This window comes from Vicugna pacos, chromosome 30 (assembly GCF_048564905.1).
Source record: "Vicugna pacos chromosome 30, VicPac4, whole genome shotgun sequence".
Taxonomy (NCBI): Eukaryota; Metazoa; Chordata; class Mammalia; order Artiodactyla; family Camelidae; genus Vicugna; species Vicugna pacos.
Window position 1 is genome coordinate 6,410,447 of NC_133016.1, and position 144,179 is coordinate 6,554,625.

Genomic DNA, 144,179 nt, shown 5'->3' on the forward strand with positions numbered 1-144,179 from the left:
ATATGAAAAATATTCAGTTGGTAAGTACCTAGCATAACTCCCAAGGAAATCAGTCAGACATGTGTACCATTAGCCAAAATAGGATGACTGAAAAAGGAGACAGAGAAAAGGGAGGGAGATAACTCTAGGGCAGAAAGAAATCCTATAGGCAGTGCCCTCTTCCAGGAAGAATGTCAGCTCTGGAGCCTGAGACTTTGTTTCAAATAGCAACTTCATCATTTTACGTTTTTAAGCAAATTACCTTCTCTGGGTCCCTAGATCCCCATTTATAACATTTCTTACTTTGAGAAACTTCATGAGAATTATATATATACGTTAAACTCTTAGAATAAAGTACACGCTCAATGTGAAAATACACATATTTGAATCCCTTGAAGGCTTGCACTGGATACTAGACATGTGTGCAAGCAATAAAAAGGGTGAAACTGAGGGCTTGCTCTCAATCAGATTATACCTTAATCTTCTAGTCATTAGGAATAGCGGTGTTTTATGAGTTTTACCTATTGGAATTTTGAACCTAAGGTGAATGGGCTGACATCACAATCCATCTCTGTTCTCATAACACGCGTTCAATAACTGACTTAACGTAAATCCTCTGGCATTCCATCTCCTATACAAATTTCATCTCAGTCGGATGTGGTTCTTGCAGCAATCACTATAGTATAACACTATATTGCTTTTATAAATTTCGTTCTGTAGAAAAACAGATAGAAATATAAATATTTTATACTAAGTACTTACTTCAAAAATCAGAAAACAGGAACAAATCATCCAATCATACCCCATGATCTACTTTATGTGTTCAGGTTTCAAGGCAAACAAGTTTTTTATTTTAAAGGGACCCATGTTTGGCAAAAATGCATTAATGGAGCTTCCTACCCTAAGGCATATCTCCCATTTTGCTAAGACTGTCCAAGATTCCAAATTCATTCTGGAAACGTATGGAGGGTCACGGAGCTTTCCCGCTTCCTACCCACTACTAACACCCACCTCTTTTCATGAATTTGTGCTAACTGCCCAAGAGCAGCAGGGGAAAGGACTGGCAGAACTCGACCTCAAATGCTGTCAGTCTACTTCATCTTCCGCCCTAAATTCGGCGGGCATCCAACTTCCCGGAAACGCCCCCTTGCCCCGACACGCTGCTCCGCCCCCGCAGGCAAGATCCCTGCACAGGTTCCCACGCTCCCGGAGGCAGTTCCGGGAGCAAAGACTTTGGGGACGCGACCGCGCATGCGTCCCCGTCGCGCGCAGGCGCCGTAGTTCCGCGCATGCTCAGAGGCGGAGGTCGGCGGGGTCCTGGGAGGGTAGCGGAGGCCGGCCTGCCCCGCCCCCCGCCCTCAGCGCGGAGCTTCCCTTCCGCGCCCAGACCTGCCCGCTGCCTTTCCGCGAGCGCAGGCGGCGGCTGCCCGTGTGTCTTTCTCTCCCCTCCGCAGAGGCCGCTTTTGCAGCTCTTCCGCGGCGAGCATGGCAGCTCGGAGACGCGGGGCCGCCCTGGGACTCTGCGCCACAGGTAAAGGCCGCGCGGGGGTGATGCGGGCGGGCACTGGGACCCTCCCCCGGGTGGGGGCGGATGCGGGGCGGGGGTCGGGAGGATAGGGAGAGGCCTGCGCGGACCGCCGACGTACCCTCCGGGCCCTGGGCCCCCCGGCTGAGCGGACGCCGTGGGGTCCTTCCCCGGGGCCGCTTTGCTGGAGCCCCGCGACTGCCGTTGGTTCTGGTCTCGTGCGGCAGGAAGTTTCAGGAGCCCGGCTCCATCCGTGGGCAAGAAGGATGCCACCTTCCAGCTTGTGGCCAAACCTTACTTTGGCTTTAGGTTCTGAGTCGTGTCACCCACGCGGAGGCTAAGAGAGAGGGGGGCCGAGGACGGGTCGTGGTCAGGCTCCGGGCCGGGCGGTGTGAGAAGTGACCGGGCGTGTGTTGGCCTTTCCCGGCCTCGTGCCGGCCTCCGGCCCCCTGGTTCTCACGGTGGTGAGTTCGTTTACTCAGCAGCGATGTCGTCCCCACTGCGTGCCAGGGGCTGTTCTGCTGTCAGGGTTAGAAGTGTAGCTTGCGTCGTTTCTGTCAGTTTGGACGGGGGCGGGGGGAACCGCTATTTTGAACGGCGCTTGAAGTTTATACTGTGGAGGTAACTGGAGACTAGAGAAAAAGAAATAGGGAAGAAGTTTTCGTCTTCTACTCCAGAAGGATGGAGTGGTTAAAAGGAAAAAACAGGATGAAAGTAAAAATATATTTAAAAACAGTTTCTGCGTCTTACAGTTACTACTCTGCATAGAATTTGCTACCACAGTGTGGCTGCATGCAGAGTAAATATTTGTTACACAGACGAACTACTTATGCTTTTGCATCATTTGTGCCGTGGGATGGATAAATGATGAATTTTTTGGTAGGTTGTTAAAAAACAAAAAACCCCAAAACATTACGTAGGTGACTAAGCATATAATAAAGCCAAAAAATAAATCAGCATTTATTGTGTACACATTTTGTCTTTTTTTTTCCAGTTTGTTTACTAGATATGGCTTTCTGTAAAGGATTTGTAGAAGACTTAGATGAATCGTGAGTATATATGTTTTTAAATACTATCTTAACTTCTTTCAACTGTGATGTTACCTGAATATTTGTATCAATCTAGTATTTTTTAAATAATGCTTGCTTTATTGAGCACTTAATATACGCTACATAATTTACTTACTCCTTGGGGAGGTAGGTTTTTTTTTAGTTGATTTACAATATTGTATTAGTTTCAAGCGTACAGCATATACGACGTAGTGTGAATTTAATTTTTTAATAGAGTCAGTAATGGCCAAAGCTAATAAAGCACCAGTTTTGTTCTAGGAGTTGCTCTTAAGTGCTGTATGTGTACAAAATGGGATTGTGCTCAAAAGAGTTTTAAGAACAGTTATAAGATCAAAAAATTGGCAACCTCTCCTATTTTACCTTTACCTTGTACATTTGTTAGTGTTTTGGCTTTAGTCACTACTGAGTGGGTGCTAGAATTTGATAACCATATACATCTTCATCTTTATAGTCAAAGCATTAATCACAGGACCTTGCTTATAGTAAGTGAGGAGTCCTGCTTCAGACCGAATCCTGTGTGTGATCTTTCAGACAGGAGGCAAGTACAAGGCGTTTCTCGGCAGCCCTCCAGGGGGAGTGCCCTCCCCACCCCGACTTGGCGCACAGCCAGTGCGCTGCAGTCTGGAGGGAGTTGCAGTTGGTCGTAGACTCAGACCCGGGCCAGCCATGCTCACCTGCATGTCTGCATTCTTAGCCTGGTTGCCTTTTTTGGCGGCCTCCTTATGGGGCCTCACCTAAGGACTTTGCTAGGATCTCTGCTGAAACCTCCTTATTGAAAGGCTTGGTTGGACTTTTCTCCCCTGGGACTCGGTACTTTTCCACGCCTATCCCTTCTCCTTCTCTGTCCCTCTGCCCACGGGTCCAGAGAGAGGCAGAGGCCTTTGCTTCCATGCTCCTCAGCAGAGAGATGAACTCCTTTGTCTGTGCTGCATTCACCTGACTCTCGCCTGTTAGTTCCACTCAGAAAAATGGAACAGTGAGGAGGTGGCACCTTTACTGATTTGCCTCTTGGCTTGTATTGTCGCAGTAAGGGAATAAAGCTTTGATTGTTCCTTTCAGTTTGGCTTGTCCTAAATAACCACCTCTACACAACAGAGTGGGTGCACAGCGGGGTGGTCAGTTGAGCTCAGGGCTGCTCTGGAAGAGCAGAAAGCTCGGAGTTCCCACAGGGCACCCACCAGCCTTGCCAGCGGGGTTGGGGAGCACCAGTGGATTGTTGACAGACACTTTTTGATTCTGAAGGAAACCACTGTTAACACAGAGGTGATTTTGTTTAACTTAGTGGTGCCTTGGAGGGTGTGTCACTGCAGACCTCCTCCTTTAGAATGCCCTAACAGCACGACTTTGCTTAGGAGGAGGAGGAAGGGGGATGAGCAGGCGCAGACACCCAGGACCCTCACCTGCCTCAGTTGGGTGCTATATGGACTAACAGGTTTGGCCCACCTGTGATGAGTTTCCTGTAACCAAAAAAAATGTCTGCCCCCTTTCCAGAGGCCCTAGTGGCCCTGCAAGCCATCCTGGTGATCTCTAGGGTCTGCGGGGGAGGATTAGGAACAGTGGATAATGAGACTGTTAACCAAACTCAGATTCCTAGGTTTGTCCTTGCTCCTCCTGTTTGTCACCTGAGCCACTTAAGCCTCCTCATGAAGTCAGGTCGGTCAGCCTGTGACACAGTGCACGTCTTCACTGACAAATTTTTGGACATGGAAAAAGCAGTCACCACGAAGAGAGTGACGATTAACCAGTACAAAGAATGACCACGGGTGGGAACTGGGTACTCTCTCCTCGGCAAGTCATGCAAGAGCCTTTCCAGAAAGATCTCCAGGTGTGGTTATGCAGTAATGGGGTCTCAGGGAGGAGATGGGTAGGCTCCTCACTGTGGGCCCATGGCCAGGAACCCACCTGTAAGGAGTCTGACGGACACTGACCTGGGGTCAGCACAGTGACAGCCCTGTGACTATTAGAATCACATCTGCCAGCCTGCCCAGTGAGTGGAGACAAGTCAGACAGCCCAGAACCTTGCCCCAGACCTTGACTAGGTGTTAGGCTGAGGCCTTTCTCTCCCCAGGGAGGCCACCAAGTTCACGTTCACTGGGGAGGTGGGGAGAACTGTACTTCCTGGGCCCTCTGGCTATCAGTGAACAGGTGAGTATAGGCCCTGTGGCCCCAGCTTCCAGGAAGAGGAGGACACGTACAGCGCTCCTCGGCTTTGAGCCAGTGCCGACCAGCACCAGCGGCCTTGCCCAGGCCCTGTGCTGGGTGAGTGCACTTCTGGACCCCGACTGCCCAGTGTGCTAAATTGGTACAGATGTATTACCTACATGTACTTCTCACCTTTGTCCCCAAGCCCCCATGGGACTGCTGTCCTTGGGGCCATCTTAGCAGAGCATGTGGAGAACTGAACCTACCGGGCCATCAGCTCTTAGTGCAATTGTGTCCCCAAAACAGTATTGGCTGCCTGGCGAGTAAAAGAAAGAACTGAACTGAAGGAAGCCGGAGTGCCCTGTGAGACTTTCTCTCTCAGTAGCCGCATCTGGCCTGTACACAAGGCCTTGGCTACCTGGGGACTCAGCACTGATGGTAGCCCAGTGCCGTGGTGCCGCCCTTGACACTGGTGGTACCTGACATCAGGAAGATGCTGCTGGAGGGAGCTTGGTCCATGGCACTTGTGATTTCACATGCCAGCATCTCTCCCCACTGGGCTGATCAGGATCAGTTTCCTTCATTTGGAATGGATTCTGTCACACCTTTAATGTCTCTCTATGGTTATCTGACTTCCCTGCCTGTCTGCTCTTAGTGGGTAGGCCATGACCTGGAAACACTAGAAACATGGTCCCCGTCCAACAAGGACTGGACACCATGACAACTCTCAGCTGGCACCATAGCTGGGCTGTTACTACCAACAGCACACCAGGATCTAGTACCCAGCTGGTCTTCCTGGTGTAATCTGGGACCAGCACAACATCTCGCTCTAGAGGAGATCGTTACTAAACCTTTGGCCCTTTTTCACCCAAAATAAAAAAGGCCCAAGGATTAATGGACTTACTGGGCTACAGATGCTTCATATAACTCATGCAGGGATCTGGGATCCATCTCCCAGGTACCAGAACGGCTGCTGCCTTTGAGTGAGGCCCCAGCCGACAGGATGCTCTGATGGTCCTTAAGCAGGCCACGAGGCCTCCCTTCTGCTGGGCCTCACTGGTACCCATCTGCCACTTGAGTTGCACATCTAGCAGCCTCTCAGTTCACTGATTGGAGCCCGTGGCAGGACACCACCACAGACCAGCATTGACCTGGGAAGCACCCCAAGTTGTCTGAAAGATACACGCCTTTGGAGAGGCAGTGACTGGCCTATTGTTGGACCTCGGTGGATGAGTGCAGTAGTAGACTCACTAGTCAGGTTGCCGAATGCTAACACGGATCTGGTGAACTAGGAACAGCACATCCAGGAGCCCAGCTGGAGTCTTACGACTCAATGAAAAGTTACCCCTCCACCTCCCGGGAATGACATCCAAGGAGCCACTGCGTCCTCTGGCACGAGGGGGCCCTGATACAGAGCCCTCCCATATCACCTGTGGGCCTGGTTCCCCTGTGGCTCCTGATTGTTTTGTACTGGGATGGAATGGGTACACCTGCCATCCAACCTGAAAGAGACCTGTTCTTTGCTGAGCATGATCAAGGACCTTTGCACGGTGGGCGGCTTCATGCAGTGTGGAAGGCTGCAAGATCATCTGCTCTGGCTCTTCCCCCACCTCCTGCCCCTTGCTCCAGCCCCAGCAAATGAGCCCGGCTATATTTTCACTGACTTCATGGTCTGTGGCTAATGACTTAACCATTGGTTGTGTGGCATACAAAACAGATGCCCTGTGAAAATGAGGTATCTGCATAAAGGTAGGTTCTGTGCCTAATAAGCGATTTGTTCCCTCCGTGCGTGCTCACCAGGAAAGCCCCTATGCTGACAAAGGGAAATAGCCAGCCAGCATTCTGTGCTTGTCAGCTAAACCGGGAGCTGAACTGTCCTTCACCCCAGAGCAGGCAGATATGCAGCTAATTGCCTCCTGCTGCCACGAGAGGATGGGCCATGGAAACTTAGACACCTCCTTAGGCTGGGCTGGCATGTGTGGATTACCACTGTTGTGAGAAGACTGAACCAGCAACGAAAAAGCCGTCAGATCCTGGTCAAGGCTAAAAATGACCGCCAGGAATAGATGACTTCATGTTGGCAGGCCAGGCATTTTCAACAGACAGAAGACATTGGGCACCTCACCCCATCCATAGTGCCCCCCCGGACTCCGACTGCAGTGAACACTTTCCCTCAGTTTGGTCCAGCCATCCCCATACACTCCACCGACTCGAGCCACACTCATGCCTTTTAAGACCACGTTGGTTTCCCCTTCAGACTTCCTGAAAACACTGCATCTGATAACAGCCTGGATTTGAGGCCCAGGCTACACTTCAGTGAGCTTCGTCATGGGGCATGCAGTGGACTCTCCATATCACCCCTAATCCACAGGGGTGGGTGAGCATTCTAATGAACAGCCAAAGGACAGGTTTAACTTGCTGATGGGGGGAGGCAAGACTACCACAAGCCAGCAGTCTGAGGGCTCAGTGCAGCTCTTCCCCAACTGGGTACTTCTCCGGTAGCCCTGCATGTTTGAGCACGTTGTCTGCCCCCTTCCTTTAACTGTATATCTTTTTACATTTATTGACACTTTCCTTTCCATGTGGGACCCTATAAGGGACCTTCTGTACCCTTTAACTCCTTGCCAGAGACTCAAATAGATGGGAGAGAAGGATGGCTATTAAATATCAGGGAGTGAGAGACAGTTACCTCCTCCGTTTACCACTGGATACAGAGCATGGGTTTTTGCCTATGAGGACCTCAAGAATAATGGCCATCAGTTAGAGGGCTCTAGTTCAGTTTGCTTAAGGTGGCCATGCTGCTCTCCTGGGTACCCCTATGGGATGAATATAGAACTTTTAACTATAAGCTGCAAGGGGAGCAAAGCCATAATATTTGGGTTCACCAAGCTGAGGGATTGATTAAGGGTGCTGTCTTGCCCATGGCACACAATAGACTGTCACAGTTGGACAGATGTGAGCACCTTTGAACCTGAGAGCTCAGATAATGGGGAATATGTTGTCTTTGTCTCATCTGTAGGATTAAGAATCTTTTAAAAATATGCCTGTGGAGAACTTCTGTCATTCATCCAGTGCAAACTGAACATAGATCCCTGTGCTAGGCACTAGGAGATGAAACGAACATACTCCTTCCTTGGTTAGCATATCTATGGTTGGACAGCATGTAAATAACTACACTGTGTGGAAATTGTTGAGAATCATAAAGAGGATGAAGCAATATGAGAGACTGTTTCTCGCTTTGAAGAATATCTGTGTTTCTACCAAGTCCTACTTTAATTTTTTTTTGGTTCTTTATTCCTGATTATTTTATCATTTCTCTACTTTTGTTAAGATGTTTAATGGATAAGATTTAGAGGTCACTGAGTAAAATAAGAATTTGTTTTTTGCTCCTGTGTTTGTCTATTTAGTATCTTCACGTGCACTGTTTAGTTGTAAGGTGGAAACCTACAAAGATCTGTTTTCTTGTTTTTGTTTTTTAGGTTTAAAGAGAATCGAAAAGATGACATTTGGCTTGTAGATGTGAGTATGTAAATTTTTGTACTAATTACCCACCCCTACCGTTTTCAGTGTTATTTTCTATTCTCCTTCACCCGAATATGGCAATATACAGTTAGCAGTAGTGTGTTACTCAGTTTGTTTTCTCAGGTAGTGCTGTTTGGGTTTTTATATTAAACTGAGCCCCAGAGGCTGAAGATTCCTGGCAAGGGAGCCTGTTTTTGATGAGGGTCTAATGATGGCCACTTGTAGATTTATGTCTGAGAGAGATCGTGGTGTGATTTTATTACATAATTCACTCTTATTTTTTCATATTATCCAGGAGATTGAATATATTAATATCACTTGGCAGTCAAAATCGCATTTTCATCTTAGTAGTGAACAAAATCAATTTTTCATCTTCCTTTTCTCACTTTGATGTTCTGAATGTATTTAAACCTTCTGATATTGGGGATTCATTTTAACATGCCTCAGTGAAAAGTAGAGTGACAGAAGAGATGGAATGAGAATGGCAGAGTTGACAGTTACTGAAGCCAGGCAATGAGGCATGAAGGTCTGCTGTTTCATTCTTTCTCTCTCCTTTTGTATATGTTTGAACATTTCCATAGTATAATAACAAAAAAGGACATAAGTCTTATTTCATAAAAGTACAACAAGCAATTTGTTACATCATTTAACTGGAGGAGCCTAAGTACCACCCCAGCCACCCGGTGATTCTGAAGAAGGAGGAACTGCGGTTTTAGCTTCATCAGCCTGACTTGTCACTGTGCCAAGGCAGTTGTCCAGGTGGCCTCCCATGTCTTAACCAGTGGTTACGCTTGCAGTAGCAAGGGCACCTACTCTGTTGGAATTTTTGTAATAGAAATAGATTGATATTTATCATTAACATTTAAGGGGTGTGCATATGATGTATGAAGTGTATTTGGTGGTTTTATTTTTAAATAACATGGACATCCTCACTTGTGAGCAAAGATGTTTTTATGGTAGTCATTTAAAACAAACTTAAAGTGGTGTCAGTGCTGAGGTATATCCTAGGAGTTGATCTATCTAGGTTTGTATCTGTGTTCCTTTATTTTGTAACCATTTTAAAAATTATATTTAGATATTTTTTCTAAAACAGATTGTTATCTGATCATTTGTCGAAAAAGTTCTGTTAAAATTAAGATTGGTATCCATAGTAGCACTATGTCTTAGTGGTTCTCTCTCTCTCTTAATTTTTTTAACAAGTTTTATGCACCATGGTGTGGCCATTGTAAAAAACTGGAACCGATCTGGAATGAAGTTGGTCTGGAGATGAAAAGCGTTGGTTCTCCGGTTAAAGTTGGGAAGATGGATGCTACTTCCTATTCTAGTAAGCATTTACTGAGTTCGTTGTTCTACTGTACTCACAATGAAAACGTTTTAATTACATGAAGCAGTCCAGGTAAGAGAAAGAAATCGTTTTTTTGCTCATGGAAAATTAAGGTTATCGCAGAGATTTCAGACTATTCTACAAGTTAGATGAATTAATCATTGAATGTGTAATATGCAGTATGTGTTAATCTTACACCTAATACAGATGTATAAGCCACTGTTCCTACTTTGAGCCCACCTGAGATAATCAGTTGCCTGGGACAGCTACAGAAATTTGAGTGTTAAGCCCTTGATGAGGCTGTGTAGACTAAGAATGAGAGTTTGTTGTCTGGGCAGCCGGGGCGGCCTGGTGGAGGAGGACATGGAAGCTTGCAGGGTGAGTCGAGTTAGGGTAACTATGAGTGAACACCAGGGAATTACGCACATTAGAGAGAATATTAAAGCAAAATCCTGGAGTGGAAAATGAGTTTAGTAAGTAAGTACCAGAGACCAGACTGTTTCCAAGCAGAGGTTGGCAAATCACAGCCCCTGGACGCAGCCCGGCCCCCGCCTGCTCTGTAAGTTGGGCTCTGCTCAACAGTTGGTCTCCTTTGTTTACCGTTGTAACTACAGCTGCTTCCGTGTCCCAGTGGCAGAATCGAGTAGTTGTAACAGAAACTGTAGGCCCCACAAAGCCTAAAATATTTATTATCAGATCCTGTACAGATACAGTTTACCAACACGTGTCTTAAAGGATTTGGTAAAAGGCAAAATTAAGCTTGGGGAAACATGAGGTATTGCACAGATTTGGAACGAGCATAGCCTCAGAAAGTAGCTCACATCCTGGCTCCGCCTGCTGCTTTTCCCCTGTGGCACAAGGGCAGTTTCTTTTCTTTACTTTGATTTTCACACTGGTAAATATTTAATTGTAATGCCTCTTTTATTGGTGGTTTTGAGATTAGAGTGATGGAGCACATGTAAGGTCCCTTGTCTTCAATAAATGTAGGTTCCCTTTTTCTTTAATGAATGAAGAAAGTGGAAGTATGAAATGCGTATTTCATTTTAGGAAATCAGCATTGCACTCTGGGTACTGCTTTGGAACAAGACAGCCCTATGTTGTAATCTCAGCTTGGTCATCTCCTACTTTTGTGGCTTTAGGGAAGCACTAAACTTCTCAATTTTCGTCTCCTTGTCTGTAAATGAGAGAGTGATACTTCTCAGGGTTGGAGAACTGTATTAATACTTCCTACTCAAACCCCCTAGCCCGATGGCGGACACACATAAGGAGCTAAGGGATAACACCAGAAGTTAAGAGCCTCCCGAGTGGGACAGGTGTTTGGGATTTTATCAGCTGTCAGTTGAGAGGCGATGCACATTTTTGAGAAGGCAGATGGTTTGATGCAGATGTTTCTGGCAGACAGTGTAGGATGGAAAGACGGGCGGTTAGAGGCAGAAAGATCATCTCAGATGAGGTATGTATCATCCTGATGTTGGACCTTGGGAGGCTGCACTTGGGGCATTGGCAGTGGAGTAAAGGGGGAACAGTCATCCTTACAGACACTTTCAAGGGTTAAATCACGAATGTGATAGATTGGCTCTGTGGTATAAAGAAAAACAGTTGAAAATAGTAGTGTAAGATTCTTAGCGTAGTTCATACTGACCTACATCACCACTAGTTTAATGGAAAAGATGAATACATTTATTTTGTGTGTTTTCATGTTAGCAGCTGTTTTTGAGTTTGTGGTCTTTCGCTTTGTTGATGTGTGAGAATATAGGGAACTAGAGTGCAGGTGAGATGTTGGAGCTGGAATTACTGAGTTCACAAGTGTGAAATGCTGGGACTGAGAGAGGAAGAGCTCGATGGCAGGGAGTTATTGTAGAGGGAGAAAATAATACACCTGAGTTGATGTTTCTTAAAATAAGCTTTTGTCAATGTTTAAGAAATTATTCCTTTCAGCCGTTGCTCATTAAGGTAAATTCTTATGTCTAGTATATGTTGACTAATGCATCCATATAGTCATTCATTCACTTTATTAAGTTAAACGATAACCAGTAAACATTAGTTAATTGGTGTTTAGTGTTTGATGTCAATGATGGATGCATTTCCACTGTATTATAGAATTAAGTTGTTTTATGTATGTGCTATGGAGAAAAAGAGAGATATCATCTTCTAAAAAAAGTTAAGTATTCAAAAACTACTGTCTAGACATTACAAACACATTTTTGGCATGTAATTCTTAAAGTTTTCTTAAATATTTCAAGGCAGCTCAGATACAGCCATTTTAGTAGGACTAGGAATCAAACAGGCGAAGCTATTGAATTTTTTTTCAAGCTGTCTATCGGCAGTATTCTGCATCTAACTGTGGAATACTAAAGGGCTGACTCTTTCGTACATGTCTCTCACATCCCTGTAGGCGGCTTTCCAGGCACTCACAGCATCAGTGTTTCTCAGCGTTTAGGCTGCAAGCCACCTGCATTAGGATGCCCTGGGGTGCTCAATATAAATTCACATTCCAAAGGTCCACACCAACTCTTCCAAATGAAAGTCTCTGAGATTAGGTCATGAGACTGTGTTTTTAACATGAACTTCAGGTAATTCTGCTGCACACTTAGTCACAAAGTAAAGTATTATTTTGATGGATAATTATTTATAGGATTTCAGTTTAGGGTGGAATAGGATTATTCAGTAATAAGTGTAGGAAATCTCTTAGACTGTTTGAGGATGTCTTATGTCTCAATCATGTAGTTGCAGTGACTGAAAGTAAATGCATCACACTCAGTCCAACAAATCCAAATCTCTGTGTATAGAACTTTTGAACTAGAGAGATTTGAGCTGTCTTGATTTATCCTGCCCATATGTTTGGAATTGTATCAAAAACTTCTTGATACATGGTTTTAATTAATAAAACTATAATCCAGTAACATTGGAAAGTTGTATAATGTCCAGCATAAATTCAGATATTATATTTGCCTTTGTTTTGTACATATTCCTTCAAAAATGAGCACAAATACTGTTTTTCATTCAGAAGATACACTGTTATGATATTACTTGTAATCATGTACTGATTTCTACTGTGAAACCATTGAAATTCCATATATTCCTCAACCTAAGTGTGACATTTTATTGTAAAGATCATATTTTACTTCTCTCTGATGTATAAACTTTCAAGGGCATTTGGCCAGTAACATTCTTATTCTGATTCCTTGATCCCAGATATATTTGCATATCAATCTTTACTTTCTAGATTGTAAGCCCTTTTAGTCAGTGAGTATATTCAGGGTTGTTCATACATGGCACTGTTGACATTTTGGGCCAGACAGTTCTTTGTTTTGTGGGGAGAAGAGTTCCTGTGCATTGTAGGATGTTTAGCAGAGTCCCTGGTCTCTACCCACTAGATATCAGTAGCACCCTTCTCTCCCAGGCCCTGAAGTTGTGACAATAGAAATGTCTCCAGACATTGCCTAGTGTCTCCCGGAGGGCAGAATCGCCCCTCATTGAGAACTTCGGCATTATTTTATCCCTTTCTCATGTTAGACTTATAGTGACACTCATAGTAAATGCTAAGAAAAATAGTATTTTTGAGCTGAAAAGGATTTCAGAGTGAGTCCTACTCCTTACTTCTTCCCTCCTTTCATTGTGTAGATGAAATAACAGAAGAAGCAGTGAAATGACTTTGTGTAATTTCAGACACCAAAGTTAGAGGCAGAATTAGGCCCAGAATCCAAGATCACCGTGATTCAAAATCAGGGCCTGTTTTGACTGTCAAGTTGTTACCATTTCAAGGAGAAAACAAATGAAATAGGGGGCTTTATGCTTAACTTCGTTTTCTGAACATTTAAAATTTTAAAACTGCAGGGGAAATTATTCATGTTAGAGACAGATTCTTCAGCTTGTAAAGGAGTTGATTTCAGGTTTATATATAAACCATTCTTCTCTGATACAAAAAAAACACAGAACAAAAAATTTAAACTCAGACTTGCATTTCACTGTGGGCTCTGCTGCCTAATCACTGCTTGCTTTGTAACAAGTTACTGAATCTTCTGAAGTATTCGTTTATCTGAAAGATAACATTAGCACCCTTCCCCTGCCACAGAATTGTTTTGAGGTGTAGTTGAAGGTACATTAAAGCCAGTTGTAAGATACTCTAAGCATGTTAATTCTTACTAATATCTGCACATTACTGTGTCAGCAGATAAGTACTTAACCATGAGGTCAGGATCAAGAATAGAAGAAAATGGGCCATTTGAGGATTTCTTCGTGCCAGACTCTGTTAGATTCTTTTCCACATTTACTCATTTTTAAATACCACCCATATCCCCACAAGATGAATGGTATCCTCAGAAGGGAAACAGAATCCAAAGTTAAGGAGCTTCTGCATTGCCGCATAAGTGATAAATGGAGAAGTTGGAATCCTAACCAGGGTCATTATGTGTCTTTGACTCATGCTTTGCTTGTGTGCTTTTTAATTGTATTGTCATTTCCATCTAGAAAAACTGCCTTTGAAGTTTTAGGGGTCACTGTCAATTGAAACTCTTATCAGAAATGAAAGTTAATGCTCAAGGAACCAAAGGGCTAAAGGGTAGGTGGTATCATCTCCATCTTATTGATAAGAAAACTCCCTCACACTATATATAAAAATAAACTCAAAATGACTTAAAGTCTTAAATATAAGACAAGACATGATAAATCTAGAAGAAAACACAGGCGAAACATTCTCTGACATAAATCTTAGCAACGTTCTCCTAGGGCAGTCTACCCAGGCAATAGAAATAAGAGCAAAAATAAACAAATGGGACCTAATTAAACTTACAAGCTTTTGCACAGCAAAGGAAACCATAAGCAAAACAAAAAGACAACCTACGGAATGGGAGAAAATATTTGCAAATGATGCAACTGACAAAGGCTTAATTTCCAGAATATATAAACAACTCATGCAACTTAACAACAACAAAACAAACAACCCACTCCAAAAATGGGCAGAAGACCTAAACAAGAAATTCTCCAGTGAAGACATACAAATGGCCAATATGCACATGAAAAAATGCTCAGTATCACTAATTATCAGAGAAGTGCAAATCAGAACTACAGTGAGGTGTCACCTCACACCAGTCAGAATGGCCACTATTCAAAAGTCCCTGAATGATAAATGCTGGAGAAGGTGTGGAGAAAAGGGAACCCTCCAAACTCCTGGTGGGAATGTAGTTTGGTGCAGCCATTATGGAAAACAGTATTGAGATTCCTCAAAAAACTAAAAATTACCACATGATCCAGCAATCCCACTTCTGGGTAATATCCGGTGGGAACTCTAATTCGAAAAGATACATGCACCCCCATTGTTCACAGCAGCACTATTTACAGTAGCCAAGACATGGAAGCAACCTAAATGTCTACTCACAGATGACTGGATAAAGAAGGTGTGGTATATTTGTACAATGGAATACTACTCAGCCATAAAAAAGAATAAAATAATGAATGCCATTTGCAGCAACATGGATGGACCTAGAGATCGTTATTCTAGGTGAAGCAAGCTAGAAAAAGAAAGAAACATACCATACGATATCACTCATATGTGGAATCTAAAAAAAGGGAAAAAGAGGACACTGAACTCATCTACAAACAGAAACAAACTCACAGACATAGTAAACAATCTTATGATTACCAGGGAAAGGGGATGGGAAGGGATAAACTTGGAAGATTTGCAAATGTTAGCCATTATATATAAAAACAGATTAAAAAAAAACAGGTTTCTTCTATATAGCACAGGGAACTATATTGATAGCTTGTAATAACCTGTAATGAAAAAGAATATGAAAACAAATGTATGTATCTATATGCATGACTGAGACATTGTGCTGTACACCAGAAATTAATACATTGTAACTGAATGTACTTCAATAAAAAAATTTAAAATTAAAAAAAAAAAAGAGAACTGAGGTCAGGGAAATTAAATGATAGGACTCTGTGGAGCTGGGATTTTCTCTCTGAAGTCTGTTATGAGAGCCATAACATCAGCTATAAAATACCACCACTGTATTTTCTCTTTGATTGCATGGTTCATTTTCTTTGTTTGATTTGTGTATAAATTTTTCTTTAATTTATATAAGGAATTGCTAGTGGAATGTACCTCTTTCCCACTCTCCAGTCAATTATATTAGTCTTAATACTTTGACAATTTTTAATGAGTTTCATTTGAGGATAATAAGGGCTTATATTTACCTGCTTCTTAATTTGGGATGGGGAGCACTGAGGGTGTACTTTACTCACATACTCTAGGTTTTTATTTGGAAGAGGGTAGTGTCAATTACAGCAGTCTTCAGATAGAATATACTTGACCCAAAAATACTTGCAAATGATACGACTGATAAGAGATTAATACCAAAATATATAAACAGCTCATACAACTCAGTATCAAAAACAACCTGATTGATAAATGAGAAGACCTGAATAGACATTTTTCCAAAGAAGATACGCAGATAGCTAACAGGCATATGAAAAGATGCTTATTGTTAATTATCAGAGAAATGCAGATCAAAACGGCAATGGGGTATCTATCACCTCACACCTGTCAGAATGACTCTCATCAAAAAGTCTACAAATAACAAATGTTGGTAAGAGTGTGGAGAAAAGGGAATTCTAGTACAGGGTTGATAGGAATGTAAATTGGTGCGGCCACTATGGAAAACAGTATGGAAGTTCCTTAAAAAAACTAAAAATAGAGCTACCCATGATCCAGCAATCCCACTGCTGGATATATATCTGGAAAAAATGAAAACTCTAATTTGAAAAGATGCATGCACCCCAGTGTCCATAGCAGCACTACTTACAATAATCAAGATGTGGAAACAACCCAAGTGCCCATCAACAGATCACTGGCTTAAGAAGATGTGAGATAGATAGATATACACACACAGTGGAATATTTCTCAGCCATAAAAAAAAAAGACTGAAGTTCTACCATTTGCAACAACATGTATGGACGTAGAAAGTATTATGCTTAGTGAAAAAAGTCAGACAGAGAAAGACAGATACTGTATGTTATCACTTATTTGTGAAATCTGAAAAATAAAACATGAATGTATATAACAAAACTGAGACTCAGATAAAACAAACTAGGGGATACTAGTAGGGAGAGGAAAGCAGGGAGGGGCAAGACAGGGATGTGGAGTTAAAAGATACAAACTAGGATGCAGAAAATAAATAAGCAGCAAGGGAAATATGGGCAATATTTGTAGTCACTTTAAATGGAGTATAATCTGTAAAGATACTAAATCACTATGCTGTACACCTGAAACTAATATAATGTAAATCAACTATACGTCAATAAAAAAGTACGTGTGTGTATATATATATATATATACACACATATACTTGACAGAAGTAAGTTTTAAGTTAGAGATGGGCACACATTTATGTAATTGATCTAATTTCATGTGACTATTCGGAGGCAGGACCTTTATCTTCCTACGTACGTGTGTGTGTATATGTATATATGTACATATACACTCCAAGTTTTTATTTTTATTACCTCTGTTGTTTGTATTGCCTCTAATAAAAACCAGTTGATTACTGTCTAGAACCTTCTGGTCAACTCCCTCCATGAGTTTAGGGGAGAAGCTCTAGAGTTGACCAAGGAGAGATTCTGTGTATTATTTGCCACAATTCACTTTATCTTTATTCTTGTGTATTTTGGGGAGTGAAGAGAAACCAAAATTAATGACTACCAAAGTGACTGGCGGTTTGGAACCCACATGTAGAGGTAGTTTTCTTATACCCAGCTGTGATAAGAAAATATGCTGGCAATAAAAGAAAATTAACAGAGGGAGAGATCATGTGAGTAACACAGGATACTCTGCGTATACTAGTATAGTTGTGTACATACGTTGTATTTTGTTTACCAGCTGAGAATATTTTGTTTCTTCTTTCCTGTCCTAGTTGCCTTGAATCCGTCAGGTAGTTCAGTATTAATTTCCCACAGTGATTCCTGCACCTATTAAAGTCCTGATTCCTGTTTGCTTATTTTCATCACTGTTTCTTACTTCCCTCAAGACGATGCCATTGTAGGGACTATCTCATATTCATTAACATGACGCTTTCAGAGTAATCTTCAGAATAACTGGAATTATTCTAGGTTACTACAAAAGCAGAAACTTTTTAAACATGTAGATAAAATTACGTTCAGATTATATATTGACTGCAAAAATTAATTTTGCAATTACAATTTATGTTTTTAAAATTAAAACACAAAGCAGTTATTTGTATTTTCCTCAGAAAACTAAAGGAAGAGATGGGCCTTTTTCTAAAGAACTATTTGTCCTGGAAATGAAGTCAAATGAGAAGACTTTATGTGTGTGTGTGTGTGTGTGTGTGTGTGTGTGTGTGTGTGTGTATATATATATATATATTCTTTAAAACAAAAAATATCTTTTTAAAATAAATACTTCAGAGATAAAAGTTTATTTTTTTGGCATTTATTTTTTATTTTGTCATAGTAGTTTGTGCAGACCATAGGTTGGATTATTAAGTAATTATTTTGTATGAGAATGTCATTTTTTTCTTTTTTGTATGTGTTTATATTATTTTTTAAGAATTAAAAACATGTCTATATGGGTTTGTATAAATATATCTTTTTTTTTAAGTAAAAGGCTCATTTATTATCTAGTTTCTCATTTAAAAAAATTTAGAATTATTTATTCTTTTTCTTATCAAGGCATTGCTTCAGAGTTTGGAGTTCGAGGTTATCCAACAATTAAGCTGTAAGTTGAGTGTCGTATGTTTATATGTGTATTTTTATTAGTTCACTCTACTTACGTTTTATTACATCATTTCTAGTAGCTTCCTTGGACCAGGGTTGAAGATTTGGGTTCAGCAGTTCTTTCTAGGTGCAGTGTGTGGTTAGGGGAGAGGGACTGCATCTCTGTACTTTTCCTTGTACTTAAGTAAATGGTGCTGTAAGGTTAAGTCACCAGAGGTGTTTTTAGTTTATTGTGACAGGCACTGAGCAGGACGAGGTGTACAGTTGTAAAGTAGGAATGGTCTTTTACCCTTGAGGAGCTCAAGAGTGTTTTCTAACTTGTGAATCCTGTCTCCTAACAATTTTACTTTTCTATAATTAAAATAGACATATTTCATTAGACATGAAAAAACAAAGAGAATCAAATTGATGGATGTTAATCCTCATCTGTAGATACTGATAAGGTCTAATACAGAGTGTATAAATGAGGAGAAATAGTGTGATAATTCTAAATGACTTACTTTATAATCTTGATTTTATTGAATTATCTCATCATGACTTTGGTCCTGATCTCATCCTTATTTCAGTAATGTGGAGAGTTGAGGAGTTATTTTGAAATTTATTTTTTTACTAAAATAAGGTTTTACTTCAGTATTTTAAAATCTCAAATTTTAAAATTTGACTAATTTTAATTTTCTTATTTCTTGGGTTTTGTGTTTACCTCCCTCCTTCCCCCGCTGTTTAAAAATGTTTGCTAAGCCTCTTTTACTTTGTTGTGTTAAGTAAATTATCTTTTCTATTCTTTCTGTTTTATTACAGGTGTTCTGTTGTACTTTCACAATTTTTTTTTTCACTTTCAGTTAGTTGGACACATAATTCATTGGTAGGCTTTTGGAAAATTATCTAATTTTCTAGAAGAGGTGTTTTATGCATTGTTTTTACTCTGTAATCTTGGAGCATCTGTCAGGTTACTTTGATGTTATATTGCTTAAAATTGATTTTACCTTTACCAAAATACTTTTAATTCTCTATCCTTTCACGTACCTTTCAGTAGAGAAGATAATGAGAATTATAATACTTTGACAGGTTCTTGGCCGTGGGTATATTACTCAGTTTTCAGAAGGCATAGGGACAATGCAGCTGTCAAATACAGAGTGAAATATTTTCGTGTATTTGTAATAAAACACAGCCTTTTCTTTATGTTTTGAGTTGTTGGTTCCCTGCAGCTAGTCACCTGCTGTTTTTCACGTGATTATGCAACTTCTGAAACTCCACTGCATTTACTGTTTTATAGGCTGTAATTTGTGTAACAATAGAGAGTGATTAACATTAAATACGAAAACACTTGAAACAATCTAGACTCTTACCCGTTTTTTTTCTTTTTAAGATTGAAGGGGGACTTGGCCTATAATTACAGAGGACCACGAACTAAAGATGATATAATTGAGTTTGCTCACAGAGTGTCTGGGTAAGTTCGTATTATGAAGACCCTTACATGTATTTTAATAGACCATATCGAACATACATATTTTTAGGTATTTACCCTAAATATAATTTGTTTATTTTTAAGGAAAGACAGGGTTGTGTAGCATATGGAAAGAGATCCACTAAAGAAACGAAAGGGTCCGTGATATGTGTTAGGTACTTGTTAACCTTGCAGTGAACTTCATTTGGTGTATAGAATTTTTTCCCAGTGGATTTTTAAATACATTTTCAAAACTTGTTTACTTCTGACAACTTTGTGAATCTTAACTTTTATTTTATTATGATTTTGCTTTGCACTGCTTGGTGTATATTAATTTATTTTTCTTGTTGTCTAATTTCAGTTAAGTCTACCTGTTGTGAATAGACTTAGGATTTAATCCCTAGCCTATGATACTAGAAAATGTTTTTTAGAGGCAGCTAAAACACTTGCCCTCGTATTTCACATGCTTTTTCATGCCAGCTGTGAGGTATCACTGTACATTTTGCTTAGCATGTCACATACTTAAAACCTAGAGATCTTTTTAAGTTACAGATCTCTGAAGTTTTACTGCTAAGAGAACAGAAATTCTTCTGTAAGAGTTTCCTGTCGGTTTGAATGTGGTTTTTTTTTTAATCTACATCTTGCTAGCTTATAAAGAAAATTGATGCTTATAATTAATATGATTATGTGTAGCTTCTTGAAGAGAACATTTATCAAGATAGGTACTTTGATTTTGAAAGTATAGGCACTTATGAGTTCGACAGGATGTATTCACATTGATAGCTTTGTATAGTTTTAAGGTAAATTTAAATACTGTGATGGATTTGTTTGGTTGCATGATACTATCTAGCTTAAATTATGTTAGAAAAGGCACAGAATTAGGGATGATCTTTGTATATTAAAGTTTGCAAAGCTTTATAAAATTTTCAATGAATTTTTTTTATTGATTACATATTCCATTTTCTTTGTGAATAAATTTTCAGGTATCTTTATATTATATGAGGGAGTTGCTAGTAGGATCACATAATTCCCCCATGTGTTCATATTAGTCTTTATGTTTCAGCAGTTTTTAATGAGTTCTAGTTTAAGCTTAAGATGGCCTTCTGATGTGTCTTAGGAGTGACTCTATTGCGAAGGAAATTTCAAGAGTCAGTTCTGGAGTTGCGTCACTTACCAGTTAGTTACTAAATATTAAAATAGAGGCTAGAGTGATGCAATGCATTTAAATAATTGTGCGTTTTGAAAACGTTTGCCTTCGCAAAATACGTTTTGTTCTTTTTGCAAATGTGGTGCAGTAAAAATCTGATTATAGACTGTGTTTAAAAGAAGACTGCCTCTTAGCTTTTAATATTTTCTAAGTCATATTTTGTAATATCCTTTGATGTAATTTATTTCTCAGTCTATTTGGCTTTGAAACATGGATTGTATAATAAAACTTTTTGTAGTTTTGTTTTCTCTTCATGAGATTCTCATATGATATCATGACTACCAGTTTCCACTTTATTTGTTCTGAAAAGAATAATATACTTGTGAAGCATTTTAGATTTTAATCTTTATAGGCTATTTTAAAACTAGCATTTAAGTGGACAGAGTAAGACTTAAATATTCTAAATACAGTATTATAAACTCCTGGGATCATATTTCACAATGTGTTTGTGTGAATGAGCTTTTAAAATGGAGAAAAAAAATTCTCATGTGGATTGTTTTGTTTTTAGCTGACTATTCTAAGTGGATTATAATTCCATCTTTGCCTTTCAAAATACTGGTTAAGATGAGACTCTCTAAAGGGGTGTATTTAAAGCTTATTTTTTAAACTGGTAGATTAAACTGTAGATACTACATTTTTATTATATGGGTACGAGCTATAGTTTATTAGATTTATGTGGATTGAGTGATATACTTACAATGCAGTTCATACAGTATTAAAACTTTGTAACTTTAGACATGATAACTGTCATATAAATAGGAGTAAATTATGTACTATGTTTAGTTCAAATGCAAGTTTCTTTTTTGGTTTGTTTTATTTTCAAACAGAGCTCTAATTCGGCCCCTTCCAAGTCAGCAAATGTTTGAACATGTCCGGAAGAGACATCGTGTATTTTTTGTTTATATAGGTGGAGAGTCACCTTTGAAGGTATCAAATGATTTAATTTTTTAATCCACAAACACAGAGATACTATAATTCAATTTTCTGTATAACTAAGACTTCACCAAAAACTCGAGACTTATTTCACTCTTACTAGAGATACTTTAGTTCAATCTAAGTATTTTTTAAATAAAGACACTTTGTCATGTGTCCTCTGTAGTGTTTAGCTTCATGAAACAGAATCGAGTAAAAAGTGGGTGGATGTTGCCTGCCTTTGTATTTTTTCTGTTAGTGACCTGAATAAATTTTGTGTTGCTTCTTAGCGTTTTGAGCCTTTGAGACTGCAAATGCAGTTTGAGTGTAAACATTTTAAAGGCAGAAGCTCATTGGCTTAAGATTATTGTATAGATAGATGTATGTGTGTGTTTGCATGTGTGTAAACACCCACATCTCTCTTCCTATAATCAAATTAAATTAATAAATATGATTTGAGCTTGTTCTATTCAGTGAACTTTATTAAAAGGAGTATAAAAACACTTAGTTACGAGGGTCTTTTGCTTTAGAAACAGTTTATTGCATTTCCTTATATTTCATTTTTTCACCTGAAAGGACTTAACGTAGCAAATACTTAGCAGTGATACTGCTTTCTCTGAATGTTTAATGAGGAATGAATTGTGATTTTTTTAAAATCGAAGTATAGTTAATTTATAGTGTATCAATTTCTGGTGACTCAGATACAGAAAACAAACTTATGGTCCATATTGATTGATACTGAAGAGTCACTTTTTTCTATTTGTATCTTCAGGAGAAATACATCGATGCTGCTTCAGAGTTAATTGTTTACACATACTTTTATTCTGCCTCAGAAGAAGTTGTTCCTGAGGTAATATTTAAAGTTGGATTTTAAATAACGTATTAATATGTACATATATTTAGCAGCTACTTATTGTCCTTTGATCGTGTGCCATACACCTTTACGAGCCCTGGGTCATTGATGACAAGATCATCAGGGTCCTGCTGGGTGGAGTGGGTGGAGCTTCCATTGTCATGGATGGAAGTGGACTGTGTTGTAGATGCGGTCTTCTCTGGGGCCCTCAGACTGAGGTGGTGGTCCTCAGTAAGCAAGTCTACAAACAGGAGATCATAGCTGCTATAAAAAAATAAAGGAGCGGTGTGATAGGAGGGACGTTTAGAGGGGGATGGCTGCTCTTGGTTGATTGATTAAGAAATACCTGTCTGAGGAGAACACAGATTTGAACTGGGACTTACAGGCGTGAAGGAGCCACGCACAGAACAGATGTTACAGATGCTCCAAGGGGAGAGCTCTCCTGGCGCAGTGGAGTGAACAGCTTGGGAATATTGGGGAAGGGACAGTGGCGGGGCAGTAATCAAAGAATTGTTTATTTTAATTTAAGTTGATGCATTAGACGTCTAAGAACAAGCATGAGATAAGCAGTTGGGTGTAAGGGTTTGGAGTTAAGGCTGTATGAATGAACTTAGACAGGGGATGTAAGTACTGGGGGAGGTGAGAGGGCCCGAGTCCTAAACATAGCAAAGGATACAGAATGCTAGAAAACACTTCAGGCACCTCTGTGGCCGAGCTGCCAGGAGTGGGGAACAGAGGCCTGCCTGATGAAAGAGCCTGGCCCCGGTGCTTTGCCACTGCCCGTAACACAGTTACTGTCGTGGGGCTGTAGCAGATTCTAGTAGTAATGTAACCAGGTCGTTCTGTATTACCTGAGACATGCCTCCCTCCCTTCTTAGTCTTTCCAGGACAGCTGGCCTTATTTTTATTTTATTAGTTACCATTGATTTGTTGTAACTTTCAGTATTACCACACTTGTGTAGTAATTCTGCATGGCTTTCCCAAATTATATCTTTTCTGCTCTAATACTGATTTCTCTGCGGTAATTTTCCAATTTTGAAATAAGTACAACACAGGTGTAAGAAGCAGGTACCTACTAAATGAGTCTCTTACTATTAATTACCATTTATAAAGCAGTTTGCAGCCCAAGTCTGCTCCACGTATGTTGGGAGATCTAATTCTAACTCCCCAGTCCCAGTGGGTGGGTGCTCGGTGTCCTCGATTTACAGGGAGCCAGCTCCCCAGGTGAAGTGCCGGGCTCCTCGTCACACAGCCTGGGTGACGGGTAGAACCTGCCTGTGGGCGCTGCTACCTTAGCCCCGGCTCTGCTGCCGTTTCACAGTGCCTCCTGTTATTTGCTTCCTCTGATACCTTTGGGTCTGTTCACCAAAGAGAATTCCATGTTTTCACCACAGCAGGCAGTGCACTGTGCCCGGGGATGTGTAATGAGTCCTCAGGCCCAGGCCTTGGATGAGCTTGGGATTGACTCTACTCTTTTAAACTGTAACGTTTTTGTTGTTATTATCATTGTGGTCCCCCCCACCCCCCAGTATCTTTCAGTACTTTTGAAATCATGGCTACTTTAGAATCTTTTTAATGGTAAAAGTCACCTCCACTTCTGATTTTTTTCTGATTTCTGTAGTATGTGACCCTGAAAGAGATGCCCGCGGTGCTTGTTTTCAAAGATGAAACCTACTTTGTTTATGATGGTAAGTTCCAAAGTTTTAACTCACAGAAAATATTTTGTAAGTAAAATGTTGTGTCTGTTACGGGCTTCAGTATTGATGAAGAGTTGGTAAATGTAGCTACTGCTTGTGATTTCCATTGGTTGAATGACTGCCAGGTACTTTTTACCCTTCAGCTTTAGTTTTTCCATTCACTCTTCTTTAATTCTGAGTTTACCTATGGTGAATTTCTTTTTTTTTTTCCTTTGTCAGATCATTTGCCTTTTTTAGAAATGAGCCCTATGCAGTTTCTATACATTACTTTAAGATATTCAAAATTAATTAAACCATCTTCAGTAGTGGCGCAGCCCTGGGTATTTGTCCCTAGCTTCATCTCTCCCTCCCTGACAGAAGTAACCAGCCACCTGCCATTCACCATTTCTTCGTTGAAACAAACCCTTAGTCTCTTTTGATCATATCAGACACATATTATAGTAAAGACAATGCTAAAATAATGAGACTCTACATACATACTCATCAGCCAGGTGAGACAGTTACTAAGGTCTTACCACCTTTGCTTCAACAATGTTTTTTTGTTGATGAAGTATTTTAGCAAATCCCAGTAGCAGTTGACCCCTGTGTAATAAGGGTACTTTAGAGAGAAGCTAAAGCAGAGGATGTGGGGGAGGGGTCTGTCCCAGGAGGCCCCGTAGCATAGGGTCCTGCTCTGTTACATCATTTTATGATGGAAAAGGAAGTAGAATTGCTTAAGAGGTATAAGCTCTGAGTTGCTTAAATAACTCAAAATGAATGTAATATCTAATAAAAGGAATATTTTGATTGTTTTGTTTTAGTAAAAGGAGCCTTTTAATTGTTTTGACAGTAACATTGTGAAGACTGAGCAGATCTAAAATCTTACATCTTCACTATCTTTAAATAAATGTGAGGACTGAATGCTGCTTCTTGCTGTAATATAATAATCACTGTTTATTTGCTGTGTTTAAACAGCAGATACTACCTGTGTACTTAACTTGATATTTTTATTTTACTCTCACCATAATCAGCGATGCAGGCAGTAAGGCAGATAAATTAATATCCTGAGATTACCAAGGAGATAACTAAGACTGTTAGAGGAAGAGAGATAGATACGTAATTAAATTGTAGGTTCATTCATTTGCTCATTCACTGGATATTTGTTGAATGGCTGCATGAGACATTGCGCTTAAAAGGAAGTTAAGAGGAACTTGCACACATGAAAATGTGTTACAGAAAATCCTTCCCATCTGCATTAGTTCCACCCACTTCCCCTGACTACTACACTCCTTGTATGATAAGCACTTAGTGTGTATTGTCTTGTTTGGATCACTATCTCTTGAGATCAGCATTCATATTGTTTTACAGATAAACAGGATTAAAGAGATTGTTTCTGTTTTTTTCCAAGTTAGTCAATGGTATCATCAAGCTTCAGCCTTCGAATCTCTTGTTCTAGTTCCACTGTGAGTTTAGAAACAACTCAGCTGCTTTGCTTTTTTTGGAAAAAGCCTAATCCTATCTGTTTAGACTTAAATGTATTCTTTAATTATGGCTAAGAAAGTGCCCCTCATCTGTCCATGTTTCAGTGTGGCCTCCCGTGCATGAGAAAGATGGGAGTAATGTGTTAAGTACGTACAGCTGTTGTGAAGGCCAGCATTTTCTACCATGCACTTGTCAGCACTCAGAACCTGCCTGAAGTCTTCCTATAAAGGGTGTACTTTGAATGCGTATCCTGTTTTCCTTGTTGTTAGTAAGCTCAGCAGCATTGGGATGAAGCTCAGGAGGACATTTTATTTTCCAGTGAGTTTTAGACTTACCGCTTTTGTGTATAATCTTTAGAAAATTTGCTTTTGACTTGGAGTGGAGATTGTGGCCCAATAATCAACTTCTGGTTTTATGTTTATTTTTCTAATTTGTGAATTCTAATCCATAAATACTTTTAGATTTGTATATTACTTATTTTATACATTTGATAACTTGAATATATTTTGTTTAGCAATGAAAGTGACAGAAAAAGCACATCTTTCAAGAAATCAGTAAAATCCAGTCTTTAGCCAGACGTATTGGCAGGTTCCTGCATCAGCCTCCTTTCCACACGCTTGTAATAGTTTTTCAGAATTACATTTCTAGTCAGGACATAATCCTCTTGGATATTGTAAATGTTTCCTATCTGCTATCAGAGGAAGTATTTGATGTTAGAAAAGGGCTAAAGTACTGTGGCTTTATGTGTGTGTTTGTGTTAGTTTTACGTGTGAAAAAGGGTTGTAAATATAGGGCAAAGTGTCATAAAATAGAGAAAAGAAAAGAAATTGCAATAAAAACTACCCATAGTGCCATAATCCAAGAATAACTATCAACCCAGGCAAACTGTTTAGTAGGGGTTAGGCCCTCATTTTGTCATTCTGTTATTTTTTTCATACTTTATTTTTTTCTTACAGCTACATGATGTCATAATACTGTTTTGCTACTGCTTTACCACTTAATGATTATAGTTTTTTATCTATAAATGGTCTTCAGTGTGTACCATAATGATTTAAATTATTTCCTGTTTATGATATTTCAGTTATTTCCTTTATTTTTATTTATTTTTTGCTATTTCTTAATGATGCTATAGTGATTGTTTTGTGCAGTAATCCTTTTTTGGGGGGGTTGTTCGTTTTAGGGGGTAGGTAATTAGGTTTATTTATTTATTTTTAATGGAGGTACTAGGGATTGAACCCGGGACCTTGTGCATGCAAAGCATGCATTCTACCACTGAGCTGTACCCTCCCCCCGGCATTAATCCTTCTTTATATTTGATTGTTTGCTTTGAATAGCTTCCTAAAAATGAAATTTATGAGTTTAGGATTATGATCCTATGTTAGACATTTTATACATGTTTCTGGGTTAATCACAAACATTTAATGTATTTACATTATTATTTATTAACTTTGTTTTGTTTTAAAGAGTATGAAGATGGTGATCTGTCATCTTGGATCAACAGGGAGAGGTTTCAGAATTATCTTACAATGGACGGCTTCCTCTTATATGAACTTGGAGACACTGGTAACAAGCATGCATACAGCTCTGCATTACTCTACACAAGTTTCCCTTAGCTGATCACTTAAATCTGTAGGATATGAGTTTTTAAGTTCTATTTCATAATTTCATTCCTTCTTTCATACTTGAATGCCAATTCAGCTTTATGAGACTATAAATTAATATTACCAAAGAGCATACTTATGTGGAGTAAAGATCAGCTAGCAAGGGTTTACTAATACAGCTGATAGTGGCAGGGAAAATGGAGCCTGGATAGTCAGGAAATGAGAAAAAATAACCATTCAGGAAGCTATAGTCAGGAGGCTGATTTTGTAATAGGAGTTGGAATACAATTTATCATACCCTTTGAAGGCCTGCTTTTACTTGGGAAGAAAATATGGGCATCAAATTGACATGATTTCTTGGAGTTACATGACTGAAAATAATAGGCAAAGCAGATATAAATATAGATGCAGAAAAGCTGAAAGAAGCCAGCTGAATGGTCTCAGGTATAAACTACTAAAATTGTGAGAAACTAACCATGTAAGTTTTAGGAGGAAGTGTTTTGTAAATTTATAACAAATTATGAATAAGAAATAAATCATAATTATTGTTGCCACATTTGTTTCCATTCAAAACTTTATAAGTAGGATGAAAGTGTAGTTTTAGATTAACAGAATGGGAAAACGTTACTCAAGGCTCAGTTTTTCATACGAGAAGTAACAGGCAGGGAGCGTCCTCTTCATGACTCCCTGCTCTTGACTCTGATGAGAACACAAATTGGAAGTGCTCTGACACACACACCTGTTACTGTGTAACTTTCGTAGGATGATAACTGTTCTGGTTCCTGAGCCTGCTGTTTAGTGTTCTGTGACTGGTGACGTCTGTCTCTGCTGGCCTTACACAGGGAGGCGAGTACCAGCTCAGTACTGGAAGCTGATGTGGATACTTTCTGATTTCTTTACTTTCTGATTCACGGTGGCCCACGTAAAGGGAGAGGAGAGAATGTGGGAATATGTAGTTTTGCTTTCAGTACAGTACTCGTAGGAGATAGCCTGACCTCGGGGTAGTTAACACAGGCAGCTTCGGCTGTCTTCAGTGTCTTCTCCCAGGTCAGTTTGGAAAGAAGCTGGCTATGGCAGTGTGTCTGTGTGCCCAGCATATTTGCCCTGCATGGGGGTCAGCTTTGGCTGTGCCCTGCCTGTTGTCCTAGCAGGACACTTGTCACGTAAGCACTGCTACCCACTCATATAAGCACTGCAACGGGCTGCCAGCTCTCGGCAGCTTCAGACTCTTCGTGTCTTTCTCAGAAGTTCTGGCAACTGCAGGTCCCTGCCCCTCCTTTCTAGACACATCTCTCTCCTCTTTCCTCGCCTGTCCCTTCTCCAGCCACACCGACTGTTGAGTTTCTTAAGAGGGCTGTGCACCTTGCACCAGCACCATTAGACATCTTGTTCTCTTTGCCTGGAAATGTGTAGTGAATTTATACTCATCTGTCAAACTCAGACCAACTATGTCTTCCTTAGGAAAACCTTTTACTAACCCCCTCAAACTACATTAGTTACCTTGTTACATTCTTTTGTAAACGTGTGTTCCCTTCCTTCCGAAGTCTTCTAATTATTTTTTTTTCAATGTCTTCTAATTGTTAACCACACGTCTCTGTGTGTGTGATTAGTGTCCCCTCTAGACTGTGCTTCCCACGGGTGCAGTGCTGGGTCTGTGTGCTCCTCACCGTGGCCTCAGGAACTAGCCGGGCACATAGCTTGGCGCTCAGTAACTGTGAAATCAGTGCATGAGAAGCTGCCTGTGCTGGCCTGTGGGGAGATGCTGGACATGTCGGAGGCATTTTGAAAAAAACTCATGAAACACTTGAAAGTTAAAGAAGCACAGTGAAAACCAAGCACTGAACAGTAAATGAAGTAACATTTCAGGAGGGGAGATAAGCACTGAGAACTACTGTTTTTAGCTGAGAGTTAAAGAAGAATCAAGATTGTGTAGAATTTCAAGACTTGTTTGTGTAGAATTTAAGCATGAAATCAGAGAAAAAGCATTAAGATGTGGTAGTGATAGTGAAAGGTTGCTGATTTAATCTTATGTTTATATACCTGCTCCCAGCCAGAAAGTGTCCTGGTATTTTTGTACATGTCAGCTCCTTCAACTCTCCCAGTAACTGTGAACTAAATGTTACTTTCTAAAATAAATTGAAGTTTACTGAGGTTAAGTCACACAGCTAATAGACAGTGTGCTTCACTGCTGTTCTCCCAGGCCTGGAGTGTAATGGACACTGTTGGGTTAGTGTCTGGGGCTCTGACTCCAGTACCAGCGCTCTGGTTATAATGTCATGCTGCTGTCCTAGAGAATATGAGAGATGAATATGATTTATGTTCTGTTTAGGGTTAAATAAACTTGCGGCAGTTTTATTTTGTGCATTATTATTAGCAAGCAGTAGCCCTTGGTACCAAAGAGAATAACACTGTAAAAATGACTTTCTTACTGTCCTATACCATTCTTTTTGCACTGCAGTCATTCTTGGTATATTTCCTTTATCAACTTGTTCCTCATGGTTTTAGTTTTCAACAAAATACTTAGTTTGTGGGTCGTGTGAAAAAATACAGTCTGAGTGTATGAATTATTAAATATTTACTATTAGTTACCCTGGGGGGATGGGAGGAAGGGGGGAATTTGTCACTTGGAGTCTTCTAATTCTCTGGTTCACTCTACTAAGCATAGCATGTTTAGATTAATTGGAATTAAACTCTAGAAACGATATACTAATTCCCTATTCATAATACAATAATAATTGAAAAGTCTGTGTAATGAGGGCTACTGAATTTGGATATCATTCTTCATTTCAGGAAAGCTCGTGGCTATTGCAGTTATTGATGAGAAAAACACATCAGCTGAACATACCAGGTACAGTGCCTTGATGCACGTTTAACCTTCAGATGTCATCCAGCTCAGACTTTACATGGCTTCAGATAAACTTAAATAGTATTTTACTTTTCCTGCAGTATTAGATATTAGATAAGACAGCAGATACTATAATTGAATAATTATATTTTTCAGGTTGACGAGATGGAATAGTCATGTGATTTTTGTTCTTTCACAGATTAAAGTCAATTATTCAGGAAGTTGCTAGAGATTATAGAGACCAGTTCCACAGGTCAGTGTGTGCATTCTGGAAGATTCCATTATCATTGTTTAATTATGTTTCGTAATACAGTAAAGCAAATGTAGGAGTAATTCACACTTTCAAAGATGAATCAAGGAGCTGAAGTGAATTATAGCATGTTTCATTTCAGTATAAATTGTTTGGACTTGAAGTTTGTTGATATATGTCCTACAAGTTTAAAAAAAAACAACTTTTTTTCACGCCTGCTTCTTGATGGGCTTTGGGATGAGCTTGTGTTGAGGAAATACGCGCACACGGGCACACATGCCTTGGAGGCGTTGCAGGTCTGGTTCCGGACAGCTGCAGTACAGCGTGTCACAAAAGTTTTGGTTTCCTAGTGCTTATAAAGTGTACATACTCTAATTAGAAATTTTTTTTATTGCTAAAAAATGGTAACCACCACCAGAGTCTTCAGCGAGTCCATCTTTTTGCTAGTGGAGGGTCTTGCCTTGGTGTTGGTGGCTGCTGACTGACCAGGGTGGAGGCTGCTGAAGATCGGGGTGGCTGTGGCTTTTTCTTAAAATAGGACAGAAACGAAGTTTGCCACATTGATTGACTCTGTCTCTCAGGAATGATTTCTCTGTAGCATTTGTAGCATTTTGCCCACAGTAGAACTTCCTTCAAAATTGCAGTCAGTCATCTCAGACCTGCTGCTGCTTTATCAACTAAGTTAGATCCTCTAAATGTTGTCATTTCAGTAGTCTTCACCAGGAGTAGATTCCATCTCAAGAAACCATTTTCTTTGCTCGTCCATAGGAAGCAGCGCCTTATGTTCAGGTTTCATCACGCAGTTGTTGGCAGCAGTTCAGCCCCATCTTCAGGCTCCACTTCTGATTGTAGTTCTCTTGCTGTGTCCGCCACACCTGTGGGTCCTTCCTCCATGGAAGTCTTGAACCTCCCCCCAACCCAAAGTCATCCACGAGGGTTGGAATCAACTTTTTCCAAATGTCTGTTAATGTTGATATCTGACCTCTTCCCATGAAGAATGGATGTCCTTAATGGCATCTAGAGTGGTGAATCCTTTCCAGAGGTTTTCAGTTTACTTCGCCCAGATCCATCAGAGGAATCACTGTCTGCGGCAGCTGTAGCCTTATGAAATGTATTTTTTCAAATATAAGACTTGAAAGTTGAAATGACTCCCTGATCCACGGGCTACAGAATGATGATGTGTGAGCAGGCAAGAAGACAGGATTAATCTCATTGTACGTCTCCATCAGGGCTCCTGGAGGACCAGGTGCATTGTCAGTGAGCAGTGATATTTTGCGAGGAATCTTTTTTTTCTAAGCAGGATGTCTCAACAGTGGGACTTAACAATATTCAGTAAACCAGGCTGTGAATAGATGTGCTGCATCCAGGCTTTGTTGCTCATTTATTGGGCACAGGCAGAGTAGGTTGAGCATCATTCTTAACGGTCCCTAGGATTTTCAGAATGGTAAATGAGCTTTGGCTTCAACTTGAAGTCACCAGGTGCATTAGTCCCTAGCAAGAGTCAGCCTATCTTTTGAAGCTTTGAAGCTGGGCATTGACTTCTCTCCAGCTATGAAAGTCCTAGACGGTGTCTTCCAGTATAAGGTCATGTCATCTACACTGAAAAGCTGTTGTTCAGTGTAGCCACCTTCATGAATGATCTGAACTGGATCTGCTGGATAAGTTGCTGCAGCTTCTACGTCAATACTTGCTGCTTGACCTTGCACTTCTGTGTTATGAAGATGGCCCCTCTCCTTCAACCTCATGAACCAGCCTCTGCTAGCTTCAGACTTTCCTTCTGCAGCTTCCTCACCTCTCAGCCTCCATAGACTTAAAGAGAGTTAGGGCCTTGCTCTGGATTAGGCTTTGGCAGAAGTGAATGTTGTGGCTGGTTTGGTCTTCTATCCAGACCACTAAAACTTTCTCCATATCAGTAGCAAGGTCGTTTACTCTCTTACCATTCGTGTATTCACTGTGTATTCCTTTAATTTCCTTCAAGAACTTTTCCTTTGCATTCACAATGTGGCTAACTGGTGCAAGAAGCCTGGCATTTGGCCTGTTTCAGCTTTTGACATGCCTTCCTCACTAATCTTGATCTTTTCTAGCTTTTGATTTAAAGTGAGAGACGTAGGACTCTTTCATTTGAGCATTTAGAGGCCATCAGAGGGTTATTAACTGGCCTAACTTCAATACTGTTATATCTCAGGGGAGGGAAAGAGATGGGGGAACAGCCAGTTGGTGGAGCAGTCAGAACACACACAACATTCACTGCTTAAGTTTGAGGTCTTGTTTGGGCATGATTCACAGCAACCCCCGAACATCACAACAGTAGCATCAAAAATCATGGCTCACGGATCGCCATAGCAGATAAAGCAATAATGAAAAAGTCTGAAATGTTGTGAGAATTACCAAAAATGAGAGACAGTGATACAAAATGAACAAATGCTGTTGGAAAAATGGTACCAATAGACTCATTCAACGCAGGGTTGCCACAAACCTTCAATTTGTAAAAAACACAGTATCTGGGAACTACAGTAAAGCAAAGCACAATAAAATGAGGTTTCCTGTATACTCATACCTCTGAGATAAAGTTAAATGAGCAATCACAAGTCAGATGCAGAGAGATGACAATTTTAACAGGAACTCAAAGAATAACGGAATGTAAACAATAGGTGCTGTTTTTGCTGTATGTTAGATCAGCTTGTTACTGCCATGGGGGACTGTCAGGACAAACTTGTTACATTACTGAATTGTTACTCCCTTTTTATCCTGAGTCTTCTAATGATGCATAACTTTATATTTATATTTCTAGTATTACATATTATAAAACAAAATAGAAATGTCTTAAATTTGCGTAATTCTTCAAGTGTGTTTGCATCTCAAAACCAGTAGACTTCACTCTTTTTCACGTGTATTGTATGTGATTTATATGTTAAAAGTTTACATGCTTACCAAGCCTTAAATTCAGTTCTCTGTATTTATCTCTTTTTTTTTTTGTATTTAATATTGCTCTCTTTTTTTTTTTTTTTTTCTCTTTGGTTGGTGTTGATTAGGGATTTTCAGTTTGGCCACATGGATGGAAATGACTATATAAATACATTGCTGATGGAGTAAGTAAAATGCTAAATGATGAAATGATTTTGCTACCCATTCTATCAATTTTTAAATACCTGTTTCTCAGAGGCAGAAGCACTCACAGCTGAAGAAAGTGAACCATTGGAATCTGCTGATGCAGACATTCTCCCATTAAATATATTACTTTAGTTTTTAAATCTGTATTTGAAACCTACTAAACTTTAATACTGCTCTAGACTAAAAAAAACTCCCAATTTAATGTTGATAACTTAAAGTATTTTGGAAAGAAAACATCATTCATACACTTGTAAATTTTGTAGCTTTTGTTTAATACATACCTTAAGTTCAGTTTTAATGAATAAATGTAACTTAAGTGGAATTTTTTTAGCATCCAAGAATTAATTGCTATTCTAGAAGAATTTATTTTAATAGACTAACTTTGTAGGGAAGTATGCAATTTTTAAATATTACTGATTATGTTTATGATGTGAAGACCTGATTTGTCACTTCAGAAATTTGATGTTAGAAAACACTTACCATACCTATACTGAATTAATGATTTTTTTTAAAGAAGGCCTGCTATATCCAGGGGACATTTAGTGAGTATTTGCTGTGTGTCATACACTGTTGATGCAAAACAGTGAGTAAATTAGAGTCCCTGTCTTCAGGTATGTACAGTCTGCTGTAAGACAACGTGATGATTACGGCACTGTGTGAGAAGGTCTGTGTGGTACAGAGCTCTGGAAACAGAGAGACCTCCACCCCCCACCCCAATGCACAGGAAGGCACAAGGACTCAGAAGACTTGCCAGAGGAGGTAGTAATTAGAAGTTCTAAAGAAAGAGAAGTTAGCTGAATGAAGAGTGCAGAGAGTGTAATAGCAAACATAAGAGTGTTTAGAAAATGGGGCTTAAAATAGCCTGGATGTGAAGACAGGGAAAGCCCAGTGGAACTTGTCCAGCACCACTGAGGGCCCAACTTACAGGCCAGTAGTAACGTCCACAGTCTTCAAGTAAAAGCGCGAAACTATGAAGTAGCGTTGCCTTCATTCATTTACATTCAGTTAGTTGTCCTTAATCCAGTAAGGATTTGAAAGGGTTTACCAGAGATACAAAGTACCAGATATAATATATAATGAAGAAATCAAGACAAAGGAAGATAAAAGATCTCTAAAATTATTAAAAGCACTTAAACAATTTAAATTTTTAATGCTCAAGACAAAGTAGAAAAACATTGTTTATGTGTTTCCCATCACCTATGAAATAACTTGCTTATAGGAGTATGGTTGCCCTTGTGGAAACCAAAGAGAAATTGCTATGCTGTGTAATTTCACAAAGGGGAACACATCATAACAGAAATGTGTTTATAATAGGATTTTTACAGGATACTTAGTAGGGACTTAGACACAACCATTTTTTATAACATCCTTGGGGGCAAACCAATATAATGATGTCTAAAACATTGGCAAGAGGCCAAAGCAGTTTGCATCCAATAAATAACTGCTTGATTCAGAATAATACTCAGGATTTCTGGAGATGGATGGACATTCCTTCACGAGCATTGTATCTAATGTGAGTTGTATGATAGAAATTTTGCAACAGTTATGATGAGAGAACAATCATCGCTGCCACCAGCCCCTTATTGTGTGTGTGTTTTTTTCTAATTCATATTTTGCCTTTTTTTCTTTTGAGAAGACAGAAGGCCTATAATGATGACTGGATTAAGAGGTCAATGTATGTTTTCTGACTTTTACAGTAACTCAGTAAGGTTAAGTACTACTGTTACTTCCATTTTATATAGATGAGGAATTTGAAATTTCTTAGAAGAAACTCAAGGAAGTTTAGTAATATGCCAAAGGATGCCCAGCAAGTAAGTCAAAGAGATCCAGTCCTCTCCTCCAGATCTCTCACCCTAAAGACTCTTAACCATTACAGCAGCAATACTGACAGATGAATTAGTGGAATTTAATAAGTATCGATGCCTTGAAGTTTTTAACTTAGGGCAGGTACATGATATTGTGCAAGATAATCGCACTGCAGCGCCGACTGTGTTGTTCACTGTTTCTCAGAGTAAACAGGGTGCTCCCAGCCCTCTGGTGTGGTGTTTGCGGGTACAGCTAAGAGGGAGTAGGACGAGGTGTATTTTTTGTCATTATTAACATTGAATTACTTCAGAACAAATTATTTCTAGTTCAACTGTACATTGTATTTAACTTTTCATAAGATGTATGTTTGTAGGAAAGCTAGGTTCTAATCCATTCCATAAAAACTGGATTATTTTTGCTACTGATGCAGTATGATGATAACCAAGAACTAAGCTGCTGTAAGTCAGAAGTTGCCTTGTGTTTTTATGAACAAGAATGAAGCTAAGATTTTTGTTTTTGTATTACACAGTTAACTGTTGCCTAATCACACTAGGTAATGAACCACCCTGATACCCAGTGGCATAAAGGAGTGATCGTGTATTCTCTCTCAGCTGTCTGGGCTTGGTTAACTTTGGCTGGGCGTAGCCAGGCACGGCTCCAAGCTGCCAGTTAAGTTCAGGTCTACCCCACGTGTCTTCCATGTCCTTGACCCTGGAGAGTTATTTTCCTGGGGATTCTCTTCTCATGGCAATCACCGAAACACAGGAAGGCAACACACTTCATGCCTCTGCTTCAGTCATTTCTGTGCCTTCCCAATGGCCAGCCCACGTGGCTGAGCCCAGCATCAGGGGTCAGATGAGCACATTTTGCCCCTTCGGGAGAAGGAGGTGGCACGAGGAACAGTAAAGAGTTATGAACAAGAAAGCAATCTGCTGGACTGAGTTACTTATGTGGTGATAATATAGTGGTGTACATTGTTTCTACTGTAGAGTTTTGTATTTTTGCATAATACATTCACCATGACCTGATGTGTAGTGTCATACAGAATTAAGCACCTTCCTTTTATGATTATGTAAAAATACTAAAAATTATTTCAATTAAATGACACATTAGTACTATTACAGTTTTTGTCTGCAAGCTGAATTGACGTCTAGAATCTCACTGAAACACCCATGAGGAGGGGGTGATTATGTTGTGGGGTAGTGGGAGTTCAGAGAATTTGGAATAGTATTTATTGAACATAGTATGTACAAGTAATGTGCTGGATATTTAACTTCAGTTTTCTCATTTAGTTTTTAAAACAAGATAGGTACCCCCCACGCACCTTGTATTCATTTATAGATTAAAACCATTAGACTTAAACAAAATTATGGGGACGCTGCAGATTTGAGCACAGGCAGTGTGACTCTGGTGACCAAGCTCTTCTCTCTCCACCTACCCGAGTTCCATTTAACTGGGGTGGCCTGTATGTAATTAACAGTGTTAGTGTTTAAGATAATTGTGGCAAGGAACAATATTGCCCAGAAATTGACATTTCATACATAATCATTGTTATCCTTAGGTTTAATTGTGAATCCTTAGCTGTCTGATACTGTATACTCGTGTGTTTTTCATAAATCTTAATTTAGCTCTTTTTTAAATTGATGCTTTAGTTGAAGTTTTCTTCATGTAGACAAAGGAAGGGACAGCCATTACAGCCCTCCTTTTATACTTAGTTATTTAGATATAATACAGACAAATATCAGAATATTTATCTCTGTGTTTAATGTACATTTTGATTTGTTTTTCTATTTTCAGTGAATTGAAAGTCCCAACTGTGGTTGTACTGAATACTTCAAACCAACAGTACTTTTTATTAGATAGACAGATTAATAATGCTGAAGACATGGTCCAGTTCATTAATAACATTTTGGATGGCACAGTCGATGTAAGTTGTTCACTTTCATTTCAAAGGGGTGATGGGAGGAGGTGGAGGAGAAATGAGTTTTTTTCTTTTCTCCTGATTCGGAAAGGAAGAGTTGGCCATCTCCTGGGGTGAAGGGCAGGCCTCCATCCTTGCTTCTCTCACACTGTAGACAGAGTCATATTCCTCAGGACAAAGGCTGAGGCTGCTCAAAAAGCAGAGGCTGCTAGGGGGTGGAAATGTCTCTTCAGGGGTTATCTGGAGGGCGTTTTAGGTTGTCGTCGCGATTGAGAGGTGCTGCTGGCACTCAGAGTCAGGGGCCAGGGATGCTGAGACGTCTGCAGTGTGCAGAGCTCTCTGACAGTGAGCTCTCCTGGCTTAGTACCTCCCGGGGTTTAAGCATACAGTTAGATCAAGTTACTCGGATTGGTTTTCTAGGAAACCTGTGAATAATAAGATAGCTTCTTAAAAGGAAATGTACTGAGAATATGTAGACTGTATTGTGTTTTTTTTTTTCATTGAAGTAACCCATCTTAGAGGGTCATGAAACCTCTTCATCAGGTTGTGACCAACATGTATGTTAATTCAGTAGATTAGAATAAAATGGAAAAGAAAATACGGGATTTCAGTGCTCTCATGAAGTTTAATTACTATTCTGAGAGACTTGTTTCAGCTTTACACAAACTATTTGAAAGTTGGCTCACAGAGTAACAAGTATTTCTTCTTTGGAAACACCCTCAGTCGCATAGTAGGGATTTTTGTGAAAGTAACACTTACTGAAAGAATGCTCCCTGTACGAGTGAGAAACTACTTGTAAGTTAGTGAAACTCCAGGAATGAGCCAGACTTTGCCGGTGGCTGAATGCAGGGATTTGGTTGATTTTCATCAAGAATTTTTCTCCCTTTGCCTTTGAACACTTTTTTCTCTTTGAGTTTCTTCGTCAGGGAGATTCTCCCTCTAGGACAGCAGAGATCTCTTGCAGCCACTGTAACACTCCGCTGACCTCAGAAGTGGGGCCGGCCTGCGCTCGGGGTGGGGCAGCCTTAGCCCAGCTGCTTGGACTGTGGCTAGGGAGGTTGAGGCAGACGGTGCCCACAGGAAGACAGAAGGAAGGTGGGACAGGAAAACCAGTAAACACTTCCTCCATGGCTCTTTCAGGTGCTTTACGTGATCTTCTGTAGTCACCCCTTGACCTGCAGTTGTAAGATTGTGTAACAGAAAAGTGAAGTAATAGGACTTAAATAACAATTTGTTTTTTCTCTGTTAAATTTAAGGCCCAAGGAGGTGATAGCATTTTGCAGAGATTGAAAAGAATGGTTTTTGATGCCAAATCTACTATTGTGGTAAGTTGTGACAGATGGTTTAGTGTCATTGATAATTAAGAATATATAGGTATATAGGTTATGTCTAAAGTAAAATCTGGAGTTCCAGAGGGTTTGTTAAAAATACGTCTTAACTTTCAAGATAATAGCTAGTCCGTATTTATGTTAAGAAAAGGTACTCATCAGGTAGAAGTTGTTCTTTGGTTATTCATTTCTGTACGATTGGTGAGTTAACTGGAATTCAGAATCACTTAACTTGACTGCATGACTCAAAGTGTTTTTCAGTTTCTTTCCTCCTCTTGCCGTTTTCAGTCCTTGGATCTGTACCTTTCTTGCTGAGAATGCTAAGAAATCTCTCTTACGATCCCAGCCTCAGCTCCCAGGCGCCTTGACTGCAGGCTGCCCTAAATCTGTTGGAGCCTTAAGCTTAGTTCTGGTTGTCTGTCGAGGTGCATCACGGCTGTTTTCATTCATCACGGCCAAAAGCTTAAGTAGACCTAACCTCCTGTGGGTGAGAATTAGATGCTGATAATCTCGGACTTATTCCATGCACCCTTCAGTTTCTCAGTGACCTTTATTTCGTGGATTGGGCCCTTATCACTTTATGACGGGCTGCTGCTCTGGCCTCCACCTGGGTTCCTCACCTCCTTTTGCCCTTATCTCCAGTCTGTTCTGTACATCTCTGTGTGATTAATGTTACTAAGATACTCAGCTTTGATCACTTCCCTTCCCTATTCCGGTGATGCCCTGGATCTGAATTCTCTGTTCATCTCACATAATCTCCATCTCAGCCTTTGTGCTCACGCTGTACCTCGGCCTGCCTAATTCTTGCTCATGCCTAAATTTCTGCCTCCAAATGCTTTTTTTCAGTTACGTCTTCTATTATCTCAGGCCAAAGTGACCTTGCTCTCCTCTGAATCTGTCTGCTTAGTTCTTCAGAATTATAGTGACAACCCATAGAGTGTATTATAGTTGAAAAACCTGTTCAGTCAGATTGCTTTTACTTTTCTGGGAGCTGAGGAGACAATACATAAGCTGAGAGAAATTATTACATTGAAGTTGCTTTACTACTAACCAGATAAGTGAAAAAAAAGTCATGTGAAGAGAGTGTTGCCTTCTTTATGGTAAATAGCCACCCAGCCTTCTGGGTGGCAGATTCCCACGGTCAGGGGACAGGTAGAAAGCTTCTGGACACATAGTAGCCGCCTCAGAGAGCTCCGTGAGTTACGAGAGGAAAACATGTTATGAAAAGGGAAGAGAGTATTTGGTGCCCCCCCCCCCGGATATAAAATTTGTCTTATACAGTGTCTTTGACACGGTAGTTACCACAGAAGGACTGACATTGATTCATTGGAACTATAAGCACGTTGGATGGCGGCCAGGGGAAGAGCTCTGTAGTGGTTTTGAGCTCGTGTGTGCTTTTCCTGTGGGAGCGCGGCTGGGCAGCTGAGCTGTGACTGTCTCTCCGCAGTCTGTGTTCAGGAGCTCCCCGCTCATGGGCTGCTTTCTCTTCGGCCTGCCGCTGGGGGTCGTCAGCATCATGTGCTACGGCATCTACACGGCGGACGCGGACGGGCACGGCGACGAGCGCTACGAAGTGGTGCGCGGTGAGGCCGGCGGCCCCGCGCTGCCGGACGAGGGCGCGGGGCAGCCGGAGCCGAGCGGCGCAGACCCGCCGGCGCCTGCGGCGCAGGAACCCAAGGATGTGTTAGAAAAGAAGAAGGATTGAGACCTTCCCGGGATGAAATACTTGATAGGATTTCAAATTATTAAAGAGTCTATTTATTGAATTCAGACACTGAATCATGACCTTCACAGAAGAGAACATGGTATTTGTGTTCTGCTAATACCAACTGCATGGGTTAAAATAGTCCTTTCATAAGTGGGTAGATTTTGGAGCCAAGAGCAAAATCAAAACACTCCATCAGAGTTTATCTTATAGATGTTGTTGTGCCACATCAGTTCTATTTGCATGTTTCTCTATCTGAATATTCTGTGACAACATTAAGGTTCTTGGGCAGAATATTTAACTTGGCCAGTCAGGTAGAAGACACATGTGCGACAGAGAAGAAGAGCGCCTCCACCTCCCAGCGTCCGTTTCTTCTCACGTTTGGATAAGATTTATATGGACAAAATTAAGTCTTTAAAATTTAGGCACTTTAAGGAGAACTAACAACTTTTTTCCAAGGATCAAATTAAGATTATGATTTTGTACAGCATAGTGATTTTATTTTGTTATTATTTTTAAAGGAGAGGAAATATTACTTTTTACCTTTATACTCAGTTGCATTATAAAACTTTCATATGGGCCTATACAAGTGGGGAAAAAACAGTCTTATGCTCAGTTTTTGCAGCATAAATAGGATTTACTGGGAGCAGTGATTTAAAACCATGCCCTGGACGTTTAGTAGGAATCTCAGCCAACATGGCAGGCAGGGAGGATCTCTTGTTACTGCTGCCCTGCTTTATTCAGAACAGCCTACTTTTTCCTCTCTCTGTTTTATATATTGGGATTTCTTCTAAAATTTTTCCTTGATAAAAAGCTCCTTCTGCTTTTAAAAAAGCAATATATATCATATTTTTGTTTATAGTGTAAGTTTATGGTAACAGGATTTAATACGTGCATATGTATATCTATATGTACACATACACAGGAAATGCATTGGCATACACTTGCCATGTGGTATTACGGGTGTGTCTGTTCATAATGAGTAATGAGTGACATCATCAGCCTGTTAACATTCACGTCTGGTGATTCAGGAGATCTGCCATTTCACTTCCCCATTATCCCAGTGTGTCATCCAGTTCAGTCAGTGACCTCTCATCTTCTTCCAATAATAGAATAACATAGGAATTCTTTCCCAAGTAATGTACAAAATTGGTACTGTTTTAATATCAGTATGGTATGTTTATTGTAGATTAGTTTATTTTTTGAGGTCTTCATTTTAGCCAAGTTTAGGACTTAAGGTGACTGTTATTTGGGTGGTTATTCATTGAGTTATTAGACATTTTTAAAATGTTTCATCACTTTAAAAATACATAATTCATGGTCCTGATCCTGTAGTTGTCCAGGGCTGTGGTCCCAAAGGTTCCCCAGTGGTTATTTCTGATGCCATTCTGATCACTACTAACCTGAAACTCTTCTATCTTAAGTTCTAAGGAGTTACTGGTAATTGCTGTCTTGTACCCATGTACTCTTTTAGGATATAATAATTACTTATTCTTAGTGTTTGGCACCCCATTATAATTTTTATAAGTGAAGCACATATGCAATCAAATGAAACTTCAGGAAACACAGAGTGAAATGTTATTCTTAAATGGGAATTAGGAATAAATGCTGTTAATTTGACAAGGAAATGCCTCTCTAACGAGTAAGGAGAGATTCTTTTGGAAGGTCAGTATGAGCGATGGCGGCGGTCGGGCTTGTTTGCAGCAGTGAGAAGCTCAGGTGAGTGCAGGTGCCTCGCGGGAGTCCTGACCTCCAGGGAAGGGGGGCTTAGCTGCCACCATGACGGGAGGAAACTGGAGTAGAAGTCTCACTGCTTTTTTCTTCATGTTTATCACTGACAGATGTCTGTCATCTGCATAGTTTTGTCTTTTGTCTAGTGCACCGATAAAGACCAAAACGGGGGGGAAAAAGTAGAGCTTAATATGTATCATCAAAGTCCAGTGATCTTTGTCTTCTGAGATTTCCATCTCTTTAAGATAATGCTTTAGTTCTCTGCCACCGTTTTTCACAACTCTATACTGTTACCCCATATTCTTTGTGTGTTTTCAAAATGTATCTATTAGGAAAACAAAATGTATATTTGGATTATAAGTGGATTATTTTATTTTTTTTGTATTAAACATTTGCGTTTTACTTCTCTCTACTTTAGGATATTGTTACAAAATCTTCACAAAACAAATGTAAAATTTTTGCTCACTAGTATGGTTTTCCTTTCAATATATCAGAGTTTTCTAGGAATCCTGTTTTCATTTTAGAAAAATGGCTTCAGAATAAAGGTAGGTTTCTTAATCTGGTAGGAGGACACAGATCCATCATCCTAACGCAGGGATGAGTCTTGTGCTGTGATTACATATCATTGGGGGAATACCCTTCAGTAAGTTGCAATTTTGCAGTTTCAATAAAGTTCTGTTTCTGACTTTTCAAATACAGGATTCTAGATGCTTGCTCTTGCTGAGTCTGGTCCTCAGACAATTTTTAAAGATATTTCAAAGAGAGAAAGTATGTATTTTTATTGAGCTGTGCACCCCATTATAGCTTGTAATCCTTTTTGTTTGTTTCACTGTCTACTTAATCTTTTTCTAGCTCTCTGAAACTTAATCTAAGGTGCATTAGACCTGGAATTTTCACTTTCTTCTTCACATATAATGCTCCCTGGTATCTGATTTAGAAATAACATTGAGCCAGATGTCTAGAGGCTGAAGGAATGGTTTATATGAATAGTAAAATAATTAGCTATATTGTTTTTGTTTAGTGAATTTTTGTTCTTGTTGATGCTTCTTGTGTTCTGTTTAAGGAGCTTTTTGGTTTGGATTTTGCAAAAAGTAATTTAAATATTTTCATAACTGTTTCATATGATATGGAGGTAGGACAGGGAAAAATCACTCATCTTATTATGCAGAAATTGTTCAAATAAGTGCAGGATGTTAAGACTATCAATTGGTGAGATTAGGTTTATCATTTTATTTTTATAAATATATATTTTTTCTGAATGTGTCCGAGTCCAAGAGTGGGCAAAAAATAATTTTCTACTTTGGACTAATCTATAAAGGTTTTTGAAAGTCTGTATTACTAACTTGTTGAATTCATGATATCCTGCCTTAAGGCACCAATTGTAAACCTTTGTTTTTCTAAAATAAATTAATTGAAAACATGTAACCGTTTATTATTTTTTACTATTTATCTTTTGGTTGTCTGGGACATAAATATTTCTCTGTGCAAGCGAAGAGGACAGCTAAAACTGATCTTTCACAAAACGCTTTTTTTCTCATTAATTGTAAGTTATTTGTAATTGTGGAAACAGTTTTAAAATTTAAACAGACTAGACTTGTGTTCTTTTATATTAAATGATGAAGAACCTCAGCTTCACAGGCTTGATATATTTTATACTGGTAAAACCTGATCATTTTAAATATTAATTACAGTTTAAAGTTAGAATAATTGGATTTGAGTCCTTGATCAACTACTGAATTGTGATCTTGACACAGGACAACCACCTCTCACTGTCACTGTCAGTAAAGTGGTTTTCCTTTTTAAAATAGCATCAAATGGGGAGAGTATGTTACTGGAAAACAGAACTTTATACAACTATTAATTTTTAATAATTTATTTTTCACATTTGATACCATAAGCGCATCTTTAAGTGAGAATTGCTCTGGCACAGGAATAACAGGCACAAAATCGGTCCCGCACAGCTTGTGGGTGTGTACAGACTGGCTGGTTAGAATGCGTCTTCTGATAAGAGCCCTCAACTTTTCTCTAAGTCCATCTCTTGTAAACTGAAGAAGTGTTTTAAATAACTAGCAAAAAAGTGGCAGTTGTTTTCTTGCAGTTTATTCTTTCAACAGCTGTTTATTAAATGTCTTCTATGAACTACTGAGGATACAGCAGTGAAAGGCTGTCACAGCCTCAGTCCTCATGGAGTTTTTAGGCTGTAGTAACCGGTACTCGGGTGTTACTTACAATGCTCAATTGCAAGTCTTCTACTTCTCTGTTTTTCTTAGTTTCCCTTCTCATATAATTTGTTGTTCAGCATAAAATTATTGCTGTTAGATCTTTGGGACAGAGGGTAAGAGACCAGGACAATCCAGAAGACATCAGTATGAAGGGGTTGGATTTACTCAGCATGTCTGCAATTCTGACAGTTCTGTGGGTGGATAACAGAGAAATGGAACAACTCTGACTACTGTGGGTGGATAACAGAGAAACAGAATAGAGTTCAAGGTGAAGGAACCCTTAACAAAAGGGAACTCCAGAGACAGAATGGGCTACCTCGGGGGTCAGAGTTCCCACCTTGAAAATACTTAAACATAGCCAATATTTCTTTCTGAGAATGAGTTCTGTGAGGCAATAAATGCAAACACTAAAGCCACACTCCATGCCCATGTTTACAACTGTCCCTTCTCTTTCCAACAAAAAAAATCCAAAAAGAATTTTGGCCAGCTTTTAGATACTAAATTTTTGTTGGGTGGACGAAGCAGTCAAGTGAAACTAAAGAATATGTAGTAGGAACTGAGGATATTTGTTCTACTCAGTCAGATTTTTCATATGAATCTTTGCATCACTGTCTTCATCACTAGGCCACTTAGGGATTTATGTAACAGTGGTTTTCCTCCATCAAAGCTGTTTGATACACTGCAGTTTCTGAATGTATGTTTGATGTAATCATCAGAAATTCTATTATCAGCCACAAGAACCCAGTCAAAAATACAGTAAATGATTAGATGACATTGAATATTTTGAGGTTGTATACTCAGAAATAATGTGTATAACTAATAAATCTGTGTTAAATTCTTCTCTTTATTCTTAAATTGATTGTTAAACTTTGTAAGGTTCTGAATTGGCATTATTAAGATTTCAAGATACGTGACTTCTCCAAACAATACTTTATTGTTCTAAATCAAATAATTGACAGAGTGACTTAATATTAAAGATTTTCGTAAGGTAAAAGATGACTCCCTTTTTTACAAGGGGTGATTTTGAAAGGAGTAAAAGAACTCACAAAAATCACCTTCTATTTGGACATAAGTTAATACACATTAGTTGAAGCTAATTAGGTAGTTTAGCTTTAAAGATTGTAAAAAATTATTGTGCCAAATTATTACCCTTAGTACAATCTATTTCTCTCAGTTTTTGATAGATAATCTCAAATTTTGAATTGCTGGCCTTGAAAGTAATGAATGTTTCTCTAGGTCCTTGTAAATACACAGAATCATTCAAATATTACTGTGTGAAGCATAATGGTAATTTTCATAGGTGCCTAAGGACCTGTATAGAAAGATATACCAGGAACATTTTTTTTCCCAAGAAGATCTAGTTATTTATTAAATTATGAGGTATTTCTCAGATATATTATGGAGGAAAATTGTCAATGATTAATTTTTAAGATTGATAATATGAAGCATAGTTCAAAAGAGCCTTTGGAGATAAACTATAGTTGCGATCTGAGTAGAATCACTCAATAATTGTTTAAATCTGAACAAATTACTTAAACTCTCATTACCTTGCTGATGGGAGGCAGTGACTTGTCCCTTTTTCCCTTCTCAGCAGTGATGTTGGGAACCTTAAACTGTTAAACTGCTGATGGTGTCATGTGCATGCATAAAAAGGCTGAAGCTTTACAGGACTTGGTAGGAAAACATCAAGATAGTAGGTGGTGTTGACCACTGCCTGGATCTTCAGGGAAGCCCTTACAGGAAAGAGAGCAATAGGCAAGCAGGAAGGGAGCATGCTGCGTGGCTAATAAGAGAGCCTTCTGCCTGAAGCCTGCAGTACACGACTGGAGTAACCATTTTCCTTTCCCACTTGCAAAAGCCAAATTCCGTGCACTGAGATTAATTTGAGTTAAGAATCCATCATATATAGCTGTAGGGATAGTTAAATGAGCGTCTCCAGACAACATAACTCACTCTACTACCCAGTGGTGATCTCCCAGCTCTGTCTGGTAACACATGGTATTTCTAGGAAGCAGTAAGTGCTGTAATTTTATCATCTAAATTTCCACAGGGAAAAAGATTTCGATAAATAATGCTGAATCAGTTGGCTATCCCTGTTGGGGGAAAAAAGTGAACACTGCCCCCACCTAACACCATACACAAAAATTCAAAGTGGATTGTAGACCTAAATATGAAAAATAAATTTCTTATAGAAAATTCTCATGACTTTTTGGTGTAGAATTGCTTAAAATAAGACAACTAACCATAAAAAAAAAAGTTGAATTTCATTAGAATTAAGAATTTCTGTTTATCAAAAGACAACATTAGAAAGTGAAAAAAGAAAGATATTCACAGTACTTAACTCTGCCAAAGGACTTGTTTCCAGAATATTACAAAGAACACTTGCAAATCAGTAAGGAAAAGACAGCCCAATGTAAACAATGCACAGATGATGGCAACAGGAACTTTACAAAGAGAATTTCCCAATAGTCAATGAGCCTATTAACAGGTGCTCAACATCATTCCCCATTCGGTCTCTTGATTTTAAAAATCTAGGCGAGGACAACACAAATTTGCATCTCCACTTTGTATATCTGACTTGACATTGCTACTTGGGTATTTAATAGGCAGCTTAAACAGAATGTCCTAACCACTTTGATTTTGCACCAAATGCTTGATTTTGCACAGTCTCATCTCAGTAAAGGGTAACTTTGTTGTCCTAATTACACAGGTCAAAAACCCTGGATCTATCCATAATTTCTTTCTTTCAACCCCCGATACCTAATCTATGAGAGGTTGTTAGGTGTACCTTTAAAGAAGCCACACTTCACACCACTTTGCAGCTTAGCATGTCAGTCAGGCTACCATATGCGTTACCAGGCTTCACTGCTTCCGCCCTTGACTGTGCAGTCCACCGTCACAGGAGCAGCTAAATGGATTGAGTCCTCTTATAAAGCAAGGTGGATCATGACATTTATCTGCTCACAACATTCCAGTGGCTCCTTATCTTACTCAGCATAATCATGTTACTGGTTATATTATTAATTGAAAGGTGTTCCCCAAAATGCATACATTGAAGTTGTAACCCCTAGTACCTCAGAATGTGACCTTATTTGGGAATAGCTTTGTTACAGATATAATTAGTTAGCATAAGGTCATACTGGAGTAGGGTGGATCCTGACTCGGTATGACTGGTATCCTCATAAAAAGGGAGTTTGGAGACAGACACACATGCAAGGAGGATGCCATGTGAAGATGAAGGCAGAGATTGGGGTGACGCTCTTACAAGCCAAGAAATTCCAGAGATTGCCAACGAACCACCAGAAGCTGAGAGAAAGACAAGGGACAGATTCTGTCTTGCAGCCTCAAAGAACTCGCCCTGATGACACCTTGATGTTGGACTTCCAGCCCTGAGAACTGAGGTAATAGAATTCTGTTATTTCAGCCACGCAGTTTGCGGTACTTCGTTGCGGCAGCCCTAGCAAGCCAATTATCCCGCGGTGCTCTTCCGCAGTCCCGCTTACGACCACTCATCTCCTGCCTGCCTCCCATCTGCTCTTGCTCTCTCCCTAACAGCCTTCTGCCCTGGCTCTTCCCGAAACCCACCAAGCAAGCTCCTTTGCCCTTGCCTACACTCTGACTGGAATAAGGTTCTCCTGGATGTCTTCAGGGCTCACTCCCTCCTTAGGTCACCTAGCGGTTAACACCTTTATTAACCATCCTGTATAAATTATACCTCCTGGCCTCCCACTCTTCCCAACCTCTTGATTCTGCAGCTTTATTTTGTATAAGCTCTTCTTTATGATATTACATGTTAATTGTTTGCTGCCTGCTTACCCCCTGAAATATATAATAAATATAAGCTCTGAATGGTGAGACTTCATTTTTTTCTCAAGGCTATACTCCCAGTTCCTAAAACGTGCTTGGCATGAAGTATGCATTCAGTAAGTACTTGTAAAATGAATGAATGAGTAAATGAATATAGTGTATTTATATAATGGTGTATTTGTCACTAGTATGTTAAAGTTGAAGGTTTCTGATTTTTAAAAAAAGCATATATTTTATTTTAGTTGAAGACTTTAAATGCCTGTTCTAAAAAGTAAATGCTTAACGATTAAGTAATAAAAAAGCTAATAATAAGCATGAAAGAATCGTAAGCTTTGGAAATATTTTTCTATTTATAAAACATGTAAAATATGTCTTAATAGAGAAGATTTTTACATTAGCTTAGGATCTAAAATCTTAAAATTTATACAGTCATTGAAAATAAGAATAGAGGTCAAGAATTACTGGAAACTTAGGAAATCAGATAGTCTCCGTCTCTCAAGTACTATGGAGAAATAATCAGCTCTTTTGCAATCATCAGTCTAAAATTGTTATCCTTTGTAACAATTACTGTATTTTAAGTCAGGGATTCTTAACCAGTAGGGCTTATCAAAATTACAAGAGCATCCACAGCCTGAGATGAAATGCACATAAATCCTAGAAAATCTGTTTAGTTGGTCTTGGATGAACTTCTGCTTGAAGCCTGAACAAAAAGAGAAAAAAAAAATCCTTCCCCAGTTGATGGCCTAAATGATTAGTAGGAGGGGTGAAAATGCCAGTGCCTCTGAGAGAAGTTGTACTTTTTGTGATTGCCTCGTGAGCATTCAGAAGTCAAAGAGCACAACACGCTTCAATAGCCCCGTCGCCACCCCTCGACCTCGGCCAACAGCAAGCCAGCCTGCCGGCGCAACAGCAGCACCTTCAGGAAAGTGGTTTTTATTCTTGTAAACGAGAAAGTAGGTTATGTCCAGCTGGGATTATTTACCTCTCACTTCCCTGGAGATGAGCGGTGGCTCGGGGACTGAAATCAGCCTTTGCCGTTGGGGACGTGCGAGACGCGGGGAGCGCTAAGGTTACGACCATCGAGGTTTCAAACGTTCTGGCTTCATCCTCGTGCATCGTTTGTGTGGAAAATGAAATTTAAAATGCAAAGGTGTATTCACAGTTTTGCTTCTGTCTTCTACACTACCCAATGTAAAACAAAATTTTATGTGACCAGTAACTGGTCCCAAATAGAAAATGTGTGCCAAGATGCCCATTTAGTAGATGACCAAAATCCAGAAATGGCCAAAGCACAGGAGGGCATTTCTGCTCGAACTCCTTTGCATGCAGTTCGTTTTGCGATCAAGAGCAGTTTCTTTCCCAGGAAACTGGATTGTTTAACTTCAGGCTATAGAATAAGAAGAAGAAAACGAGAGGAACTAAAATTCCCAGTCCTCGTGGAGTGATGCCCATTAGAAAGGGAAGAGATGGCACCATGGGCTTTGCCCCACTCATTCTGCTTTTTGGCAGTTTTATGTGTTCCAGTTTTTTTTTTTTTAAACATGTTATAACATTTTCTTACTATATATCTTTAGAAAGAAAAACAGGTAAAGCAAATGTAGCTCAATGTTTACAACTGGTGACTAAGTAAAGGACATATATATGGGTGTCACATACCCTTAACCCAGAATCACCAGTTGTACTGTTCTAGCAACTTTTATGTAGGTTTGAAATATTTCAAAATAAATGTTAAGGAGAAAAAATAAAGAAAATAAGTATTATGGTAAATTCTTGTGGTAATTTTGGAAATAACAGCCAGAGATTTTTTTTTTTTCCAAATAGGCATAAATTACCTTCCAACACTTGCTTTCAGCTCAGGTCCCAAGTTACAGTAAAATGTGCTCCAAAGTCCTCACAATGCAGAAACGTCGAAATATTTTTTTTAAAGCCCCACAAGGGGTCAGAAAACTTTTTCTTTAAAGGGACAAATAATAGTTTAGGCTTTGAGGACCACATATAGACTCTGTCACATACTCTTTTTTTTTTTTTTAACTCTTAAAAAATGTCAAGATATTTCTTAGCCCAAGGCTTCTTCAAAAACAGGCTACAGGCTGCATTTGGCCAGCACACCATGTCTTGCCTGGTAGAGAGAGAAAAAGTATTCCGCAGATCCATGGCCCCCCAGCAGCTGCAGGTGGGCGTGTTCTGTGCTCCAGCAAAGAAAGCCCACCGGGGCAGCAGCGGCAGGAGGAGTCGCCACCTGGTTAAATTGTCAATGCAGGCACCACGGGCGGGCGACTTGAATGGAGCCACCACCCCTGCATTTTTTTAACTCCTTGACGATGGCAGTCATTTCCGCAGACTCCCCAGGCATGTGCGATTGCCTTAGGTTTACTATTTTCAAAGGCAAAGCCTGTTCCAGTGGCTTTTCCTTTTAACTCCCCCTGTCAGAGCCCTCACTCCCTGGTCAGGTAGGTAACCTGTGGAAACTTTGCAAGTTGCACTACAGTATTTCTAATGACCCATTCTGGAACCAGGAAAATAATCACAAGGAGCGGAACTGTGAGATGGACTCCAGACCGAACCCCGAGGCTTATCTGAACTGTTAGCTCCCTGCTCTGACTGGTGGACCACGGGCAGTCCTGTGAGCTTTGAGCCAATGCCCGTAAATCCTCAATATCTGATTATTTTTTCCTCCTCAAAGCTTTCATCCTGGTATGTGGCTGCAGAACCTTTAGAGGAGGGCAAAGAGGATGATTGACACTGTAACTTCTTTTTCTTTGTTGTGTAGCATCTTGGCCTTCCCTTCACGTGAGGGGCTCTGGAGGTGTGGGAACTGATTGAGGGCCGTGGCTCTGGTTTTTGGTGGTTCAATTCCGACTTCAGTTGACCAGGCCCACAGCTTTTCCACTTAACACAGATCAGGTAAGGCTTTACTGGACTCCCGCTGGTTTCAGCTCTGGTCTGACTGGTTGGTATCGAGCTACTTGCCATGACAGTAACTACACTCACCTCACCTTTGGGGATTAAGTCCCTCACTTGGCTCCAAGACCCTGGGAACCCACCATCCACATGTGTTAGCCCACTTCAGGGGAGCAGTTGCCTTGTGACTTGTGACTCATGGTGGAGAGAGACCACATAGCTCTTCAAGACTGCTAGAGCGCCTCTCATGAACTTATTTCTCCAGCAGTGTGTCCTGGGCCTTCCCAGAACAGGTCTTACATGGTAAATGCACCCTAACATCCCGATGTCCTGAAACCTCTTTATTGGACAGCTTTATTGAAATACATTTCATACCCCATAAAATTCACTCCTTTAAATGGCATTATGCAGTAGGTTTTCTTTTTTTTTTTTTAATATTTTCACATAGGTACACAGCTATCACCACTAGCTATTTTTAAGGCATCTTCATCACATGGAAAAGAACACTGCACGCATTAGCCATCATTCCCCGTTCTACCCCCTCCCCAGCCAGCCCTGCTCAACCACTAATCTACATTCTGTACGAGGGCTCCACTTTCTTCAGTTCCTTGTCAACACCTGTCTTGCTTACTTCTTTTATTTTAGCCACCTTCCAGGGTGTGAAATGCTATCTCGCTGCATTTCCTTCATGACTAATGATGCTGTCTTTAGTGTCTTTTCATATGCTTGTTGACTGCTTACATATCTTCTTTGGGTAAATGTTCATTCAGATCTTTTGCCCATTAAAAAAAACTAACTTAATTCTTGAGCTTTAAGAGTTACTTGTATATTCTCATACAAGTCCCTTGGCTTCAGTCAATATAAACTGGCAAAGTCATGCGATTCTTTCAGTTTGCATCGCGCCTTCTCGTGGGTCATGCCAAGTTTTTCATGACTTAAGAGTCTGTGGGCCATTACAAGTTGTTCAGGCAAAGAGAGATTAATCTCAAGGAGCTGGAAGGGCTGCTTCCACCAGGAAGAGGGCTCAGTGTGATTTACGTGTTAGAGGTATCCCCTTCCATCAGAATCAGCCCACATGTTCTTATGCCAGTTTTCACGATTTCATTCATTTCCAATCGATATCCTGACTTCAGCGAAAGAGGTTCTGCAAAGTTGAGGATTCAGTTTGTTTAGCAATCCAGCCACGTGCCACACAGAACTTTGGCTTGCTTTTTCGAAATCTCAATTATGTGGCTACAGGACGCAAGGATTTCTTTCAAGACAGCCATACAAGTTTTTAGGTTTTCTATGCAGACACTGAGCTGGGAACTGAAGGCCTTGAGCTCATCATTTTCTTTCCCCGATTTACTCAACATAGTTGGAAGTGTGTGTGTGTTATAAACTTATTTTTCATGATATCTCTATGGCATTTATATCTTCTTTGTGTGTTTTGGAGTATGATAGTCTTATTCAGTATAGTAATTCAATTCTTATAATATATATTACATACCTACCAAATGAAATCTATAATTTCTAACATGATTACTAAATTGCTTCTCTGTTAAAAATTGGGAAAGGTCTGGTTATAACCAGGGATTGAAATAGTGCATTTTAGAAAGCCTCTAGTACTTGAAGCTCCACCATAAGAATTGTGTCTATGGACTCCTACTGTAAAGTCGTATTTCACGGGAGTGAATCCCTGTTCAATTGCTCCCTAAGTTTTACTTATCTGTAAAATGGAGGCAATTCATATTATGGGCTTGAGAAAAAAGTGATAATACAATGTATCATTTAGCATTCAGTTGGCACAAATTAAAGCACTTGATACACATTAGCTGCTAGGATCAATACCATCGTTTTATTTGCTACAACTACCTCTGCCTAGTCAGCTGCAACTTAAATAAAACAATACATTCTGTCTATTCTCTTAGAAAATTTAAGGAAAGATAAAAATGGTCATTTAACTTTTGTTATTTTTGCATTGCCTGTCTTTGATATTTAATGTGACAATTAATGTGATTAAAGAGTTTTAAGAATAATTTACTCTTTTCTCTTTTGTTCAGTTTAGCTTCTTTCCTGTCCTCTAACCAGCTTACTTCATTTGATTTGACTTGTTGTATAATTAAGTTGTGCCTGAAAATAGAATCAACACCCTGGAATTAAAACTAGATTTTTTGCATATCAGCTTCTAGCATTTATGTCCATTACACCTTGTAACTAATGTTGCAAGGAGGAACTACTAGCTAAAATTTTAATACTCTACGTTTCCTAAATGACATAGAATTGCAGTATGGTAATACTGTGTACACTTTTCAGGTCGATGGATTTCATTTCTAAAACCAGTATTTTGATAGCTTCTTATTGGGGAATTTTCTTTGATCACATGTTCTACACCCCTAGGCAGTAGATGGCAGCTACTATGTATGTGTGTGAAGATACTGAGTTTAATTAAAGTTCATTTCTCTGGTGCTTAGTACAGCTATTGTATTTGAAGAGACTAAAAAATGCTCTGTAAATTGAAAGACATATGCGAAAAGGACACTCAGAGCCAAGGATCAAGTGACTCTCTAAAACCAAAGTACCTTAAATTATAATTTTATTTAATTAATGCATATGTCTTAACTGACTCTCATTTGTTCAAACATGGGAGACCCAAAAGGAAGGACACTTCTAACAGAATTCTCACTCATAACAAATGTGTTAGAATCTGAACGCTGATGTTGCAGGCTCATTGTTAGGGTTACCAGATTTGCGAAAAAACAAAACAGAATGTCCACTTAAACTTGAATTCCAGATAATCCACAAATGTTTCAGTATACGTATATCCCATGCAATATTAGAATACATTAAATAAAGAACACAGAAAATACATATCCCACTGGGCTGACTCCCTCACCAAGCCATGGAACTGCTCTCCTCAGGACTTCTTGCTATGTGAGATAATGCATTTTTCTCACTGTTTAAACTGGCTGGGGATGTGATTTTCCGTTACTGTCAGCTACATGCATCTTAAATCTTCCATTATCTTCAGAGGGTTTATGAAAAACATGTAAGAGCAAATAAAACCCAAACACTTGTTTCTGAAACTTTCTAAACCTATTCTCACTTAATCTCTATTTTCTAGTATTTAAATAGAGACGGGGGAAAAAAGTCCTGAAGCCTGGCATGTTTAAGAAAATAACACTTTTATATTCTTACTTGTAATTTAGGGTGATAAGGATGAGTAGTCAAGGAATTGCTTCACAGGATGGAGCTATAAGCAGTCACTGTCATACTGATCAAGGGAGACACTCAGTATGTATTCATGGATATGTTTCTGCTTTGCGATTCTCCAAGATGAACTGGCAAGCTTAGAATTCCTGACAACTGAGTCAAAGCTGAGTGATTCTCCTAATATGCATATGAATAAAACAAGTCACTTTCCAGGAAAATAACCCATCGCCTAACATAATCACTAAATGTCTAGCATTATTTTTCCAGCAGATCTTTTAGAAGTTAGCTTTTAAGCAAATCAGCCCTTCCTCTGGTCTTAGTGGAAGTGGAAAAAAGTGATAATACAATGTATCATTTAGCATTCAGTTGGCACAAATTAAAGCACTTGATACACATTAGCTGCTAAGATCAATACCATCGTTTTATTTGCTACAACTACCTCTGCCTGTGTATGTGAATGTGTCTATCTGTCATTGCTGCTAGTGTAGTTTCTATTGGTCGGTTATAATTATTTTGGATATGTATAGAAGTATAATGTAAATTATTCAATATCTAATTTCCAAACAGTTCTGCAGTCTATTTTAACAGATTAAAAAGAGTCATTTTATATTTTAATATACTACAAAATGTTATTTTTGAAAATGAAGCTTAACTTGGAAGTATATAGAAGTGAATTAACTTTAACCTTTTTGAGAAAATAGGTGAGTGCCATTTAAGTACGTATTTGCCATATCCTGGTTAATGCCAAGGGAAGGGGCCAGGATTTGTATTGTTGTGTTCCTCTGAGTTAAACTGAGACAAGATATAGCCAGGAATCAAACCAGAGCAATAAGAAACAGAGTTACATGAAATGGAATCAAGTTAGGATAGATATGGAAATAAGGAATTTGAAAACCAGTTTGTAACAATTTCTAAAAAGCCTGCAAACAGGAACAAACTCAGGTGTAAAGAAGGTTGGACACAGGAGAGCTAAGGAAGTAAACATTTCATGTTCACATATGGAAACTGGAAGGGCCATGTGGAACCTTCACGACCTGCTAAACCTGGTTTTTGTATCCTTCATTTGACCCAAACTCAGGTGTTAACCTTCTACATAACTAGTTTGCCAACTGTCTTAAAGTCATCAACGATTTATTCTTTCTTGAGCGTTCTCTGGGTGCCTTATGAAGTTTTTGTAATGAACTATTATAGAGCAATTTTAAGTTTACAGCAAAACTGAATGGTAAGCACGGAGATTTCCCATATACCCTCTGTCCCTGCAAATGCATAGTCTCCCCTATTATCCACATCCCAACCAGAGGGGTACATTTGTTACCAAGGAGGAACCTATGCTGACACATCATAATCCCACGAAGTCCATAGTTTCCATTAGGGTTCACGTTTCCTGTGTACAGTCAATGGGTTTGGACAAATGTATAATGACATGTATTCATCATCATGGCAGCATATAGAGTAGTTTCACTGCCAAAATCCTCTGTGTGAAGCCTAGTCATTCCTTTTTGCCCTGAACCTCCTGCAACCACTGATCTTCTTACTATCTCCATAGTTTTGCCTTTTCCAGAATGTTATATAGCTGGAAGCATAAAGCATTTTCAGATTGGGTTCTTTCACTTAGTAATACACATTTCAATTTCCTCTATGTCTTTTCACGGCTTTGTAGCTCATTTCTTTTTAGCTCTGAATAATATTCCATTGTCTGCATGTAACACAGTTGATTTAGCCATTCATCCACCGAAGGACACCTTGGGTTGTCTAACTTTTGGCAATTATGAATAAAGCTGCTGTAAACATCCATGAACAGGTTTTTTGTATGGATATAAGTTTTTAACAACTTTGGGTAAGTACCAAGGAGCATGACTGCTGGATCATACGGTAGGGGTATGTTTTATAAGAAACTGCCAAACTGTCTTCCAAAGTGGCTGCACCATTTACATTCCCACCAGCAGCGAATGAGAGTTCCTATTGCTCTACCACCTCACCAGAGTTTGGTGTTGTCAGTGCTTTAGAATCCACGTTCTAATAGGTGTGCAGTTTTAATGTTTAATTGTTTTAATTTGCATTTCCCTGATGATAGTATCCCACCGAGTATCTTTTCACATGCTCATTTGCTATCTGCATATCTTTTTTGGTGAGGTGTCTGTTCAGATCTTTTGCCTGTTTTCAAAATGGGTTGTTTGTCTTCTTATTGTTGAGTTTTAAGACTCCTTTGTATATTTTGGAGACCAGTCCTTTATCAGATATGTCTTTTGCAAGTATTTTCTCCCAGTCTTTAGCTTGTCTTTTCATTCTATTGAAAATACCTTTAATGAAGCAGACGTTTTTTACTGAAGTCTAACTTACCAATTCTTTTTTTTCATTAATTATGCCTTTGTTTTGTACCTAAAAAGTCATTGTCATTCCCAAGGTCATCTAGATTATCTCATATGTTACTTTTTAGGGACTTTATAGTTTTGCATTTTACATTTATGTCTGTGATCTGTTTTGAGTTCATTGTTGTGAAAGCTGTAATCTAATTAACCTTTAATAGAAAGTTTTGTATTTTATTACATGGAATCGTGACAGATCTCTGCGTAGTTTATTTGGTATAAGGAAACTGCTTTTTAGAAAACATGCTACATAAGTAAGAGATAAAGGTTTAGTTTTTAGTCACTCATAAAGGAAAGTCAAGACCGTGGTACCTGCAAAATGCTGTCACTTTATTACCTCATCAGATCTGATCGTCCTAGTTCACGCCTTCTGAGACTAATGATTTAGAGGAAATTCTCCCATTTATAGAACCAATAAGAGAACTTGCTTTTTGATAAAATTAAGTTGCTAAAAAATGTTCCCTACTCTCATGAACCAGGTGTATTATGCCTTTTATAGATGAGGAAACTTGAGTAATAAGAATTTAACCTACTTGTGCAAGGTCTCAAAGCTAGAATGTGATGGTTACCTAAACTTACAGTTTTCCCACAGCTTCCCAATTGCTTTCAGTGTAGCAGGAACTTGGAGTTGTCGTGTGCAGACCATTTTCAAATTCCTCTATTTCTTTTCTTGGCTAATTCCTACTCAGTTGTAGTTTTTCTCAGTGTATGCAATCTTCTTTTCAATGATTTTTATTACTGCTTTGTCCTAAAACAAGTTTTCATTTCCATCACAAAAGAGTATGCTTGCTTTGTTTATTTACTCCTCAAAATCTTTTGTTCCAGAGGAAAAACTCTCTTAAACAAATCACTCAGATGCTTTAATCACTTTTGAAGAAAAGAGGTAATGAAATGTCAAATGAGATCCATCAAGTTAAATTCATTTGTTAATCTAGCTATTTAGTTATCTACTTGAATGACTAGGAAAAAGAACCCATCCATCTCTAATCAAATTTCACTGAATCAGGTGTTTGTCCAGCACTGTACTTATCACATGCTGTGCAAAACAAAACAGAATAAAATTTCTGTACAATTTTTTTAGCCTCGCTAAGTTTGCAATCTATTCTGGGAGATAAGACAAACAGAATACACTGTTTTTCAACGGCTAGGTCATATGCATAGACCACAGGTGTAACAGTGGCATGTGGAAATTTAAAAACAATTTATATGTTATAACTTTTGATGATTACTTGTTTTGATTTACTTCATTTTAGAATAATTGTATACTTGGGAACTAGGGGTAATTACCATCCAGGTTTTCCAAATGAGAAATCTGAGGCTAAGTGAAATAAATGATGTGCCTAGTGTTGCAGGAGTAGTGAACACTTTAGCCAGGGCTCAAATGCAAGGCTCCTCATTCTGTTTTTCATTACATACTCCTGAAGAAATCTGCGGATTACCATAGTTGGAATAGGTTCTTGAAATGAATATTGGATATGAAATGACTGTTGGGATTTAAATGAGCATTGGTAACATGGAAAGAAATCCAAGATCATAGAATAAAATCAAGGCAGGTGATGAATCAATGTGTTCTAGTAATAAGTGAATTAGTGTGCACAGTCGGAAGGGTTTATGACTGAGAGTAATGGTGAATAAAATACTGTGCTGTACAAATACCGATCCACGCTGGTTGCTGATTTGCAGTTTCAGTTTGTAACACTGTGTTGCTTACTGCTTCTGAATGCCTGAGATTTATTGATATATAATCTGAGTATATATAAGCAAATGATGCTGAAAATTGCCAAAGGCAGTATGATTCATAGCTGATATATTTCTGAAACAGTGTAATTATTGAAAGCCCCCGAAAATCTAAATGTACATTCTATATACCCAGGTTTTTATTCTTTCTTTAGTTGAAGATGAAATATGATTATCTCAAAAGACCCAGAGCATTGTGATATAAATGAAGATAAAAAAATGTCACATAACCTGAAAAATCATCAGTGATTTACTGGCAGGTCTGATTTGGCAGAAAGCTGGCTTTAGAAAGTTGGGTATCTTGGAGAGGCTTAGCAGTTTCACATGAATAATAATAAGTCTAAATTATAGGAAACTAATGGTGATTTAATTCACATTATACTATTTATTCCAAAGTTTTCCACTTGGTTGAAATATAAAACTCTGAATAAAGACGCTCAAACTTCTATTGTTCAAGGACATCCCACCTGATCTCTTATTTCTCCTCCTTGGTGATGTATAGAAACAACTAGAAGGTAATAAAGTACATTTGAAATATGGTTACTCGTCAAGAGTATGATAGCCAGGAAAATAAAAATTATTAGAAAGCCCTTAGGAAGTCCAAAGTGCTAAGGAATGCCGAGTGGTGGGACAAAGCCTGCCAGGGTGGGTGACTGTAATTTGTTAAGCATTTCAGAATGTGTTTCATTCTTTAAGAGCCAACCAAATGGGCATAAGTAGTTGAATTCAGAGTATATCAGAGGGCTATAAAGAGTGGATGTAGGGTATATGTGCATGCGTGTGTGTGTGTGTGTTTGGCCACGCTGATGAAAATGCACAGAATAGAAACAAACAATTTCAGTTATTTTATTTTAAAATTCTGTATCACGAGTAAGGTAGGTAGTTTGAATTGACTTGAATTCAGGTAGACTTTATTCATCATCCACTATACTGCAAATGCTATTTTGGTAGCTAGAATTGAAAAAAAAAAAAGATTTACACATCAGGGCTCCCGCTCAGTCTTGAGGGGGAGACATACATGGGCCAACTACAATCAAGTGCGGTGAGGACTGTAAGATGACTCGCAGCTGTGGAAGCACAGACATCAGTACAACGGCCCTGACCTACCCCTGTGCCCGCCCTCAGGAGAGTGAACTGGGGTTGAAAGTTGCTTTGGAGTTCGTTGTTACTGAGGTGCTGTTTTCATGAGCCCTTTATACCGTCTTTAGTTGAAACTGTACCTCTGTGATCATTTTACAGGTAAGAAAATACTTGCCATAAATACGAGAACAAATTGTGAGAAGCTTACATTTACAAATAGACCCAGCACCAACAAAATCTGGAATTATAAATTATTAATATTCTGGTTGCTTATGTGACTTAGAGGTGACAGCCTATCATAACTAAGCATTTTTTAAAAAATAGAAAGGACTCCCTAGTCCTTTTTTCGTACACAACACAGAGGATACTTTTTGCTGTATGAAGTAACTGGCTTTTTTCCTAGTTACACCTTCTACAGATTAGTACACTGACATATTACATAGCTTGTTATTAACATGGCTACTGAAACAGGATAAATCGAATTTTCTCAGCCTTCCTTCTGAAAAGGGAAATAAAACATTTCAAGGTAATTCTTTAACATTTAACTAAAAATCTCCTAGTTGCTAATAAATGATAATAAGCAATTTTTATAGCTTGTCACATTTCGTATTTTTCTCTGCACATCCAGGAATCTGACTTTATAATAAAACGGACTGTTGTTATCTTATAGTATAATTAATAAACACATCATATAATTTTAGTCTTTTGTCATTTAAAGTGACCAAATTTGATTACTCTCTCATTGGCCTGAAATTATAAAGAAATTCATTCTAATAACGTTCATACCCTACTCTGTGCAATTACTTCAGTCTTATCATTTGCCACGCATTTTGATCCTACTTGAAATTTTAGGATCAACTTTTGGCATCTGATTAATTAAAAACCAGAGATGCAGCTTATGTTATTTTCAAGGGGAAGGAACTGTCTGGTGTGCTAAAAATTTCCTCCTGTTGTTTACACTTATTTTTAAAAATGGAATCCTGGCAGCAAATAATGCCACAATCTGTAAGTAACAGCCTGCTGGGAAGGCTGGAGGGGCAGCAAATTGACGACAACCATTGTAATCAATAGTGTGGGAGTCAGTAATGTTACATGAATTATTTAGTTTTATATTTCTTCCTTACGAACAAAAAAGTCCAGTGGTTGAGCAAACAAATGTTCTCATTACATCCTGTCACTCATCTCTAACCACACATTATTGGGTGGTTATTTAGAGAAAGATTATATCTGGAGGAAGAAGTACCAACACTCACTTTCCAATAAAACACAGCAAAACTTTGACAGAGCAGGTTTCCAGGGAAAATCAACCCCCTTGGCTCCTCAGTCAAGTTTATTATCTCTAAGCCATGCTGAACAATATTTCTTAAATAAAATGGTGGCTCTGCACAGAACTTCTGGGAAGAGTAGGCAGAATCAAGCCAATGTTCTGACCTATGGGTAACCAGCTCTAGTTAAGATTATGAACTGGGGGAGGGAGAGAGCCACAAACATTCAGACTGTGGACCAAGCATCCAAAGGCAGGTAAGGGCAAACTCTGCCCGCAGAGTCAGTCAGCACTGTCTGACAGTGGAAACACACTGACAGGATTTAGAGAAATGGACTAGATGTATTCCCTTTTCTGCATTTGGATGAGGTCAGCTCTCTGGAAGAGTAAAATTTACAGATCACCATGTTTCTGCAGATGTGATCAAAGTGACATTGTTATAGGCATGGAATAGCCTTTTCCAACTCACCTCCTGCTGACATACCTTGTAACAGCATATTTATTCCATGATCAAACTAATAAGTATTTCTGTCTGTTTCACCTAAAAATCAGTCTCTGCTATTATACACAAATTCTTATTTAAATGTCATGATATTTTTACAATCCAGTGTAATATGGTTGATGGCACATGGATAGGCTGTTTTTCCATGACAACTGGTAGAGATGATTTTAAGAGCTGTTTAACTAACATGCTAAGAAACATACTCCCACTAATTTTCTGTAAAAATAGCCACTATCAAGGCTTATCCTAAAATGTTAACCAGGTAAATCATTTCCATGTTTGAAAAACAAGCAACCATGGTTTTAAGAGAAACTGAAAACTGAATGTGAATTCATTCTAATCTATTTAGCCTATGTGACAGCATTTTTTAATTCAAATATTGTTGAATATAGTTAAGTTCTGAGTTTTGATAGATGGGGGGGTAGCTGAAAGACACTCATTCTGTGTTAGGAGCTATGAGTCTAAATATAAAAAGCTTTAACTATTTTTCAAGTGACTTCATTGTTTTAATTATTCTTTTTTCAGTGGGCATTTGTGCTGGAGCTACATTTTTTAAAAAAACTAATCCATTGACTAAGGCAGTGTGAATTTAATTGTTTTACAGGATGCTGATACATCTTGCTTAGCAAAGGGGCCTGTGGTCAAAAATATTTGGTAAAGAGGTTAAACATATTACAAAATTTCTTTTTTTAACTGCGAATTTCATACAGACAATTATTTACTAATATGAACTATAAATTCATAAAATATATACATACATTCTTTTGCTTTTATAACAGTTTATGAAAGAGATGATTTCCCACACTTTTTTCAAAAATAGATACTAGTGTTTTAAAACAGTGTGATCTAATATAAAAAAAGTAAACTTCATTTGATTTTGCAAGTGAGGTTAAATATCACTATGCTTATTAGCCATTCTTATTTCTCCTTTTAAACTGTTCATTCTTCTATTGGCTTGTTTGTTTTTGTTTCAGTTCCATTATTTTCAGCCTTATTATATCCTTCTGATTTGATGCATCACTGTAAAGGGAATGCAACTGAATATTTTACCCCTGTTTGATAATCCATGTCATTTGATATGGTAATTTGATACTTTTACATTTATTAGATTAGTGATCACCATCATTGGTCTTTTGACATTTACTTGACATTCTCTATTTGTTACACTTTCTTATTTAATATTTTTCCTTTTATTTCAGCCTTTTGATCAGTTGTTAGAGTTTCCTCTATTCTTTTTGATTCTTCTAGTGATCTTAGTAGACTTCATTCTATTTTAATTATTTTAGAATATGATCTAAAATTTTTAAAAAGCTGATTTAAACATACTTATCTATCAAATAAATAACCACCTGGGATTTTAATCTAAATTATTTGTTTTTTAAGGAATACTTTCCTAACAATTGCAGTAATTATTCCAGCTATTATTGCTGTTGTGATATATATTTTGTGTTATTTGTCATGTCTCATGCCTTCCTCTCTTGGAGTCCTTTCTCATTTTGCTAAAACAGATCTTCAAGTTATTGTTCCCTTTTTTTTTTTCCCGGAATAGGTTAAAACATGATGATCTTTCTTAGCCCTTTATATCTGAGAATGTCATCACATATGAGTGAGAATTCAAACACAAAATTCTAGATTAAGGATTATTCTCCTTTAGATTCATAAAAACATTGCTTCCTTTTTCTTAGCTTTCTATATTAGTGACAGAAAATATCATTCTTGTTCTTTGAAGTAACATCTTTTATTAAACTTTTCATTTTGAGATCACTGTAGAGTTGCATGTACTTGTCAGAAATAATAGGGAGATTGTGAACTTTTACTCAGTTTCCCCTAAAGATAACATTTTGTAAAACTATAATAAACGATTACAACCAAGATACTGACATGGATACAATCCACTAATCTCCTTCAGAGACCCCGTTTCACTTGTTCTCATTCATGTATGCACGTGTGTATGTAGTGCCATGCCATTTTCTTACATGTGTAGTTTTACATATAAACCGCCACAGTCTAGGTATGGTCTGGTTCCAACATAAGAAGGAACCCTCATATTGCTCCTTTAAAACACACATCCCTACCACACCCCCTCCCCTATTCGTAACCACTAACAACCATTAATGTATTCTCCCTTTCTTAATTTTGTCATTAAAAGAATGTTAATATAGCCTATAACCATTGGGGACTGACTTTTTCACTAAGCATAATTCTCAAGAGATTATTCACATTATCACTTGTAGCAATTTATCATTGAGTAATATTCTACGATATGGATACATCACAGTTTTTTAACTATTTACCAACTGAGGGACATCTGGGTTGTTTCTAGTTTTTGGCTGTCATGAATAAAGCTGCTATGAACGTTGGTGTAAGGCTTTTGTATGGTTTTATTTCTCTGGGAAATAAAGAGTGCAACCTGTGGGTCATATGTTAGTAGCATGTTAGTTTTATGATGAATCGCCACCCTGTTTTCTGGAGGGTTGTGCCATTTTTGTTCATACCAGTAATGCATGGGGGATCCAGTTTCTCTGCTTCCTCGGTAGCATTTGATGTTGTCACTATTTTGAAATGTTTCTAGGGTGCCTTGTGATTTTAATTTGCATTTCTCTGACACCTAATGAAATTGAACATCTTGTCATATGTTCTCCTGTATATTCTTTGGTGAAATATCTGTTCGTGTCTTTTGCCCATTTTCTAATTGGATTTGTTGCTATTTTTATTGTTGAGTTTTGATATTACATATTCTAGGTTCTAGTCTATTGTCAGATACGTGGTTTGCAGATAATTTTCTCCAGTCTGTAACTGGCCTATTCATCTTCTTAACAGGGCCTCTCGCAGAGTAAAATATGTTTGAAATTTTGATGAGACAAAACTTTACAGTTTTCTTGATTACTGTGCTTCAGGTGTCAAGTCTAAGATCTTTATGCCTGGTCCTAAATCATGAAGTTTCCTTCTATGTTTTTTCTAAAAGTCTTATAATTTTACATTTGGCCAGGATTCATTTTGAATTAGGTGTTAAAATATGATAAATAAAATATGCTGAATAAAATATGAGGTGTTTTTCTACGTAACTTTTTTTTGGCTTATGGATGTCCAATTGCAGTAGCACCATTTGTTGAAAGGGCTGTTCTTTCTCTGTTGAATTGCTTTTGCATCTTTGTCAAAAATCACTTGGGCACATTTGTGTGGATCTGTTTTTCAGTTGTCTGTTCTGTTTCTGTTTCATTGATCTTTGCATCTGCCAATACGACACCATCTTGATTACTGAGGCTAAATTGTAAACCATGGTATTGGGAACAGTGACTCCTCCCACTTCAATCTTCCATTTCATGATTGTTTTAATTATTCTAGTGTTTGTGCTTTTCCTGGTAGATTTTAGAATAAGCTTGTCTATCCCTACAAAATTGAGTAACAGACTTTTATTTCTCACCCACGTTCCGCGTGTGTGGGTGAGGGGAGGGTGGGGGTGCTTTCATTCCCATGGAGCTGATTTAACCAAAGCTGCTAAGTTGAGTTGTTCTTTGGAATATAATGTTTTCATACACTGTTCATTTCTGCCTCTTGTTTCTCAAAATTCACTGTTTTTGGGAGGCTAGTTTAATGGAATAAAATGTGAGCTAATACTTTGGATGTAGAATTTAAGTTCTGTATGTCATCATCATTATAAATGTTATAATCAGTTTACTTTCCTTTTCTCCTTTTTAAATTGTCTTTTCCTTATTTAATCTCATTTTTTCTCTTTTTTATCTTCTTGATCCCACTTTAGAAGGATTAAATGAATAAAAAGTTAATAATATTAATGATGATTTATAAATCTGTGCCAATCCTCGCTTTGGTTTTCTACACTGCTCTTTTTATGTCCTGTAAAGTCACATCTTTCAACATGAAGTGCTTTTCTTGTGCGGTTTCATGTGGGATTTCTATCACACAGTCTAGTTTGTGCCGACTGTATAGATGGTTGTCACTGCTGGGGAGCCATCAGGGAAGAGGGCAAGGCAGTTCACACGGCGGGGTCCTTCCTGCCTGCTTTGCCTGTGAGGACTGGAGAGTTGGGTGGCGTTGGGGACTCACAGATCCCTCTACAAAGGTTATTGTATATACCGCATAAGTTGTCCTTGGAAATATTTTACACTCAAGCCCCTTTACTTTTGCTTTTTAAATGCTTTTTGTGTGTGTGGTTTTTTGGGTTTTTTGTTTTGTTTTGTTTTGTTTTAAACATCCTACTTCTGCAAAGGCCGACAGGGGGCAGCAAACCCTCTTGAGAGAGGAAATCAGCCCCAACTAGTGCTCAGTGTCAGCAGTTTATGGGTCTTTTTAATTGTCTTGACATTTTAGTTCCTCTCTCCCTATTTTTAAAAATAAGGCTTGAATCTTTAAAATGATCAACTTCCTTCCTTTCCATACATGATAATTTAAAATCTGCAATATTAAAAACTGTGTGACTGTTCTCTACAGAGTAGAGGTGAGAGAATTGACAAATTTGGATCTTGGAATTTGATCAGGATAGAAAAAGTTCAAGTATAAGATATGTAGATAATTTTCTGTAAAACGACCTTTATTTTAGAGGAAAGCTTTGACTCATAGCTACAACTCTTCTAAAATTATAATGCTTGGATAAAATATAGATTCATGATCTAGATTTCTAGAAGAATACTTTAAATAAATTTAAGAAAAGACATTTTGGTTAATTTTGAAAAAGGAGGCTACTGTTTCATTTTTTCTTTAACATAATATGTTTTTTTTGCCACAGGTTTTATTATTTTATTTAAAGGAAAAAAGGAGACAGACTGAGAGAGTGAGGGAGAATGAGAAAAAGAAAAAGAGAAAAGAAAAACTAGTCCCTGACAAATACTTAAAAATAACAGATTTGGTAACATTATTTCATAACATAGGGTTTGATATTAAAAGCATTTGAAAGTCCAGAGAGATATTTCATATTGATGGAATATAAACTCTGACAAGGAAGTGTAAGTCAGCAATGTTTACGCACATTACAAGTTTGAAATATCTGAAACAGAAATTGAAAATACAGGAGTCTGAGAACAAAGTGATCAGGCTGGGAAACTTTAAAATTTTTCTGGGCAGTTGATAAACCAAGTAGAGAAGAATTAAGTAAGGATACTGTGGATTTGAATCATGCAATTAAAATGCTTAAGCATTTATAAAAACAAACATCCAAAAGAGATTGTGTATTATTTTCAAAGATAGATGACAGTCACAAACATTGACCCTGTATTAAGCCATAAAGACTACCTCATTAAGCCCCCCAAATTATGCAATCACTATCTCTATCATGAAATCAATTTATAATCAACAACAAATAAATAATAAAAATAAAGCCTATGTACTATATTTAAAATACATTTCTAAAAATACTGTTTTATAGAGTTTATCAAATTCAAAACTTCAAGCTATTTAATAACAGACAGTAGTGATAGGACTACACATTAAGAATTGTGGACTGTGATATTGAGAAGAAATTGTACAGCCTTAATTTTTTTTTGAAAAGAAAAAAGGGTGAAAGTATATAAACTAAGTGTTTAATATAACAAACTAATGAAAGGATAAGAATAAATCCTAAGAAAGTAGAACATCTAAATTAATATGGAGAAAAGCAGAAATGAATGAAATAGAAAATTATAAAAATGCAAATAGCAAATTTTAATTAATTAATTAACTAATTAATTTTGGTAAGAGCGAAAAATAAAAGACCTTAAAATAATTGAGTTGAGGAGAATAAATAAAATGCTTGGAAAGTGAAAGATGTTAAATGTATGATTATTTGAAAAAAAAAGGATTAGAGAATCTTATCTTGAATATTATATCAATACATTTGGAATTCTATATTTTTAGATCAGGATAATTTCTAAGAAAATGCAAAGCATCAAAAATAGAATATAATATGTCAAGCTTATTGAGCCAAAAATCAGAAGATTTTTAAAAAGTATTTTAGTTTCATCTATAATTATGGAAATTGGCTCAGGTAACTTAAAAGGAAAGTTCTATCAAACTTTCAAGTAAAGTTAATTCCAATGTTATTCAGTCTTCCAGAAGTTAGAAAAAGGTAGAAATTTTCTCAGTTTGATATGTGATGCTGGCATTTCCCAGTCCCCAAACTGAGCCAAGGACAAAATTAATAATAAAAAAGTGCAATCTGTACTTAATTCTAAACAAAAATGTAAATTCACTCATGCATTTGAAGACTTATATAGCTGCAAAATAACGTTTATCTCATTAATCATTTCCTTCTCACTTCCTTAAATTACCTAACATTTTATAACTATTTTTAAAAACTGTCCAATTCTATGCCACCCACCCAGTGATTCTTTCTCACTCTTTTGTCATGAATCCATATATGTGTTTGCCTTCATAGTCACTTTGTTTTATCTCTAAATGGTAAGTGATGGAATTTACCACTATTTATTTTATTTTAGATGATATATATGTATATTTGTCTTCCTGAAAATACTGTATTCCATTTGAGGATAAAGATACATTTCTATATGCTTTTGAATGACTTCAGTACCTAGCGTGGGATCTTGTATAGAGCAGGTATTTAAGTAGTGCTTGCCACATTTAAAGTTGAAAATTAGCAAAAGAAAGTAAGGAAAATATGTAATAAAGAATAAGTCACTTAAATAATAAGTCACAGAAAAGAAAAGGAGAAGAGAGGATAAGAGTTCATAACGATGTTTCCTAAGATTATGGGACGTAAGCGTGCACCCTCCGTGCCTGAAACTTCATAAATGTCCAAGTGAATGAGTGAACATTATGAAAGAGTCAGAATTGTTTTCTCCTTTCCTCATTGCTTACAAAGCATTAGCTACAACTAAAAGCATTGTATCTTTATGTAAATACTTTATTAGAAGGTTTTGCCATTGTTTTCTAACAGCATGGAAATAAAGAAGCTGGAACATGTGAAAATGGCTGGAAAACAAGATACATTCCTTTTGTTTCTGAGTGCCATTACGGCTGAGGTCTGCTAAATACAAATGAATAGGAATCTAGGCACAAAACCCAGCTGACATGATGTAACTTCCCACAAAGAACATGTCATTTGGTTTCAGTCCAAACCTTAAAAAGTATTTCTTTCATTGTGCTATGATCCTATGCAGTTTCAAAAAAAAATAATAATAATATACTTTAATTTTTGGGCAGTTTTAGAATTACAGAAAAATTGAGCAAGAAGTTCAGCCTCCATATACCCCCTCTCCACCACCACCGTCGTCTAGTTCCCCCATTATTAACATTTTGCATTAGTACAGCACTCTTGCTCCAACTGATAAGCTAATACTGATACATTATTATAAATCAAAGTCCATAGTTTACATTAGGATTCATTCTTTGTGTTTTACATTATATGGATTTTGATGAATGTACAATGACATGTATTCACCACTGCAGTATTGTGCAGAGTAGCTTCATTGCCCTAAAAATCCTCCATTCTGCCTATTTATTCCTGCCCACCCCCCTCAGATCCCTGGCAACCACTGATCTTTTATCTTCGTAGTTTTGCCTTTTCCAGAATGTCGTATAATTGGAATCATACAGTATGTTGCCTTTTCATATCAGCTTCCTTCACTTAGCAGTGTGCATTTAGATTCCACCCCCTGCTCTTTTCCCCCCATGGCTTGGTAGCTCATTTCTTTTTTATTGTTGACTATCCCATTGACTGGATACATCACAGCTTGCTTATCCACTCACCTACTGAAGGACATCTTGGTTGCTTTCAAATTTTAGCAATCATGAATAAAGTTGCTGTAAAATTTCAGCACAGGTTTTTACGTGGGCATAAATTTTCAACCAATTTGTGTAAATACCAAGAAGCACAATTGGTGGATCATACAGTATGAGCATATTTAGTTCTGCAAGAAACTATCAAACTGTCTTTCAGAATTTCCCAGCAGCAATGAATGAGTTTCTGTTGTTTCACACCCTTGTCAGCATTTGGTGTTGTCAATGTTTTGGATGTTAGCCATTCTAATAGATGTGTAGTAGTATTTTAATTCTGCTGTAATATGCAGTTTCCTAATGACATATGATATTGAAGATCTTTTCATTTACTTATTTACCATCTGTAAATCTTCTTTGGTGAGAGGTCTGTTTAAATCTGTTGTTTATTTTTAAATCGAGTTGTTCATTTTCTTATTATTGGGTCTTAAGAATTCTTTGCATATTTTGGATATGGGTCGTGTTTTATTACAAATCTGTTTTGCAAATCCTTTCTCCCAGTGTATGGCTTGTCTTGTCATTCTCCTAACAGTATCTTTTATATAGCAGAACTGTGCATTTAAAACAAAATTTCAAGACTTAACTTTTTAGAGCAGTTTTAGGTTCACAGCAAATGAGAGGAAGGTACAGAGATTTCTCATATACCCCCTGGAACTGTGTAATTTTAAATAATATAATTTACAGGCAAACAGGCTCCAGACCCAAGGTCGTATCTCATAGGCATGTGATGCGGTCCACCAAGTCACTCGGGTGCCGTCTGTGGAAGCAGTGACCCCATGCTAACAGCTATGCATGTCTGACTATTTTTCCCTTGTTTGGGCTTTTCCTTTGTCAGCAAAATGAACTAATTAGGGTATTATTCTAAAACTGGCTTCAAGCCCAAATTTGTAAGAGATTTTTGCTTGCAATTTTACTGTTTCCTTTTTCTTTCTTTTTTTGGGGGGGATCCATTCCAGGTGAACTTTTTATGCTGATTAACTCTAGGTGTGACTGGAAGCAGAAAATACCTACAGGAAAAAGACCTACTAATTCTCTTCCTATTCTGCCATCAGCAGAAAATGTCATGTCATGTGGCAAACTTGAAAATTCACATTCGGTTACGGGAGGACACTTACTGAGGTGTATCAGTGTAATTGCACCTGCATCCTATCTAAGAAACCAAAGATTAAACTATCTAACTCTTAAGTATTAAAAACATGCAAAATAGAGCCAGCAACATAAGCGAGTCCCTTCCAGCCAAATGCATTTGATTTGCAAAGTGTATAAAATGTTTTCACACTCTGAAATCATTTTCAGATATTATATTCAACAATTTTGTGAAATGGTTAGCAGTTCCTTTAAAGAGATAATCACCAGCCCTTGAGCTGTATGGCATAAAAATATGTATATACAAGGACTATTTCAAAGGGCAGAATACAAATAGACTTGCTTGTGTCCCACACATCATCAAACAATTGCTTTCTCCTAATACACATTCTCCTACTGGGGAAAGGCACACACTCTAGTCTGTTTATTACATATTTCAGGTGACTCACTCCAATCTCATCTTAAAGCTTCTGAAATGAATAATACATATAAGAGCAATTACAGAAGTAAATATATACTTGTACCATTTAATTTTTGTTACAATGTGTTGAGCTTGCTGTTTAGAAGTGACATGAAATAGAGTCCTTCTTATGATGCATGCAGTAACTAACTCTTTGTTTTATAATATGAAGATGGCAAAAGTCTCCTGAAGTTTCCAGGAAAAATGCATCCACGTGAACAGAAAGTGTCCCTAACATGTGACTTATCACTAAACAGTTTATGTGTTTCCACATCTACAACTACTTTTTAATAATTACGCTATTTTCTATCCCTTATTGCCCCTACATGAGTATCTGTTGTTTTTTTTTTCACAAAATAGTATAGATGTTCATTTTTTGTATGATTTACTTTGCTGTTTTGTTTTCTATAGAAAAGTATATTCTTTGGAAAGCTCTAGTAAACACAAATTTAATCTTTTTACTTTGGGATATAAATAGAGCTAAAAAATTAAATGCCCAACCCTCCCCAAATAGTCTTTTAAAATTGTTGAATTAATGTGGATCTTGTTCAGCAATTTAAGGCAAATGACTAAATACAAAAAATTGTTGATAAGTACCACACAGGAAGCAAAAAGTCTTAATACTTTAGGTAGCTTCTTGAAAATCAGAAAAACTAATAGCATTTGATTGTACCTTCAAAGTTTTACAAGCAAAACATTCTCAAGCAATGTCGTCATATGTAATCTATGGTTGTAATCTAAATTTCAGAAACATTTCTGCACACTGTATATAAATACATATCACAAAGGTGCAATTAGAATTAAACACAGAAAATGTACAAAATGAACAAGGAGTCTACCACATGGTGATCTGATATATGGAAACCCTATGACAGGAGCCCCCGTGGAGTTAACGAACACATCATCACTTCACCTATTTACCTTTTTTCTTTTTGGTTCTTGTGTTTTGGTGAGAACATTTAAAGGCTACTCTCTTAGCAAATTTCAGTTACACAGTACAGTGTTATCAACTCCAGTCGCCATGCTATACGTTAGATCCTCAGACCTTATTCATCTTATCACCAAACGTCTGTCCCCATTTAGCAACCTCTCCCTGTTCCTTCATCCTACCCCGACTCCCAGTGCCTTTGTAGATTCCACATATAGGTGACACCACTTGTATTATATTAAAACCTAAGAAGTAGACACTAATGGCTTCCTTTCAGAAGAGAAGAGACTGGGCCACAGAGAAGTTGAGTGGCTCATGCTATTTCACACAGAGTTGAGACTTGAATTAGGTGTCTAAACCCAACGCTTGCGCTCTGCCTAGTAACACATATTGTCTTCTCCTCTGTTTTGTTTGGGGGGGGGTCAAAAAATACGGATTTGAAGAGAAATTATGTAATTGTGTTGTGTTAAAACCATAAATCACTGCACAAATGCAAAGTTTCATAGTCCACAGTGTTACACAAAGTTGCCAAATGGTTTTACCAGTTTGTATCTGACATTTAGCTTTGCCTCTGATGCTTACTGCTCTGTGAAGATTTTTTATTCTTGAATTATGTAGCCACACTAGCTTACTTTTTCTCTTATTGCTTCTAGTAAGGTGATACTGACTTAACCTGTGGAGAAACAGGCTTTTCGGAACATGATGTAATATTTAAAACTTGAAATCAAGTTGAAAACAACACAAATGGGCATAAAAGTTGAGTAGAGTTTGAAAGAAAAAAAACCCTGCAAAAACCCACAAAGAGAGTTACTTACTTTCTAAGATTAGAATGATGTGGCAAAACCAGTTTGGGAGTGAACCGTCCCTGCACGCTCAGGAGAGAAAAACGGAGTGAAAATACCAACAACTGTACCTCCGAGGCTCTGTGCAGTCAACGAACTGCAGCATATGTTAAAAAGATAAATCACTCTATGCAAGTAAAGTGTTATAACTCACCATGTCAGGCGAAGGTGGTACCTTGAGATAGGTCTGCTCGTGTTTCCACATGGAGCTGATCTGGCATTTCCTCTAAAGGAATAGAAAATGGAGATGGAGGTAAACTGCACTCCTTCCGTGGTATGTTTTTGTGCATCAGTCAAAACTATTGAACAACTGAGTGCAGTGAGAGGCCATATGCACCACAGCAAAGGAGTAATTGCTATAGCTCGTTTATCTGAATTCCACTTAGAGGGAGAACCTGTGGTATGGCTTCACAGTTGTACCGCAATAGTCATACTCAACACATGTGCACACTTTATTTCCAGCTTTAGCCTTGAATGCATTTTGGTCATCTTCAGAAATCGCGTCCACTTTCTGAAGATGAGAATGCTCCAATTTCAGAAATATCAACAAAAAAATTGTACAAATTGTGAAGAAATTGTCCACTGAGAGTTTGAAAAATGAACAGCATTGGAATATTTGAAATACACAAAGGACTTTCCAAGACTACAGAAGATTACTTTAAGTTGAACATTTATTTAGATATATAACTTTGCTCTTTTATTTACTAAACACTTACTGAGCTTTCAATCAAGCATAGAGAATGCAAAACCAATAATTTAGAGTTGAAAATTTTGTGCAGTTTGTTCTGGTATGTTTATGAACATTCTTGTATGTATGTTTAAAAAAAAACCCTCTTGCTACATTATGGTCAGTATTCTGGGCAGTAAAGTAAAGCACACACAAGCAAATTTCTGATACTATTGTTAGCCCTCTTACTTGCCTTCCTAAGCCTTATTTTGATATCTGTAAACTAAGATTATTCACAGATTGGTTTTGAGGGCTACATGAGATGATATAAGTAAACTCCTCATCCCAGTGCCAGGCACAATGTAAGCACTTAATAAAAACCAGTCTGCAATCTATTCATTTTTCTTCTTAGATTTTTTTTTGTCACAACATTTTCTTATCCACTCATAATTTTGTGCTCACTTTCTTTAGCTTTTGACAGCAACAAGTAACTTATCCTTTTGATGGTCTCATATATACATGTGCGTATATGTATGTATATCATCACCTTAATCATTTCACACAGAACTTAACATTAATTCATTTCCTCAGTACATGTTTAATGAGCAATCATTTAGTGTAAGAAAACCTTACATATATTACATTATTTAATCCTCTCAAGAAACCTAGTAATGACTTCATTTCACGAGTGAAGAAAGTGAGCCACAGAGAAGTTAATTGACTCGGCTTCATTTCACACAGAGTTGAGAAATTAGGTGCATCTAACTCCAAGATTCATGCTCTACTTAGTACAACATATTGCCTTCCATATTGTCTCTGTTTAGTTGGGGGTCACGTCAAAAGATATGGATTTGAATAGCAGTTCTGTAATTGTTCCTCTGTATCTCCCACTAGACCCTTAGTTCCAAGAAGGCAAGAATGTTTTATATGCACTGCATGGCCCCTAACTCCTCAATAAATATCTGTTGAATAAATACCTGGAATTTAATAGGAAGCTACGTATGATCCTGAACTTTTTATGAAGTTGATATAAAACCCTATACTATAAGGAATTAAGAGGAGGTAGGGATGAGAATAATGCCAGTTGATGTGTTAAGAGAAGAGAGTATGAGAGGTAATGGGACCTGTTGGTTGAGTAGGATAGAGCAAGGAGAAGGATGGAGAGGACTTTCCATGAACGCACGTGCAAAGGCAAGGAACTAGCAAGGTAGACTAGATGGCTTGAATAATTCCTGCAGGTGGCCAGAGAAAAAAATGCCAGATGGTAATCTGCAGTCCAATTTCTTGAACATGAAGCAAAGTGGGTTGACATTACCCTGCAGAAGATGGAGGGTGGAATTAAAACAGGAATAGGGGAGTTCAATGGTCATTCAGAGCCGTTAGAGCAAGCTTCCTTCTTTGACCTGCTGTGTATTGTGTCAGTATAACCCAGGAACACTGCCTATACATTCTAGTAACACAAATGCCCTGTACCATCAGGAAATACAGAAACATGGAATGATGCAAATGTCTTCAAAGAAACCATGAAAGGCAGTGGTTTCCTTACTCCCTGCAGAATTATCTTTCTTTCCAAGGAGAAGGATTCCTTGCAGTTACTTGAGATAGAGATTTTCTGAGGAAAGACTGACCGCAAGATCAAACCGCTCACACTTTGTTGGGCGAGGCACTGCCGTCAGGGGCTGTGCTGGGCCTCAGGGCCTTTTTCACGTTCACAGAAGTCAGGGCTCTTTGCTCGCAAGAGCGCTGCGGCACCGTTGCTACAGAGGCATAGTGATGCGCCTTGGCAAGCACCTGCTCTGAGTGGAAAATCAGGACGGAGAAGTGTTATCTTTGTGAAAAATGCAGTAAGTGACATTGACTGTGAGGAACACAAGGGGGTGTAAAATCCTGAACACGAATTCACTTTGATTTGTTTGTACGTTTCCTAGGGCATGTTTAGTGCCTCGTGGCTGGAATATTCTGGGCTACTCAGTGATTACAAATTGCGCCGTTACATTTCCTTAACTTATTTGCTTGTCTCTTCTATCTTAATAAAAAAAGTTCCTCCGTCAACTGTGGTTTTTGTCCAACTACAGTTCTCTCACTCCTGCCTTCACAGTCAAGTTCATGGTAATGGAATCGTTCTTCACTCAAGAATGCACCCTTTCAACACACGGCAGTCGCTAGTCATGTGGCACTTAAGTGGAAACAGTCCCCTAAGATGGTAGCCGTCTCTCTCCTCGAAGCCCAGTAGGCAATTTCTGTACTTAGTTGACCTCCTTATAGCATTTCCTGATTCTTCTTTTTTATTTTTTTCTCTCGGCTTCTTTGTTGCCACATTCTCCAGGTGGCCCACATACCTGGCTACTCTTTCCCAGCCTTTGTAGGTGCTTCTTTTCTGCCCACCCCTTCAATGCTGGTGTTCCTTAGGATGCCCTCTCTGAGTCTCTCACTCGTCGTAGGTAATTGCATTCCCTTCTGCATGTTACTGACTTCCAAATCACTGCTTAGACTCCCGATTTCTCTCTTAAAGTATCACAGACAAAGGAATATAGTATTTCTAAACTTTGGCTCCCTTCTTCCCCTTCAATCCAGCTGACGTTCCGTTTCCTAACTCATTGCTAATATTTTCCTAGCTGTGCTACACAGATCCCTTTCAATCTCTTCACCCACACACCCATCCCCTCCACATCCCATCACAGACTCAGCTAGGTGGAACACCTTTCCAAGGCATTTTTTACACTACAGCTAGACTTAGCTTCCTTTTTACTATTATCACCCAGCTGTAAAATCTTTAGTAGCTTCCCTTTGCTTCGGGATGACCCCCAACTCCTTAAAATCCCTTCCTTTGCCCATCCTCACATTTCTGACCTCACGTTCTACATTCTGGCCATACTGATCTTCTTTTAACTTCACTGCATGTTACTCTACTTCAGATACCTGCACCTCCGACCATGACCCCTCAGGTTTGTGTCAGAAGCCTTGACATCGTGATGTCACCCTTCCTGAAATCTTGCTGGCATCCTCCAAAGCCATGCAATTTGGGAAATTTTACCTAGCTCTAGGGTTGGACCCTGATAGATCTAAACTATTGTAGTCCAATCCACAGGGAGTCCTCCATTGGTCAGCCATAAAATAAATTTAGTTTGTGGTGATCAGAATGTTCTAAAAATGAGATAAAACAGAAAATACAGATTCTATTATCACCATACACCACTTTGCTCAGTGTAGTCTGTGATAACTGCTCTTCTGTTTTTCTGTGATGTCCACCAGCTACAACACAGTGGCTCTTATCTTGCATCATATACAAAAGTTAACTCAAAGTGGATTTAATATTAAGTATAAGACACAAAACTCTAAAACTCCTAGAAGAAAAATAGGGGAAAGCTTCATGATGCTGGACTTGGCAATGATTTCTTTGATATGACATAAAAGTATGGGGACAACTGGAAAAATAGACAAATGGGACTATATCAAACTTAAAAACTTTTGTGCATCCAAGGACATAATCAATAGAATGAAGAGCATGTGCATCCAAGGACATAATCAATAGAATGAAAAGCAATCTATGGAATGAGAGAAAATATTTATAAATCATATCTCTGATAACCAGTTATTATCCAAAACATATAAAGAACTCAGACAAGTCTATATTAAAAAGACAAATAATCTGATTAAAAAAATGGACAAACAAGTTTTATGAACAATTCTCCAAATATACAAATGACCAACAAGCATGAAAAGATGCTCAACATCACTAATCATCAAAGAAGTGCAAATCAAACTCACAATGAGTTATCACTTCACACTTATTAGGATGGCCACTACAAAACAAACAGACAGAAAACAAGTGCTGGTGAGGATGTGGAGAAACCGGAACCTTGGTGCCCCGTTACTGGGATTGTAAAATGGCGCAACCAGCAGGGAAAGCAGTTATAGGCATTCCTCAAAAAAATCAAAATGGCCGTATGATACATTTACCCCAATTTTGGTATGGAGCCAAAAGAATTAAAAGCAGTCTCAAAGAAATATTTGTACATCCGTGTTCATAGAAGCACTGCTCACAACAGACAAGATGTGGAAACAACCCAAATGTCTATTGATGGAGGAATGGATAAAGAAAATGCAGTACATACATACAGTGGAATATTCTTCACCTTGAAAAGTGAAGTTAAATTCTGTCTTATCCTACAACATGGACGAACCACCCTGAGGACGTTATCCTAATTTAAATAAGTCACAACAAGACAAATAATCTATGGCTCCACTACTCTCCAGTCCTCAGATGCCACTCAAGTGTTGCCTTTTTTTTTTTTTTTTGCCATACTGTTCTGCATAGCAACAGGATCCAAGTCCAGAATCTTGTATTTGTCAGTTTCCTTTAGTTGCCTTCAATTTGTAACACTTCCTCGATTTTTCCTTGATTTTCTTGCCCATGACACTTTAAGATTACAGACTAGTCAGGTTATTGAGTGTTCCTTAGTTTGGCTTTGTGTGATGGTTCATTATGACAAGATCCAGGTGATGAGTGATTTGCAGGTAAGTCAGAGAAGGGATGCTGCGGTCTCCTTGTTACACCCTATCCGGTGACACACATTTTGATTTGTCTCATTATAGAAGAACACCTGCTTAACGTGATTTCTGCCCAGTTTATCCACCATGAAACTACCATTTCCCCCTTTTTAATTAAATAATTATTATATTTGCTTTGAGCAGTGCTTATTTTTTCACTATGTATTATATTGTCAACAATTTTTCATGACATTAATATTCCTAAATTTTTTAATGCTGTGTAACATTCTATTGTATAAATGTATCATTGTATGTGTGTGTATTACAATCTATATTGTTTTTAACTTAACAATGTATTATCACTATTAATGACAGGGTGTTGAACATATTTTTAATACTGATTTTTATTCATGGTTTCATTTTAAAGCAGCATGTTTTTAGTCATAGTTTTTCTGTGTAAACTGACACAGTTGCATAAAGATACTAAAATGAATTAATGGGTAGTAAAAGTAGAATTCTAAGGACTGTTAAAAGCTTTAAAGGTTATTAGATATATGAAACAGTACAGATGATTAAAATGCTTGAATGATTAATTTTTCCTTTACAATATACCCTCCAAAATATTAGGGAAATCCATTTAGAAAAAAACAGTGGATAGATTCTTAATTCAAAGAAAAAATAAACCTGTATCTACTTAACATTATTAGGAAGGTATGCCACAAACCCTTTATTTTCATCTTTCAGTCGTGCAAATATTGGCTTATACAGGAGTTTTGTAGACTAAGGTTATATGGTGGGGGACTCTCATGTGTGGGTTTGTCCTCACCAGAAACAGAAAGCAATTCTGTGCACCCATCTCTTGGTGTTACTGCACTAGCTTACAGCACTGCTGGGAGCTTTTCATCGCCTGTCTAAGACCACTGCTGAGTTATTAACTATTGCCGCAGGCCACACGCTAAATGAAATGGTTCTATGTCAGAGTAAGTTTACTATAGAAAACTTTAGAAACAAAGGGGGTTGCAGGATTTTCTTTATGAAAATCACTTTGCATGTAGAAGTTTTTTTGTCTAACAAAGAGCAATAAAAAACTGGGTATTTCATAAAAAGAATGATTTATGTATGAAAAATAGCATTCGGTTTATGTTAATATAGAAACAATACAAAGGAGAAGAATAAGACTATTATTTTTAAACTTTGGAATGCTATTTGTGATTTGGAATATTATATTCCTTTTGTGCATAATACTTTCATACTTTTTTCTTGTTTTTTCATAAATGTAATGTACACATTTTTAAAACCAGGGCACTTCTATCTGTGAAACAGCACAATACACAATGGTTTTTTGTGTACTGGTAAAAGAAAGAGAGAGCAATGAAAGGATCTGTTTAGAGGGTTATACTTAGTTTGTATTTTCTGGAAACCAATCTGTGTGAGAAAGTCACAAATGTTTACAAGGAAATATTGGAGGTCTCTATTTAAGCTGCTACTACATTTTCATCTAATATGACTTCAAACATTGTTAACATTCTTCATTTATGCTTCTTGTAACTACCCAGTGAGAGCAACCTCTCACTGGAAATCTAGCAGGTAACTATATTGTGCAGGTATTTTTAAGTATTTGACCATTCAAGCTTCCTGAACCAGACACTTATTTTTCCTAATAAATGAAATAAGCTTTTCTGAACCACAGTATTAGGCCTTTTAAGTTTCTGCAATAGAAACAGATCTTGCTCTGAAATACAGAAAACTATCTGTTTCAATTGCTGGTGTTTGCCTTCGAGAGAAGTTAAAAGTCAAATTAATCTAGATTTGGGTATAACCTGCATCAAACCATAACCCCTAACTCATTAAATACATATATGTATATATTTTCAATCTATATAACTTTATTATTCTTGTAGGACTTTTGTTAAATTTATAGACTTTTCCTGTAGTTATAAATTTCACTTTAAAAGGCCATCATTAATTTCAGCTGACCATAAATATTTGGGGCTAATTCAAAGTTATATGTCACTGGAGTATAAATAACATACAGATGTTATACTTCTCCCTGTACTAATTAACACATTTTTGAATAAATAATCTTCCTTTCCCATATCTCTATTTGATACAGTGTCTGAGAAGCAAAATTAACAACAGAAATATACAGCATAATTAACATTCAATTTCATTTGCTTGAGTAACTTTTTTTTTTTTGGAAATTCAGTCTTTTTAAAAAAATTTAAATTTCCTTGAGTGGGAAAGAATAATTGTGTTAGAGAAGTTTCTGCTCCTGTGTTAATCAAATAGGTGGATCCTACAGCACATTTTACCCTGGAATGGTAACAGGTCTCAGGAGACTGCTTTAATACAACTACAGCACCTGTATGCTGGGCTGGGCTGTTACCAGTTGCGGGGGGCAAATGTCATCATCAACCCATTTATAATTCACCTAGTCCAGGGCATTGTGGTATGTGCTCTTCAAACGGGTCTCACACTAATGATATACACGGTGGATATACAAGAAAATCAAGTAAATCGTAGAGTGCGAATTAAGCTCCCCCAAGCAATCACAAGACATTGATTCTCATTCTTCTTTAAGTACAAACTCTTGGTTGTCTGCAAGTTAATATTTAAACCTACTTCTCTATGTTTAATTAATGCTCCATTTTAATATTTTAAAGTGACATTGAAATAAAGTTAAAAGCTCCAGGGGTCTTTTGTAATCAAATGCCTTTACTTCCAGGAGCAACATTTATTTTATCTAATGAAATGCAAGTCTCTGTAGCAACAAAATGTTGCAAGAATTCTATTAATTTCCCAAGGAAACTTCCCCCATTCTAAGCAGAGGTTTTATGAGTAGCCATGGAAATTTTATCATGTACTTTCAGTACCTATTCATATCATCATATGGTTTTTCTTCTTTAATGTGTTTTTGCGGTAAAATGTGCTAAAACAATTTCTAACATTGAACAGATCTTGCAGACATGATGCAGACACTGCGTACATATTTCTGTACCTTCCTGGATGTTTCCCCTAATATTTGTTTGTTATATCTACAGTAGCTACTCTTAAGTCAGATTAGGTTTTGGTATTACTTTTGTCAGGTTTGGGGTGTGTTACATACATAAAATAAATTAGGAATTTTTAGTTTTTTTCCATGGCCCAAAATAGCGTGAACAATACCAGAATTACTTGTTCTTTAAGATACAGGAAGAAACTCATTTGTGAATCCGTTTGTTCCGAGTGCCTTTCCAATGACAAAACTCTAAAATCTTCTAATTTTGTCGTTGGTAAGTGTCTTATTCACCTTCTTCTAATTTCTAAATTTGATTTTGGTAACTTGTATTTTGCTAAGAAATCATATTTTTTTCTCAATTTTCCAACTGACTACTATGTAGTACACTTAGTATGCGTCTACAACCCCTCCACTCTCCTCCACATCTCCTATTCTGATTTCCATTCCATTACTGGTCTTGTCATTTAAGCTCACTTTCTTTTTGCCTTGGTAAGGCTTCGTGGAGTTAATCTCTTTTATTAATCTTTTCAAAGTATCATATTTCAGATTTATTTAGTTTTTCAAAGAGCTTTTGTTCTATATTTCAGTTTGCATAAGCTTTATCTTTATTAGTTTTCTACATCTAGTTGCCCTTGGTTTTTTAAATTGTTCTAATTTCTTAAGATAAAAACTTAACTCCTTACTTTTCATCTTTATTCTTTGCAGATTAAAATATTTGGGATACACAACTTATTTTAAATTCAGCTTTTTCTGGATATTTTAGGCTATGGTACTAAGCATTCTTCCTTTTAATTTTTTCTTAATATTTGTATGTTCTATCAGCCATTAGCATTAACTAATATGTTTTGAGTTTGCATTAATATTCAAGGTAGATATTCGCCTTATTATTAGCTATTAATTTTTGAAAATACAGTTTCACTTCATTCCTACATAGTTTTTCTTTGTTTACAAAATTTGACTATTTTCTGACAGAGTAAGTATAAGCTTTAGTGAATATTATTGCTGCATTTTATTCCTTTGTTCATCTCCCCTTATTTTTTCTGCGTTTTAATCACAGATCTATACTTGTTTGCTCTTGAATCTCCTGCACTTGTACATAATAGTAAAAGTTGCTAACACACAGTACTTATTAAGGCCTGGATTCTCTTCTAACCAAAATGCTTTCATACCCACCTCATGCACAATACTCTCAAGTGGGTGTTAGTATTACTCCAATTCACAGATGAATAAACTGAGGCACAGAGACATGAAATAGGTTGTTCAAAATCACACCATTAGTCGGTCAGTGACAGCGCTGAGAACAAAACCCAAGTAGTCTGGCACTCCAGGCTGCAAGAAAGTAGCTTCTGTGAGACACAAATTTTAAAAAATTGTCAGAAAGCACACACTAATGTATGGAAATGAAGGTAAGAAATTCTTTTTTGATTTTGTTTTTAAATTTTAAATACAGTAGTGACACGAATGCCTTCCTTTTCTAGCATCTCAGCTACGGTGTGTTGTGAATGTCCCTGTTTCTGCTTTCTTTGCACTTGATTCTCTACATATACGCTAAGGGATCTACAGCTTACGGTGTCATAACCAACTGAAGCACAACTATCACAACGTACAACATCCAGAAGGTTAGCGTTTCGGGTGCGCATTCTCTCATCCCTACGACAAGCAGGACAGAGGTTATCCAGTCCTGAGTGAGTCGTCCCTGCTTTTTACTCTTCCAATCATGTCACTTCTCCCTTCTCAGCTTTCATCACAGGCCTGCTCATGCAGGCTCCTAGTGCTGCTGTGTTGAGTGAAGCCCGGATCTGACCTTCTTGGTATCCAGGTTCTCTAACTCCAAGTACCCGACAGTTACTCACTTTCAAAGGTTTACGTATTTGGAAAATGTCATTTATATTAAAAAAACGTAATTCGAAATCATTTTGCTTTAGAAATGATTTGAATCTTAAAGTAGAAACCAGTCTTACATACAGTTTTATTGTTTTACTGCTTCTCAATTATTTTAGAAAGCTGCCCTCGGTCCTGGGGATTTCTCTTTAGCATAGAAGTTACTTTGGTCTCAAATCCCTTTTAAAAAGAGAGACTTTTATCCATTTAGTGGGTGAAAGAGTTAGAGTTTATGCTTAAAAGGATAAAATATATTCCACTGTTGTATAGACAAATGACTACTGAAAGTCATATTGGAAGGAGACATTAGAGTTCCTTTTTCACGTGTACTTGAAGTTCTGATGTATATTCCTTCCTCATTTTCCCATGAAGTTACCATCCAACCTACTCTGTGAATGAAAAGTTGGGTTCTATGAACTGACATAAACAGTTCCCTTATTCCAGACTTTCGGTAGGATTTGGCCACAGGGACACACTGGCAGAAGGCTGGAGTACGGCTGGGAAAGTGGGATCAGGGTATTTATTCCTACAGCTGCCTTACCGCCAAGCCAAATCCCATGGCTCCTATCAGATGGCCCGCTTAGGTCTCGCTGAAGTCAGGTAACTATCCCTCTATTTGCCCTTTCAGTTCTAGGTGACAGCTTCTCACGTTTCTAGCCTTAGGATGTGCCATCCTAACGGTGTGTCTGCTCTTTTTACACCTTCATATTCATAGTCACTGAATTAAACTGTCGTTAGTCACTAATTTTTGGTTGATATATACTTCCTGCTGAAAACTTAAGTGATTAAAATAACAGGTACTAAGAGAGACCATAGCGGGCAACACGGGAATCTCAGGGTGAAACTCTGGGATTGCGTTGCACAAATATTTAATAAGCATCAGCAGGCAGATAACTTACTGACCAGGAAAAATGAGACAGTGCCAATGTATGTTATGTGGTACAGTCAATAATTACTCGGGTTGTCACTGTTGATAGCATGGGATGGGGCACAGGCAGAGGGCAACTAGAGAAAGATAATGTGGTTTAGCACTTATTTGTTACAGTAACAATATTATCATGGTGTAACGTGGCTAGATGTCTCTAATGACCTAGAAGGAGCACACAGAGAAGAAGACACATTGAGATTTAAAAATGTTCCAACATGCAAGAGGAAACAGGTAACGAGAGGAAAATCAGAAGTCTTTACGGCAGCTTCAAAAATGCCCTTAACTCATATCGCCCCAGGGAAGTTGCCTTTGCGCCCCAGGCTCAGGGCCTGCCTGAAACTGCTGCAGAGCTTTAGCACAGGTTCATGCACAGCGTCACCAGGCCTCTCATAAGGGCATTAGGAGCCTCGGTGGATCAGAAGGGGACACCTAAATCACGAGATGGGGAATGCAGGAAAACACAGGAGAAACTGAAAACTCTAAACTCCCCCAAATCTTAAATCTCCCTTGCTAGAGAAAGCTACCCAGCCCCCTCTTCTAACACTTCCACCCTCTACTCTTGTCTGAAAAACAAGAGCTCAGCTTCTCAAAATGGTCAATGATTACATTTGGAGGGTAGTTTCACAAAAGGATAGCAATTGTTTCAGGGCTAAATCCTCCCCCCTCCACACGACATTATTTCTGTGGACAACAGAACTGTCCCGCTCAGCAGGACCAGGTGAGAAGGGAGGCAGCTTATGCACTGCAATAGCCACAGAATCTTGCCAGTCAGAAGTCTTGAGCACTATATTAATGAGAGTAGATTCTAAAGGCATTAAATTAAGTAATCTAAGAGTAAAACAACTGAATTTATTGACACAGGTCTACTCTCCAGGGATGCAAGACTTAATATTTTATTTCTGAGCACCTGGCAGTATCTCTTAACAGTTCGCATGGATAATTTATTGAAGACATGTCTCAGGAGGACTTCTAATTTCCTTTCTCCTTTATTTAAATGTTGTTTCAGATTCCTTGTATGTCAAGGAGACACTGGGAGACTTTGGTATCTATTTTATAGGTTAAAGTGAAATACAGAGTACAATATTAATTCTCTCTCTATAGCATCTCAAGATAAGCCGTATGTTTTGGAAATACAACTATTTATATTCATGTATGCTATTAAGATTACACTGTTATTCTCCTAAGAAGAAAGCAGACTATTTCCTACTCCTTTAAAAAAAAATCCCTGCAATCTAACATCTTCTATAAACAAAGTTGACACGAAATAAATATTGGTTAGTTGATTGTTTATTTTGAATCTAATCTCCAAATTCTCTGATTTTATATATGCCTGAATCACCTTCATTTTTCTATCACAATTGACATAAATTTATTGGGAATTGTCTCTACCCCTCAACAAGCTTGTATCCCATAAGAGATAATACATTTGTATAAAAATCAGTATTATGGGACAGCATTAGTAAAAGCCAAATGAGCATGGTAGACAATAACTGAATAGGGGTTTGACAAGGGAGACATCACTGTGGTCATAACCTTCATCACAATGTGGGAACTGGTTGGAAGGAAACTAAGTGTAGAGAGAATGGTTATTTAAAGCAGTCAAATCTTGAGGATCTGGAAAAATATACAACATTGTTTCAATGTTTGCTAAAAGACCAGTTCAGAAGTATGCAGATTTCTTATAGGAAACTAGTAGAAATAGTTTAGCAGGTAATTTGTTACTTGATCATGGGAGAGCCTTAAACATCTACCTTGCCAGTTAGAACTGTATTTTATAGGTAATAATAAAGCATGAAGTTCTAAACCCAAAGATTAACTGGGACAGAGAGGTATCTTAGGAAGGCTTCTGCGGCAGTAGTGTTGAGAATGAATTGAAGGATGATGAGCTTGGAGATAAACAGATAAGGAAATTGCAGAAATGTGGGCAAGAGATAAGGAATGCCTGGATTAGGCTGGTGAGAACAGAATTTCCTTCTCTGGTCTTCCTGAGAAAGGAGACCTGCGTGATGATGACAGACAGTAACTGCTGTCTGTCTTCAGAATAATATTCTTTGGCATACCTCAGTACTTCCAAAATTTTAGAGTGAGATGAATTAAATTTAGGTTGACAAATTTAACATTTACGATATGCTAGAATTGTTAGAGCTCTATATGACCATTAAGAGTTCTCTGATTTTGTGGATGGAGGCATGTGTGGCATCAACTATAGGAAGAGAGGGTTCACTATCATCATCCAGGGATCTGGAGGCTCATGAAGAGCAGTTAGAATGGAGTAATTACTCAGAATGGAGTAATTAATTAAAGGAAAGATTGAGAGGTTGGAAAGATACATAGGGGGGTTTAATAGATGTGGGTCTTGTGTGGTAAGCAGGAGAATGTGGGAAGTTGCAAAGCAGTAAAAATGAGAGATCACAATACGATGGGAGCAGAGATAGTAAGAGGAAGGAGGCTGGGGATTGACAGGTTTCTCTCAGCTTTATGCTCTTAGCTAATTACATCTCAACTTTTGCCATTAAATCTCTTGCAATAAATTTTAATTGGTAGGAAACCCCTCAGTCCATTTTTTAAAGTATTGGTTTTTAGCTATGCTAAATGTCTAATATATGAAACACTTATCTTAAAACAGCCAACTTAATGTATGCAGCAAAGCTTAAGAATTTTTTTCAATTTTATAAAAAAAACTTAGAGGTTACAAAGATCAAAAACAGCAGTCTTACTTTTAAAAAATGTAAATGCTTTACATTTTGCTTTTTTCCACTCTTATCTATGACACACCACCAAATGTAATGTAGTGAACCAAAATGTCATTTATTTAAACATTTTCCATTACCAGGAAAAAAAAATACTGAATTTCATAATTTGATGAATGAAACTCATACTACACAACACTTAGAAGCAAATGAAATTCAATATAATATGTCAGGTTTCAAGATTAAATTAAAGATATGTGGAATTCAGTTTATTCCTTGTATAGAACTATAGCACACATATCAAAAAGCCAAAATGAAATGAGTAAACCTAAGATAAGAAATTTTAATACATAGTCTAGCAAGAGACACTTTATTTTGTATTTCTCTTTGTACTTTTCATTATGACATAAATGATAGCTCAAAACTCATGCTTTCAAATAATCATCTTTTCTCTAATTTCTTTATAATTTTAAAATTAGAGAACAAATGCTGTTTTAAAGCTGTTAGTCAATACAGAATGTTGGAAACAGCACAGGCTTTAGTGTGCTGATCCCATCTCTATCTATATCGTATTATTATATGTCATTATTTTATAACTACATAATATTTATCGATGTATGTTATATATTATATGATATAGTGATATAATATATAAATATATAACATATTATGTAATAATAAATATTATATATAATCATTTTATATATATATATATTATATATATAAAATCTTGCAAAATTTAATTCCAGTGCTCTGAACTTTGGCAGTCTCATCTCTGGATGAGTCCCAGTACCAATGTGATAAGATTGTTGTAAAGATATAAGAGTATAGTAAAGCACCCAATTCAAAGCATTAGCAAATGCTAGGAGCATGATTAGTGTCTTTTGAAGATTCTTATTTTTCTTCTTGTTCAATTAAATCATACAGACATTGTTGCAAATAGTTTTCTCTATACACTAACAGAGAGAAAAGGCAAGTAGCAAAAAGGCAAAAAGATAAAGGAGGTGAGAGTGTTGACCCATGATCTTGGGTGAGCTGTCCACATCAAAATGCTATCTGCTTTTGAGAAAGAACCTTCCTAGTCAGTTTAACCTTTGATCTCCAGCTGTTGTGCAGTTCCAAGAGTCTGGAGGAGCCCTTTTAAATTGGGGGATGTGGACCCAAGGTTCAAGTCCTTGAAGCTTGGTTGTCACCTGGGTGGTGAGGAGAACCTGGCATAGCCCCTTCCAAGGAAGTTCAAGGGTAGTCTTTTTTCTTAGTGATTCTAAATCAGAAGGGTGGGAGAAAATTGGAAACATTTGTAGCCAGATACTTGAGGAGAGTAGAATTCAGGATCCAGTTCAGTTTATGGATACCTAACGAAACCTCAAAGACAATGAACAGGACTAGAATCCAATAGTCACAGGTTGTGCTATAATTTTCAACTGAAACATAGTTTTTTCCTCTATCTAATCACCTTCACTTCTATCAGAGGTAATCAGAGTAAAACTAATTTGTTTGCAGAATAAATTGAGTCTCATTAAACTTGGCCTAATTATGTAAGTGCAGCATGAATAATGATTGACCATATAAGGCTTTTTAAAAATCCACTTTGCTGGAACTTCTCACAAGGAATCTTAGATTGGACTTTTGAGACATGTGTAATATCACACACTCATAATACACATACCTAGGCGTACAGAAACATAATAGATCAAACAGAGATCTCACAGCTTGCTTTTTAAAATTTTAGCCATGAGACTGGGATGATAATGCAAAACTCACTGCTTTATAAAACAACAGTGTAATCCAAACTGTGTTTCAGGCAGATGGCATAACTCACCTGATTGGATGCTTTAAACTTTTTACTAATATTTGTGGAAATTTTTAGGACTTTTCATTCACCTAGTTTCTAAATAGCCTTTTCCTTTTTTTTTTTTTCTTTCTGATAAGACCTGGCTTTCAGTTCCTAGAGAACAGTGGGTAAATCATTTACATCTCAAAGGCCGAGGGGAAGAATGCAAGTTCCTCCAAGGTCCTTTATTTCCTAAATCTAGAATTTTACAGTACCCACAAGCCTTCTGAAATGAATAGGGGTGATTTTGGGATTGATAAAAAAGATAGGTGGGCTTTGAATTGTTTCTAGCACTCCATTTCTGTCCTTGTAAAGACATGATTTGTAAGACGAGTACAGTTATTTTTAATTTCTCAATGAATTGGGCTGCAAAGTGAATACTATCTAGGCTGACACAGCCATCCGACCACATTATCTTCGGTTTGCTTCTTTATATCGGAGAGAAAAATCTTTAACTAAGATGGAAATTGAAAGATTCCTACGTTTTAGATTTAGATATGTTTGTCTTTGGAATGTATTTCTAGCTCGTTGGGTACCTAGTTTCATTTTAACTTAGGGGAAAAGGTCTAAAAAAAAAAGTTTCCTATCAGGTTTTGAATATCTATTTCCAATTTGGCCAATTTCTGAACTTAGAGCTATTTAGAAAAAAAAATCCTTTTAAATATACTGTCAGGTTTCAGCCAGGACAAACAATAAATATTCCTGGCAGTATTTAATAAACTCCATGGACACAAGAAGTATCCCAAAGAGGGTGCAAAAGACACCATCCTCCCAAGATCCAGAATCACTTTCAAAAATAACTAAAAGAAATAAAGACACAGACAATTCCCCGGGGAGCTGGCAAAAGTTGGTAGGATTCTAGCTGCAAATGGGTTGCAACCTGCATTTCCGTCCAGCCATTTCTGGAGGCCACCAACCTGACGAGGTCTCAGGACATAAAGCAAGACAAACAAGAAGGCAACCGCTGCCTTTGGGAGAGGAAGAATGGATAACCAGTGAGCACCCAAAAGCAAATTCATGAGTCACAATTCAAAGAAGTAATTCTTAGAAATGCTTTTTGCCTGCCAATCTGAATTTGGAAAGGAACAATGTGAAATTTTACCTCGTGTCTCACGGACAGGGCTCTGAGACTTCGGCAGGAGTTCTTACCTTCGTTGCTTCGCCAGTTTTCCCCGGATGCCGTCCGCAGGCTGAGGAGTGAGTGGCGTGTCCCAGGGAGTCTCACTTGGTCACCAGAAACCACAGAGGAGGAAAAATAATTTTCCCTCAGCTCTTTATATGAGTGCCTGGCTGAGGCCCCTCTTTCTCAAGGCCCCTCCTGAATGCACACGCTTTTCTAGCTTAAACGCTTTCCACTGTGGCCACTGTCATTCGAGACCGTCTCTGGTATAACCTCTGTTCAGTCTTCAGGTAAACTTTTATTCACCGGAGGCCACACACCGGACCCAGCCCGCTTTCAGTCGGACCCAGCGCGAACCCCGCGCGGTCCCGTTCTTAGGTCGGAACCAGTCTGACCTGGACACCATCAGACCTGACCCGGACCGATTTCCCAAGTGGACCCAGTCCGACCCTGGACCCGGTCGGTTTTTAGGTCGGACCCAGGTCAGCTCCAGCTGGTTTCTGGACCCAGTTCAGAAAAAAGAAACTCTCAGAGCCTGAAAGCTCATGACGCAGAAGCTTCCAAAGCTGCTCGCGAGCCAGGAGCAGGCGGAGGGGCGGTCGCAGGCCCCCCGGGGGCCGCGGGAAGGAGCCGGCAGACAGCGAGCTCCGGGCTCAGCAGGTACCTCCTCCGACGGGCTGCTGGGGCTCCTGGGGCCCTTTGGTTTGTTTCTCTGTCACCAGGGCTTTTAAAAGATAAACTGAGGCATATTAAAATTTTTAAGAGTTTACTTGAGCAAAGCCCCATTCTAATCAGGCAGCACCAAACTGGAAGTGGCTAGGAGCGCTCCCCTGACAGGAGCGGGGAGCGCCTTTTATGGAGAAAGCGCGGGAGCGACGTAAGGAAATGATTGGTGGGCTGTAGCGCAAAGCCTCGTTGGCTGCTTGTGATTGGTCGTCCTTAATTTCCTAACCTTGAGGCGCTCACAGGCTTAGATGTTGGTTTGCTTAGGTCGGCCGCCCGGGCGTTAGGTCCACCTGAGTCTAATGGGTCCTTGTTCAACTAACTTAACTGATCCAAGCTGTGTGGTTCGAAAAGCTGGCATGATTTTGGTGTCGTCTTTAAGGAAAATGATACATATTTTTGAACACGTAAAGGGCACGTGTAATGCGGCTTCTGAAGCTTAAGTTTCCCAATCTTCATGTAGTTTCATCAGGGGATTTCTGAGGCAGAGCATGACTTACATATGAGAAACAGCTGTGGGTGATGGTTCAGCTAACTGAAGTCAGTATTTCAAAGCTGAGCGCCGCAGACCGCCGTTTTAGTTAGGGTCTCCTTTATGGGCAAAGCCTGCCGCTTTTCTGGGTGCTGGGAACTTCAAGCAAGGAGACGTAGGAAGTGAGGATGAGGATTACTGAGTGGTAGGGGAGGGAGTTTACTGGGTCACCTCCCCCCTCCCTTTTGATTGTCTCTTGAAGTCCCAAATTTTATAATCCTGTAACTCAAAGGAACCCAGTTGTCATGATTCCACAGTGTATCTAGATTCCTTAAGAATCTCTTCTTATAACCAATTTACATATGCAGACATTTATTTAAGGGATTTTATTCTGTTTTGCAAAACAAAGAAAAAAGTGTGACTCAACTGATAAAGAATTAAGAAGCGCTAATGTACTGTGTCTTACTGGGGCCTCCCTTGCTATTGATGTCTGGACTTCCTGCTGTTCTGCTTCTTGCTTTGATGGTCTGGTACCATTTTATTTTGATGTTTTCATCCTCTATTTGGGGCAGGTTTGGCAGTCAAAATATAATTAAGTAGATGCTTTTCATATGCAAATATCCATGTGATTACTACATCAGGCTATTATATTTATTATGGAAAGGAGTGAAAAATTCAAAAGGTTGGAGATAAGAGCAAGATTTCAAAATCTCTCTTTGAGTAAATTAATTTTTTTAGTGTAAAGATACCAATTGATAAGGCTCTTTTCTGTCTCAGAACATTCCACCTAACACCACCTTGTTGAAGTTCTGTGTTACAAGTAATGAAAATTTAAGGGACATTCACTATACAATTGTGTATCTGGGCAAATATGTATTATACTGTTGGTCCCCACAAAAGACAATATTATTCTGTGGTATTTTGTGTACCAAATTTGTACACTTAGGTTATAGACTTAGATTAAGTAGAAGGTTAAAGAAAAGTTAAAGTAAAACAAATTTTTTTTAGGGACTCGATCTTGAAATATCCCATTTTTTTCTTTAGTTTTTTTGTGTTTCTACACTAGCAAAATGGAATCTCTGTGTTATGGTCATTTCAAATTATAGTGAAATATGGTATCTTTTTCCTGTTTTCATTATTCCTATTTCCCCTGTTCTATCATTAACAAATATTATACAGTGTTTGATCTGTATCCTTATAATTCCATGTGTCCTTGAGAAATGTGGTAGCATTCTGTGTGTCTGTTTTTAAAATTTGTTTTGTTTATTTGTAAAATTTACAAAGCTACAGAGATGTTGAAAGATGGGTAAAATGAGGAACTTAGATTTACAGTTGTTAGCATGTTGCCTCTTCTCTCTCATTCCCTGAGTCTCTCTCTTGTTACCTTGAGAGTTGCAAAACAATTATTTTCTATTATTCTAGCATTCATCTGTGAAGAAGAGTTTTTCTTCTCTCTACCCACCTCCTCTTTTGATCCATTAATTTTTTTTAAGTCCATTAAGTCAAAATCCATTGCTATCATTTTTTTCTTTTCTTAATGTTCAAATTCACCTAAGTTTGGAACATGGAATTCCTTCAGATGGCTCTTAGGTGCTTTTGATATGACCTCATTATCTCTTTAAGTGCTTTCTGGTTCAACAAGTTATTGTATTTTCCCTTATTTGCCTTGGACTTTTTCTACCCCAGATCTGAAATCATTCCATGGAGCCTTGGTTTCTTTTGGTAAGAATGCACATAGGCACCAACATCTGGGTCTGTTCATGGCTACCGACATCTTCTCGCTTCTGGGGTACTTCTGTCCCAACACAAAAATAGACACGTATTTTAGAAAATATGAGTTTGTATTAATCCGCTAATTAAAATTCAGTACCAAATTCTTCCTTACTGTTTTCCCTTCTACATTTATATTGTCCTTCTCCCCCAGTGAAGAGTCTCACATCCTACTACATATTAATTTGCTCAATAACACAATACAGAGATATAATTTCAGAATCACAATCACAATATCACTGCTAATGCCTACTAAGTTCAATGTTTCTTTGCAATTTGTGTTGTCCCACCCAAGTACAAGGTGTGCATACTCACTTTCAGGTGTGTATTAAAGTTTTCCTTATGTAAATGTTGATGTGTGTGTATTTGTAATTAAAATACATTATTGTGGTGTAGGACTTATTTTGTTTCTTACTTTTTTCCAGATAGGATTGTATTAAAATCATTTTACGATCTAGGCATGTTTCTGGGTTCCTCTAGTCCATTGCTTCTAATTCTTTCATGGTATGTCAGACTGTGCCCCCAAGTCCTTTTACTTTAGCCTTCCCCCTGAGAGATGGACAAGGAGATTACCTCAAACCTCCTGAGACTGCATACAAGACTGCTGTTAACAGGCCCATAGTGTCTCCTTATGAACCTCCCTGAGAATTTCTCTGGAGTATACACTCAGGTTTGGTAGATTATTAAGTGCAGATATATTTACTTTCACCATCAGATTATTCTTTAGCATTGATGTTATTAACTTGACTCACTAGGTTGCTACTCTAAAATATTTTCATTTCATTAAAGTTTACAATGACATAGCAAGTTTTAAAAATTATTAAAGTATTGGTACTGCAAGAATAACACAGTAAATACTTTTTATATGATTTTTAAAATATATTTTAAAAATCTGATTCTATGCCAAAATACTTGACAAAGAGTCTTTTACTTACATGTTTAATGTATCTAAAAAAGATATTCAGTAGAAATCTTATGTGAATCCCATTTACTCAATGTCTTTCTTTTTTGAAAAGTGGTTTTGTTTGTTTTGTTGTTTAAATAACAGAGGACAAGTGATGGAAAATCTCTGGTGAGACTGAAACAGTAGCATTTTTAAAGAGCCTTAATTTCTAATTCAATGTTGAGAATAAACTAACATACATCATATATACTTAGATATAAGGTACAGTTTCTTCTCCACAAAACTTCCCTTGGGAAAGAGGAAAGTGTCTCTTAGGAGAAAGTCCTCATAAAGTCATTCATACTAAAGAATGAACTGTCATAACTTAATTGTTAATAACAAAGTACACTCTGGAGAAGACAAATTAGCCCAAAACAGTCTCCATAGTAATTTCTGGTTGCTTGTAAAGGTCACTTGAATTAATTGGTAAAAATATGACACAGAAATTTAACATAGACTTAGTGTTGTATTACTTGGAACTTGTTCTAAGGATAATAGAGCTTGGAGGTGATTATGATTTAGAGAATGGTTACATGGAGATTGTGAGTTGGACAGGGGAGACTTTGGCTTTGGGTAAAACTTGCAGTGACAGCACCCATGCCTCTATTCAAAAAGTTATCTTGACAACGTATATGGAAATAATGGTGATGTGCTCCAGAAAACTGGGTTAGGTAACTCAAATATTTATATTTAGGAATGAAAAATAGTGTGAAAGATACACTTGGGGGCTGACGCTGATGCCAAGTGTATCCTGAGGGCTCTATGGGGGTGCACCCGTCCTGCAGCTCCAGGGACCTGTGGGGCCCCTTGCAGCCCCACGCTGCACAGATGGCCCTGCTCCCAGGGCTTGGGCAGGCCCTCTTCCTCCTTCTCCTCCTGACCGCCCCTTTCAGGTGCCAGGAGCAGGCACAGACCACTGCCTAGAGGGCCACTCTGAAGACCATCTGGAAGGGTGTTCACAAGATAGACACATACCTGAATGCTGCCTTGGACCTCCTAGGAGGTGAGGACAGGCTCTGCCAGTGGAGGTGCAGGGATCTAAGCCTTTCCCTCATTGTGGTTATAAACCCTCTGGATGTGGCTCTTCACTGTTTACTGTTCATCTTAACCTCGTCTTCGCTTCCCTAACAAAATGTTGCAACCAACAGGACAGGTGCTGTAAGACCTGCAGCAAAAGCAAAACCGACCAAAGTGAGGAGTTCCAGTATGACCTCGCCAAGATCTGCTGAGATGTGCAGAGAACTAGGACCAGCGCAGATGGGCAGGCTTGTGAGACCACAGTGGAACTCTTGTTTCTGTAAACCTACCTGGACAGACCAGGAGCCACATACAGGTGTGACTGGGAAGAAAAAAATGGTCTTTAAAGAAGATGCTGACAGATGGTGAAAGCAGAGGAGGACAGAAGAACATAAACTTTGACAAAGAACTAATGTTTTTACAGCATAAAGCTGCCTTATTTTGTGAAAGGATTATTTTAAGACCCCGTTTCAACATTAAAGCTTCAGACTAAAGGGAAAAATGAGGGAGGTTATCTTCCTGGACATTGTGCCTCAGTGTGTCAAATGATCTTGACCACTCTCAGAAAGAGATGGATATTAAAGGGAGAATTTTTTAAAAGGAAGAGTCTGTAGCTCAATTTTCACAACTGTATTTACCAAAAAAATAAAGTCAAATGTAAAATGTATTACAAAGTACGTTAAACATTATCTTATCTGGAAACATGGGGAAATCTTTATTTCAAAGTGTTTATTTACTGTAAAATTTTAAATATACATTTATGCCTGGGGAGATCTGACTTTTTTTCCCTCTATTTTAATTAACACATAATGTACTATTTTTCTATAACCCATTAAGCATATGAATACATTGCGCTTCTTTTAATGACAGGGCTAGTTACCAGGATGTTTCCATGTCTGTTTCTTTTGTAAAATCGGAATCATCTGCTAGGACCTCTTAGGGAGTGACACTGGGATATCTAGGTATTAATGCAACGTGTGTAGAAGGTGAGGTGAACAAAATTCAGAAGCACAGCCACTCCCATTTTATGAACCACTCATATGACAAATGTCATATTTTTCTATAACTTTTGTCTAAATTGGAAAAAAGATGAATTTAATGAGGCAAAAGATAAGTTTAGCAAAGACATCAAAGCATTAAATGCGGTTTTGCTTTGGTGTTTATTCTCTAGTCCTGGTTCTTCATAGTAGATTCTGGGATAGTTTTAAAAGATTATAAAGCTAGTGCCCTTGATTCAAAAAAAAAAAGAAAGATGCATTTAAAGAATTATAAATAAATTATTGCACAGATGAAAATAACTATTTCATATTAATGTGTTATTTTCCATTGTAGGTATATATTACTAAAATAATACAGCAAATACTAGAAGGTGGCATTATATACTTTATCCACATCCCTAAAATTTAATCTGTTCAGATTTATCTGAAAAATCTTCTCATTGAGGAAAGGATGGGTCATATAATATTCCTATTATATTTAGCCATGTAATGGAGATGAAAATGATATGCTAGTTAAACCTTAAAACTTAATATATTTAATGGGTTATAAGTTTGTTGAAAAGCCACACTTCATTGGAGGTATAATCATATTATTTTACTGTTTCAGATAATTCTTTTCATCTATATTCCAGGGATTCATCTTTTTCTCATCACTTAATATTATCTTAGGGCAGATTCTAAAATATTCTAGTAATTTTTGGTTATTAAAATTTCATCCAGTCTAGTTTGAAATTTCTGTTTCACATTCATTTTGGAGTTCCTTTTCTCTACTCCCTTAAGGTAGGATTGAATTTGAACCCTTTTGTTTTAGGTTGAAGGGTGTGTGAATGTGTGTGTGTGTGTGTGTGTGTGAGAGAGAGAGAGAGGGAAGGAGGAAGGGAAGGCAAAGAAAGGATATGTTTTTCTAAGTGAAAGAAGTTTAAAAGTTCCTTCCATTATCATATCCCACATGGGATGTTGTTTGTGACTGGAGAATAAAAGATGGAATATTCAAATTCAAGGACGCTGCAGGGTCAAGTAAACAGAAACATACCTGATTAGGGTGAATAATTAAAAAAAGAGTCAACATTTTACAGCTCACATTAGGAAAGAAGGATGCTCAGTGTAGATTTGGCTTATGGTAAATTCTGAAGATTGAAGAAGCAGAATTTTAAAACTTAAAAATAATTGCAGACATATCTTGCTAACTATGTAACAAGAACTCTTCTAGTGCATTTTACTTACTCTAATCCTCTTTAAAAGTCTTTAAGATAGATAATCTTATTTTCTCCTAATGTTTCAGATTAGGGAGCTGGCATATAACTTGTTAAAAAGTTAAAAAGTGGAGGAACTGGGATTCAAAAGCTGATGCAGTATCTCCTGAAAGTATGCTCTTAATCACCATGCAATACTGTCCTCTGGTATTCTGGAAAGTCAGTTAAATGAGATCATGCCATGTAGAATGACATGGGGAAAATGTTATTGGACACCAGAGGTAGAACAAAGCAAGGAGAAGATTTCAGAAAAGAACTGTTCTCTTAGGGTCACCCTGCTTGCCTGTTTCCTCCCAGCTCAGAGCTTCCCTGCTCTGGGTACTAGAGCCAGCTCCACACCCCAGCATCACAGTCCCAGAGTATGGGGTTGTTAATGCTCCACATGCTTAAAACTTTTACAGCAGGGTACAGGAGCCAATGGATATACACTTTTTCCTTTTTTCTGCCTCCAAACAAAAAGTCCTGAGACACTTTTTACATAGCTTTGCAGATGGTCCCAAGGAAGTGGGTAACCAATCACCCATAAAGGTGTCTGCTTTAATAATGCATCCTTGCGTAGGACCTTCTTGCTTTCTAGCTTTGCTCACTTTGTCCTTCACTCCAGCTCCCTGGGATCCACTCCTGCAGTAAATTGCTTTAGCCTTTGTCACAGGCACTAAGGGAAACTAGGAAATGTGAAATAGGTTCAAGTATATCAGTAGAAAATGTTACAAAACAGAGATGAGGTCAGATGATGCTGGGAAGTGAAGGAAATACAACCAACAGGAAGGAAGCGGTTCATTAAAACAATCACAGCGTGAGAAGACAACCTCAAAGTTTTGCAAATAAGCCAGATTTCTCACTGCGTGTGGGAGGCTCAACCATTCCAAGGGTAGTTGTAGAATCCCATGGGAGACAGGGCTCTCAGGTCGGGATGAATTGAAGGCAGTTTCAATTACAGTGTCCCTTGACTTGTTGCTAGGAAGGCAGCTAGCTGCCCATGAAGAAACTGGTGAATCGTGTTCTCCTTGTATTCACCTCCTCAGTGGAAGTTTGATACCTCACAGCTACATGCTGCTTGGAATAGAAGTGCCAGCCAGGAACCAAATGGCAAAGCATGGGCCCCATGTGCTCAGAGGGGGAGAGGTGTTCAGGAGAATCCGGAAACTCTGCCTGCTGAGGTTCAGTTCATACTTTTCATTAGTTTCCTTTGATGGAAAAGGCTTTCTTTTGCATTAGGAAGAAGTTACATTTTTCTAATCCATCACCTAGATACAACTTTGTCTTTACACATTGTCTTCTCTATATTTATGGCTTTCTCCATTCACTCAAGCAATGTTGATTGGCTTTTAATTGTTTACCAGTTGTGATGGTTAATTTTATGTGTCAACTTGACTGGGCTACAGGGTGACCAGACATTTGATCAAACATTATCCTGGGTGTGTCTGTGAAGGTGTTTCTGGGTGAGCTTAACTTTTGAATCAGTAAATGGAGTATAGCAGGTTGCCCTCCCCAATGTGAGTGTGCCTCCCTGAGTAAGAGAAAATCCCTGCCTGACTTCCTAGAGCTGGGACATTGTTTTTTTTTCCAGCCATTGGGTATTAACTGAAACGTCTGCTCTTTTTGGGTCTCAAGGCTGCTGGCTTTCACACCCAAACTTGCACCGTTGGCTCTCCTGGTTCTCAGGCCTTTGAACTTGGATGGGAACTATGCCATTAGCACGCCTGTGTCTCTGGAGTGATGACTGCAGATTGTGGGACTTCTTAGCCTCTCTGACTGAGCATGCCAATTACTTTTAATACATTTCCTTCTCTATAATATGCACATTATATTGGTTCTGTTTCTCTGGAGAACCCTGACTGATACACTAGGCTTTTGGTTAGATGTCAGGAATAGAGCAGTAGACTCTTGGCCAAATCCCAATCACTTCCAAAGTAGTGAGCTTACCAAATAATTACATAAATTCAGAAGTAATTTAAATTTGCCCCAGATGCCTAAAGGAAATTCACAAATTTATATTCATTTTTTTCTCTTTCTTTGTTAACCAAGTGGGAACCCATGGGGCCTTCCCGGGACAGACCCCTCCCCCATACCCTCTGCTGCAGCTCCCCTCTGGAGTACCCAGATGACGTGTCTGATGCACACTTCCTGAGTTGTTTTACAGGTGCTAAACCCCCCACCAAATGGAAGGACTCAACCACTTGATGACCTTGAGCCCCAGACCTATGGGTGCCTAAGGAGGATGGGTAATGTTAACTGCCCTGTTACCTCAGCATCAGCCACTCAGAGAATTGTGCACCAGCTGATCACATACAATGGGATGCACCCCCTTCAGTGCCCCAACCTCAGCTTACTTTTAAAAATGCTTTGCTAAACCCCTTTGGAGAGTCTGGGGTGTTCTGAGCGCGGGCCACCCGTTCTCCGTGCTGGGAGACCTTTCTCTGCTGGCAACTCCGACAGTTCGCTTTGTTTGGCCTCCCTGTGTGTCGGGCACAAGAACTTGCCTTTGGTGACATTATCAGAAGAAGATAATGTTTTAGAATAAGGGCATTTTTCTGGCTGATAGGAATATTTTAATGCATACGAGTTACCAAATATTCTCTACCATATTCTTTCTGTATTGGATATTTAATCCTGCTAATTTGGTTTGAATTTCCCCAGTTTTGAATTTGAAATAATATTTTAATCCATGCATTGACAGAATAATTCTCTATCTTAATGAAAATTCAGATTTGATGCTATTTTTAAAATGGGAATATTTTAAATTTACATTTTGGAAAGATACGGCCCTAGAATGAGCAAAACCAGAAAAAAAATGGATAAACTTTCAGACTTCCATATGACAAAAAATAAGTTTAAACTATAGTTCAAATCCTACTGTGATATTAGCCAACTGGATAACCTTTAATAATTCACTTTAAAAATTTTATTGTAATAGGATTTTACTCTTTTCTCAAGTATTTTTTTCCCCCTGACTCAAGAAGGCAGACTTACTTCCTCCTCTGTGTTTTTCTGTACTGCTTATTAGCTTTGATAATTAGAAGTCTGTGTTTATGTCTTGTGTCCTCCAGGAGGGCTGGGGCCCCTCTGGGCAGCCAGCACTCACTCTCATTCTCCTTTCTACCTCCTGTGACCAGCAGAGCTTGGCCCACATTAGATGTGCCAGACACGCTGGTGGCACTAATCTGAACACTGAGGTTCCTTTAAGTCCTAACAGTCAACGATATTAGGACTGACAAAACACTTCAAACCTAGCAATAGCATCTCCCACGTCTCTGGAGGCTGAGGACCTTCGGATTGCTTATAAATGTTCTATGTTCTTTCTGACCCTTTTTTGTTTTGATTATCATTTTGGCACAGGTGAAACAGTCAGAAAATAATTAGCTGGGAGCTTTTCATATGTAAATATCACAGTGATTACAATACCAGGCTTCACTGGCTATCAGAAAGAATGACTCTTTTGTACATGAAGATTCAAAGATTAAAGTTACTATGACTTTCAGATTTCTTTTATTCTTGACTGCAGATAATCCTTCTCCCCATTCCCCCACCCCTCTTTTTTTTCCTTTTGGAAAGACATTCTACTTTGTAAGACTCCAGACTCCTGGCCTTTCACATCTTCCCTTCCTGTGCTATCTGAGGGGCCATCTGCCAAGCTGGATGACAGTGCTAACGGAGCTTCCTCTGGGCCATATGGTTCTTTGTTCCTGAGGAATCTCATACTTAAAACAAATATCCTGGTACAAAATGATAGCAGGAGAAGTTTCAAGAATGAAGGAAGGCAGTGAATTTTCTAAGTAGCTGCTGATTCTGTTCCCTTCCCCGCCCCCGAATCAGCTTTTTCACATAACTAGTACTGATTTCGCTAAGTGAAACAAGTCACGGAGGTAGCATTGACTCTGCCAAGTGGCAAGCATTACTTTGGGTATGCTACATGCATTCATTCGCTCTATCTTCAAAGCTAGCCTTTCTCTAAAACTACTGTCATTAGCTGCAGGTTAGGAAATGAAGGCAGAGTGAGGCTTAGCAACTCTGCCAAGGTGATATCCCTAAAGTGGAGCCTAACAGATTCAAACCCTTAGTAGTGGTAACTAACGTTTACAACCGGTGCAAATGCATTGGGAACCCTGTATCCCCACACCCCTCGTGTTGCAGGCCTGTTGTTCACCAGCATTTATTATGCATCTTGCTTGCTCACCCTGGGCTGAAGGAATGTCCTCCGTCCAGGACGATGTCAGTCCTCCTGCAGAGGAAAGAGGAATTCACAGCAGTGAGCCGGCTCATAGAGCTGCTGCTCGGAGGTGACACACATCGCTTAAGTCCACATTTCTTTTTCCAGAGCAAGTCACGTGACCACTCCTGAAGTCAAGAGGTTGATCATACGTCATTCTCCCTTCAGATAGGGCGCACACCACAGGGCCAAGCCTGATGCCTGGGAGAGACTTGCTAAGTCACATACCAAACCTGACATCAAAGGTGTAGATGAGTATAGTCCTCTTCCAGAAGGACAGGTGCATATTTTGAACAGAACATAATTTGTTACTCTTATGACATTCATGTTTATGAAACAGTAACTCATTGGAAATCTTTTATATGTGTAGTGCCTGTTAGAATTTTTTCTTTTGTGAATGGCCATGGCATATCATTTGCTGAATTTTCCATTGGTTTGCCTACTTTTCTCATTGAAGATCTAAATATACTTTTCTATTTTATGGCAAAAAAGGCTACATTTTAAAAATGAGGACAATAATGATATCAAATTATATGGCTATAGTAAGGAAGATAAGTGAAGGAATGTGATCATACTTGGCATATGGTAAATACTCAGCAATTAAGTTGTTTTTTAAACATTATCTAGATTTCAGGTCAGCAAACTACAAGTTGTGGGCCAAATGTGGCCCTCTGTCTATTTTCGTAAATGACATTTTATTGGAACACAGCCACACTCATTTGTTTAAATATTATCTATGGGTGTTTTTGGGTGACAAAGGCAGAGTTGAGTGACTGTATGTCCCACAAAGTCTAAAGTATTTACTATCTGTCCCTTTACAGAAAAAGTTTGCCAGATACAGATCTACGCCAATGAATTAAATGGAGCTGTAATGGAGTGCATCACTCCTGCACCCTTTAGGTCCTAAAGGCTGGTTCTAGTCCCTAATGTTGATTCCAAAATGCAATATAATATTTGAATTACTATCTTGGCAGCAGAGGGTGGGAATGGTTTCAAAGGTACCTGGTCTTTCCCACCATGAGAAGTATTAATCAGAGCAGGCCAACTACTATGTCCAGTCCATGCCTAGAGTACCTCATCCCAGGGGGCCCAGGTGTCCATTTATTACCTGGCTCACATATATCCCCTATACTGTCTCACAGAGGGACGTGATGATGCTTTGTGTTCCCAAGTCTCAATGACTACTCAGACCCTCTGCCTAAGAGATCTCAAAATGTATGAGTATTCCCCGATCCGATGCATAAAATGCTATAAGACAATTGCTCTGATCTCCCTTGGTTTTCACTAGCCCCACATCAACAATGCCAAATTCTTCAATAAGACTTAGATACTGTTCTTAGGTCAATTCATAATAAGAAGATTATTCTTGTAATTGCATTTATACCTTGGATTAATATAATAATGTTCTTAGGAAGATAGTCACACTTTTTGAAATATTACCTCATTTATCTTCCCAACATCCCTAGAAGGCCAGAGTTAATCCTATTACTTTCCTTTATGTGCAGAAACTGGCTCACAAAGTGTAGAAGGAATTTGCTGGGAGTCACAGAACAACAGGTGAAGCAGATTCATAGTTCAAATGAGCAAATCATCTTTAATCCAAGATGAAGGAACTTTTCATGTACTGAAAGTGAATTTATCTTCACTATTATTTCTGCCCTGGCCAGGTGTTTAGCTATGTGTCCACATCTTTCCTAAAAGGATTCAGCCTCTGACTCTGTCCACACTGCCTTTTCCCACAGCTTAAATTTGCTCTGTCTTCCCCTGAAATAAAAAACAGTGGCAGAAAGGCTTGTCTCTCTGGGCATTAAATACGAGTAAATAAAGACGGAGCTGTCATTCCATGGGGGCTGCGTTTTAGTTCAAGTATCCTCTGTTAATGCTCGAATAACTCCATCAAGCTTCAGACAACATGTGACCAACACCTGGGACTAGAAGAGAAAAAACTGTCACAGTAATGAAAAATATCATAGGGGTTTATACCAACAGATCTTCCTATGCCCCCGTTTCCTTTCTACCAACCCAGCCTCTCAAATCCTAGGTCCTGCTCTGTAGGAGTGGCTGCCCTAAGAGCAATAGCTAGCACTCTCTTCATGGCCTTCTTTGTTTTTTCTTCGATTAATTTTCCACGAGGCACCATTATATCCACTGTTGGAATTCACAAATATTGGTAAATGCTGAAGTTGTGAGGTCAGAGGTTAAATGTCTTGAAAAATGAGAAGTAAAAACAGACAACTTTCCCAAGACTTGTTTGAAAAGGTAAAGAGAGAGAGACAGATGGCTGGAGGGACCAGCAGGATTCAGGATTCCTTTTTGTTTTTAACATGGAAATGTCTAGAGAGTGTTAAAATGTAGGTGAAAAGAAAGCAGTTCTAGAGAAACGGTGAAGACGTATCCTGACATCCAGTTCACATTGTTCACATGTGAAAGTAAATTTTTGAGAATCCAAACAATGAACTTAAAGCAAGTTATTGATTGGCTCATTGACATAGGTATTGGCAGTTCCCAGATAATTTATATAGGTGGTCCTGACCCAGAATTTTATAACAGAATAACACTGGAGATTGACAAACCCATACATGGATACGTATTTGGAAAGTGTTTCCCATTTGGTGCTGATGTGCACCCTTGATTAAGAACCACTGCTAAGATCATGTTCGACACAGATCTGAAGTCTTTGATTCTTACTAGTCGCTATTTAACATGACAATTTTAGTATAAAAAGGAAAAATACAAAAATAATAACATAAAAATAAAAGCCTTAATTAAAGGCAGTGAAAAATTCAGGAAAAAAAGTCAGTGGTCAGTTAATATATTTGTAAACATTAGATTGCAGTTATTTTTCTCTGTAAAAGCAAACTGACTCATTTTCTGTTGTTCTATTGGGCTTGAATGTAGCTGATTCTCTCTTGAGCTGTTACTCTCTTGAGAGCTTTGATTTTCAAGGAAGAAAGCATGTGGGAGTGTAAGCAGATCTTATTTATGAGAAGTTTTTACCGATGAAACTCATTTGCCTTGCTGAGAAATTAATTAGAATCTTCCTCACCAATATCAATTATATGTATTTCTTGGCTTACTTTTCTATCTTGGCCTAGATTGAAAAAGTTAGCCAACTACTTAGTTTTCTTACTCAGGCCCTAGGTGGTAAGTGCTTTCTGTCTACCTCTTGGACTGTGCATTGGGGTGTATACATGCACTGTGTACACCCCACATTTGCATATACAGTTGACCCTTGAACAATGCAGGGATTAGGGATGTGGACCCTTCCCGCAGTAGAAAATCTTCCTATAATTTATAGTTGGTCCTCTGTGGCCATGGTTTCTCTGTTTCTGTGGTTCCACATCTGACAATTCAACCAACCTTAGCTTGTGTAGCACTGTAGTATTTACTTTTGAATAAATTTTATGCACAAGTGGACCAATGCAGTTCAAACTCATGTTCAAGGGTCAACTGTACATAAAACTATTCAATGCTAATTTTGCAAGGAATAAATATGACAGTAATAGCATGAGCAAAGCCTGATTGGGTCTTCTAAAGATGGAAATAGGAAAAAAACCTTTCCTATAAGTCTTAGAGAAAGAAAAAATTAAGGGAAATGTGTTCTACAATCCAGACTTCTAAGATAATAAACAACAACATTGCCCTTATTAAATTTATTCCTCTTTAAGTTTTAACAGAGAAAAATACTATTTCTACTTTGCAAGGAATAAATAGATTATAAAGTATGAGTCTTAAAATCTAGGAAAGTCATATAATAATTAAAGGTTATTGTTTCAGTTAACTATAACATACGATATGAGCTTACTTAAAACTTTCTATCTTTCTAGTGTTGATTTTCTCCAAATTAGATTGTTATTTTTCTATGTTTGTTTTGGTAAGTTAGTAGAGATAATTTTACACAAACAACAAAGACAGATTGTTGAAATTCTAGAAGTGTTTTGACTCATAATTCTTATTGCTTATTACATTTGATTACATCTTGTCCTCCCAATTGGACTGTAAATTCCTAGGGGATAGAAATTATATTATGTACCTGACTTTACTGAAAAAAACTCTACAGAGTTCACTTCTCATCTCTCAGTTACCACATCCAATGGTCTTTTATAGATCTTTGATCATTTTTTCCTCTCAAAGACACTGGACATTGATTACCACTTCCTCTTTTTTAGACTCTCTTTTAACTTCCTTAATACTGTATTATCCCCTTATCTCTTTGAACTCTCCTCTGTCTTCTTCACTGACTCCCTTTCCTGCTGCCGTACCCTAAACGCAGGTGTTCTAGTTCTCAAACTCATTGCACATCTAAGATGGATCTCTCCTGTGGGTGCTCCTTTATTGGTGCTGTAATGAAAACAAGATGAACAAGACATGCCTTTGGGTCAAGGGACTTGTGGCACAGTGAAGACGCAGTTCACATCCAATGTACAAAGTTGAATTCAAATATCTAGTATCAGCTCAGGGTTCTCCCAAAATGCACCCTTTCCTAGCTAAAAACACTTAGTTTTTACTTTTTTGTGAATATGGGTTTTTTTTTTGTTTTTGTTTTTAATGCTGTTGGCCTTTAATTTGCCTAGATGGATGCTCAGTCTTGCCCATCTTTTCAAACACTATGTCTCTGGAGTTTACTTGACCTGCCCAGGTGATCATAGCAAACAAGTAATCAGGAAGGTGGAGGTTCTTTGTGCCCACTGAGAAGGAACAGACCTTGAGAATCAAGGTGACTGGTCTATGTTTTGGTTGCTGAGTGAATTGAACCAATTCGCTTATCCTGTTTGTGCTTATTTTCTTCACCAGAAATAATCCTTGATTCAAATAGTTGTGAGAGTTAAATGAAATGACATACATTTTTTCCAATTTGAGGAGGTATATTTTTGTTCAGTTCTGGAAAATTCTCAGCAAAATACTGACTCTATTTTATTCTCTTTTTAAAAATTTATTTTAGATACATATTGAAGCTTTTTGAGCTAATATTTCTCTAATCTTTGAAATTGTTCATATCTTTTCTCATATTTATGTGTGGCATTCTAGTAATTTCTTTCTATCTACCTTCTCTAGACTCTAATTCTCTCTCTTGTTGCTAGCAAGTAACACATATTGCCAGCTTTGGGAGCGGGGCACGTGTGTGTGCGCATTAGTTTATAACTTTTTCCAGGAACTAGGAAAATGTTGAAACCAATTTAATCACTTCTACTATTTACCTGGCAGAAATCACCTTTGAAAAGCAGTATTACACCAAAGAGTCCTCAAGCATAATTTGTTAATCTCACATCATCTTGTAAAAAAATTTAAAAAATGACAGGGAAGCTACCATTATCTTCATTTTTCTAGGTAGTAAATTATAAATGTATTTCTTAAAAGAATAAATTTTTTCTTTATCCAACACAACCAATTATCTGTGATTAATAGAAGTTCAACATATATCATACTATCTATGGATAAGTGATTTGTAAAACTTGTAAAATTTGTAAAAGCATAAAATAAAATATAGAAAATAGTAAAATGACATTGAACATGATTTCTTCTTTCTATGGATATTTAGAAGGTATTTTGTGATAATCTGGGGCCTCATTGGCATCTTCAAGAAAAAGTAATTTTATTGAATCATTATTGCAAAAGCAAGGTTAATAGATTTTTGACTGTTAGACTGACAGACAACCCTACCTCTTTAATTTTGACACCTCTTGAGTTGACTGTAGGGTTCTTTAATTCATTATTTTCTTCATCTCTGCAAAAAGCTCACAAATAGTGTAAAGGAGTTTCTAGGGAAGACTGCTCCTTCCAAGGGGTCAGTATTTTCACGGGAAAGGAAGTGGCCACACTCCACAGTGGTGATGGTCAATTGGAGTGCAGACACCTCTCTAATAGACTCTGTGCTGACTCTCACTCCAGGGACATGTTTGGATGGAATGCCTCACGTGGAGGATCAACTGAGTTAAATGATACACTCGTAAAATTCTAGATGCAAGCATCTTCTGGCCAATGCAGTGCTGGTAAATGTTTAAGCACCATGAGAAGGAGGTAAAAAAAAAAAAAAAAGGTTCTAATTGGTAGGTATGATGATTTCCATGGTGTAATTACTCTCATAGCAGCCAATTTCAAATACCAGTGCTTTAACAACCAGTTTGCAAAATTCCTGAAAATTTAATAATTGGCTCTAGTGAGCCAGGACAAGCCGATTCCAACACTCTGTTGAAGTTCTACCATGTGTGACAGTAATAAAATAGGAGAAAATAAGGAGGTTTGATGTGGACAGATTCCCTCAATTAACTGGAAACCACTTGAAAATAAGGACTAAATTTTGTATCCGGAAAGGCTATATTGTCACAAAAGGACAAAGATGAAAAAAAAAACATGCAACTATCATACACATCTCCTTTGATTCACAGTGGCTTAATGTGCTTTGTTTTATTGCTTTTATTGTGATTTATGGAGAAAGAGTATGGGTGTTGTGTATTAGAGTGTTTTTTTCAGTACCTAAAGGAAAATTCTGCTTCAAAAGGGGAAAATCAACAGAATTCAAGAGAATAGATATCATTCCTTTCTACCTCATTAGCTTTAATGGCTCATAGACTGACAAAAAAAAGTTTCTGCCAATAATTAATTGATCTGAAAATATAAACACATTAAAAAAACAGGATTATATGACATGGTTTGAATTATGACAATTAAATCAATTTTTTTTAATTTCAGACAATACAGAAAACCCACTTCCTAGTAATATGACATTCTATCTTGTTTAAATTCTTCCAAGTATAGTGTATAGTAACAGAATAGTTCCAATATTTCTACCATTTTAATTTATCAACATTTTCATTGTTAGGAACAATTCTTTAGTAGCATTAATTAAAATGTTAAGACAATTATTTATTCATAATTTCATCACTGTAATTAGATATTACATATTTCTCTTTTGTCCTTCTAAATGCATGTTTTTATATTGCTGTACATGTCATTAACATTGGATCACTGAACTTTTTTTTAATATTGTTAGTCTTCATATGATTATCATGGTTCATAACTATATATTATATTGAGTTGATATATATGATGACTTGATTACTTATGGTTGATTGTTTTAATATTATAAATATACTGTAATGAATATTATCTATATGGTATAGATTTTAAGATAATTTATTTTAATTTCCCAAATGGAATTATCCAGACCATAGTTTGTCATTGTATAATGAAGTCATTCAGTGTCATCTGTTTATCAGCACTTAGGTAACAAAACAGATAGTTTTACCAAGTGTGAAATAAGTTTTCAGAATCATATTTCTGCATGCATAAGATAACTACATATTTTTTCAAGAGGCATTATCTCTTACGCAAAGTTCTTCCTCAAAAGCGTGATTCTTCTGTGAGTCATAAAAACTTATAATCTAACTTATTTAAAATATTAAAATAAAAGTTTGAGTTAAAATAATACCCAGATAAAATATTTTAGAAACATCATTGGATATTCTTCCATTTTAAATAAAAATAATGATAGTAATGTCTGTATAAACTTAAATTTATTAGTATTTTACCTTTAATTTTCACCATAATCCTACGAGGTGAGCCCTAATATTGCCCCTAATTTACAGATGAGAATTCAGAGACATGGAGCAGTTTATTAACATTGCCCAACGTTACAGTTAGCAGCTGGCAGAAACAGGGTTTCAGCCTGTTCCTCTCTTACACTGGGAGCTTTATCAGTCCATGTTGCTTCGCTAGATAGCTGTACAATGAAACAATCTCCGAAAATTTACTACTGAAAGTTTTCATGTATTTTTGAAAAGCTGTAAGTCAAAGACCATAAATGTGGATGATGTGCTCATTCGATGTTTTTCTTTTTAAAATTTTTGTTTGATGGGTTTGGATTTTTAATAATATGTATTTATGGATGTTTGGGAATTCCTAGCTGTGTTCTATTCTACTAAGATGCAAGCCAAACACTGCTGTAGATGAGTGTTGTGACGGTGTTGGCTAGCGTCCCAGGGGACCACATTTTGCGTGCGTGTTAGCAAAGATCTTTCCGACTGAGGGATTCCGGTTTCACCTAGTTAGCATCTCACTTCTAAATAATTAATTAGATTTCTCTTCCAAACAGTCCCAATGTCACCCCTATAAAGACATAAAATACACAATAAGTCGGCCTCTAAGAACCGAGTTTGAGAAAGAACTGCTTTATTCAAAATCGATATTGAAGAATGGCACAATTGATGTTTATCACTTTATTCCTTCTCATTTATAAATTTTATGAAGAGGGGTGACTTTGCTTAAAAATACAGTTTTTACCACTTATAAGGACTTAGATTAGTTTCCATATGGAATCTTTGGACCACAGGTTGATTTATAACTAAGTCTTTGCTAATTAGATTTATGCTAATATCACTGAAAATAATTAATCGCTGTTAGTCATGTCTTGTATTCAACTTGTGTATTCAACTTTCTTCAGTTAACCTTTTCCCTGAGTTGCCTTGAAAATTATAATTATTTCAGAGCCCGAATCCTTCTCATTTCCAGCTTATGCTAGGCGCTTGACTGACCTGCCATAATTTCCTAACATAATAGCGTTAATAGGACTTGTTGGCTCTGTGTTAATAAGTATTCAATGCCTATTTTAACTTTAATAATTATTTGTTAAAAACATTCACAGTAAAAAGTACATGTTGGCTAGGTAATATAGAGTTTATTTATTGTCCATGGCTTCTATCTGTTAAGAGACATCACAGCTGGAATAAACAGTGATAGGTCGGGATTGCATGAATTAAACATCAGGTTTTATTTTTTTTATTAATCTTTTTTTAATTTAGAAAAACATCAGGTTTTAGATACTACATCAACAGAAAGTAAAAAAGATAAAAGAGACTTTTTCTGTAACTTAATAGCAGACTTGCCCATGAATCCCTAATTCAGCGAGTAGTGTGGGGTTTTTTTGTATGTGAAGAATAAAGCTTGTGTATTAATCTAAGTTTAAACCAAAAATGACCCTTCTTGTGTCACAATATTCTCTTCTAATATCAAATCACTACACAGCCAGGGGTTATTGTGTGGCACCTGTGGAGATGTTTTTGTCTGTACTGTACAGAAAGTATAATGCATTTACATTTAGTTTTTTATTTTCTGTATAATATTCCATAGCATATACACGTAGAAATGTTATTCTTTATTGTGTGAAAGTTAAACATGAGGCATTTTTGTTGTGTTTTCATAAGACACATTTGTGTCTAATTAGGCTAATTAATCTCCTGAGGCATCTTGAAATTTCACATGTGTAAGCTCATTTTAGGTGGTTTAATAATAACAAAGCAATACAAAAATATCAGAGATAATAAAATTGTGTAGAAATCTGACAAGGGAAAAATTCCTTTTTGCAACTTTAAAAGGAAGAAAAATAACAAACCAGAGTTAAAAATAAATCAAGCATGAAAAGTTAAACAGGTAGATTTTTCATTTATAATAATTCTGAGATATAATATTATTCCCAAATTACTTCATTTTATTTTTTAAAAATACATGTTTATTAAAATCTCACTTTCTTCCACATTATTCTACTGAGTCCCTTGGGTATCAGCGATATATAGACCATTAGAATATGATCGACGACACTAATAGTAGGTGTGTTTACAACTGAGCTATTTGTTTACATGTCTGAATCTTTTCTTCTTATTCCTACAACATGGGCTTCTCCTGTAGGTTAAATAAAGTGGTTTGTTTGGCTTCATGTCTGTTAAAAATCTTGGTTACTACATAGCAGTTACTCAGTTAACACTTTGATAATGAATGTTCTATTGGTAAACATTTCCTGAAAAACTGCTATTAGATAAAGCAGAAGAGGTATACTAAGGCATTTTCTGAAATGTGGGCAAGCTTTCCTGGATCAGTAATTTTGATGCTATACAACTTTCCAAGAAACATCTGTCATCTAGCTGTACGTCCCTTTAGAATTCTTTAGAATTCCTTCAGATTGTAACGCCTTCTTGGGTGGAGCGAAACTCCAAGTCTTTGGAAAACTAAGCTAGTCATCCCAGTGTTAGATGCCAACAATTTTCCCATTACTTGAACTGCTGGTTTTAATTTACATAGTTCAGTTATATCTCACTGTACTGCTTGCTAATGTTTATATCTGTGTTATCCTGTATGTGTGTGTATGGCGGTTATTGTAAACAAATCACCTCAAATGCTAATTGAATTAGGTGCGGGTAATTTCTAATAAGTAAATAAGCACTGTGATGAAGCCTGTTGAAATTTTTAGAAAAGAACTCCTATTTGCCATTAGTTCAATGGCCATTAGTATTATTTTAAAGACTAAAATGTCAAGATTCTTCTATATTTTGGGGGGAATTAGTGTCAAAAAGAATCAGGATTATCAAAACAGCCAGAATTGTTTCTTTTCTTACACATTGCAATGTGGTTTCAATTATGTATAAAGAAGTGAATAGGGTGCAGAACTATTCCTGTGTCGGTACAAGGAAATGTAACTCTAGTTTTGGAATGGGACTAAATACGGCAAACTTTATGTCGGATGGAATGTTCAGTTAGCAAAATCATTTTCTGCATAATCTGTGATTTTGTGTTGAATTATCTCTCTGGGCTTAATTACTGGATTTTTCTTTGCATGATATGGAAATAAAGGTAAATAGTTAAAAAAAAAAGCTGCAAACTATGTTATTCTTTCAAGTTCAAAATTTCAAAGATCCTGGAGAGAAGTAAGACTTCCCCAGTGATTCTAGCTGAGAAATTTCCACTCTCACTCAAACTTATTTCTACCATTACCTCTCATCCTTTTTTCTTTTACTCACCTAATACAAAGCCATTTCTCTTGAATGTAATACTTTAGTTTTCAGTGAAAGAAATTTAACTTTCTTTTCCTTGCATTCCCAAATGGAAACTGAACCTACCATCAGTTAATCTTTCACCCATTAATAATCCAGGTATCTTTTTTCTTCCTTGTATAGAATCAACCATCTACTTGGTTGAATTTAAAGGGAAAATTCCAAATAGCCAGTTTCAAAAAAAATAATGTATTTTGTACTAAATAAGTCCAATTAGGGCAAGATACTCAGTTTCAATGCAGTTCTACAAGTCTCTTATCAAAAAGTTGTATTTTATCATAGTAACCCCAAGTAATCTACACACTCATTTTTTATTTGTCTTTAGTTTGAACGAATTCCTTTAAAATAGAAAGCTCTACCTTTTCTTCACATAATACTAGAGACCTATTTACTATACTTAAGGCAAATTTTTTGGTTGTCCATTTTCAATATTAATCATTGCATTAAAAATTATGCCTCATTTCCTCATCTATAAAAGAATTGGGTTACTTGCTTTGAATGATCTTTAAGTTTACTTATAGTCTAAAATTATTCTTTGTACTGTGTGGGTGGTTGAAGACTACTGTGAGGATAATACAAGATCCTTCTTAGGAAATTAAAAAAGCAAGGCTTAAGATATTTTTTAAGTCTAAGTGCTTAGCAATAAAATGAGTGGAAAAACTTAGAGAAAATCTAGTGTGTACGTGGAAGGGAAGGGGACAAAGGACAGGCAGGCTGTATGGGCTTTATCACACAATGCTCGAGTGCTACCCATTGCTAAATCCTTGCTAAGCTAACAAAACAGCCGTCTTCACGGATGACTCAGCTGAGTTAAGCTGCAAATATTGGAAATGTTGATGACCCTCCATTTCAGGGGACAACCCATCTCCCTTTTCTAGCTTTGTCTTCCACAGTTTCATAGACTCAGTGCTCTGGCAGCACCAGGGAACATCCTGTTCTAATTATATACTCCACACATTTCATCTTACCTCATGCTGTTCCCTTCCTTCGAAATCTGCACTCACTCTGTCCCAGCCTTTCAGATTTCTAGCCACCACCCAAGCCCTGGCTGAAGTGCTGTCTTCTTCATGAAGCCTGGCTCAATATGATTTCTCTCTCAAGACCATTTCATGCAGCTTTATTTCATAGTTATTCGTGCCTTGTTTTTATTCCCCTTCTTAGAATTCAGGTTTTTAATCTCACTGGGATTATAGTAGTGAATCTTGCTCGGTTTTGTTTTCTGTCTCTCCTCCCTTGCCTGATAGCTCCTAATGCAAAGCAGGTAGATTTAAGACTTGTCAGAGAATATACGTCCCTCAAATCATCTCTTCTTTAATGACTTTTTTTCTGCATATTAGAGGTGTGTGAGAATATAGCAGGGCAGATTGCATCCAACAGGGATGCAGTGAGTGGCTTGTATTTTAACATGTTCTAGAACTAACTATATTTTCTCTAGTTAGAATGTGTTTTCCAGTTAACATTACCTCTTACAGATCTTTTCATATAGATAATGAGTTTTTTTTCCTTCTAAATTTCATGGTATGATTAACCACATATTATTTAAAGATTCTGCTATTTATACATGTAACTTTGAACATTTTTGATATTATACGTCATGTAAAGTGAACGTTTTGTAGAAGAGATTTCTAAAATGGGACATAGCGGATCAAAAGTCATATATGATTTTTATGGACACATTTTGTTAAATTGTCCATTCAGAAGGCTTAACAGTGGTAGATGAAATTCCCATTTCCCTACCCTATTGCCAATCCCAGTTATTATCAGCCTTCGTACTTTGTTCAGCTGATAGATAAGACATGGTGTCTCATTGTGGCTTCAATATACAGTTGTCTGATTACTCATGATAATTATTTCTTTTTCTGAGTTGTTCTTGTTATGAATCTTCTATTGTAATTTTGTCATTTTTCTTGTTGACTTTAAAGATTATTCATCTACTATAGACATCATTATTTTTTGTTACATGCTTTGAACATATTTCTCCCAATTTTCTCTTGTAAGTTTATAATGTCTTTGGTAGCATGGGAGCTTCATATTATTATGTATTTAAATCTGTCAATATTTCATTTATGGCTTTGCCATTAATCTTCCATATAATGATAATGGATTAGACTAGCATTGTTCTATGCTTTCATCTAGTTATTTTAGAGCATAAAAATATTTAGCTCATTATTCTGCCTAGAATTCGATTTTGCAGACAGTGTGAATGTATGATTTAAATTTCATATGTATATAAAACCTTCAACTATCTCAATCCCATTGTTGAAGTCCACTTATTTGAAATTACATCTTTATGTACAATAAAATTTCATATATCCTTGGGTCTGTTTCTGTACTTTCAATTTTGTTACATTGATATATTTGTCTAATTTTGTACCAATATCATACTTTAACTTTTTTCAATAACTTTAGAGTATATTTTAACACATGTTAGGATAAATCATTCTTTATAGCTCTTACAAAATAAAATGGATAGTTCCCATTTATTTTTTCCAAGTGAAATTTGAGATCATCTTGCCAAGTTCTGTTCTAAAAATTCTTTGGAGGTTTTCACTGAATGAGTAAATTTGGAGAAGATTGAAATACTCATCAGGTTGAGTCTTTTCATTCACAAATATAATATTTTTTCTTGTATTCAATACTTTTAAATTTTCCAGTGAAATTTTATAATTTCCTCATGAAAGTCTTGAACATTTCTAGTTTTATTCATTCCTCTGTATAATTTAATTTATTTACTATTGTAAATTGAGGTTTCCTTTTTATTGTTTTTCAATTAAATATTGCTATTTTCTAGGATAATTATTGAGTTTTGCCTGTTGATTTTGCATCTAGTTGCATTACTGAATGCTCTTTTTGAATTTTTTTTCCTTTTATTTTTATTGAAGTATGGTTGAATTGCAGTGTTGTGTTGGTTTCTGGTATAAAGGGAAGTTGAATGCTCTTGATTTGATTACTGTAGTTGACTCTTTGAGTTTTAGTTAGACAATTAAAATATTATCAGTAATGCCAGTTTGGATTATTTTTTCCAATAGTTTAGATTTTTACTTTTTCTTATATTTATGTTGCATTCACTGGAGTTCTAAGGAAATTCAACATAATGATGATAATAATGTGCATTCTTAATTTTTTTCTTTAACTTAATAAAATTCTTCTAATCTCCCCCAGTAGTTATATTGTTTGTAACTGGCAAATTAAGGAAACACTTTTTTTTAGTTGGGAATATTGGTTGAATTTTACCAAATACTCTCTTGACCCTTAGGGAGAGTATCATATGTTTTTCCCCTAAAATTGGCTAATATAGTAAAATTGCAGTAATAAGTTTTTTAAGCCTTTAAAATGTCTTTGTATTTTTGCTTAACTTTTTCAATGCTGATTTTTTTTCTTTTAATATGTTCCTGGATTTGATGTGTTACTGTTTTATTTAGGATTTTTGCCCCTGTATTCATAAATGAAATTTGTTTAGGGTATTGTGTGTGTGTTTGTGTGTGCCATTATTGCTTAGTTTTGTGCCAGAGTTTAGTGAATCTTATAGAATGAATTAGAAGGTGTTTATCATTTTGTAGGTTCTGATTTGCTTGTTTCTTAGCCTGGCCGAGAAGTACTTGCTTCTGTATATTAAAATCTATCATGGGTACATTAGTTTCTGTTTCCATGTCATCTCATAATGCTGTTTCCTTAGCTGCATATAATTATAGTCAATGCTGACTGGTAGGCATGTACTTATGTTTTACGCTTAGCATAAAATTAACCTGCTTTTTAAGAGTTCCAGACATCAAATTCTAGATTACTTGTTTACAAATAAAAAGTAATAAAATTAACATTTTGGCCTAATGTGCTAATTTAGTTATTGCATATATTACATTTAATTGTGATATTTACAAAAGTATTGTATAACACTGTAAAATATGTTTAAGTTGATATGTTGTGCATTATCTTGCTTTGTGGTAATGTCTTTCTGCCTCCCTTTTTATTGTTTTTCTCTTTAAAGTCAAACAAAGGTGATGAAACATTTAAAGATTTAGCTGTGCTTCTCAGACTTGGCTCTACATTGAGACATCTCCGTGATGTCTCTAATTGAGTTGCTCCTGGTAACCAGCTGTCTGACTGTTTCCCAGTGTTGTAGGGGTAGCTTTCCTTGGAATAATTTACCTAGGTGCTAAGTCTATAACCACAATGTGGTGGTGATCTCATTGATTTTGGCTTAATTTTTACCTCCTCTCTGCTGTTTTCTCCCCATTCTCAATTAGAATCTCAAGTGGGAAGAGCTAAGTGCACAGTTTATCATCAGAGGAGAATCTTCCTAATTTGTATTGAATATCTAAGTTATAGAACCAAAAGTAGTATTGATTTCTGTATTAATTTACATGTATAAAGTGAGAGAAAATACAAAAATTAAAAATAGCAGCATTTTAGAATTACTAAAATATTACATTATTAACTAACTCAGTAATTAAACATAATTAAAATAAAATATCTATAAATACTAAATTATAATAAATCATATGTGACTAATAAATTAAAAGATTTAATGATGATTAGATGCAATCTTTAAAATCTATGATAACTAATAATAATTAAAAATCTATATGAACTGAACATTATGGTGACAGTTTCTGTACAGTAAAGAGCTCTTGAGGTGAATGAGACACGCTGAGTTATTTCTTTGAATATATTTGCCAGCATGCAGTTAATAGTCAAATCCTACATTTTATCATGGGATTTTGTGTTTCATAAAGTCATATATGTGATTTCACCGATAAACACTTGATGGTATATCTCTAACTTAAGAAGTCTAAAAAATAAGATCATTATAGCACCTAAAAATAAATATTAATTCCTAAATTATAACAACCTGCATTCAGTATTCCCTCATTCCACAGAATGTTTTTCATCATTGGTTTATTCAAATCAGTGATAGTATTTTGAGGGCTCTTAAAAAATATTGTCTTCCAAGCAACCTGTGAGCTACGCTATCTAGAAAGTTACTTCCTAGGAGGCAGGGCTGGGGCCAGCCTGTGTTCTGTGCAGAGATCCACAGCTTGTGAGTAGCTGGTGCACGCAGAGGTATGTTGACTGATTACAGGATGACCATATAGCTCTCGGCCAAACTTCTGCCCAGAGGAGGCCACGTAGGAATTCTGAGGCTGCTCAGCTGGAGGAAGACAAAGTTAAGCCAAGATTTGGGCTCCATCGTACTGCTTCTGTGATGTCAGCTGATCTCAGTGGTGCCAGCCCACCAGCAGGCCCCATGTTATTACAGCAGTTCCATGTTTACTGAACGTCTTGTCGGTGTGAGATATTTGAGCTATGACAGCCCAACAGAACCTGTAGCTACCAAATCTCACAGGTCACGGGGCTTTTTCTTCACTTGCCAGTGGCATCAGTGAGAAATTTTTAGTTCATGTCTCATTTCTCTATCTTCTTTTGTACTTCCCTTTGTGAATAAATACATCCCCAAGCACTTCTTGCAATCATATCTTACGATGAGGACGGCAAGCTACCTACGTCCAAGGAGACTAAGAAAGGGACATACATAGGGACTAGCAGCGGATCTGGCAGGCCTGTAATGGAGATAAGAGCCTGTGCATTTAGCGGGTGAAGCCTGGACTCCTTTGCATCCCCCAAAGAAGGTCATGACAGGAAGGAGAAGGCTTAGATTAAGTGAAATGGGGATGGGTTGTGGCATGCCTTTGTTTATATATGTCGGAATCTTCGGGCAGATCCTTGCCCTTGACATAGGTATATCATGGAGGCTTCGCAGGGTGCCTGCCACATTCTAGCTATGCTGTAATGTTTGGCGAGTTGAATTAAATTGAACCAATCAACTCAAGTCAGTCAAATGAGAAGTTAAAGCTGACAGCACTGAAGAGAAACAAGATATGGAGTATGTGACAAGATTTCCTTGAGTTCTTCAGAAGAGTGCATTGGGAAAATGAGCAGAAATGATGCTGATGAAATGGTAGCCTGGAGTTTAGTAAAAGGCCTTGATAGCCATACAGCTGTTTGCATTTAACAGGATTTGCAGTGGTCCCAGGGCAGAAAATTTGTCATACCTGTGAATCCATTCCTCTGCATAACTGATGGATTCTACAAAGGATATGAAAGGAGGCTGCGATGTGCAGAGTTGTGGGTTTTTCCCCTGTCAGAGGCTCTCTGATGGAGAGGAGCAAGCTGCCAGAATTTTAAAAGAGCAACATTTTCAACAAGAGCAATCTTTGCATTCTGATCACTGTGTTCTTCTGGGCCTCCTATTAACTTTTTCTTTTCAATTATTTACTAAGTGTGTTAATAGTAGTCAAAATATGGACATGTGTTTCTAAAGCATTTCTAAGCCAAATTCTCCAGGCTCCCTCCTCAGGAACTTGTTCACAGAATTGATAACCAAGCATTACTGTGGGAAATGTTCACTCTCCTTCAGGCACTGGGCGTGTTTTACAGATGGGCCATCATTCCGATGTACAGTATTTCATGTCTTCAATAGAAAATCATTGAGCATGGGATAAAGAAGTTGGGGATACTATTTTTAAACAGAAATTTTTATTTTATGTATAAAATTTAAATATAATGAATGTATTGAGGTTTTGAGGGAAATTAGCACTATTTACATAGCTTTAACAGCCTGTCTTTTAAATTTTAAAATAGACATTGGGGTTTTTTTGCATTAGATATCATATTCAGATTATAATAGATACAAAAGTATCTTTAATGCTATAGACAAAATTGGTTCTAATTAAAAAGTGAGATAAGGCAGGTAATTTAAGATATTAGCAAAAATGAACTAAAATCTGAGTGAAATGAGGAACACGATTAGTTGTATAAACTTTTTTTTTGCTAAATACAGAAATTTATTTATTTTTAAAATTTAAAAAAAATTTTAACATTTTTTTATTGAGTTATAGTCATTTTACAATGTTGTATCAAATTCCAGTGTATAAACATGTTTAAGTGAGATCATTCACGGTGACAGCTGAGATATGATGGCCTGAAAACAAAGGCATTTAGTTTTATCTCCAGCTCTGCTGTGTGACGGTGGAAAATCTCTTGTCTGAGTTTCCTCATTTGTAATATTAGCATAAAATCAGATTCACAAGAATGGAATGAGGATCAAATGAAATAATTCATATCCCTCAATGTATCCGAGGCACAAGTTACAATTATCCATCATCGCAATATCCTTTCTAACAATGCATTTTGCCTTTAATTTGATATGGGGCTATGTAAGCTACAAAGTCTCTCCTCCATCTAATATTCTAAAGTTGTAATGGGATTTCTTTTACATTTGTAAATATATTTTAATGTATTTCTTTTATATTCATTTATAGGATTCTTACGCATTATGATTCACTAAGAACAGCACAGCAAGTGTTTGTGGAAGGAGCAATTCTAATAAGATTAGAAATAAGGTTCTCTTTCCTACGCTGGTCTTCACTTTTGTCATGTTCTCAGGACATAAAGGGTGTTTTCACAAGGAGGATGAATAACATTGATCGCAAGTTTTCACAAAGGACTTCTGAGGGTGTCATGCTTTACTGAGCCTACTTATGGCAATGCAATCACTGTGATGAACTTCGGTATTTAAAATTACAGAATGAAAGTGATGACCTTTTTGAAGGTCAATTTTATTCAGCAACTTACAGGAGAAGATTATATTTTAAAATACATTTTAAAATTTCAAACAAGCTGGGGAGTTTGTGAAATAACATACAAAATATATACGATAAAACATGAGGCGTAGGATCAATCTCGTGACTCTGAAAATGACAGTCATCACCAGGCTTCCTCCTCCAAGAGCAGCTTTGGAATAGTCATCCAAAAAATGATGACTAGCAATTAGGCTTCTGAATTCAGCTTAAGATTTCTTTGAGGTTCTATTAGCTCTTAGATGATATTTCTCCAAGGGTCTGCCATCAAAACACTGTTTGCTCAATTTACTTGACATCATATTTTTTTTCTGGGTTGTTGAGTTATCAGCTTCATATTCAGTGAGTTTTACTCATTTCAGTTCCTTTTCAACCCATTGTGATTGAGTTTCTCCATTTCTTTTTATTTCTTAAAAACATAAACCTTTTATATATTTTGAAAATAAAACCATATCCACAAGGTACATTTAAGAGAATTCTCACTTCTAGTTTGTCTTTTGCTACACTTCTTCTCTTCTCCTTTAGGGAAACATTTTATAGATTTGTGTTTCTCCTTCCAGGATTATTTTCAAATATAAGCACTGCTCTGGATTTTGTTGTTTGATTTTTTTTTTTTACTTAATGTTTATGGTCTTGATGGCAGTCGATAAGTAGATGGGTACATATTTATCTTCAGATTCATTGAGTTGTAGACATTAAATGTGTATAGTGTGTGTTAGTCATACATCAAGTGGTTGAAATAATAATAATACAAAAGAAGAAAAATAGTAAAAGATTTCTTAAATTAAAGAAAATACAGTCTAAAGATCACTTTGTATTAGCATACAGGTATTTTATCTCTTTGAAGCTACATAGCATTCAATCATAATGAGGTTCTATATTTTACATAACCATTTCCCTATTAGTGGACATTTTAGTTTTTTCCAATAGTTTGCTTTTGGAAATACTACTATTGTAAAGTCCTTGTTATTTCATACTTCAGCCACATTATGTTTGGGATTGTTGGGTCAAGGGGTGCACTCACATGTTTATCATTCCCTTGGGGTGTATAACAGTTTCTTCACATATGCAGTGATGCCTGAAAAATGTACTATTTGTTTTAGTGGTTTTGATATCTATTGATGAAGGGTGTCAGACTGTTTTAAATATTTTAGGACATTATATTAATAAAAACTCATCTTGTGATGAGTGGTTATAGTTCATTTGTTTTTGTACTCTGAAATATTGTTGTTATGAACATTCTTGTGCCTCTGTTTTGGTGCATATTTTCAAGAATTACTGGGTGTGTGTGTGTGTGTGTGTGTGTGTGTGTAGACAAATCCTCTTGTACACAATGTAACCATCTTCTGCTTGATGTCCAGTAATGGTAGCTTACTGTCTACCAGATAAAGCCCAAATTACAGTATTATAGACATGTCTGGGTATTGTTTTCAGCCGTTTCCCCATGAACAAGCACTGGTAAACTTTGCCACGCTGTCTCCCACCTCTGTTACTTGGGACAAGCTAGCTCCTTTGCCTAAAATACACTGAACTTCAGTTAATACTCCTCTTCTACTCATCTTTCAAGGCTCAGTTCAAGTATCTCTTCCACTGTTTTCAGTGATGAGCTACTTGTCTTTCTTGACTGTTCTTGTGTTGAAACCCTTATTTGAATACTAAGCACCTTGTGTTAATTGTTTGTGTATGTAACTGCCTCTTCCACTTAACTGGAAATCACTAAAGGGTAGAGCACTTTCTAGTCATCATTGTATTACTAACATGTTGCATAGTGTCTGGCTCATAGCAGGCACTCGAAATGTGTTTTTAATTGATGAATCAACATGTAAAAAAATACTGAATTTGCCTTATGTGGTGTAAGTCTTAAGTTTTTATCTGAAAATTTCTCCCAATTTTCTGATCCTGAGAGGAGGCAAACACCCAGAAAAGAGTTAAATATTGAGCTAATACCTTAACAAAGTTAGAAAACAGAGCCCTTCCTGGTATATCAGGCACCTGCAAAGTGTGGACATGAACTGGGATTTTGAGAGCAGGAGGGCAAAAGAAAGAAAGAGGTAAGGGTTTTGGTTGGGTTTTCTGATAATTGTCTTATGTCCAGTTTAGAACTTTGAAACTTAAAAAGGAGGACTGAAAAGGTAGAAGACATAGAGTTAATATGGTAAGTGTTAGAATGGAGAATAAAGAAAGATGCTGGTGACATTTCTCCAGGAGGACGTAGCAAGGGATGGAGGTAGGTGAGGGTATTTAGAGGCAGTTAATTCCTCCTTTTCAAGCTTCCCAGTCCTTTAGCCATACAATAAGCACACAAGGTTTTCTTCTCATCACTGTCATTAGCAGGTGCCATCTGTTCTTGGTATCGTCTAGGAGAATGTCATGTGTTCATGCCCCAGGCTATCCTCAGCTCTGAACTGGATTCCCACTTTGTCAACAGTCTGAGACATTATTAAATAGTCTCCACTTTGCCCAACTAAAGGCAGAATTCTTGACATCTAGAAGATCAGTATCTGCATGAAAGAAAATAGCCAAACGTGAGTGTCTGGAGCGAGATTGAAAAATAGGGAAGGACACCTTTACAATAGCCTTGAGAAATTAGTATTATTACTCACATCTTGCAGATGAGAAACCTGAAGGCCACTGGGTCAAAGTCACACATCTAGTAACTGGTTGAAACAGAAATTTACTCACTGCTGTCAGGCATTATTGAGGATTTGTGTTAAGTTCTCCCCCTTGAATTGAAAAAGCAAGGGGCAAGTTACTAGTCTGACCATGTAACCTTCTTCCCTGTCTGCCAGGGCAGACTGACCACTGCTTATCCGCAGAGGATGAGTTCCTGGTTGGCAGGTGGAGTGTGACGATTTATGCATTTTGCTTCAGACTTAGCTGCCTGTTCCATGACAGAAAGTGGCCTATCCTATTCCTTTAGATACGGGTGTATTAAACAGAGGGAAGAGAAGAGCATGGATTTAGACATTCGGAAAGCAGAGTGAGTACCCTGCTGATCTGGCTTCTCGTGAGCTGAGGGACACAACTCTGTTTCTCATGCTCTCCGTCCAAAGAGAAGGTATGACATGAATTGATTTTACATTTTCATGATGGTCAAGTAAGATGGTGTCTATAAAACCACTGCAAAAGTAAAACCATGTATTACAGTTAAATAAATTCACTGAACACATTTATTTAGCTACATATATTAATAAAATATAAATAGGAATCATGTATGTCATCCTCAAAATGCTTTTCTTCATGATGGAGATAAGACATGCCCAAAATAACTATGAAAAAAGATGAAAAGTCGAAAAAGATGAAAGAAAATAAATTATAAATAAATAAAATAGAGGTCAGAATAGTCCTCACAAAACTGAAAAAAAAAATCACTCCTTATAATGTAAATGTTGTTAGCATTTAAAATATCTATGAAGCGAAAGAGCAAAGATGTTAGTTTACATAATAAATGGACTTCAAAACAATTTCCCTTTATAAAACTGATGGGAGTCCAACAGTTGCCACATCAAAGAAATGGCATGGTTTATCCGTCTTACGTGCTTGGAATAGCAATCCAGGAGATTCCTACTCTTAGTGTTACTAACAATATATAATAATGGTAATGATATTTTAAATTAAATGAACCTACCCATTTTCTATTAGCTTCTACAAAATTGACAATTTGCAGGAGTGACAATTTACTGTAGAGAAGGCAGTGAAGTGTTCTGCTAGGTTTTTAATAAACATATGCAAGTGACTAAAGTACTGGTGGTTAAAGCACAGTATCCCATCTCCTTCATGGAGAGGTTTTGCAAGTAATTGATTTTTTCAATCTTATTGGTAGATTTACTTTGAAATCAAAGCCAAGATGTATGTGTGTGTGTGTGTGTGTGTGTGTGTGTGTGTGTGTGTGTGTGTGTTGCACTGTTGCTGAATGGTAAGGGGGATAAGAGTAAAAGTAAAAACAAACAAACAAAATGCTGAAATTTCAGCAAAAAGTGTTCATCTCAGTGATTTGAATTCAATTCTCACCGTGTACCTCTCAGCTTGCCATAATCCCAGTGGCTTTCACCTAGCTTCTCTACACCCACGGGTAGCAGTTGTAGCATCAAATGTGTTGTATAATTAAAGACAATAAGCCAATAAAATCAGCTAAAAACAAAATTGCTATTTCACTTGGTAAAATTTCTCTTGAGGAATCAGCAGTCGATTTTATAGAACTCTGAAAATTCCAACCCATGCCTTTCTTTTGACAGAAGCCTAAGGCTTCTCTCCCCTGTGTTACATTTTAATTTAGAATCTCATGTCTGAGAACAATATTAAAATTCTGTGACTACTGTAAAATTGCATTCTGTCATTTTAACTCATCAATTTAGTGTGGGTGTAGTGTGTGTGAGCAAGAGAAACCCATGTACTGACCTCTGCATGATTCTGCATAAATCCTCACAAAACTATGTTTTTATGGATTTATCATTTGGAATAAACAGATTTATAAGTTGGTTTTCCATTTCTGCCTTAAAAATCTTTGATTCAAGACTTCGAAAGTCATTTTCTGTGTTAGTTTTCTCACCTCCAATATGAAGTAGTAATTTTACTAATCTTATCTTGATTGAATTCTTAGAACAATACGATTTATGTATACAAGATGTTTTGAAACTTCTCAAGGATAGGATTTCATGGTCACAAGATATAATTTTATAATACTTTGCATTGAAGTTTACCCATTGCTTAAAATACTCTATTATATTTTTGAGAACAGTTCTATTTTCCTGTCACTTGTTAATATATTATTTTCCTGGCATAAATATTTCTATGGATTATATTAGTAAATACCTTATTTTATGCTTCAGTTGATATTTCTTGTTCTTTTTGGGAAATAAAACCATCATTTAATTATAATTTAAAAGAGAATATTAAATATTTTCTAAGTATACAGTTGTATTGAGCAAACATTTGTCTATTTACTTAACAGGCAAAGGAAGTATTTGGTGAGAGCAGAAAGCAGAAAAACGTTATTTTTAAGAAGAGTAACAAATAGCTTAATGCAAAAAATAAGTAAAAGAGCATTTATCTTGCACTAAACGTGGTTCTATCCTGACTACGTCAGCAATTTTCTCAGTAATTAAAAAATCAAAGAAAATATGATTATTCCAATTTTGGTAGCAAGAGTGATGTAAACTATAATTTAATAAATATTAATAAATATAGCAAGGATATATTGTATTCATGCTAGTGATTAATATGGTCAAGTGAGACAATGTCTCTGTAATATTAGGTAATATTAATAATTTTAATAACATTAAATATTAATATTAATAACTTTAATAAAAAGAAGAGGCATGCTAGGAAGGAGAAAATAATATCAGAATCTAAATTCAATCTTGATAATGGGTATTAGGAATTGAAGAGACAAAGAATTTAGCAGTATTGTCTTTTCTGGCTTTTTAAACAATCAGGAATCGTGGGTACTTTAAGACTGGAAAGATGTCCCTTGGAGATTCAACAGGAGGCGTTTCAAAATCGCCCACTGCTGGCCAATAGCGTCAAGGTGAGGCTGAGGATTTGTCTCTTAACACGTGCTGAGAATTCCAGCATTTTCACTGTGTCTCACAGAGCTCTCCCTGGCCCTGAGTAGAACCGTATCTGCTGTTTTGCCCCACAGTCAGCTGCCTTTGAGGCTCTTGGCTACTGTATGGTATTGCCGTTAAGGCAAGTTACCCTGCGCCATAGGTAAAATAAACTCCGGGAAACATGCAGGCTGTATGAAATATGTTCCAAAACTGTTCCCAGTATCACTTACTCTACCCCATTTATTTCTTGGTTGACTTTTTGTTGATTCTTATTTCTTCTTCAGGTTGTATTTTGCCTATTCATTTCATGTTAAGGTGACTCCACAATGAAAGTTTATGTTTTTTTAATTAATTAAACAAATGGAATTATTTTTATCCAGCAAAATTATCTATTAAAAAAAGTGTGAATTCTGCCTCTGGGGAGATGGCGTAGTTGTCCTTTTCCCTACTCCCCCTAAATACAACTAAAAACAGGGGCGTTTTATATAAAACGAACATAAGGCTGAAATGTGGAGAGAAGGAGGCAGGCTGGATAAAGACCCTGGAACCTGAGTGACGACAATAGTTACTGTTGTCTGGATTTTCTGAGACTCAGAGTGGACAAAGCTGACGACCAGAAAAGACAGTGGATGAGGCCAGGGGAGGGGCAGGAGTGAGAAGCTTGCTTTCTCTGGTCAAAGAATCAGTAAATGAACAAACTAGCAAGATGGACAACTTTAAGACAACAACCACTCTGTTCCAATCAGGGAACACAGGAAAAGTGTGACTTTACCTCACTCATGCCAGGATAGGTCGAGGAAAGAGCCTCACGTGAACATTAACAGATACAGTATGTAAAATATATGAGGTACAACATGCATATGTAAATCTCAAAGCTTTCCAAATCTGTGTGTCTACATAAGTGTAGGTTTATATATATGTGTGTGTGAGTGCACACGCATGTACGTATATGTGGAACATTTGTTTTTACATATGTATTTGAATGACTGTGTACACACACACACACACACAGAGAAAAGGCAGGGATGAGAGAGAGAATGAGAGACAGATGAGTGATGTGAAAAAATATATATGTATATATTTATTTAATATAACTGGGGAAATTTAATTATGGGCAGAATTTTAGGTGCTGCTTAAAGGAATTCTTCATCTTGTTAGGTGTGAAAATGACATTGTGCTAATGTGTGAAGGTGTCTCTGGTTTTCAGAGATGCATTCTGGAGCAAGTATTGAAATCACATGACAACTCCTTGAAACTACATTTCAAAAAAGACATAGCTAAAACAAATGTTCAATTATTGAGAACTCTCTTACATTGGCTATACTGGGGATTGCTGCACTATTTAAATTCCAGGTCTGTGTCTTTCTAAGCCGTTGTCTGTCAAACTGTAACCTTATTTACACTCACCCTTCTAGACTGAATAATGGCTTCAATATAAATACTCACCCCATTGGAGTGTTGGGGTTGCTCTGTTAGCAGGTTACCTGCTTACTCAGTACCTGATGTGATTTGCTAAGCACATTGCTTTCTGGGGAGAGAAACTGCCGGGAAGGAAGAACATCAGGCTTCTGTCTCAGGCTGCACCATGTATGTCTCTCCACTGGCTTTTCCTTTGTATTAATATAACTTTATTAGATTCATGAAAATAGACACTTCAGTGCCGTGACGTATCCCTGACCTTCCAAGCGGCACAGCTCTATAGGCGCTTGGCCTTGCATTTTAGTAGCTGGCAGACTCCTCTGAGTGGATCATGAAATTTCTGCCCCATTTCAGAGCTGAGTACATCAGCCCTAGAGCTCGTGTTCTGATTACTGCTTTGTTTTTTCTTTCTTTGCTTCTTCTTCTTCTTCTTTTTTTAATTCATGGGAGTTTACATTCCTAGAGAACAATGCGTAGTATCTGATGTAGGTCTGGGACTAAGACCAAGGTTACTAATTGCACCGGGTCTTGGGACAAGAGCCAAAAAAAAAAAAAATCTGAGATTTGTCATCCTCTAGGGCTATGGCTAATATAAAATTAATTACCAGAGACAGCCCAGAAAGGAGAGGCAGACTTACCTGAGCGGGGACATGAGTCAGTCAAGCCATTCGGCTTAGCGATGACCTGGGACATCTTGAATATCACTTCTGAATAATAAAAAATCAACCCCACCCATTTATGAAGTGGCTGCAAACAGCATAAAGGAAACTAACAAAAGAAAATAAGAGCCCCGATGTAATTTGCTCTGAAAATATAAAATAAACTGAGCAGAGTAATCTAAGCATGGCTTTAAGAGTGGTCGGTATCCTTAAGGAGATAAAATACAGAACAGATGTGATGAGATGATAAACGAATGTAAAAACAACCAAATGGAATTCCTGAAAAATAATGTTTATGTATACATAAATTTTTCCATAGGCAGGATGCACTTGGAGTAAAGTTAAAGGGACAGGTAGTGAATTTGAAGGAATTAGAATGAAATTTATACCAAATAGGGGTGAAGATGGAGGAAAAGATCAAGGTAATGATGAGTTCTAAGGCTGGGGAGGGGTGTGATACATGGAGAGTCTCACAAGTCAAATGAAAGTTTAAGGAAAAAAATAGATTAAAAAATTGAAAAGAAATGGAGATTTGAAAAAAGCCATGGTAAAACGCAAGTTCTCCTTGTGGTTTTGGCAACGTCTCATATAAAGTAATGCCTGTCCCAGTCCTGCTAGTCATTCATCCAGAGACAAAGGGACCTGCTGGTTGTGACTATGTGTAATTCTTAATTTCAAGGCCTGCAAAAGTTTCCACGCATCTGTGTTCCCTTGCCTCCTATAAGGCCCATCAGCCCTCTTACATTTCAGCAGCATCTTTAACTAGCATTCATATCCTCTTCTCTTGTCTCAGGGTCCTTCATTATATATATATGTATATATATACACACACGTATATATATACATACACACACACACACACACACGTGTGTGTGTGTGTGTATGTATGTAGTGGTTATCCTGAAATGCATCCCATTTTGAAATTTGTCAATTTAGATTTTTTAAAAATGGTTTTGAAATAAATGATGCACTTTTAGAAAAGTGCTCCAGATTCCAGAAGCATCAAATGAACAAATAATAAGGAAAGGACACCACTGTCAATGTATAGTGAAAATACACTTACATGTTTGCTTGCTTGCTTATTTATTTATACGTTACCCGTCGCACCAAAGATTTAAGGCAGCTGGGTCAAGTTGTATGTACATTAGAGGAGGGTATTTGAGCTTCTCCCAAATGTCATTTATTGGAACCAACTGGAGTGAACATTTTAGACGGGGCAAACTATTCTCATTGGAGGAGATAAAGCAACTTAACTATTTTGGTGTTACTTTGTGGCAATTTATTTATTTTCTGGTTAAGAATGACCTTCATTTCTTTCTTTCTTTCTTTTCTCTCTCTCTCTGTTTCTCTTTCTTTACAACTAGTAAAAAGCTGGAAGAAATAGCTTTACATGTAATAAATATCCTCTCTTCTGCCAAGTAAACATTTTAAAAGCCCCTCTTACTCTTGAGAATAATGAAGGGACATGGAGTTTGGCTTCCTTAACTAAATTCTCAGGAGTAAGGTTTAGGGGGGCGGTGTTTTATTTCACATGTTCAGAAGAATTTTTATTACTCTTGAGAGTAAGCGGAATGGAGTTGGCTAAGAAAACCAAACTCCAAGGAGCGAGCAGGGACTTTTGTTTTTTATTTTACCTGTCGTGGGAAGGGTTTTTATAAGTTGAGGTATTGCTTCCAACTTCTTCCTCACTGATCCTTTGAAAAGCAAGTCCTCTGGGGGTTGGTGAAGTAAGGAGACAACCTCGGTTGATTTAGACTCGTCCTGTGTCCACTTAGCTACACTGGAAATGCGTTTTCCAGATTTCCCTTCTCTTCAAAGTCCTGAGTAAACAGGGGCTACATTCTTCCTTTCCATCTTTTGCATCAGATTTGGAAGGAAGCAGCACTGGCATTTTGCTTCTGTGCTGGTGCCGGAAACGAGGCGCTGCTGCTGCGACTCACACACTGCTGTCTGTCACTCTTGTCATTTGTCACCTTGGGCTGCCTTAGCTCCCACGAACCCCCCTTTCCGCCTGTCTGATTTCAGGGCCAGGAGGATGTGATGTGCTGTTGGAGGCTGTGAGGTCTTGAGAGGCCCACTTACGTTCATCCTCTTGGTTTCTAGCTCCTTTTCAGAGTTTTCCGTTAGGGGAGAAATGTATGTCTGTTATAGATAATTTAGAACATACAGAAAACTAGTGAAATATTTATCTGTGACCCCAGTGCCCCATAAAACTTGTCTTAATGCGTTCATGTATATTGTCTTGTCAATTATATATATATGCACATGTATATATGTAGATACTCCTAAGTACCCTTATTCAATTGTATAATACATAAACTAGACTATATACAGAAATACATGTTTACAGATTCAATTGTATTTTACATATTTAATATAGTGTATTATAATTACATATTGTATAATTTAAATATATATAAAAACAAGACTACACTCATATAGGTATGTGTATGAAGTTTCAAGAAAGTGGGGGTTCTATTGCTCATACAGTTATTTAACTTGCACTTTTCTCACTGCAATTTATTATTAGCATTTCCCCAATTCCTTAAATATTCTAGGGTATATTTAATAACTGTATCTCACTTCATCTTTTACATACTCAATTATCAAGTGGGTATTCATGCTCTCTTTTTTTTTCTATTATAAGCAGCACTGTAATAAGAAACTTTTTACTTAAAATTTTATGTAGATCTGTGTTTATTTCCTAAACATAACTTTCAGGACTTAGGGTTTCTGATTTAATGGACTTTTTTTTAATTCTCTTGATACTTAAGGCTAAATTGCCCTTGTTATAGACTGAATGTTTGTATTTCCCTCAAAGTCACATGTTGACATCTTAACCCCACAAGGTGATGGTATTTGAAGGTGGGACCCTTGGAGGCAATTAGGTCATGAGGGAGGAGCCCTCAGGAATGGGATTAGTGTCCTAAGAGAGACCCCAGAGAGTTCTCTAACCCCTGCTGCCAAGAGAGGCCACCAGAGAAGATGCCTAGGAACCAGGAAGTGAACCCTCAGCCAGGCACTGCGTCTGTTGGCAACTTGATCTTGGAGTTTTCAGCCTCCAGAATTATGAGAAATAAATGTTTGCTATCTAAGCTACTCAGTCTGTGGCGTTTTTGTTATGGCAGCCCAAATGGCCTTCCAGAAGTTTTACCAGATTCCATAGCATCCAGCCGTGTTTTGACAGTTTTCCCTTTCCTAAAACCCTGGCCAATGCTGGTTATGGTCAGTGGTGTTTGCCTGGCTCACTCTGTGATGGTGAGGGGCCTGGGCTCCAGAGCTAGGCACCTCTGGGGTTTGCATCTCAGCCCTGCATCCTGTGTGCTCTCCAGTGGTTCATTATCTTCAGTTCGTGTTTCCTTGTCTGCACGATGGGGACAGTGATGAGAGCACTGTGTGCTTAGCGGTCATGGGGTGAGGACTAGAGAGTCCGTGGAGAGCTCTTAGAACAGGACCTGGCACAAAGCCCTTGTCAGTGAATGCGATGGAAAATGCTATCTTATTATTTTACTTTGCCTTTTGCTTATTGTTCACTCTTTTTTTTTTTGATGATTATATACACATCTCATTCTCTTTTGTGTTGTTGTGTCCCTTTTATATCGAAAGATATCTTTATACAAAGAAAGATGCAAACAGTCTGGTTATCATGTATTACGTTTTTACTCACTGTGTCCTTTGTGCTTTGCTTTGGTTAATGTTTATTTGATTTTATTTAACATTGTATTATTCTTGTTGGACAAGTAACAAACTAAAACATAGTAAATTTAAATGTGTGAAAAATTATAAAAATGAACAAAGATTATAGAATGTACTATTACTTTTTAGAATAAAAAAATCATGTTACATATTTTTTCTAAAATTTCTGGCTTCCTTTCTTCCTCCCTCACTCCCTTGATTGACAGGATGTGTCAAAGTAAATCAAAGTATTTATTACATGAGAATTAATATGTGGTGAAATACAGATAGACTTTAGTACTAGAAGTTGCAATTGAATTTAAAAATAGCTTGGCAGAGATCATACAGACATAAATACTTGGAGGGTTTTAGGTTTGTGATGAAATTATCCTAGTCAACAAGATAAGAAGAAAGAATAATTGGCTGACAGAAAGTGAGATAAAGACTAAGACTCAATTAGGTTTGTGGATAAACTTAGGACATTATAGGATTTCAGTCCAGTGGGAGCAAGGTTCCACAGGATTAAATTGTGCAGCCTCCAATCCAGCTGCTCTGGTCATGAAGTCTTGTCCTCAGGATGATGACATAAAATGCAAATGAGGTCGAGATTAAATGCATTTACATAGTGCTACCTTGAGGAAGTATTTCAGCAAGTTTTGTAGAGGAAAACAATTTGAGGTTGAAAATAAAAGATAAAGTACTAAGCTATATATTCTAGACCTCCTTAAAATCTTGGGCAATGGATGCAAAAATTAGAGTGAATGTTTTGTGTACACAGGCTGCCTCACCTGTTCTGCCTGGCGTGCATGGCTGCACAGGAGAAAACCCCTTGCCTGGAGTTGTCCCGTCTGTAGCTTGGGTCCTTGGATTGTTGGCAAGGATAGCAGTCTCCTGCTTCTACTGCTTCCGCAGCCTGCTTCCACCAAGAAGAATCAAATCCCTTAAAGTGGTGAAGATTTAGACAAGTAAGTTAACAATACCTTGCAAATTCTTATTTCTCCCAGCTTTCATGTGTTTTTATCTTCTTTATAGTTTGGTAGCTGTTTCTTATTTATTTAGAAGTTTATTGTTATATTTCAGCTGTACAGAATTTACATATGTGGTCAAATTTTTCTGTATGTTGTCTTTCTTTATGATGTCTTTCCTTGGTTATATTTTTATACTCTATGAGCATTTAAATTTTAGCCTATAGTCATCTCTATGGTTTCTATTTATATAGAATCTCTATATATTTACTTGTGTATTAAACTTTGAAGTCTTTAATACATCTGGAAGTTATCTTGATAATAATCAAATAGTAATTTTATTTTACTCCCTTGTATATCAAGTTGTCCTTAGCATTTTAAATATCATTTTTTGTTCACAAATTTGAGTTGACACTTTTATCACGAATTAACATACATACATACTTTGGTATTTTTTCCCCCTTGTTTTGTTTCCTCTTCTGTTCCTTTGATTTTTCCCCGTTTGTATTTTACTACTGCACTGGAATAAAGAGGAACCCCTGCTTCAATGTTTTAGTTGTGTAACCAAAGGAAAAAAAAAAAAAACAACTCTTTTGAAGCATACCTGTTTTTTCAACCAGGTTCTGACTTATCCTCCTCTGTTCTTACATACTTGGGTCTCACACAGAGCCAGACCTTTATCACAGAATGGAGTGGCCTAAGGCTGAGCTTCTCAAATATCAATGAGCTTAGAAATTATCTTGGGTGCACATAAAATGTGCAGATTCTCAGATGAGTTACCAGGGATTCCTAACCAACGAGTCTAGGATGGGATGGACCCTGAGACCTGCACTTTTAACAAGTATCCAGATGATTTTGTTATGGAGGTTTATGTGACCAAACCTTAAGAAACTTGTGCCAAAATTTGACTGATTTTTAAATACTCAAAATATCTACTGAAAAAAAATTGACTTTATTCTGAAAACTGATTTTATGGATGAAATCTGACAATAGAATTATTTTATTTTCTGACTTACTCTGTTTCAAATAATTTGTTTTTTGACATAAGGCATATTGACCAATCATCATTCTGAACATAAAATTGGCTCCAAGCTTAAATACAAGCTCCCTTGTACCTCTACCAACAGTGTTAAGGCCTGCTGATTTTAGTATATGGCTGGAGGAGTGGATAAAAATAGCTAAAATACATCCTCTAGCATCTTTTATTAAACGTTATCTATAGACAGTTGTGAGAAGAACCCATATGAAATACAAGCTGGGATGTGTTGGCCTCTGGGAAGGAATTTTAGAGCAGCTGAAACTCCTGAATGAGGTGCAGGTGGGTAGCAGCTCGAAAAAGATTGCTTTTTTGATAGTGAGCCAATGACAAAGTTCGGTTGATGTCAGGCAGGTAAAAATTTCCATAAAGAATTTACGTTTTTAGACAACATAATAAAGTGACAATATATTGTATGTGAAATAGGCAAGTAGGCCATAATTTAGGCCATCTGAGACAGTAGAGTTGCCGAAGAACTACTTTTCACAAAGAAGTTCAAGAGAAGAAATCCAAAATTAATGAAAGACAGAGAGACAGAGAGAGAGACCGAGGGGGCCCACAGCAGGTGAGAGAGCCCACTCAGAGCAGGGAAGCTGGAGACATGCCCGGTCATCCCTCAGTGAAAGGCATGAGTAGACGGTCCAACACATACTATCGTCAAAGCAAAGTTACACCAGACAGAGTTAAACAGTCCAGAAGGACTCCTGCAGTAGGTGTCAGGATTGTTGTAGTATGAGAGAGATGGACCCTGCTGAAATAAAGCAGGAGCATTTCTAAGTGCTGGAAAAGTCCCGGTGGATGTGAGGAGGGAGCTTGGTCAATGTGATCAGGTCATCTGTGTTTGCTGTGAGATCCTCCCTGGCCAAGAGACTGGGGGTGGGGCCCCATCCTTCATGATAATGGCCGCTTGGCGCCACACCTCCCAGGTCCTTGTGAAAGGTAGTTTTCTGGGTAATACCACCACCAACAGGAAAAGCTTGATGTATAAATGATGTATTTTGCATTTTGCCATATACCTTGAGCATCTTTGCAATCGGCATTAAACCTTAGTTGCCTTTATCTCTGTCGCTCTCCTTTGGTATCAGGTGTTGTGCTAACTGCTTTCTGTGTTTGTGACTTCTTGTCTTTCTTGCCCTCTTCTCTCCCCTGCCTTCCCACCCCCATCTACCTTTATTGCAATATTACATTTTCTTCTAAAGTGCTGTATTATCATTTCTTATATAGACTCCAAAAGGTTATCCTTCCTTACTGCTTAATTATCTATGCATTTAAAACAAACATTGTAATAAGCAAGTATCTGATTCATAATCACCTCAAGTTCACATCAGAAAAAGAAAAAATTCTGTAGAGTCATGTACCTTTGAGATGGGAGAAAAAATATTTGCCGAATCTGTGTAAGAAAAGTTTTTTTGAATAACTTTATTTCCATTTTGAGAGATATGTAGTGTTGTTGAAAGGATAATGATTACTGTAGAGCACTTTTAAATACACTTGACTCTTAATAAGCACCTGTTTTTTGTTAACACTAACCTTGATATCTCTTTCAGTAATTTACCAAAGGATTCAGTGCTTGATTATGGAATGAGGGAAGCATATCTTAAATGCTTCTGAGGGATTCTTAACAAATAACAAATGAGTGACAGGACACATCTCAGTTGGGATAAGTACAATGCTTAGAGTACAATGACACAGGATAAATTAATCTTAAAGTTTCTTCTTTACTCTGATGGCCTCATTTTCTTTTATCTTTAAATTTTCTACCTTGAAAAAGTCACTTGAAAAATTGCAATAAAAACACTTGCTTATTATAGCAACCTAAGCAAGGAAAAGATTAGTCTCTTTTTTATCAGTCAGACATGCTTTGGAATGCAAATAACAGCACCGAACTAATAGTGATGAGTAGAAATTTATTTTTCTCATATAAACAGAAGCTTTTATGGAAGCAGTGGCTGGTCGTGATCAGATCCCTGCGGTTCTTCTGGGATGCTTCTCGTGATCGCAATACGACTGCTGAAGCTCCAAGAATCATACCTGAGAGCGTAGCGGAGGAAAAACAGTTTTCCCTCTGCTCTTCCTCGCTCTTGGGAGAGACTCTTGTAATAAAAAAACCCCAGAAAAACAAGATGAAAACAAATAGAAGTTTATTAACACATGTACTTCATGTATCTACGGGAGACACCTGGGGGGAAATGAGTAACTCCTCGAGGTGATCTAAGCCACTGGTTTAAATAACATCTCAGTTACTGGCAAGAGACAGAAAAGTGTGGGGAGATGACCAGGAGATGCAGGGTGAGCGGGGTGGGCGCGTTGTGCAGATTTAAGGCCTTGCCTTCTCCGCTGACGGGTTTCCTGTGATGTCGTCGTCCTTCTCTTCCCGGTCCAGGGAGGGGCCCGCTAACAATGGAGACTTCTCTTACAAATGGAAATTTCCCTTTCAAAAGGTTTGCGCCTGCACTGTTGGCAGAGCTCCTGCTACGCCGGCCGCTTCTCACAAGAACCAGCTCGATACTAACTCTTACGAGTCATGTTTTGGGGTGGCCTGTTCTGCTCCCCTCCACGTTCAAGGCAAGAGAGGAGGGGGGGAGCAGTGCCAGCCGCCTCTGTCCCTGTCGTTCCGGAGGCAGAAGGTTTCTCAGAGTCCCCCTGGCGGACCTCCCTTGCCCCATTGGTTGGAACTCGATTACATGGGCAAACCTGGCCGCAAAGCCACTGGATGAGTTACCACCTGACTTTTCCAGTCGGAAAATACCTGACTTTTCCAGTGGGAGGAGGCAAAGGGAAAAGGTAGGAGTGACTCTTGGGAGACCTGGCCTTCATGCTTTCAGTCTTGCTCTCCTGGTATCAACCTTTTAGTGTGTAGCCCTCTGCTTATATGTATATATGAAACACACACACGCTTCTATATATTATACACATACGTTGCATTTTATTAACAACAAAAATGGGATAATGTTTGAGACTTGACTCTGCCACATTTTCCTTTATGTAATGTCTTATCTATATAATATAGGTAAGAATCTGCAATGTGTATAGATGATATATATTATATTGTATTAACAAACATATTAGTATAGTATGTAAAATATATGATATAACATGCATATATATGTATCTCAAAGCTTTCCAAATCTCTGTGTCTACATAAATGTAGGTTTATATATATATATGTGTATGTGTGTGTGTGTGTAGGAGCATGTACATATATGTGGAACTACAAACATTTGTTTTTAATGTATGTATTTGTGTGAGTATATGCATATATATTATATACAGACATACATACATATACACATACATGTATATACTTTTGTAGATTCATCCATATGTGTAAATTTTCCATTTCCATAAGTAAGATTCACTACAGTTGTATACTTACATCAAAATGCATAGATATTGTTGCTTCTAATAGATACTAAAAAAGATTGTAATAAGTTCTACCTCCACCAGCACTATATGAGACTTCTAGCTCACCGCACTTTTTGTCTGGTATCAGACAGTCATGATGTTTCAATGGTTGCCAATCTGATGAGGTACTGCAACAGATTTATTATACATGTGTACAAGTGATGGAACCAAAGTTCAGTGAGGATGACTGACTAGCTCAAGGTGATAAATAACTGAGAGTCAAGAAGTTCTTTGTTTTATTTTTTTTCATTTTTGAATACTGGCCCACTCTGTTGCTAAACAAGTGCATACCTGTAGTTATTTTAGGTCTATATCTTGTTCTTTCTTTACATTTTTATTTTCTAAAGAACGATAATTTATTCCACTCCCTTTTTCTCTCGAAGAACAGAGCCCATGAGGACTCAGCCTCTCCTCCCTTTACCCAAATCCTCTTCTCCATCATGGGTATGGATTCTTGTCTTAATTTTCGTATCTGAGAAAGGCTGAGTGTGTACTCCAGCCCTGTCTCAACTTACAATGTTTCTGTTCTGTGTGCAGGTAAAATTGACTTGATCAGTTTCCATTAGGCCAACACACTCTCTGACTCTCTTTTGTGATGTGTAGAATGTTTGAACAAGTTTCTCCTGCCCTTCAGGGGTACAGTTGCTAGGTATTTATAGATTAAAACAGCCATATGTTGTTAGAGTTAGTGACGGAATAAATAGGCTGACAGAGTATTGTTTCCCTGGTCCCAAGGCCTGACACCTGTAGATTATAAAATGTTATGTCAAGTTGCTAGTTTGTGTGCAGATGTGTTGTGTGCACAAGGACTTCTCCACAGGCTGGAGATTTAAGGAGAGAGCAGTCCTCTGCTGCTTTCTACAGATGCGAAGTAACTCAGCTCACTTAAGATTTTCTTTCCTTGCTTATATGATGTTGCAAATGAACCTATTTTATAGTGCATGCATGCCATATGTGTAATTTTCTGATATATACTATTTTATTGTGAAAAATTATTTACATAAATGTCAAATGCATGTTTTTGTAGAAGTAGCCACCTAAGGTTAGAATCACTTTTTTATGTCTGGATTCCTTAACTTATCTATCAGTTTTGTGAGATCAATAGGGAACCAATTTGCTGTTGCTCCACCTCCATCTCTCTAGTAACATCATCACTCACTCAGAGGGGGTCAAGATACTGGTGGGTTTTATAAGCAGTACGATGAAGTAAAAGTTATTTATTAAAATCTGGCATATTATGCCAACATTATTACATCATTGAAAGTTTAGATATGTATTAGAAAATAAGTGTTTTTTACATGTCAAAATATTGATGCAAACATTTAAAAAATTAAAATTCCTAAGTTATCAGCGTACTGTTTCTTTCCACTCTGTAGGAAAACAAATCAAATTTACAATAAATGCATTTAAGTGTTCCCTGTTTTTATACAAGTTTACATAATAACTCATGAGTATAATTTTATACCTTTTCATAATGAGGAAAATGTTTCATTTCACAAATACAATATGAAAAAATCAATATCCAATTTATTTTCAAAGTGATACATGAAACAGAGTTTCAAGATTTATAGAATTTTAAAATTCCAAGTTACATTAAACTCTTCAAGTCTAATGATCCCCATCCAAAGTGGAATTTTCTCTACAGTGTTCAATTTCTGCTTGATTATTTTTAGAGGCAGTCTTTATACAGCAGCTGATTCCAATTTCATGAACTTTAACGTGTTGGAAAGTTTTCTTTTTTGCTCTGTCAAAGTTGGCTTCACTGTAGTTCCACACATCGGTCCTAGTTCTGTTCCCTGGAGCCTCACAGGATGTATTTCACCCTTTTCCCTATGACAGTCCTTCAGATATTTGTGAGTAATTATTCCTATATGATATATCTGCTCCAGCTAAACATTTCACTTAATTAAACCTTTCCTCACATAACAAAGTGTCTAACTCTTTCATTGTCATGGTTACCCATCTCTGCACACAAGCTGATTTTTTTTTTTGAACGTCATGACCAAAATTCTTAAGTGATGTTACTGATTTTCCTCGCGGAATGTGAAACAGGCAGTGTAGTGAATGAATCTAGGCGTGAACTGCTAACAGCACTTCAGATGATATCCGACCAAAGAGAATATCCCAAACCAACAGCTCCCTTCATCTGCACGTTCTGCTTTGATCAGTGTAGCCCAAGGCTGCTTCGGCTTTTAGAAAATCAACAGTAGAATATAAGTTTGTGTTGAGTTTTCAGTTGCCTAAGAGCTGATATTTAACGTTCATAACTCAATGATAGAAATTATACAGGACTAACAATCATGTTCTAAATTGCAACTTATTTGCTGTATAGAAAAATCAAGGAATTTACTTGATTCCTGTATATAAATGCACATATGCAGTTCCTTTTCTCTCTAAATCAGGAAAACATCATTATCTCTACATTAGTAATTTTTATTTTTGATTAAAATAGAGGCTTTATTCTGTCTTTTATCATATATACATTTACTGCTTTATTTGGCAGATATTTATTGAGGTGTCAATAATTTATTTATATGTCAGATTCTCTGACTGATGCTGGGAATATAATTGTGAACAAAACAGACATTATTCCCTCCCTCAATAAACTTATACTCCAGAGTATATGTGAGCAGATTGATATTAACTGAGATAATTACTGATTGTCTTAAGTGCTGTGCAAGAAATAGAAAATGTGAGGTGACTGGGAATGATTCTAATATACATATTCAGAGTTAAGTACCACTTTCCTAGGCTAACAGAGAGGTCACTGATATTTTTTCATGATAATTAACATTAAAAGGGAAAGGATGTTACTTATGCAAAAAGGCATCTTAATTTAAGGTTAACATTTTGTTTAAAATTATGTATCTGCAAACTCTTTGAAAGTGGGAAAACATTAATAATGTTTTAAATAAACATTTATTTATTTAGGTTTATTCAGGTAAAGCAGCTGGCAGGAGAGTTTGTTGTACCCTGTAACCCATAATCACATAGCATGAAATGATCATTTAAAACCTAAGTGTGTTTTCCTTCTTTAAAACTCACTGGTGGTGATGTCAGCAGGAATGGAGGAATGAGGATCTTCAGAAATCCTCTCCCCCATTAAAGCACTGAGAATACAGGCAGGTATTTCAGAGTTAATGGTTTTTAGAACTTTATTTATTTAAGAAAAACGTAGAATCTTTGTAAGACGTTGAGTTTTGTAATGTTTTAAATTGCTTTACACCCATCCCCTTCTCCCCAGCTACAGGGTAGCTTTGAAACCCACAGCCCACAATCATAGCAAAAATTACCAACCTGACATCCACTGGTAGGGGCAGAATGGTTTTGGAGGTCCTTCAAAGCCCTACTTCAAGAGAATTTCCCTTATTTGGTTTCTCTGGTACTTCCCTGGAAGACCACACTTGCAAGTCCCTTTTTTATTTGATCTAAGTTAGAGGTCTACCAGTGTGAAAAGACTTTTCCCCAGGGGGTCACTTCTCAAAAAAAATCAGCAGCCATTATTAACATCTGAGCTGCCTTAAGCAGTAGATAACAGACAATAGGCTAACCAAAAAGTTGCAAAGGAAAATCTCTGGGATAAGATGTTTGCAGGAGCTTTGAAACGCTCTGACTTATTTCTGGAAGTCTAGGAGGTCACACGTATGTATAGGGTTATACATTTGCCCTGGACTATGTGCATGTTCAGGAAAAACTTGAGAAGGCCATCCACTCTCTGGCTGCCCTTGGGTCTTTGCACAAAAGCAGGAAGTAAAGGTGAAGGCAGTTATCAAGTGTCTGGCTGTGTTAGAGGCATGCCCCACCACTCACACAGAGCCCTTGGTAAAGACTGAGATATTTACTGGATCTAGACATTTAAGGAAGTCACTGTCTAATAATTAGTTGACGCTAAGTGAATCAAGCAGATACTTCATTGACCACAAATAACAAAGAATACAGACTTCACAGAAGTGTTGTGGAGAATTACTAACAAAACAGGTAGCAACCACCAAGACAGCAACACCAGCAACAACAATCCACCCTGGGAACTGGAGAGGATCTTCACAGGTTTGCCACATTATGTTATTTAAAACGTCTGGTTTCCAACAAAACCAACAAAAAGGTGACCTGCAAAATAGGAAAATATATCCCATGTAAAGGAAAAAAAAAGGAATTAACAGAAACTATTCCTGAGGAATTCTGGATATTGGATTTACTAGACAAAAAATTTTAAATCTGTGGTTTCAAATGTACTCAAAGCAGCAAAGGAAACCATATCTAAAAAACTAAAACAACTTATGAGAATGATGTATCACAAACCAGAGGGAAAGTTGAGCCAAGATGGCACCGTAGAGAGCCTCACAGCTTGCCCTCTCCCACAAATGCACCAAGAATTACATCTACAAACCCACTGAATAGCAAAGAACACTTACTGGACTCTGGCAGAGTTTCTCTTGCTTCACGATACAGGAGGATTCTCACAAAATCCGATAAACAATAAGTTCATACTGTATATCACAAGGAACTATATTCAGTATCTTGTGCTAACTTATGGTGAAAAAGAATATGAAAATGAATATATGTATGTTCCTGTATGATGGAAGCATTGTGCTGTACACCAGAAATTGACACATTGTAAACTGACTATACTTCAATAAAAATAAAAAAAATAAAGTAACTGAGATTCACAAATGCAAAAAAAAAAAGGACCTAGAGAGTATCAGTAAATAGGTATTATAAAAATAATCAAATAGAGATTTTAGAGTTGAAAAGTACAGTATGGGACTGAAATTAAAGGAAAAAAAAATCACTAGCAGACCGCATAAGCATATTCTAGCAGGCAGAAGAGAGAATTAGTGAAATTGAAGGTAAGTCAACTGAGACTATCCAGTCCGAGGAACAGAAAAAAGAAAGAATAAGGAAAGACCAGTAGGGTGCCATCCAGCATAGCAACATAAGCATGATGGGAGTCCCAGAAAGAGAGATAAGAGAGAGGTGCAGAAAGAATATCTGAAAACATACAGTCTGACAAATTACCAAATTTGATGAAAAACCTGAATTTACAGATCCAAGAACCTTAACAATATTTAAGTAGAATAATTGAACAACAACAAAAAAATCCACTTCTAGACACATCCTAATCAAAATGCCAAAAGCCAAAAAGAGATTCTTGGAAGTAAAGAGAAATGACTAATTAATCATGTACTAGAGATCCTCAATAGATTAACAGCAGATTTCTCATAAGGCCAAAAGTCAGTAGGATGACATACTAAAACTGCTGAAATAAAAACAACTTTCAAGCAAGAATTTTATATACAACAAAAGCAACCTTCAAAAATGAAGGAGAAATTAAGATAAACAAAAATTTCTAATTTGTCACTAATAGAATACTGAAGGCCAAAAGGAGGATACTAAAGAACAAATCCCTGTGCTGAAATAACCGTTAAACATAACTACATAGATAAACATAAAATGCAGCATAAATGTATTCATTACCAATATACATCTACATCAAAAGACACAAACATTATTCGTTTTAAGAGAAACTAAAAAGATGGTAGCAAGTTAGACCTCTCTCAGCACTTTATGTGACTTTCTATTTCTCCACACTTTGTCTAGCATTGGAGAGTAGTGATAGGTTATTGATTGGCAATCTGATGAGGACATTAGAAGGTCATATGGTTGGAATCATACAGTACGTAGCATTTTCGAATTAGCTTCTTTCAGTTAGTAATATGCATTTGTTTCCCCCATGTCTTTCCATGACTTGATCATTTCTTTCTAGCTCTGAATAATATCTCACTGTCTGGATGTTCCACAGTTTTTATCTGTTCACTTACTGAAGGACATCTTGGTTGGTTCCAAGTTTTAGTAATTATAAATAAAGCTGCTGTCAACATTAGTGTGTAGGTTTTTGTGTGAACATAAGTTTTCATCTCATTTTGGTGAATATCACAGCTCAATTATATGGTAAGAATGTGTTTAGTTTTGCAAGAAACTACCAAACTGTCTTCCAAAGTGTCTGCACCATTTTTGGGGGAGCTGTTGAGGGGAAGGTAATTCGGTTTATTTATTTATTTATTTTTTAATGGAGGTACTAAAGATTGAACCTAGGACGTTGTGCATGCTAGCCCTCTACCACTGAACTATACCCTCCTCCTGTGTCTGTACCATTTTGCATTCCCACCAGCATCGAAAGAGAGTTCCCGTGGTTCTGCACCCTCACCAGCGTTTGGTGTCAGTGTTTCGAATTATAGCCACTCTGACAGGTGTGTAGTGGTATTCCCCTAATGACATATGATGTGGAGCATCTTTTCACGTACTTACTTGCCATCCATATATCTTCTTTGCTGGGTTGTCTTTTCAGATCTTTTGCCTGTTTTTTAAATTGAGTTGTTTGCTTTCTTACTGTTGAGTTTTAAAAGTTCTTTAGATATTTTGACAATAGTCCTTTATCAGCTCTGTCTTTTGCAAACATTTTCTCCCAGTGAGTGGTTTGTCTTCTCATTCTCTTGAGTAGTTCAATATCTTAATTCCGCATTTTAAAACCCCACAAATGAGACACTATTGCTACTATCACTGTTATTACTGTGTTATAAATATTTGTTTAGATTTATCTATGTGTTTAACATTTTCTGTGTTCCTCATTTATTCTTGAATCTCAGATCTTCTTTCTGGGATCATTTTTCTTGAATGATATTCATTAGAGTCTCTTATAGTAGATATTTATGGATAGTAAACACTCAATTTTGCATCTACATGACAGTATCTTTATATTCCTCTAGTTTCTGAAAGTCAGCTTTGCTAGGCAGATATGCAATTCAAGGATGATAGTCTTTTTCTGAAATGTTTTGAATGATATGTTTTTATGTGATATTTTATGTCATCAAGTACTTCCAGACTAATCTTGTTATTCTAGGTGATATTTTGTTTTGTTTTGCTTTTTGGTTCCTTTTAAGTTCTGCTCTTTGGCTTTGATGTCATAGTTTCACTGCGATGGGTCTAGTTTTTAATCTATTGATTTAAAAAACTCTGATACCTTGTGCTTCTTGTCTCTGTGACTTCATGTTTTTGATATTTTGGAAATTTCTGCTTTATTATAGATGCATATGCTATTTGATCCCATCCTAACTCTTTCCTTCTACAGGACTCTAAGCAGATAAATATTTGACTTTCTTGTTCTCCAAGGCTCTTAACTGCCACTTATATTTTCTTTTTCATATTCTTTCTTTCTCTCTCTTTCTTTCTTTCATCTCTGTCTCATCTCTACCTCATCTCTATCTCTCTCTTGCAAAAAAAAAAAATCCAAATATTTTAGATGTTTCTTCTAAATCAATGATCTTTAGTGAAGTTGCCAGTAAATTATCCATTCATTGAGCTCTTAATTGAAACTATTTTATTTTTCATTTGTGATTTTTTCTTCCTTCAAACTTCTTGGTCTTTGTTAGTCCTTTTTTCATGGCCCACCACTTTTAAAAATAAATGTATTTTATATCTTTTAATAATGGCATGCATAACTTTATTTTATTTTCTGTATTTAATTTTTTTAATGGTAAAGTACCTGGGAATCTAAATCTATTTCTTGCTGTTTTTAACTGACTCTTACATATTTGGCATATTTCTTTGTATGTTTTTTTTTCTTTAGGAAGGAATGTTTATATTCTGATTTTAGAAACAGGCATAACTATGATTAGATTCCTTTGATATTTTATGGATGGCATCTGGTGAAACTATATAACATTTAAAATTGATTAAGTAATTCCAGTCCTAGTTTTTTTTTTTAACTAATATATGTGTAGAGATGTTCCCAATAATATTTTCCATCAATAAGAGGATGCTTTCTTAAAGTTGACATAGCCAAACAATAGAAGACCATACAACCATTGGAGAGGAAGCATGGTTTTATGTCTACTGACATGGAAATATGTCTATAATATTCTGAAGTAGGAAAAATGTATTGCTAGCAATTGCAATCTCATTTTTTTTTTGTTAAAAAAAAGAACCTATATGTGAAAGACACTCTTATCAACAATGTATTATTCCCACACATACATGTGTATGCTCTATTTTTACATAAGCCTAAGGTGATTTTCCCTTCTAATTCCTTTTGCTATAGTAACAGGGAAGTCTTTATTTGCACTTTGACCTCAGTCCAGGGTTGTTATCGGAGAAATATGTAGAGGAAAGTTTCATTGCTCAGCTTTGGCTATCCGAATTGACTTTGAAGTGCATTGCAAGGCTTTGTGTTAAAAGAATCATGATATATTGAGTGTAAAAAGGTAACATTCATGCTGTAAATAATAGATTTGGGAAAGAACAGATGAAAAACCAGATGAGCCTGTAAAGAGGAGGTAGGTATACTGACAGATGCCTGGTTTGGGATTCCTTAGCATCTCTGTGGACAGGACCATGAAGAGAAATTGGTGGGGGGTAGGAAAATAGGTCCAGAAGACTAAATCCAAAAGTATTAATGATAGTTATGTGTAGGGATTTGAATGATAGAAAAAAAATATTTTTCATATTTTTACATTCCTGTATTTTTGGCAATTTATAGTGAGCAAGAATTGCTTGTGAAATTTTAAAAATGATCTTTAAAAAGCATAAAACAGAAGTATTGAATTTGGAAAAAATAATCTAAAATGTCTATGTGGCTTTTGTGATTTATTGAGTCCTTATCAAATTATTTTTAAAATCAATTTTGTAACTCCTAAGTTATTTTCCAGGAAATATTAAATGATTCAACCACTAAAACAAAAGGACA

General features: G+C 37.4%; 1 protein-coding gene across 8 annotated transcripts; it reads left to right on the top strand.

Annotated features, from left to right (window-relative positions):
• The first annotated feature begins 1,283 nt into the window (after nucleotides 1-1,283).
• TMX3 (thioredoxin related transmembrane protein 3) lies at nucleotides 1,284-94,526 on the top strand. Of its 8 annotated transcripts, XR_012065578.1 has the most exons (18): nucleotides 1,284-1,510; nucleotides 2,499-2,553; nucleotides 8,196-8,235; nucleotides 9,439-9,562; nucleotides 18,251-18,296; nucleotides 19,662-19,742; nucleotides 21,774-21,873; nucleotides 22,631-22,708; nucleotides 24,333-24,399; nucleotides 27,334-27,432; nucleotides 30,261-30,318; nucleotides 30,515-30,568; nucleotides 33,598-33,654; nucleotides 37,280-37,409; nucleotides 38,660-38,728; nucleotides 50,967-51,100; nucleotides 81,914-82,054; nucleotides 82,174-82,288. XR_012065578.1 is itself a non-coding variant. In XM_072952046.1 (16 exons), exons 1-16 carry the CDS (start codon nucleotides 1,465-1,467, stop codon nucleotides 94,023-94,025), a joined length of 1,185 nt encoding a protein of 394 aa, XP_072808147.1. In that variant the 5' UTR covers nucleotides 1,284-1,464; the 3' UTR covers nucleotides 94,026-94,526. The 8 variants fall into 8 exon arrangements, 6 of the variants coding, with proteins under 6 accessions (XP_072808147.1, XP_072808148.1, XP_072808149.1 ...); XR_012065577.1 differs by having other exon boundaries at nucleotides 81,914-82,290; XM_072952046.1 differs by lacking the exons at nucleotides 50,967-51,100; nucleotides 81,914-82,054; nucleotides 82,174-82,288 and adding an exon at nucleotides 93,945-94,526.
• The last annotated feature ends 49,653 nt before the right edge of the window (nucleotides 94,527-144,179 follow it).

Bases quoted from the DNA above. Each gene is read 5' to 3' on its own strand.
- TMX3 (XM_072952043.1), top strand. From the start codon at position 1,465: ATGGCAGCTCGGAGACGCGGGGCCGCCCTGGGACTCTGCGCCACAG. The intron at 21,874-22,630 runs GTATCAAATGAT...TTGTATCTTCAG, and splicing joins GTGGAGAGTCACCTTTGAAG to GAGAAATACATCGATGCTGC. The intron at 38,729-40,178 runs GTAAGTTGTGAC...GTCTCTCCGCAG, and splicing joins ATGCCAAATCTACTATTGTG to TCTGTGTTCAGGAGCTCCCC.